Here is a 144,179-nt window from a genome sequence, read left to right as displayed (position 1 = left end):
ATTTAAAAAATTCTAAATGTTTCTCAAACTTCTTCTACTGATTAAGTAGGAACTGAATTTTATAGTTTAGAACAATGTCACCCAACACATTTCAGTGAAGTCACATTTTTTTCTCCTCAGCACTTCAACAGTAGTTATATTTTTTCCCAGCCTTTCTGTATACAAAGTTCCATTCTCAATCACGCTATAAAACAGTTGTTTTTTGTCAAATGACTAGGCAATTTTTAAAACTTCAAAAACATTCTTTCCTAAAAAGAGTCTTCCTGCACTCTAAATAGACCCAAGCTTAAATTACCTCTTTCGTTTCATTACACTTCCAAAATCACACACTTTTATAGGATCTTCATTTCTATTACCAGTTGTTGCATATTTTGCTCAAAAAAAATGTATTGATTTATGACATAGGTATGATGAGTTAAAATGCAGATGTTTATGCTTCATATGTGGTAGAAGTGATCACACTACATCCACACATCTGTGTCCCTATTTACTTTGTCAAGTCAATCCTAATGCTAGAAAAATCACAAATTAGTTAAGAGGGTAGTACTAAGCCTGAAAACCCACAAAAATGGATGAGGTGTTTTGCTCTAAAAACACTTCCACAGAAAGCAAGCCTGAAAAACAAAGTTAGACATTATGTTTATTGTACTTTTCAAAGGAATTTTAGCACTTGAAAGCAGATGGTTACTATGAGTACTTAACACTGTTTACTGTAATCATAGTCATTTTTATGAGAGGAAAGTAGCAAAATAATAGCAACTCATTTTGGTCAAGGAAATTTCAGCAAGCAATAGATTACAGCCTGTGGGAGGAAAATACATCACAAATTTGTATGTTCCTTAAAAGCACATTTCAAGTAAAAAGCAAGCTACAGTGGGAGATAGAAAATATAGAAGAAAAAAAAATAGTAGCAAACAAAATCAGTTGTCTATGAGATTTTCAATCATGACTAACATGACAAAGAATCCTCTTCCCTGAACAGAGCTCTAGAAAATCATTCTGACCTGTAAGATGTGCTCAGATGAAAGGAAAACACAGAAACTACAAAAAATATAGAAAATGTCAATGCCAGGTTGGGTAGAAATGTTGATTTGCTGGAGGACAGGAAAGCTCTACAGAGGAATCTGGACAGGATGGGCTGAGGCCATTTTCATGAGGATCAACAAGGCCTTTGGGCCACAGGCTCTGCCTTTGGGCCTTACAAGCCCAGGCAGCACTGAGACAGAGAGCCTGGAAATCGGCACAGCATGCTGGCTGGCAGCAGCTGAACACGAGCCAGCTGCGCCCAGGTGGCCAGGAAGGCCAATGGCATCCTGGAAGACCAATGGCATCCTGGGCTCTATCAGCAATAGTGTGGCCAGCAGGAGCAGGGCAGTGACCATAGCCCTCTGTTGGGCACTGGGCACGTGCCTTGAGTCCTGTGATCAGTTTTGGGCCCTCTCTTCAAAAAAGACATTGAGATGCTGAAATGTCTCCAGAAAAGGGTGGTGAAGGGTCTGGAACACAAGTCCTGGGAGGAGCAGCTGAGGGAGCTAGGGGTGTTTATCTTGGAGAAAAGAAGGCTCAGAGGGAACCTTATCACTCTCCACCACTGTCAGAAAGGAGAGTTTAGCCAGGTGGGGCATGGTCTCTTCTCCCAAGAAACAAGTGACAGGACAAGAGGAAACTGTTCCAGGGGAGGTTTAGGTTGGGTATTACAAAAAAAATCTTCTCCAAAGGGGTTGTCAAGAATATGAACAGGCTGTCCAGGAAAGTAGTAGCGATACCATCCCTGGAGGTATTTAAAAAACTTAAATATGGTGCACAGGGGCTTCAATTAATGTTGGACTTGGTAGTGTTAGACCGATGGGCTCTATGATCTTGAGGGACTTTTCCAACTTGAACAATTCATTGATTCTAAAAAGCATGATAAAAAAACAAAAACAATGGGGATGACTGTTGTGAGAGAAAAGAGTAGAAGAGATTTAATATAATTCTCTTTTGCAAAATGCAATTGCAAAGAAAAAGCTTTGCCAAGTTTGAGACAAGGTGTAGGGTTGAATTGGTAATAGAGGAGATTAGGTGAGTTATGAAGAAAGCATGTCCAGAGAAAAGCACAGAGAAGAACTGGAATAAATTGGACAAGGATGGAATTAACCTGGACAACGTTGCTATGTTTCTGCACTTGGAAATGTGTAAGAACAGGAGAAGGAACAGCCTTAGGGGAGATGTACTTTTTGTACAGCTTTGGGAAAACAAGGTGGAGTGCACAGCTTCTCTAACTCCATTCAGGCACCAGATTCCTATTTCTCTCTGCTTCACAATATCCAGTTTCATTTAGGCTACTGAGCTGAACATTGGAACTGAAGTTTTGGGATCTTAAATATAGCTACATTAAATGATTAGGTAACAATTCTGAATATGGTTTTGTGGTTGCTGCTTTTATACAACAAATAGAGCAAATTTGGCTTTTATTATCATCATCTGACAAAATAATAGTGAAAACGTTTGTTGCCATTTATGACTTAACCAGAATACAGGCTATGGAGAAGCAGCTTAAAAATTTCTATGAACAGCAGCTAATTTTGTCTGCTTAAAAATTCAGTCTGAAAAAGGTCACACTAAATTTTGAAGATCCATGAAAGGATCCCTTAAAAGCCCTTACAAGAAAAAATAAACCACACCTTGACAGAAGTGCTGAAATCAGCGCAGTAGAACTGACCAATTCAATTTTGCCATGATTATTGCTTTGGTCCTTACCAAGGAGCTGGCTCGCTAACATAGCAATAACTTCTAGACTTGGAGTTAAAATTGCCAGACTTCTTTCTCTCTTTCTTAAAAACAGTTGTTTAAGTTAAAAGACAATAAAACACCTAGTAAGGGCAATTAAGTTCATCTGCGGTCAGAAATAAAATGAAGTGCCTTTTAGATGGTCAGCACTCATGTTTTACAGCATACCTCAGCACACAATTACACAATTACAGAAACATCAAAATACATTTTGTCATGGAACAATGTAGGGGGTTTTCCATACCATTATTAAGAAATATTTTATCATATAACTTGCTTGAATATGTTTATTCACAGTTCCTTATTAAACAGTCTTATTTTCCTGCTCAATAAACTGATTTAAGATACACTGTGTATGCAAAATACAAGCTGAAGTGCTTGAAAAGAGATACAGGATATAAACAGCTTAGGAGTATTAGTAAAGGTAAGTAAATCAATCTGTCCTCCCCTATCAAGAAGTCTTTTTAAAATAAATGTGGTTATTCATGTAACAAAAATGCTGTGGGTGTATTAGGCTGAGAAAGCAATCCATGTCATTCAGTTCATTGGAAGAAAGTGAGAATCCTCCTCCTGCCTTCAGCTGTTCATCATATTTAGCCATCTCTGGTTATTCATATTAGTATTAAATATACTCCTGTTCAATTGGGTTCACTAATGTTTCCAGTTTTTGAATCTATTCTTTTCCCCTACGTTAAACAAATCTAATGATTCCTATCCATAGCAAATGTGGAGCTGATGAGCAAATGGATGATAAAAATTCCTATTATTCCTTTGTGCTCATCTCTTCCACTTAAGATTCTTGTCATGCCCTGGGCATTCTAGCTGTCTGATACTGTTCCTTTATTTCCAATTCCAGTGCATTCTCTGCTGAATATTTGTCTGTCCAGAACATTTGGTTCACTGCCTAGTACCAAGCAAAATCTGCTTGCAATGTAAGAACATGTGGAGAAATTATGTGTTTTTGTCACACCCTATTAAACGGTATTCAAAACACAATGCCCCAGAAAGTAAATTGATTGTAGGTTTTATAACCCTTTTCAGGCTAATGGAAACAATTTAGTACCATGAACGAAAACATTGCTAGTGCAGCTGTGGGAATCTTAAATTGCTCAGCTCAGCAGTTCTGTTCCGGCTTAAGTAGGATAAAGTAGTTAAAGTTCAGTTAGATTCCATTCCCCTGGATCTTTGACAGATCATTTCAGATTAATGTCTTCAAAGTTTTCAACATGCCCTGTAAAAGACTTTCTGAGGAATTCCTGGTTTGTGCTTTTAACTGTGTGGGGGCTGTGTAAAGGAGCTGTAAGAACTGGGAAGAGAAGGGAAGACGGGGCAGGAATGTCCTAGGGAAGTTTTCAATCATTTTTTAAAGTGTCTTGAACTATCTTAATCATATTCTAAGGTGTCTGGAAAAATATTTTTCTTCAGTAAAAAACAAACAAACAAAAAACAAAAAGAAAAAATAAACAAACAAAAACCAAAACAAACAATAAAAAGAGTACCAGTTTTCTTATAACTTTTGTAATGTAGCCAAGATAAAAAAGTTAGCAAAGAGCAAACATGCAAAGCCCATTATCAACTCCACTTTAGGAATCAGTTGAAGCTCCTTAAGGTCCTATGCTTAAGGATCTTTTCTGAAGGACAGAAATTTTATCCAATGTTCTTTCATATTTCTATATTTTAAACAGAACTTTATTTTAAAGCCTGATAGGCCAAAAGAAAACTTGGCTGCTGGAGAACTCCACACTGCACTGTACAAAACAAATCTACTACCTAGCCACTTACAAGAAGAAATCATTCACATGAGTATTACCTGCACTGTACTACAAGAAAAACATCTGTGAATATTATTTGACAAATTGATCACTAAATGAGCCATTAGCTTGCAGGGTTTTTGGATTGCCTTAGGAATGGAGGGTGCTATATAGCACAAAGGCTTATAGATGCAAAACACTGATTGGAAAAAAAATTGTTCCAGAAGAAAAGCTGTAATAAAACAAGCCTAGCATGAAAACCTACGCTTTCTAAAAAGTAAGCCATTTATGAGAAGCAGTAGTAAAACTGCTTAATTCTTCTGTGCCTCTGGGGAGAAATCTAAGCCTTTTGAGAAGTGATGGAGAGAAAAATGAAGCCAATGGTGTGTTTGTCAGTGAGAGAATGCTGTGGAAACAAAGTTAGTAATTTTACCATTCCTGCTTGCCAAGAGCTGACAGGTGTGTAGTTTCTTATTGTTCTGAAAGGCAGCCAGAAACCACAGTTTAATATGCATCTGTGTCTTCATAGTAGGGGAGAAAACAGCTGTGTCTCTTGCATATGATACAAGATGATAGAAATATTGAGACATACTCTTCTTTACAGTATCTTACCATCATTTTCATGGCTTTGTTTGATCTTTCAACAAAGCACATAGCTGGAAGGAAAAAAAATGCTGCAGCCCAGATCAGATCAGACATGATGTGGCAACCTCTGCTCCCACAAACTGTTATTATTTCACAGAGCCTTATCACCTCAACAAGATTTTTTTTACATGAACAAGGGTTGACAGATTAGAGCCATATTTTTAGTACAGCAGATCCAGACTTTCTACAAAAAAGTCCATTAAACTTATAAGTAAACAAAACCAGGGAAATACCAGGTTATTTCAGATAAACATGAGTCAATAATTTCCAACCATTCTTAAAGAATGACTCCCATAAATCCTTCAGTTTTAATATTGCTGAGAGATGTCTGTGATTAATAAAGCTTTTGAACACAAAAGGTTTCCTTACACAAGAATTATGTGTGTTTTTCTGTACTATGTGGCAAAGCAATCTTTTAAATTGGAATTCCCTCAGGAAGGTAAAAAGTATGAACATGTTACACACACACAAACACACACACACACACTGTACCAGATACAATAATACTAGGCTACATGGATCAAATTTTCTTTCCATGTAAAAGTGCACTACAGTGTTAAAACCTCATGATAACTGGCTGGCATATTGCCAATTAGATATGCATAAAATGTATGCAGTGTCCAGACTTGTATGATTTGATAATGTGACAGATGTAATTTAAACAATAAGACTTGTAAGTTCTATATTTACCAGAATATGAGAAAATGGATTAGTAAACTCCTTCAAATATTTGGAAATTTTGAAACTCTCAGAAAAATTCTATTACTTTAGAAAAATTATTGACTTGACTAGCAAGCTTCTAAAAGCTCAGCAAAACAAGTGAAGGATCCTCTAGGTCTATGTGGTACCCATATACCTACACTTATTCTGTCAACATGTTAAAAGTGTCAGACAATAAGACTCAATTACCAAAAAATTAGGAAAGTCAGAGATAAGCACAAAATAATTCTTAGACCAGAGGTCATTTTTTCTCTTTGTTGATACCAGCCTCTGACACTTCTGGAAGGAAGTGATTTCATTATCAGAAACTATTTTTGCTCTGAATTTTAATACAACCAGGAAGCAAAAAACTTGGTAATTTATTCTGCTGGATAAAGATGAACATCACTGAATTAAGACCTAAAGAAAGTCACACACTGAAAACTCTTCCACCCCGTCCCCTCCAATAGTTATTCACTACATTTTTGATAGCCCAATGTGAGCCCAAGCCTTTAAGTGTGTTTCCAAGAAAAATGGTACAAGATACCAGGATGCCTGATCCCCCCTTTCACAGCGCACCTAGAGACTGGAAGCTGCAATGAGAACATCTCAACAAACAGAACAAAAACAGATTCAGAATTACTGTCTCCTCTGAAATTTCTTCTCAAAAAGAGAATCTCTGATCCACTTTAAGTTCCCCAAGCTTGGGATGTAGGTCAGACTAGTAAGTAATAGACTGAATGCAAGAATTACTTTTCCAAATCTGTATAAAAGAAATCTAAGAGAAAAATAAAATATTCATATCCAGTGCCTCAAATAATTTGTGTAAAACTCATACTATCCAATTTTTTTTTAATCAAGTTATTTCATTTAAAAAAACAAATAAATGGGAGAAATTGTTTCTTCCACAGTTTTCATTTCAGTGCTTCTGACATGACAGCACAACAGTTCTAGCTGGCTTGACATGAATATGTGCCTGACGTGGTTAAAGTCAGATGTGCCCCAGCATGGTTTTGGAATGTGGACAAGGTAAGACCTAAAGCTGCAACATGATGTCAGACATCTTCCTATAAATGCACTTTCAAGTCTAGAAAACAAACACAAGAAATGAAAGCACATGCATGTCCTGATTTGGCTGAGTCAGCTGAAGCTATACTGTCTGATCCTGAATGCATCACGTGCTTCACCTATCCCTCACTATAGCAACAGCAGCATGCCAATCATCCTTCATGTTTAGAAAAAAGAGGCTGGTTGCACTTTTAAACTTCCTATAATGTTTAAGATTGTGGAATAATAAAGGATTTCTTTTCAAATGCACTGATGAATGAAAACAAAGGACTGTTTGCCACATGTTCAATCTCTCTTATCCTAAAATCACTTGATTGGTAGCCACAGCTAAGTACACAACAGCAATAGACAAGATAGCAGTTTAAATTAGAATGTTAAAAATTAGTCTTCAACTGTCATATTTTTGGTGTAGAGAGAAGCTAAAAAGAGTATTTAGAAGACTGCCTCTCCCACAAAGACCTGTCAAAGTCTCTTCCGTAATGCAGGAGAGGTATTGCACCTACAGAGAGCCTTAAGACCCATTTAAACTACCTCCAGGCCTGGTTTATCTCACCATAATCAATGAGTAGGTTTACCAGGATTGAGAAATCCTATTCTGGTGTTCCCACCACTACCTATGTCTTCCCATATAAAAAGTCCTCAAGTGTCCTAGTTCAAATCTGAATCTATATGTTATAAATAAATCCACATTTGACAAAAAAAAACCAAACCAAGCCCAAGCATGAGTGTCTCCCTTTCAATCAGAATTTTAAATACACTACTTCCTAATATGAAAACCTAGTAGTATAGAGCCGAAAATCTGCATTCACATGCACAAGAACGTATGAGCATACACATAAACTCCTCCTCAAAACACCAAAACCAACACTCTACCGATATAAGCCACTGAAGGCTAGTTTCTCAATTTTTAACACCAGACTCCACAAAAAAAAAAAAAAAACACCAACTCAGAAAGCATGAGGAATATATGGTTTCATTGCCAAACTCTAATTCAAAATCAGCTTTAAGGATTAAGGTGCTTTTTTAAAAAATAATTTTTAGCCAGGTAAGCCACTTGTAGTAGTGTTCTGCCACAAAGGAACAGAAATGACTGACATATTAACGTTTCAAAGCTTGGCTTGCAAACTGAAAAGAATGGTTGAATAAGAATGCAATCCTGGAGTTAAGTGACTTCAAGGACAACAAAATAAAGGCAGTTTAAAGGCACACAGGTGCAAGCAAAAAAGGAAAATGCATTTTTTGTGCCCACAAATCTCAGTTACAAATTAGGCATTGCAGTGGAGATACTTACAATATCATGAGTTGGAAGGGACTCATAAGGATCACTGAGTCCAACTCCTAGCTCCACAAAGGGCAACTTAAAAATTAAACCATATCTCTCAGAGCATTTTCCAACCACTCCTGGGACACCAATAGACACTTGCAGACATGACCACTTCTCTGGGGAGCTCACCCCAGGTGCAGAATATGACATTTGTTCTTGCCAAAATTCCCACAGCTGGTGACTCTCTAGCATTCTAGTCTATCAAGATATATCTCTAAGGTCGCTGTATCCTTGAGGGTATCCATGGCATCTCCTATTTTCATATTGTCTGCAGCTACTCACTGTGCACTCAATTCATGTGTTCAGGTCATTAATAAAACTACCAAACAGAAATGGCCCCAAAAATAAACGTAAAATTGAGGGGAACACCACTACTGGCAGACTATCAGCTAGATTTTATCCCAAAAACAACTCTTTGAGCCCAGTCTGGCAGTCAGCTGTTCATCCATCATATTATGTATGTCAAGCTGTGTGCTGGAAATTTCATACAGAAGGATTCTGCGAGAGACAATATCAAAAACCAAAATAAAATAAAATAAAACAAAATAAAATAAAATAAATCTTAAAAAATAAAATAAAATAAAACAAAATAAAATAAAATAAAATAAAATAAAATAAAATTTAAAAAACAACAGCCAAACAACCCACATCCACTGTCTTCCCTTTTTCCACCAGGCAGAAAAATCTATCACCAAAGAATATCAAGACAGTAAGGCATTATTCTTGCAATTGACTGATGACTGTATTATCTCTCAAGTGTTTTTTAGCAGCTCCCATAATAATCCTCAGGCACTGGAGTGAGAGTGTCAAGCCTAGAATTGCAAGGGTCATCTTTCTAGCCATTCTTGAAAATGGCTACCTCCTACTCAACAGGGATAGGACCTCCTCAAGCTCCAAAAATTGATTACTGAAAGAAGTTTTGCAATGACAATGGCAGGTTCTTTTGGTACCATGGGATGAATCCAATTGGGCCCCACAGTACAGCTGGCTGCAGCAGCAAATTGTGCAAAAACAGCTGGGAGTCTATCCCTCTCCCAGTCGTGGTGCTCAGACCCACAGCTCCTGTGGTTGCAGGACCCATTATTGACCATAAAGGATAGAGACAAAGGTGGCATGAAATACATCAGTTTTATCTTCCTTCACCCCTGTTTGAGAGGGGAAAATCAACATCATCAGGTACAAATCTGCAGACAAATCTTCTATTTACCCCTCCTTTTAACATGAACATGCCTTAAAAAACCTTTGTTTTAACTTCCTTTTTACTGACTTCAATTCCAACTGAGCTTTCATGATACAAATTTTCTCCCTAGTGACAAATAGCAGCTCTATAATCCTCCTGTGAAGTCTGACCATGCTTTTAGTCCATACATCAGAATCAGTTATCCAGAGTTCAGTGTTCAGTTGCCTATTTAACCTACCCAGCCTTCTGCTGAATGTCCTTGATTTCCAAAACATGGGAATTCTCTTCTCCTGGGCTCTTTTAAAAGGTGGCTTTTAAGAAGTCCCTAGTATTTATGGAGTCAGAAACCCTTGAAAATAGATATACACTGATAACTAGTTCCTTGATCAGCCAAAAGCCTGCTCTTGGCAGCATCTCTGCTGACAGCTTTTTTCATAGTGCCAACTATCTTAATAGCTTCACTGCAGCCAAGACAGCCCAGTCTTCCCTTAACCGATGAGACCACCTCCAATTAGAACTAACACACCTAGGAGTGCACTTCCCCTATTCAGTTCCCTTAGCACCTTCATCAAAAGTCATCTTCTACAAGGACTTCTCTGGACCTGGGCAGGAGGACTGGGCCCATGCAAACTTTCTGAAGAACAGTAAGGACAAATTTAACATCCTGCGCCTGGCCCAGGGCAACCCCTAGTCTAAGTGGAGAGAGGTGGTTGAAAGGTTTGAGACCAGAGAAGAAAAAAAAATTTGGGATAGCATTGAATGAAAAATTAGATGTGACTGGCAATGTGTGCTCATAGCTCAGAAAACCAAACATGTCCTGAGCTGCATCCAAAGCAGCATGGGCAGCAGGGTGGGTGCCCCTCTGCTCTGCTCTGGTGAGACCCCACCTGGAGTGTTGCGTCCAATTTTGGCATCCTTAGCACAGGAAAGACATGGACCTGTCGGAGCATGTGTCCAGAGCACAGCCAGGACTATGGTTATAGTAAGGAGGAAATGCTGAGAATTGGAGTCACTCAGCCTAGAGAAGAGAAGATTCTTGGAAGATGTAATTGTGACCTTTGAATACTTAAAATGGGCTCATAAGAAGAAGGGGAAGATAATTTAACTAAGGTCTGTAGTGGCAGAACAAGGACAACTGATTTGGAACAGGGGTTTAAGACTATAGACTTTAGAGGCTAGTAAATCAGTGCCATCATCCTTGCTGGCTGATCTATAGTAAACTCCCACAACAATATTTGCTTTACCTGCTTTTCTTTTAATGCAAAGACTGTCCATTCCAACCCCTCTGCCCTGCCTGCCCTGCCTGTCTCTCCTGGAGGGTCTATAACTGCCCACCCCAGCACTGCAGCCACAGGACTCTTCACATCGTCTCAGTTAAGCCAGCATTGTAGGTCTGGGACTGAGCCAAAACTTCCAGTTCCTCTTCTTTATTCCTCATGCTGTGGGTGATAGTGTGCAAGCACTTTAAGTGCTCTGCACTGGATTTGGTGCATCTTGGAGCAGACTTAAAGCTCCCAGCTGTACACTGTCACTCATTGTGCTATCCCAGAGCTTGCTACTGATAACCCTGTCCAGACACACGCTTCTGCAGGATCACCTTCCCAAGCAATGTCTGTGGCTGCTGCAGGGAGGGCAGCCAGCACCTTTGGCAGTGGAGGGCTGCTACACTTGAGCACAGCACTTCAAGCAACAGACCACAGCATGGGCCAGCTGGCACCTTGGTCCTTGGAAAGAAAAGCCGTAAAGAGGAGACAGGTCAGTCCCTTTGCCAGCTGCCACTTTGCACAAAGCTGCAATGGTGATGCCAAATAAATGTCTGAACTCCTTTTCTCTGGGGCTTCTGCTTGTCCCTGCACAAACATCATCTTGAGAGCTCCAGGATGGAGAAGTCATGGGCAGGTTTCCTTCTTGTTTCCCCTGGGAGCTGCAATGACATAGGAAGGAAAAGTCTCAGGGCTGATGTGAGGCAGGGCTTTGTCCACCTTCCTGATATGCCATCTGAGTAGGGATGAAAAGAAATTTGGACATTTTAGTACGTTATATCCCTGGGGTTTTTCTGACTTCCACTCCAGCAGAGACAATGCCCCTTACCAGGGCTCATCTGGGCCATTTTTTTAGTACTTCACTTGGCAAGAAAAACAATCCTCTGGATCCACAATTAGAAGTATTAATTGCATAAGAGAGTAAAGTATATAACTGACATATGAGGCTTTGCACTTTTTGCATACATATCACATCCATGTGTCTATGCCTTCTTTCCAGCAAGTCATGCATGCTTCATCCATTTCATATTATCCTGTACATGTTTTATGCTTAACAGTGAGAACTGAGTCTTTTGTTCCTACCTTTACTGCCTCCATTTGTCATTTTTTAAAAATAAATTACAGTTTTCTTTTAAAAAACCCAAATATATTTCTGTTAAGCAACTGGAAAACCTTTTAAAGGGCCTATATAAAGTGAGAGTCTCCCACGGGCACATTTGTTTTTATAAAGTACTTTGCACTCAGAAAGTCAGATGATGTAATGACTATTCCATGTTCTTGGTGTGTTATGTAAGGAAACATAAGTAATTTCCTCCATTATTTATAAAATGATAGAATGACCTGTGAATGCATATGCATACAATGAAGTAAATTCAGAATTCAGTATTCAGCAACTTCTGCCATCTGGTACATTTTCATTTGCACCTTTCCTGAGCTGTTGCTGAGCACATCACCATTCCAAAGAGGGTTTTTGTTTAAAGTGCTGACTTGAAGCATTTCCAATTTTATGCCGGACAGGAAAAATATAAATACGGTCCATTCCTTCATCTTTCTATAGCCTCCTCAGACTTCCATTTGTGACTGTTCTTAATGTTTCTGAAAACAGGGCGTAACTGTTAGCTGACAAATAAATGTCTGAAGTCAGATGATTTTTTATGACAGAAAAGGAGGAACTTACCCAGAGTAGTCAGACACTTCACTCAGATGGATATTGAAGGCATTTTTTACACTCCAATCTCAGGAAAAATGTTAATGAAAATGGATCAGTTTTGCATGTCAGTGAAGGCAGTTCAGTGATTTGAGTTAGATAATAACTGACTTGTTCCATTCCAAAGTGTAAACACTCACATTACAATTAAGGATCAGATAAAAACAGCTGACAAAATTATAGGTACTGGAAAACAGGAACTACAATGAGTCATTGCCACAGGGAATTTAGCTTCCATGTCAATGGAATTTGATAATTGCAGAGGGAGTAAATGGTGCTCAGGACCAAACACTGGCTCATATGTACAGCTTTCAAAAGTGAATCTTCATACTAAGAGCTTCTAAATATGAATTAAGACTGTCAAGGAAAGCAGAATAGATAAGAATATGCCATTGGCCATTGGAAATTTTTACCTTTGTGTCAGCCTAATTGGCAATTAGCGATGTGTCTTTTCCTTTCCTGTGTTACAGAGAATAAGTCAATGGCAAGAAAATGACAGAGCATTTATCATTTTTATTTCTGCTCATCTTGCATTCTATGGCACAAAGACAATTATAACTTCAGATACCTAAACCTGTATTTCACCTCTATACATTTCCTGATCAGAAACCATGTCAATCCTAGCCACCAATACACAGAAACTGGTTAGCTTTCCACTTCTCTGCCTTTTTCAGGAAAAAAAATACAGCCAGATTGTACTGTGGTCTTGCACTGAAGGCCCTGCTGTCACAGTGGACACTCCAGTCTGGAGCCCATCGTAGATGATCATGACTTCACTTCCAGACCCACAGCAGAAAATGGACAATCTCAGTCCAAGATATTTTAGTGGCTAGAGACTGAACAGAAAATCATTAACTGAACAGGATTTAGGAGTAAGAGTTTAGAAGGAAGTTAGAAGGGTAGGCATCAAATATATCTGCCTTTCCTGAATACTGGGAGGAAAATCTCACTGGGTAAGAATGAGAACAATTATAATGTCATATAACAAACAACAGATTGCTGAATTAGCATTTTTTTACTTCTTTTCCCTCTTCCTAAAGAAGGAAGAGCTATGAAGAAAGTGTATGTAAGGGTAATCACTGTCAGCTCTAAAGACCTCTTTTACATTCAGTGTAATGGGGAATTTATAACACTTTCTGTCTGGACCACTGCTGCAATGCTAGTGGCAATATCACAGTTATAAACACTAAGCAGATGATATATATTTAGAGACGCATTCATGCTTTTGCTAAGCCTGTAATCTTAGTTTCCCAATTTTAAGTATACTTGCTAGTAGCAACCAGTTAAATATTTGCTATGGTAATTCACTAGTTATCTGTTACGTGTTTTCATTACTTTTTCACAGGCATATTCTGTGATTCTGGGATTAATTAAAAAATGGTACCAGAGGTGATCAATGCAACAGAAGCCTGAGATCACAAAACACAATCCAAAACTACAACTACACTGGTCACAAACCCATTAAATTCTAAGGTCCCTCTCCCACAAATCTATTGTTAGCCTTCTACCCAACAGTAGTCTTAGTTTCAGTCTTACTCTGGAAACTAACCTAACATCACTTAAATGTTACTTGTTTCATTTGCTTGAGGTCATTCATACATTGGCTGTGGTGATCTGGATTAAAATATTATTTACAGTAAGAGGTTTTTAAAAATAAATAAATAAAATTTGTATTTCACTCACTTGGCAGCTGAGGTGCACAGCTCTCTTTCTGGGTATGATAAAGGCCCTGTAGCAGTGCATGTATGGAAATACCAGGGTGTTTTCAATGTCCTTTACTTTGATCTGGTTCCCAATGACTCAATATGCGTACACCCTTCACAGGCAAACAGTGAGCTCACAATGATAAAGGACTAAACAGCTTTCTGGAGGTCGTTTAGAGCACTTCCCTAATCAAGAAGCAAGGACACATTTCATGTTCAAGCTCAGCTAGAGTGTGCAGTGCAGAAACACCACAGGCTGTGTGAAGCAGAAACACTGAATGCCTGTCTCTAAACGACAGGTCTCTGGGAGATAGGGGGCAAGAAGAGAACTGGCACCCTTCTATATCGCCTTGATAATCTCTGTAACCAATGCATAATACAGCAATATGACAGCTAGATACAACAGGTGAATGAGAAAACACAAGCTGATTTCAGTTGGACTGCCAAAAATATAAGATCAATACAGAAAAACAAAAGCAATCTCTAACCTGTAAGGAATTACTTCAACCTACTTTTCAATCTCTCTGGGTGCTGACTGCAAAGTTAAATCTGGGTGAATGGTCAGAGTCATCTGTAAAAATAGCTCATCAAGAAAAGAGCTAAGATACTCAAAAACTTGTATTATACAAATAAGACATATTTACACCATGTATCATTTAACTCTATACTGCCTAGAAACACATATAAACATGTATACATGAAAACATCCACACATCTGTATCATTTTATGCTGGAACTTTACCTGCTGATGCTGCACAAAGGAGAAAATGTAATATCTTCTCAAGCCAGAATGGGGTGCCAGCTGATCTGCAGACTGTCTATGCTCCCGTTTACTAGAAGCTGATATTAGACATAACGTGTGCCAAAGCCTCTCCCTAGTCTTTGATTTTGTAAGATATGGATGTGTTCTGTAGCCAAAACAAGGCAAAATGTTATTGACTTAATTACAGCTCCGCAGCTAGATGACTGAATTCGAACACAAATTCAGATCAACTTAAGTCGCCGCTTCCCTTTTGCACTATTTTTGTCCCCATTAGAGAATGTAAAATCCTTATAATATCCTTTAAGTAATTCACTTTCATGCATAAAGATCAAACATCTGCTTTGAGTTGCAATTACTCAAATTTTAAGTTTAAAGAGCAAATGAAAAGAGAGAGTGAATGCTAAACAACTCCTAAATCAACTTTCACCAAATGAAAAAAGGATGGTTTCCCACTCATGAATAATCAGTGTCATTTGTCAACATATCATATTAAAGAACATAAAGTCATACGTTATAGTACAAATATCTTGTTAAAAAGAAAAATTTTCCCTATGCTTCAGGCTAGGAATCCCCATGTCATGACTTTTTGTATATCCTTCAACAGATTTCCAGATAATTCTGACACTGAAGATAACATACAGTGTATGGGCCACTCACATAACAGTGTTTTCTGCTGAAGGTATATTGTGCTTACATCTTGGACTGACAACCACTCTCAGTAAGTTTACTGGTGAATTTCAAGTGCTGTTTTATGTCTAAAGTTTAGAATGTTTACCAGCACCTCAGAACAAAGCTGTTTCTTCCACTATTCCATTTCGCATGCCTTCCCAAAAAAAGTATGTATAACCTTTATGTAAATCCCATAAAATAGCAGTAAGAGAAGTTTAACTCCTTTTTTTTTGATTTCATAAAACTCTGTTAATCAATTTCTTCAAAAATTTACTTCTGATGTGTTGTCCTCAAAAAAGTCAGCCCCTGTATTTCAAATATCAGCCTTCAATCTCCTATCAAGAATCAGATGGCTAGTGAGCAAAGTACAACACCAAGGTACTTGGCAGCCAATAAAGGTGTTGCTTGAGAGATTTTTTTTTTTTTTAACAAAGAATGGTGTTTATAAATAAAATCACTATAAGCCCTAACTTAGAAGTTCAATCTAGTGTTCCATTACACAAAGCATCTAATACCATTTACTGAAACCAAAAACAAAAAATAAGGTCTCCTAAAATTCTCTTTGAAAAGAAGTTTAGTATTCATTAAGGATGCACATATAGAGTATAATACCTGCAAGCTCATATGACACGATATTTCAAAGTTCATAATCAGAAAGACATTTTGGATGGAATTAAAATATCTATATTTAAAGGTTGTTTTCTGTAAGAAAATACTCTTCTGTAAGAGAAATTACTTACATCTACAATCTTTGCCATTTCTCCTCCCACAAGTAAAAAAGACCACCTGAAATAATGTGTCCAACACTAAAAAAACCACAATAAGTCACATAACAAGTTTCAATCAAATGCATTTTCAAATGGCTGAGACACAAACCCCTTGAAATCAAGCTTTATAATGAAATGCTGATAGACCCTTAACTTTAATGGCTCTTCCAAGTGTTTCTAGAGCAGGCATTACTTACAGTGTCATAAAGTGATGTTTAAAATGCTACGGAATTTTCTCAAGTCAAATAAGCAGGTGTTCAAGAGGGCAGTGCTATTTAAACCTCACTGATTTATGGACATGCTGCAAGAAAGACCAATAAGCTTTACGGAAGCTCACAGCAGAAACTCCAGACTTTCGTAGACACAGTACCACCATTGTCTGGCGATCACCAATACATATTAATTTCCACGTTGTAATATTTGAGCTCCTGCATTTTTTATGTGTTACCAGTAGTGAAATATATACCTTAACTGACAGAGTAGGGCTCTCTTTTACTGGTGCACTTTTCATAGAATATTGCATGCAATAAAATCCAGTGCTCAGCTACTTCATCATACATAGTGATGTGAGTCACCTGACACATAGGCCTTTTACTGTTATTTCAGCAACACTTCTTCTTACCTCTTCCAAAATTTACAGTCACTGAGTCACTTCCCTCAAAATTTTTAAGCAGGTTTAAAAGAATAAGATGTATCAAAACATACCTGTCATACTATCTAGTGGTCAAAATCATCCTTCTGAAAGTCTTTTATCAGAAAAGCAACCAGTAGGTCATCAAACTGATTTCTGTAATTGATTAGCATTTTCTGTTTATTAACAGACACACACACAAATCAGTAAGTTCATGGCTATGGGATCCAACCTTAATGATTTAGTAAAACATTTATTGATTTAGTACAGCAAAAACTAAAACAAAACAAAACAAAACAAAACAAAACAAAATAAAACAATGACAACAAAAAAAACCAAACCAAATGCCAAAAAAAACACAAAAAACTTCTAAACAAACAAAAAAAACACTTTTAGCTATCAAGAGCAAAGTCCATTAAAGAAAACTGGTAGGAAAAAAGACAGGTCATGACTACTTAGACTGTAGTTAGTACTAAAATACCTGATATCAAAGGAAAATTATTTCAGCTTTCCCTTCAGAACAAAAGCAACCCTATATTTTTAGTCCTACAAGACAGCACACCATCAGCTCCACTCTGGTGCATATGAGAAATAAATATCAACTGAAAATTTCAGAGAGAATAAAAACGTAAATTATGACATTTGTTCAATTACCTGCAAAGCAAATATGACCTCCTTTAAAAATGCTTTTTAAAAATCAACTTACCTGAATATTCCTATAATTGTAATAAGCTTATAAAAGGTCTCATGAGAATTGGAAATTACATGCCCAACAAACATCATATTCCTAGTAAATAGGAGTGACTGAAGGGGAAAGATCGCAACATATATTTTACTCCTATTTGTCCCATTACTGATTGATTCTACCAGAAAACATGTAGTTCACACACCAGAAGCAGAAATAAAATGTAGACAGTAGTTACAGATGCAGCAACTAAATTCCATTCAATCAAATCATGATTTGCAGATAGAGTATGCAACTTGAAAATCAGATTTCTGTCACATATCTAACATTTCTCACTGAGACATAGTTGTGCAAGCACACAAGTAAGAAGCACAGGAAGAACTTATCCAGCTAAATGTTTACCCAGAACTAACCCAGTTAAATGCTTTAGCAAAATGCTATACAAAGAAAAGATACTTTATGACTATCACAAAACTTGAAAAGTTTCTTGATATGGACACCATTGAGTTATGCTTTGGCATAAGCAAATTTCTGCACTAACAGAGGTACAATGAGTCTAAGGTTCCCTGAGCATTATTTTTATTCATAAGCACATACAGTAAAGCTAAAAACAGTCTTCAGAATAATTACAATTTCACAGTATTGAATCTTATTTCAATTTTACAGTATTGAATCTTTTTTCTATACACTTGATCTTCTCTGTCATAGTGACTTGATGACCATCAGGAAACATTAACAAATTGTGAATTAAATTTCCCTGCCCTGAACTATCTAGTGCACCCGAAGATTATGAGAGAAATGTTTATGCTTTCTGTGCAAGGCTGAGACAAAAGATTACAATACACATGAGACAACAGTAAACTGCCAAGAATTAAGTGAGATAATGATTCAGTGTTGCTTTTCTTCATGACATTTTGTTTAGGTTATTGATGTGAATACAATCAAATTAAAGAAATGAAAAGGCCATATTTGGGATATAAAGGAAGCTCTGTTAATGAGTACCAATTTTGATGCACTTTACTTTCAGATTAATATTGTAATTTCAGATTAAATTGTTGTAACACTGTAAAAAAAGTCTGTGTTTTTCATTTTGCCTAGGCCCATGTGGTCGGAAAGGCTACAAGCCTACTCAGATCTTTCTTCACAAGTAATATAATTTTTGACTGTCATATTATGGCAAGGAAGAAACCTTTGAGTAGTTTTATATTTCACTGAGGAGTTTTTCTAATTTATTTTCTTCCCAACTTCTCACTACATTTTTTCCCTGTTAGAGCTTTGCTTTCATTAGCTTCACTCCTGAAAAAAAATACATTGCCTTTGGATAACAGTGAAGGATAAGAAGGGCAGGAGCAAGGACAGAAGTCCTCTTCCACTGACCTACAGAAGGGGTCACAATAATGTTAAAATTACAGATCTTTTAAAAGGTGATCAAACAAACCATCCAGAGCACAGAGGTTTGATACCATCATGAAATATTGTACTACTCTGCTCTTTTCTTCCTATTCTTCATGTCAGCAGGAAACAGAATTCATAAGACTGTAGCCCTCTGAACACATCAGTAAGTTACAGTCTTGTCCTTTTCAGCCTCCTGCTGGTTCAAATAACAGGAACCAATAGAAAGAATAGTTCAAAGACCTTATGAATGGCTGCAACAAATACAGAATCCTTGGGGTGATTGTTAGATACTCCAAACCAACAAGCTTAACATGGTTGCAGTCCCCTTCAGGTTTTTCACATTCTCAATACAATTTAAGAAAAATTCTTTTCCTTCTGAGTGGAGAAGTGAACACTGAGGGAAGATGGGTCTAGAATGTGGTTACACAAACTAAGGCAGTATGAACTCATCCTTATCTTTGTTGTCTGCTCCTATTTCCGTCTCCCTCCAGACTGGTACTTTGGGGTTTAAACAAGTGGTAAACTTGTCTCCAAACTCAGTGAAAATATTTTCATCTCCTCTTCTTTTGTAAAGTTTTAGCACAAATAAGTGTTTTCATCAACAAAGTGTACATGCTCTTGGTAACCCTATGTACCTTTTCTAATCCTTAAATCTTCCTTCAGTTATGTTTGACATATAATAAACATGCATAAGGAATTTGTACTGTTATTTGTATTTCTTCTGTGGACAACTAAAGTCCTTAGTTCCCTTTTCATTCTACTTCATTCACTTTATCAGTAACTCAATTGCAGTATTTTTTCTATTTACATTTAGCAAATTCTGTGAGGGGAGAATTGTTGCATTATACCTCAAAGGAGTTGCCTTAAGAATTAATTGGAAAGGTTTTCATCCCAGTTTTATTCAGCAAATGTTGGAGTGTTCTGCAAATTCTCACAGGAGATCAGCACAAATCTCTTTAGCACAGGTGTTTCCGGGACTGGGATCTGTTAGAAAAAGTATCTATCTGCTTAACAGCTTATAACATTTTTAAAGCCAAAACTATCTCTAACGTTTTTCATCACCTTGAAAATACCTGTACCTTTCTTGCAGGGGCCTTTGCCACAAATCAGATGATCTGGAAGTAAATGCAAATAATTTTATATGTTTCTAATTCTAAAGAGGACTTTATCTTGTGTATTTTCATTTGTTGCTTTCATACACACTTGACAGTCAGTTAGCATAATCTTTAAGCACACCCTTCCTAAACAAATTATGTATAGAAATAGAGTTGGGCTTCTGTGATGGGAAGTCATTCTGTTAAAAGCATAAGTTATTTTCATTCATTTTAACACACCATTTCCACTGACTTATTCAGTTATTGCCAGTTCTAAGAGTTAATGCAGCACTGCTTAATAACAATGTGTGGTTTCTGACACTTATTTATAGTATACTAAAACTAAAGTCAGACTGGGTGGTAAGAGTTTTAGACCACCTGGGATGTCTTTAAATCTTCAGCACATGTTTAACTGCACCAAGACGAGAAATAATCCCAAATATGCAGTCATCACACTATTGGCTGATTCACTTTTTACAATTATATATTAATTTCAAGGAACTATTTTTCCCAAGTGTCCTTTTTAAAAAAAATAGAAGTGATTTATTATATCTTCATCAGTTATGTGATGGAGAAATATTTGGGAAAACAAAAGTGCCCAGTAAAACTTTATTTTAAAACAAGACATGTGTGGACAGAAAATTGGTGGATTTTCCATATTTAATTTTCTTTCTTTTACTCTCTTTGCCTTGCATGAAACAAGAACTGTACATTTCGTATGAGAAAATATCAGTTGTTTAGTTTTAGAAGTGTCTAGTTGCAAGCTTAAAACATGCATCATTCAGTAACTGTTTTAGGAAAAAAAAAAACCTATTAAAAAAAAAACCTTTCTTTCAAAATATTCATTTAGTAAATATTTCCTAAGTATCTGAGTGGTGTTTGAAATTGGTAATTAGGTGATAGAGTATGCCACACCATGTTTAGTAACCATGTTACAAATTCCCCTGTTCTTTCACCTGTATCATCATTTTAAGTGAAGGACACCGTTTTCTCCTGTCCATCAAAGCACTTAAACATTTGCAGTCTCCTTGACTTAGGAAGGCTATTCTTCATGGACCCAAAGTGAAACATGTGCTCCAGCATTTCTGGTGGATCAGAGAGCCTCTAGTGCTGGAAATGTTGCATAGTAGTAATATAGCTTTTTCAGGTACAATGGTTTTTGAGCTTTTTAACAATAAATTTGAGTGCAAAGGGAATTGTGAAATGCTTCACGTTGCTATTTTTGAAAATATAAATAAAATAAGAGGAAATTTGTAGTAACCAACGTTAAAAAGCAGAGAAACCAAAATCAGTTTGATACACAAAGTTATCACAGAAAGACACATCATTGGTGTGAACTGGAATGGATTCAGAATACTTAAAATTTCCAAATCAGTGAAGAACCTTCAATTTCTACCAGTCTCATACTAGTGTTAAATATTTTTAATTTTATTTATACTGACCCTCAATTACAAGGGCTTTTCTACACTGCCAGTAAAAATGTTACTATGGAAAATTAATGAAATTTTCACAAACCAAATATATCTGTAAATAAGTAGTTGATGGTTACTGTAAACTTTCTTGCCTATACCTCTTAAACTATGTACTAAATAGTTTAAGTGTTTGAAAATTCATTGGCTGTGAAAGACTGTCAAACAAGCACTAATCCCACAGTCACATTATAGCTGAGATTTTCAAGTTAGAAGAATTTCTTCTGGTGCACAGTAAGGTAAAAGAGTGCTTGCTTGCCTTTATTAGAGGACAATAAAAGAAGGACAAGCATATTCCTGATGAAGGGCACTACAGTAAAAATCTCTGGGATTTACTTTTGGTTTTTTTCTTAATTTGGTTTAATTTAAGAAATGTAATCACAGGAGACAATAACAAAGGCAAGAGCAAAATAACCTCAGTAATGTACTGTTTAAATTCATACTTTTCATGTAGGGTAGTTATAGTCATTACTAGTACCAAGGAAATACAGACAATGTAAATGCATTCTTTGAGAATTGCTCTAAAAAAAAAAAAAAAAAAAATCCCACCGTTTTCCTGCAAGAACCTTACTTTTAATCAAACACATTTTACTCTTCAAGCAGGAAGCCCATTTGATATTACAATTTTTTTTTGCCAAGTGATGGAATGTCATGCACCAGCAACTGAATCCAGAAATTCAGTTTGTCCATGTTTGACAAGAAATAGCTTTTGTGTTCAAGTATGCACTATATTACAAGGGGGGGCACTTAAATAAATAAGGGGGAGGCCATGCATTTTATTCCAGAAGACTGAAATACATCTTGCAATGTGGGGCTTTGATGTTATTCATATGCTAACAATATACCATTTCCTCCAAGTGCTTGATACATCAGAATAAAAAGATATAATTTGCTGACATTGTGCTGAGCACTTCTTGTCCAGAATACTGATCAATTGTCATTCAGCTTCCAAGGCAAATACACCCAAATTAGCCCTCAACATAACCTTTTAAAATAATTTTCCATTTTACAGAATAAAACAATGAAACAAAGACCATAACTATATTTTCACTCTGCTTCTAAAATGCAGTTCTAGTGCCCCAGGGACTTCTTTCATCTAGCTCAAATGCTGGCATGTGATGTGGTTGTTAACATAGCTGGCCACCAGATGAAGTAAATTATCTAAACTGCCAAGATTCCTACTTTCATTCCAATTTAAACATCAATTTAACACAGAAACTGAAGGGTATTATGAGAGCTTACTTTGAACCATTTCAGATATGAAAAAGAATAAATGGATTTCTCCAGCCACCAAAACAAACAAATATGTAATTCATTGAACCTGAAGATGTGTTAAAAAATGATCAGTGCACAAAGGTATTTCTATCTAATTTATTTCATGCTAGTAAATTAGCACAGTATGCCCTATGCACATTACAAAAAAGGAGTCATCTGCATGAATCCACCAGGGCATTATCTAGAAGCATTTGTTATATCAAGTGGTTAAAAGGGGAGCCTATTGCCAACAAGTATCTGGTTCCTTTTTCTAAGAGAAAACACTTTGAAACATATCTGGGCTGTGAGATTGCCTTATTCAGGAAGATTTTTCTCCAGTTTAAATAATGTTATTACAGATTTCTTTCAGAGAGTCATTTAATCTCTTTTTATTTCTCAGCTCCTTCCTCTCCATATAACACTAATGCTCTTATCCCGTTCAATGGCATACCCACAAGGCTGTGAGCTCTTCAGTACAGATGCTCCCTTTGCACAGCACAGTGCAGTTACTTTTACATAAGGTACTGAGACATCACCATTGCAAGGTCTAGGCAATCCAGGAGACTCCTGGAAGGCATGGAGGATATCTTAGGTCACGGAGTACACAGCCCTAGCAGAAGGGATGTGTTTCTAGATCTATTGGTCAGCAGCATAAGTGAGCTAATTGAGGATATCAAGATTGGAGACAACCTGGCCTGCAGTGGTGACAGATGGAATTTGCAGTCCTCAAGCTTATAGGTCAAGTAAAGATATATCCCTGAACTTTAGCAAAGCAAACTTCCATCTCATCAAGGAGACAGTCAGTGGGATACCCTGGGAGATTTGGATAAGTAGTCACATCCAGAGGGTAGTGGTCAATTAAGAGTCCCAGTGGACATCAGTGGCAAGTGTTGCCCTCAGCGTGGCAAGTGGTGCACTGGCACCAGTGTTATTTAACATCTTCATCAATGACATAGATAAAGGGATCAAGTGCACCCTCAGCAAATTTGCAGATGCCAACCAGCTGAGTGGTTCCTTCAGCACTCCTGAAGGAAAAGTCATTCAGAAAGGCCTGGAAAAGAAGCAGGTCTATGGGAACTTCCATGTGGTTTAACAAGGCCAAGTGCAAGGTACTGTCCTGTTGAGAAGGACTTGGGGGTGCTGGTGGGTGAGAGGCTGGACATGACCTGGCCCTGGGCACTCACAGCCCATAAAACCAAACGTGTCCTGGGCTGCATCCAAAGCAGAGTGGCCAGGAGGGTGAGGGAAGGGATTCTGCCCCTCGGCTCTGCTCTGGTGAGACCCCACCTGGAGTGCTGTGTACAGCTCTGGGGTCCCCCACAGAAGAAGGACATTGACCTGACTCCAGAGGATGTCCAGGAAGATTAGAGGGATGGGGCATTTCTGCTGTGAGGAAAGACTGAGTGAATAGAGATCATTCATCCTAGAGAAAAGACAGCTTCAGAGTGACCAAATTGTGGCCCTTCAGAAGAGAACTTACAGGAAAGATGGGGAGAGATCTTTTGCACAGGCATATAGTGACAAGGCAAGAAAGATTTTAAGCTATTTTTGGTTTAAATTATTTTAAACCTATTCCCAGAAGAGGTTCAGATTAGATACCACTAATAAATTCTTCATCATTAGGTTGATGGGAAACTTGTTCCCAGAGAAACTGTGGCTGTCCCATCCCTGGTGTGTTCAAGGCCAAGTTGGATGGGGCTTTGAGCAATTTGGTTTAGTGGAAGGAGTCTCTTTCCATGGCAGGGAGTTTGTTACAAGACGATCTTTACATTGCCTTCAACCCCAACCATTCTATGATTCTATTCTGTTAGACGTAAAAAGTAAGCATAGGCAGTATTAATCCATGGTCCAAAAAGATGTTCAAACCTCAAAGTATGTGAGAGAAATCTGAAATATTCTGGGGCTAACAAAGCTTTTATAGAGAGAAGGGCCCAACTCTTCAAGGACTTAAGTGACTAGCTAGTGCTTTGAAAAGGAGTGAAAAGTGTTAAGATGTGATTCCTTCTAGATGGTCTACAAAGAAGAAGAAAAATAAATTTAATCAGCAAATGTACCCTATAATTCTAGTAGCTCTTCCTCCAGTATTATGGAGTCCTACAAGCCATGTACAATTGAGATAAAGATGTTTCTAATGAGGTTAATCACAGCACACCCAGTGGGCGTGCATGCAGTTTTTTCTAACACCCAAGTTTATTACCCAGGAGCATATAGCATCTTTGTCCTCTAGTGGGAAGAAATGGTCTTTCTGCATTATTCCTGAATGGAGGAGTTTATCAGTAAACAAGGCTAAGAAATTACCAAAGGGAAGGACATCCTTTGAAGAAAATCCTATTATAATGATTAATGTGTTCTGGCATTAAAAGACTGCAATGGATAAAATTTACCTGGTCTGGTCAATATATTGCAAAAAGAATAAGATTGCAAATAGTTCCCAAAATTATTAAAGAATGTAAGAGGTTTTTCTACAATTAAGGGGAATGACACAAGTGAAAAATGTAATGAGAACATGAAATGAGACCAACCTATAAAATTGACTAGATCACTAATTAAGACAAAGTAGTCCTTTTGGAATTAAATGGCAGAGGTAAAAAAAAAAAAAAAAACCAACATAATCTGACACCATTTATGTGGTTGTATATGGAACAGACTGCCAAATCAAAGAGGTGGTGACAATCACTTTGAAGAGATTTGACAATTTTGACAAGACAAAATTAGTCAACGTATCAGTAAATTATGTTTGTTTCACAATTCCATAATGCTTTCAACCAAATGGGTACCAAAACATCAACTCTACAACATAAGCAAGGAAAAAAAAAAAGTCGTATCAGAAGGACAAACACACTACTTGTTATTCAGACAACATGACTGTATCACCTGCAGGGATCACTTTGCAAATACTTCAGTGCAAGTCCAAATGTGTACATCCAAAATATTGGATTTACACGCTTTATCTGCCAGATCATTTCCATGCAAACATCCACATTTTTCAAAGTGCCTAAGATGAGACAGAGGAACTCAAAAAGCCAGCAGCATTTTAGAACCAAGATTTTAGAACCAGATCTTAAGGACATCCTCCCAATTTTCTACTTAAATATATTAGCACAAGTATTGTCAGTGGAGCTTAGATTAGTATTTATAAAGGCAAGACAATCTTCAAGAGAAGTTCCATTTTCGGCATTCATACACAAGTGTTATACAGCCTACAAATAAAGCCAGTATTTTCACCACCCAGTTTAACTGACCTCTCCTCCCTAAGGGGTACTGATGTGGCTGGAGGAAGTGCTTGCCAAGACACGTTGAGAAGGGAGGGTCCAGTCGACTGGAGGTTAGCAAACACAACCTCCTAAAAGGTTGTCTAAAAGAAGAGTCAGAACAGAAGGTCTGGCTTGTCAGCCTGACCTCAGTGCTGGGGAAGATTCTGGAGCAAATACCTTGAGTGCCATTATGCAGCACAGCCAGAAGATCAGGATCAGCCAGCAGGGGGTTATGAAAGGTGGGTCATGACTGACCAAATTTATGGTCAATCATGACCAATGGCCTCTATGACAAGAGGACTCATTTAGTGGATGACAGAAAGGCTGCGGATGACAGGCTTTGCCTGTGTATACTTGGATTTTGCTGATTCCTTTGACTTCACTTCCTACAGCACTCCCCTACAGAAGCTGGCTGCTCCAGGCTTGGACAGGTGCCCTGGGTGAACCTGGCTGTGTGGTTGTGCCCAGAGAGTGGAGATGAGTGGTGCCACATCCCACTGGCAGCTGTCAATAGCTGTGTTGCTCAGTGCTGGGACCAGTCTTATTTAATATCTTTATCCATGATCTGGATGAGAGGAGGGAGTGCCCCCTCTGTCACTTTGCAGGTGACAGTAGGTAGGGAATGGAACGTTGATCTGCTGGAAGAAAGGAAGTTTCTTCAGAGGGATCTGGACAGGCTGGATCAATGTCTGAGGGCAAGTGGATGAGGTTCAATAAGGCTAAAATACCAGATCCTGCTCTTGGGTCACAACAATCCCAGGCAGTGCTCAGAGTGGCTGAAAAGCTGCCTGGTGGACAGTGATTTGGGGCGCTGGTGAACAGTGGCTGAACAGGAGCCAGCTGTGCCCAGGTGGCTAGCAAAGCCAATGGCATCCTGGCCTGGACCAGCAATAGTGCTGCCAGCAGGACCAGGGCAGTGACCATAACCCTGTACTCAGCACTGGTGGGGCCACACTTCAAGTCCTGTGTTCAGTTCTAGGCCCCTTGTGACAAGAAAGACATTGAAGCATTCAAGTGAATCCAGAGGGCAACAAACCAACAGAGCTGGTGAAGCTTCTGCTCTCTGCAGCTGCCTGAAAGGAGGCTGTGGCAAGGTGGAGGTCTGCCACATTTCCCAAATAACAGGTGACAGGACAAGAGGAAACAGCCTCGAGTTTCTCCAGGGTTTAGATTGCATATTAGGAAAAAATTCTTCACTAAAAGGGTTCTCAAGCCCTTCAACAATCTGTCCAGGGAGTCATCATCTCTGGAGGCAATTTAGAAGACATGTAAATATGGCACTTAGAGACATAGTTTAGTGTTGAACTTGGTCGTGCTGGGTTAACCATTGGGCTCTATGATCCTGGAGGTCTTTTCCAAATTAAATTATTCTATGATTCTGTAAAAGTGTTGAAAGAACACATCTGTGCCCCACAGTCTCTTCTTAGAGAAAAAAGAGAAGACACAAGAGCAATACTTACCTGCTGAGGAGAATAAACCTGTAAATAGCAGCAAGCTGTCAAATAACTACTTGTTGGCATAACTATTTTTGTCTGACAAGTGTAGAGGGTAACTTGCAGAGATACAGCCTGGTACTTACATGGCATGGGGTTTTTTAAGAATAGTTACAAATGTTAGTAAACATATATTTTAAGCAAAATTATGGTGCATAAGTAGGTTTTGTTCTTGTTAAATAACAACAAAAACCAAGAAAGATACTTCAGTAATAACCTGAGAAAAAAGAGGCAGGAGGAAATATAGAGGATGAAAAGAGAGAAAAACTTTGTCCCTCTCAGAAAAAGAGAGGGGATGAAGTTAGGACAAGGTGCAGAGTTAAATACATCATACTAGACTGTGGATTCCATCAGAATGGATCTTTGTTTTTCCCCTATCTCTCCTTTCAGAAATCTTATAAACTTTGGGGTTCTTTTAATTCTTAATTGATGCATCCACAGGACACTTAGCCCCAGGAAAAAGGCATGCATTGTACTGTGTTATCATGTACTGTGTTTTTTATTTTTACTGGCTATTGTAAAAGACATAAACAAATCTGATATTGATAATTTGATACTGATACCATCCTACATGCAAATATTGCAGAGTTCTGACCTTCTTATCGATGTTCTTATTCTTGCTATCACAGTTGAAATGAATTAGTATTTTATCCTTACCTTATACACCGATAAATTTCCAGAGAGATGGAATAAAACAGTACTCTTTCAAACAAAGTCCACATTCTTGTGCATTTTCATCCTTCTTTTTCTGAATCACAAGGTTACAGGTATGTGTGTGCATCTATATGTATTTGTGGTTCATCATTAATGCTTTAGTTCTTTCTTAAGGGAAATAGCTCATTGAAAGAGAAGTCACACAAACCAAGAACATGTCCTGGACATGCAACTAGAACACAACCAATGCTTGTAAAGTGTGGAAAGGTAGGTACAAAAAAATATGCAATATAGACAGGATGCTTCCTCTCTTGCACTCCTTTTGAACTTCCTGATCTTGGACATTCTGATCAAATATCAAGCTATTTACAATAGTTCCAAAATGCTGACTTTGTTAATGCACATACCTCAGCAGGACAAGGACTGTTGAGGATGATTGATTGAAATTCATAACATGTTGCAAAATGATTTCTTTGAGATAGCCAGTAGGGAACTCTTGTTTGTTGAACTTATTATTCATTCATGTATTCATGAAACAAAATACAATAAAAGCATAATCCCTCCATAGCGCCTGAATGATCACATTGAAATGAACCCAGAGCTTTGCAGTGCTAAGCAAGGTCTTTACTTTGCAACAGAACAGTTTTATATTGCAATATCATTAGCTGAGCCTAGAGTTTACATTATACTTACAAATCAGCAAGGGAAATTTAACCTGCATTGTAATCTAAGGTTATGCTGAAAATCAGATATTAAAAATACACATGCATAATAGCAACTGCTTATGGGACTTTTTTATTTCCTCTTTCCTAAATGATTTAGCAATTACTGTGTTGAAATGTAACTAAGACTGTGAATCTGCTTGCATTTTGGCAACTAAAATATGGGTCAAAACAAACATAGGAATAATAATTACACTTTGGTGATTTGAAAATTCTTAAAGTAAATCAGTAACAGGAAAATTGAGCTGTCAAACCAGTTTTTTGAAAAAAATTGCTGACAAGGTTTAAATGCTGTGTTTGAAATACTGATAAAATAAAGGACTAAAATTGAAAAAGAAAATCCAGCATGATAAAATGATCCAGCACTGAGAGTGTCTATATTCACAAATATAAATGGGATATTTATAAATTTACTGCACAGAATGCTACAAATGTTTGATTTTCCATTCCTTACTAAACTTTCCTGCTGCTTCTCTTTCTAAACTAAATATTTGCATGTTTATATTCAGCTTGAGCTAGTTTAGCATTCTATATTCACATCTTATCTTATCCTGAGAAGAAATATATTTACGCACTGTAGGCATCAGGTTTTGCATTACTAATTTCCATAATTTGTCATTCATTTTCAACCAGAGTAGATGCAGAGCCACTTGGCAAGGCACTGTTACTGACCTTGCTGTTGTCAAACTGTTTTGCTAAACTAAGAGGACTTCTGGAAATCATCTTGACAAATAGTTTCCTCTTGCTTCAAAAGGAATCCTCCCTCCTCTCTGCAAAATGCTTACAACTTGTGATAGAAGGATAAGGAGTCCTTGACTTTGAAAGGTCTAGGTCAGCTTTTCATTCAATTCTTCCTATTACTTTTGATCAGCTAGACCAAAAAAGTAAAAAAACCTTGAGTTAACAAAGTATATCTGGCTGCATAAATTTAATTTGATTTTGGAGGAGATAGAGAAAATAATTAGGCCCAACATAATTTTCCAAAGTTAAAGTTAACCAGATGGGTAGATATTAATCTCAGCTCTCAACATGAAAGTTGAAGGATCCGTGTTTATGGGACACCTACCTGACTGTCTTTCAAAAAAACTTATTTCTCTTGCATTAATCTTACCCTTTGAACTGGGAAAAGGACTTTAGTCATTAAAGGCCATGTGAGCCCTGTTCAGCTAGCAAAGAAGGGCAATGGATACCAAACCCCATGAGAAGATTTTAGGTGCAGAAGACTACCTCTTCACTTTCCTGTGATCTAAGCATAAAGATTTGCATGATGGCATCCCAGGGAAGGGAAAAGCATAGTTTGATCTCTGATTTTATGCACTGGCACAGCGTAAGAAAGAAAGATTTCAGCCTTTCTGAATAAACAGCAGCCTATGACTTGAACAGAGAAAATAAAAAAAGTTTGACTTTAAAATAATATGTCAATGAGATTTAACATCATGCACAATTTCACTTAATGTTGTAAAGAGTGTTGGGTGTTTTTACTTGTAAAGATTTAAATATTCCCTTTTATTTACAGTTAAAGTCTTGACCTGTTGTTTCTTCTGGAAAGCACTTTGTAGTGTTGATGCACAGAAAGATTAATTTGGATGCCTCAAAGACAATAGGTTTTCCAGATAATGGTGAAAAAACAGGGTTTTAAAGAAACTTCTCTTCAATTGGGAAACAGGGACAATTGTTATCAGCTTGTCATCACTTCACCAACTACTTGGGAAATAACTTCAATTTTTTTTGCATTCTTTTATTCTACATGTTATTAATGGTATAAGCTATAAGGTGACAGGAAATCTAAAAGTATCACAAGCAACTCTACACCAGCTAACAAGACATTCTGCTAACAAGTCACTTAACAATATAGCTTCTGAGGCATTGGGGACATCTAAAAATGTTATTTCACATGCAACACCATTAATTCAAATGGTGGCTCTGACTTGAGTCAAATAGGGAATTTTCAGAAAAGTAAATCTCGTTAACAAGCTCATAAATTGCAGAAATTAAATTAAAAGGATATTATTTCAGTCAAATAAAACTTGTAAGATTCTTGCATTAGAATGAAATGGTGAGGAAACAGGAATGAAACCAATTTTCTGAAACACATATATAACCTCTTACGAGTTTTTCTTAACAGAAAACAAGACCTTTGCATGATGAACTATTGTTCAGGTCAATAGTTTATGTTCTCAACCATTATTCTCATGACAAGATCTTTTTCTCATTATCAAGGACGTGCAATCTTTCATGCTAGTGTATACTATGCAGAAGTATACTCTTACACCTGACCAGTGTACCTACAAGGCAGAGAATACTGCTAGGCAGAGAAAGTAGCCCAGTTTGCAGCAATTGTATTCACCCTGAGAAGAAGGATTAACTGGCTCAACAGTACTGATGAAACACTACTGATGCAGCTATAAAGTTTACAGGACTTTGATCAGCTCCCTTATTTTTGCTTAACACCACACTGACTTGTGTATCATAACATCACAACCACAAATGTGGAATAAACACACTCCAGAGCCCTTCACCCAGTCCTTCTCCTGCAACCAAAGCTCTTACCAGCAGGAGCTTTCCTTTTGAAGGAATCAAATCTCTTCATTCTCAGACTGCCCAATCAGGCTTTTTGAAGTACCATTCTCCTAAAAGCTGGATCCCTCCCTCCTGCCTTAAAAGATGTCAAATACCTACATAAGATAGTCACATGCAATCCTGTCATGTTCTAAGCCAAATAAGACCCCCAAAAATTAATCTTATTGTTAACTTCACACTGAAGCTATTTCATCCAATCCTTCCTTGTGTAAAGCTCCTGCTTAACTCTTGTACCTCACACCCCATGGTCATGGTGCTTGGATTAATCTAGGAAAAGATAACTTGACCTAATTAACCAGAGACTGCTAATCATATATATATATATATTAAATGATTGCTTAAATTTTTATCCTGTTCCATCTTCAGGGGTTACCATATACCATTTCCTACCATTTCCTATATGAAATGCTGACACCATCAAATACATGATCTCTATGGTGGTTAAGAAGAAGAGATAAGTCAACATTTCAGACAATAACTGTCTTCTTTAGGAACCCTCCCAAGTGTCACTTTGAAAGACTCCTGTTAGATTCTAATTATCTCCTTTTTGTATATTCATTCATCTTTAACTGATCTCTTACATTCCTCGTCAGGTAAAATTGGACTGAATGTCAGAAAGTGAGAAGATCTCTGAGAAGAACTATACACCCTGTAAAGGCAGATGAGGAAGCACTTCAAGTGCATCTTTTGCTGCGGTGGAGACCTGGTCAATGCCCACCTACAGTCTGTGGGGGTCCATGAATTTCAGAAATCTTGCTCGTTCATATCAGGAAAAAAGGTTTGCCCTGTTTTGCTCTCAGTTATTACTTATTACTAACACAAACACCAGCTCAATGCTCAATTCAGCCATTACTAAGTTTCTTTTATACAAAACTATTCCTAACAATGCCTTAATCTGACCCAAGGTCAGAGATATTAAGTGTTTCAGAGCAGCAGTCTTTCCTGCTCATGCCCAAGTGTCTTGCATGCTGATTTCAACAGGGTGTGAAAGTGATAATGATTAGACAAGTGTAAATCCCCATTTTCATGTGAAGTTCATTTTAAGATCAAGGCTTCAGTCAGTGTAGCCAAGGCAATTTTATTGTAGCATTCTAATATCCAAACTGTTACCATGGAACCGAGTTACAAAGACTTGGACAATCAATTCCAATTATAATAGTTAAATGGTCATGACTTAAATCGCACAAATGGCAATTTTCATACACATATTTGAATTAAATAATTCTATTTATTGAGAACGGAGAAAGTTGTGCTTAGCATTGTAATACCAAGGCATGTCATTCAGGATATAATGATATAATTTACCCTGATATTCACACATGCTACTTTTCTTTTTCCTTTTTTATCCTATATTCAAGTGGCATTCAAAAAGGTAGACTCCTGCTGTCCTTAAAGATCAAAGAAGCCAAGGAAATTACATCCAATCTGATCCTAAGCAATCAAATGTTCATATGTTCGATATTTCAAAAAGCAAACACATCAGCACCAACTGGAATTGGATTTTACAAGGTAATTTTTTATTGGGAAATCAAATAATGGTACAATTAAATTTCCCTGTTCGTTGATTTTGGAATAAAGCAGAAGAAAAAGAATGGATCAGGATAATCTAAAGATATTTTAAAATATAGATTTGGTTATTACAGAAAGAACAAGAATAAAAGGTAATTTTAACTTTTTTCTTGATTGGAAGCAAGAAGAGAAAAGAGTAAAATAGCACACTAGGCAAAATAAGTCTCCTTGACTTAATCCTTCCTTCTAGCCTTGACAGGAGACACTGAATACTTTATTAGCACATACCTAGTATAATGTCAAGTGGTCAGAGAACCAAATATTGCAGCTATTTCTGCAAGGGTATAATTGTTATGTGAACTCTGACAAGAAAACAAGAGTAGAGAATGTCTGCTTCAGCAGAGCAAGTGAAGCAGTCTCCACTCAAAGATATTTTGGAGCCTAAACATTAGCTACACTTATTGCTCATTTGGACAAACAATCAAAGCATGCAGAAATCAAACAGCGGGTTGTTTATTATGTGCCATCTGCCACTAACATGACATAAACTTGGACAGCGTGATCCATTACCGTTTCTGCAACAATACCATGGAAGTGTTTGGCAGCAAACTTTTACTGAGAAAGTAAGTTTATTTCACAATTGTTCGAAGAAGATACCAACTTGCTTATTTAATTTCATGGACAAATGTTGTGTCCATTGAGCGCCTGAAATCCTATTCACCTGGAAAATCAAATGTATGACAAGAACAGAAAAACTTATACAACAGCATGACCATTATGCCTCTGCAAAGTAAAAAAAAAAAAAAAAATACCTGCAGTAAAAAAACCCACACTGATTTAAGCACTGCTGTCAACATTTGCTTCTTTTAGGCCCTAAGGACCAATAGACTCTTACGGGGAAGCAAATCTGGGTCTTACAGACAGGGAGAGCTACTGCTACTGATTATTCACAGTGGGGTCCCCAGAAACTTTTACCACATTTCATTTTTTTCAATTTGAAAGAATCCACTGCTTATATTGAAGCCTCCTTTTTCCCAGAAATTCAATCAATAAAAATAGAACATTAGCACAAAAGACCCACAACCATTAAAACCTCATCAACAACAGAAAACCAACCCTTCAGAACTGAGAACTGACTTTTACTTCTGACTTTCCCTTAAGTGTTCAGTAAATTAATATATGACTATCCACCAGAAAAATCATTATGCACCAATATTGTCCATAACCACAAAACAATACTACTCATGATGTGAAACTAAGCTGGAAACATCTGTCTATCTCTGTCACAGCCTCCTTTCTCTTAATGGCATGTGTATCCTGCTTTTAGGATTAGCAAATGACACAAAGGAACAAAGTTTGACAGATGTTTTATTGTTACAGTAGTCAATTATTCATTTATTTTAGCTGTTTTTTTCCATCTACTTGAACAGCAAAATGAAAACTAGTGCCTTAAAAGTTAATGCTATACTAACAGGAGTGGAAAAAAAGAAAGGAACAGAGAAGAAATAACACTGAATCAGGAGAGCCCTGAAAACTCAAAGATCTGGTTCAGAGACCTACTGATGCTGACACACAATCTACACTATTACGGTGAATTATATTCATTCCCCTACTCTAGGACCAAAGGGGAAAACACATTTACAATAATACATTTACAATTACAAGTGTTTCTCAAGTCTAAAGAATTTGAACAGAACTTGAAAAAATATCATTGATGTTTCTGATTTGTAACAAAAAAAACCTCAACCAATTAAAGACTATTACAGTTCATTCCAAATTACATCATATCAAATTTCACTTCCACACTAAATATCTTCCTATTGTCCTATTGTTGTCCCAGGCAACCAGCGACTGGATGAGAGGACACAGTCTTAAGCTGTGCCAGGGAAAGTTTAGGCTAGAGATCAGAAAAAAATTCTTGAGAGAAAGAGTGGTTGGGCACTGGAATGGGCTGCCCAGGGAGGTGGTGGAGTCACTGTCCCTGGAGGTGTTGAAAAAAAAGACTGGATGTGGCACTCAGTGCCATGGTTCAGTTGATTCGATGGTGTTAGGTCAGAGGTTGGAGTTGATGATCTCCAAGGTCTTTTCCAACCTAGCTGATCCTATGATTCCATGATTCCAGGAGAAGCAGCCAGAAGCTGTATCCATGTCTGATGGAGCCAATGCCAGCCGTCTTCAAGTCAAGACCCTCTGTGACAGTGGCAGCACTCTGGGATAACAGATTTAAGGGGCATAATTTATTGCAGCAGAGCAATTGCAGCCAGAGAAAAGTGAGAGAGCAACAACCCTGTGGATACCAAGGTCAGTGAATAATAGAATTATACTCATTAAGGTTGAAAATACCTCCAAGGTCATCAAGTCCAACTTTTGACACCATATTCCCATGCCCACTAAAACGTATCACGAAGAGCCATAAAGAGGGAGGAGGTGTTCAAGCACTGGAGAGAGATTCCTCTCTTCAGCCCCTGGTGCAGACCAAGGTGAGGCAGCTGTGTCCCTGCAGCCCTTGGAGGTCCATGGGAAAGCAGAGATCCATCTGCAGCACAGGGAGGACCCCACTCCAGAGCAGGTGGATAGACTCCACTCCAGAGGAAGGCTGTGATCCTGTGGGAAGCTCACACTGGAGCAGGCTCCTGCAGGACTTGCGAGCCACAGAGAGAGGAAGGAGAGGAGAGCCACGGAGAGAGGAGCCCATGTGGGAGCAGGTTTGCTGACAAGACTTGTGGCCATGCAGGGATTCCATGATGGAGCAGCCTGTACCTCCTGGAAGGGAGGGATCCACATTGGAGGAGGGGAAGTGTGTGAAGAGTTCTCCTCCTGAGGAGGAAGGAACAGCAGAGACAATGTGTGATGAATGTCCCCCTCCACTGCTGCGGTGAGGGAGGTGAAGTGACACAAATGAAGCTGACCTGAGGAACAAGTGAGGGGTGGGGGGAAGCTGCTTTGAGTTTCAGTTCTACTACTCATTATTCCACTCTGAGTTGCTGGGCAATAAATTAATTTCCTCAGGTCCAGTCTCTTTTGGTGACCTTTCCCTGTTCTTATCTCGACCCATAAACCTTCAGTTGTATTTTCCCTCCCCTGTTCAGCTGAGGAGCAGAGTGACAGAGCAGCTTTGGTGGGCACCTGTCAGACAGCCAAGATCAACCCACCAAAACACACAATTAGGCATTTTTAATCCTACCTAAGTAGTTGTCCTAATCTTGTATGTTTCAGTAGCAAGTGGACTGATTTGGTATCCATTCCGTAGATTCAAATGCATATTCACAACAGCAAAAACCTGGGAAAGAAAAGATATTCTATGGAGAGGATCCAAACAAAATTAGAAGTAAAATTGCACGACTCATTTACTCCAGGCAATGCCAAATCCTCCTCAGCAGAATGATTTCTCTTCCAAAATCTTAATATGCTATGTTTTCTTACTCTTCACAAGGCCTTCAGTTTTATGAATAAATGTTTTCTGTACCACAAACAGATGCATTTAAGTACAAGCTTTTACTTATGAAAGCTAAAGAAAACCATTAAAAATTAGCCTAACCAAAGAAAAGTAAGCTACAGAAAAACAAATATTTCTTCCGCTACAACTGTTCAGATGCTGTGTTTGGGTCTGATCAAGTTGTTAGGTCAGAGAAAATCTCTTACACTAAGAAGAATGAAATTAACCAATAGTCCACATATGTCATGGGTTCTTTAACTTTTTGACCCCTAAATCCCTGTCATCTCTCAAAATCGCTCATCCATTTTTTTTTAACATTAAAACACTAGAGATGTAAGGTGTTCCCTGAATGAAGATGAACTGAAGCCTGCCTTGAAGACCAGCTGTACATTCATACATACATAATCTTGATGACCACTAGATGGGTTTTGTATTAAAAATGCCTACAAGAGAAGATAGTAACCATACTCACAATATATAAAAATATCGTTTAAGCACAATCAAAAACAGGTTCACATTTGTATTTAATAATGCTGAAATCACTGCAGGCCTGCAGCCCTACTTTTAGGCTTCAAGAGCTTCCTTTAGACTACTTTAACCTTGAGGGCAAATGGTATAACAATATTTGGGGGTTGGTAATTTGGACAATTGAATTAGTAATAAGAAATAAACACCTTATATATAGAACTAATAACAATAAATATGAGGTATTTAATTAAGCCTCAAATTCAATATTTATTCATAAAAAGTTCAGTGTTCATAAAATAAAGGATGGTCTTTCTGAAATAGCAGCGTGCAAATAACATTTCAGTACACAAATGCAACTATTGCTTTATAAGGTCTCTTCATTAAAAAAACACAAAACTATCAAAGAACCCCACCAAATCTAGTCTGAGTCAAATTTTCATTGGAATTATTTTTGCCTCAGAATAACAAAGACATTAGCAAAATATTTCAGTCAGGCTTTCCAAATCCCACTATTTTAAATTGTTCCAACTTAAACACATTTAAAACACAACAAAACCCAGCAAGTATAATCTAAATCATACACCTTCCAGTCTTCTTCCCACAAGCCTTGCAGTCTGAAAGTTACCATGGTAACAAATTCTACATTTCCACAAATTGGAAGAGCCAGTTAAAAACAAAACAAAACTAAACTAAAAAAAATATTAACTCATTGCTAACTATGCCTTAATCAATGTATTAAAAAGGCCTTGGCTAACTAGCCTTTAAACAGAAATATTGAGAGTGACACTCTGATTAATTAATTAATTGGCCAGGGATCCAAAATAAAACGGCTTTCAAGAAAGAAAGAAAGAAAGAAAGAAAAAATAGCTACAGTGTTTCATTCAAATAAGCATGTTTTTTACAGTGCATTTAAAACATGCCATTGTGTCTGTTAATATGGCCACTAAAACACAAATTATCCTGTGACCTACGTGGAGGCAGAGCTGCTGGCTGAAGCTATAGATTCAAACAGTGCATACCCAAAGTGTGGCCTATATCAGAGAATTACAGAGATATAATCTTTCACAGCTTTGGCTTTCTATCTATAAAATAGGGATGGCATAGCTTGTAAGAGCAGATAATACTTGGGAAAGGGACTGCTTAATGTTTATCTGCATGTCATACAACGTCATTCAATTGCCACATTGTGCTGTGCTTATACTCCACAATGTTTATCTGTGACCTTGAGCAATACAAAGCAGCTGGAACTCTCAAGGTCATCTCTTATGTCCACAGAGGTGAAAAGATGCATCTCCTGATATCAATTTTATTACAGGGTCCAACACATTTCAAACTATACATGACATAAAAGTATATGAAAAATTCAAACACAAGGCCTGAAAGCTAAAACATATACAAATGGGGATCAGCTATCCCTGCTTGACCTAAGTCCATGAAATTTCTACAAGTGGATAAATTACTTCTGGAGTAGTCATTACTGCAGCAGTCCTTTTCTTATCCATAAGACGCAAAAGTAATCAGAAACGGTTCTGATTACTGGGAATGGTTTTGATTACCTTTGGGAGACATTATTCCTAAAATATCCAACACTGAGGTGCATCATCATCTTCCTGTTCAGTTTAATATCTAAATTTCATAGAATCATAGACTGGTCTGGGTTGTAAGGGACCTTAAAGATCATCATAAAGATTTGAACCCCCTTGCCACAGGCAGGGACACCTCCCACTAGCCCAGGTTGCTCAAAGCCTGATCTAGGAGAATTTATCCTCTGAATTCCCATCATTCATTTTTAACCTTTTTTAATCACTATATTGATCTAACACATTGTGTCTTCTGAGAATGCCCACAATGTGACAGTCCTGATAATGCCTCACACCATGTGAATTCCTGTCAATTTCAAACCAGTTTCCAAACACTCTCAACAATTAAGTACATCAGATAGTTATTGCTCTTAACACAACCCAAGGGTAAACATATAATTTATTTTAGCCTTTATTTTAGTAGCTATTTCTAAGAGACCTTTGAAACATGGCAAGCCATTTACCAGGAATTTTGAACTTATGCAGCAAAGAGTCACATCAACTGAAAAAGTTTAAGATCAGGAGCTGACAAGGAGTCAACAGATCTTCGGAATGCATTACAGTGCTACCCTGGCTGCACTAGGGTAAAGGAAAAAAGAAAAACAAAAAAGAAAAAAAAAAGGCCATCTCATTTCTACTTCACTTTTTTCCTCACTGTTCTTTACTTCTCCCAATTAAACAACTTCTTACAAAATAAATGTTTTCTTCAGCCTGAATGCTAAAACAGTAAACATACAAAAGCAAATATCTAAAGAATCTGTACTTTCTTTACTTAAAATAAAATGCATAAATATTACAGGGATTGAATTTGTTTACTTTAATTTTATATTAGATGCAGACTAACTTTCTCCAGTTCTCAAAAATAGGTATGGCTAAAATGGGATGTCTTAAATCCTCAGTGTTATTCTTCCATGCTGTTTCAGTGCATACAATAAAACTATTTCTAGAAATTCAAGCTCTTTTAAACCTATTGTAAAATCCAGTTCTTTTTTTCCTTTGTTCTAAAAATATTCTTCAGAGGAAAACCAAGAAGACATACACTATTTTTGCTATAAAAATTTCAAATACAGAAAAATATATTTTTGGCTTTATAAATACCAGCTATAACAGAAAATTCCATCAAATTTCCTAGGACTGTTATCACAGCATAAACATTCACTTTTTCTTATTTAGAGGTACGTTTCAATGTTTTCAGATGAAAAATTAGGTGTCTATGTGGCTTTAAGACATGCTTCTAGTTTCAGACTAGCTACTGCCTCTAGTCATTAAATAAAATCCACAACAGAGCTGATAAGTAAAATCATTTAACATAATAAAAGAAAAAAGTATCAGATACTAAAGGAAAGAAGGGAAAGAAGGCAACTGAGAATTGTGTGTCTCAAGAGACACAGCACAGAGGATGCTGATCAAGTACTACCATCTAAACCAAGAAATAACTTCACTTCTTTCCCAGCTAAAAGAATATACAGTAAACATAATTAAAAAGAAAGAAAAAAAACTACAAAAAACAACAACAAAAAAAAAATCACCCCAGTCTCTGATTCAGTCATCTTAGGTTTTTAAGTCTTTAAAGCACCTCTGCATTGCTCTTCTTAAACCCACTCTTCTTCTAAGTTTTGATCACCTGTAAAATTGTCTCCCTCAGGCTGGAGACTCAACATATGTTTTTTCCTACATCTCCCATCATGCAGAAAAAAAATAAGAACATCTTCCGTTTGTTTTTGTAAAGTGATTACCCTACAATTTGTAATGTGTTAGTGCATTTTGAAACTGTTTTTTCACCCAGCAATAGGGTGCACACACATTTGACACAACTTTTAATGTGACATGCTCTAGTAATTCAAGACATGCATATAATATTCATATGCCTATTATTTGCATTGGCAATTGATTTCCTTTCCAGAAATCAGTATATGCAGAAGTTTTAAATTCTGATTTTGTCATTTTGAAATAATCATCTAGAGTCAACATAGCTTTAACAAAAAATCTTTGCCAATGTTGGACTACAGTCCTGATGCTACCTCAAACTGATTTTCATGTGTAGTGTCATCACAAGTTTGCAATTTCATGGTGTTTCTTAGAAGTTTGTTTCACCTTTGCTTCAAATTCATTTACTGCTGATCCTTGAATACTTTCTACAAATAATCATCCTTCCTGTATAAGAAATATAAAAACAATTTATTCCCTAAATAATGAACATTTTATCTTTAACCAGAAGTTGAAAAACAGTTTGGTTTCTCATTAATATAATAACTTGGACTAAAAGCATGTTATTTTTTTGACCTGTATTCTCTTAATGTCAGAATTGCTCTTCACACAGCCTCTTGAACACTAACGTTGTTTGTAAAGTGTAGATTACTTCTTACAGAATCCACTAATACTTTCCTTATGCATACCCCTAGAAATACGTAGTACTCTAAATCAGACAATATAGTGTTGCCTTGTTCTTCAATTCAAGGCATGTTTTCTCATATTCCATAACATGGGAAAATTCCTATGTATTTTTAAGTTTCAACCAAAATGTTCTTACATCTTGTATATGTAAAACATTGGACATCTGTCATAACAATCTCACCTGCTACAAATGATAAAAACATTCAGAGAAATATAAGGTTTTAATTTTCTGTGACATTTCTGCCTCTCTCCAAAGTTTGGACAAGGGATATAATTTTTGCAGTCTTATGTTTAGTCTGAAAACTTAATTCAAGTGAACTTCTGTAGACGTCCATCTTCTGAAAACTGGCTTTTTATTTAGGCTAATTTTAAACTAACTAAGTTCTAGCCATATCCCTGGTTTTCACTTGACATAAGGAACGTTATGCGTATGGAAATACCATAGACTGCAACGTCTCCCAATCTCTCAGACAGGAGACAACAATCAAAGAAAGCATTAGCATCAAGCAACATTTTCACAGACCATGAGTGGCTGAACCACCACATCTCTGAACACAGCTGACAGCTTGCCCTTATTTAAAGAAGCATTAGCAATCCCTTCCAACAATAGGCCCAAGTCTATTCCACTTCTTTTCCACAGCTATATAAAGGGATAGAGATCCCATATTCAGCTGCAGATCTTCTTAGCACATCTGAGACTGCCAATCAGGGCACAAGACAAAGATCAGTCAGGACAGGTTCCTCAGTGTCATAGTCCTGGTGTCATGTCGTTAATTGCTAGGGAAACCATTCTATAAATGTTCAAATTGCATCCATGGAGAAAACTGAAGCACTGTCTCTTCTTCAGATCCACTTTCTGCTATAATAATAACTGCTTTAAAATTATGTCCTTGCAGAAAGGCCTTTCACATTTTAATATTTTCTTCCTTGGAAAAGCATCCACTAAACTTTCAACTCAAATTCACACAGATATTTTAACCACTAAAAATATAATACAATTGGAGAAGAAATTTAGTTAAAAATATATCTGTTGGGAAAAAACAGACCATAAAGTCTAATAAACACAAATACTATCCTGCAGTTATGACAGAACTGACTTTTTTTGCTGCTGTCCACTGAAATGTTTAACCAGCTCCAAATTATTACATTTGCCTTTTTATTAATCTTTTCTACACTGTCATGTTCCCAGACTATTACAAACATTGCATGAAGTCTTGTCTTTATGGTAAATAAGCTCTATGTGGTTACCTAGGTGCAACATAAACTATTTTCTATGAACCAAAGACAAAATTAAACATCTGAAAATGAAAACCTTAGGGGAAAAAGGCAACTGAGGTTTGCTGCCAGAATATATTGTTTATAGTAAAGCATTCATACTTTCCTGTCAAATTTTCAAGGAATTATAGTAAACAATATTTAGTGTAATTTAATTTTAAATCTTATGCTAATTGTCAGTGACCTTTGAACCTTGGAAACAGTGCTACCATCCGCATGGCAAATGTAATTATGGACTCTGATTTCCTATATGTTGTAAGCAATGAAACTGCTTTAATTGACACTGATATATATTTGCAATAACTTTAGTGTAAATTAAAAATCAATGCCAGCATTAGCTCCTTGGATCCTATTTTTATCAGACTGCTTATTTCTTTAGAATTGGAGATATGCAAGAGCAAATATTTTGCAGAATGTACAATATATGCTTTAAATCCCAGTGTAGTTTTCATTTATGTGAAAAGCTTGCATATCTCTCACTTATGCACACACAAATAAGAGCAAATCCTGTCAGATCTAGGCTGCCTTCAAGAGATTTTGCTTCCAGCTGATTTTTGATTGATTGTCAAGCATGTTTCACCATGACTAAGTGGGATATCATTGTATTATCTGGTGTCAATGCTGCAGAGCATTGTAGATATCTAAAACACAGTTACAAAAGAAACTAAAAGTAGAATTATTCACTTTGATTGGGGTTTTTTTTCCCAATTTTTATAGGGCATTCTGATTTTAAGCCCTTCAGTCCTGTTGTGTATTCAAAGATATTCTTGGCAAACATTGCTAACATTTCTCTCCTATTTTATAATTTTTCTTTGTCTCTATATTCTTTGTTTAAACGTTGTAAAGCAAACTACAAATACAAACACATAAAATGTATTTAAAACTTTATACCAAGAAAGGTATCTTTGTTCACCATCAATAAAAACATTCTGCCATCTGGATGCAAGCATTCATTAAGAATTCAGGTAAATCTCAGACTAGGCTTTGAAACAGTCAAAATAGATGCTGTGGGGAGTGGAAGGAAGGTGGTCTTTGTGGTTTGAGCCTTCAAAACCAGCATGCTGGACTGAGTAAAGTATTTTCCCATTGTCATAAAAACCACAACAACTTACAATTTTTCTCAAAAGTAAAATATGGTGTTAACCATATAAGCTATATACTAAATAAAGATGAATTGAGGACCAATGAAGAGAATAACAACACTCAAAGGTCTTGCTCTCAGACAGCACAGGGCCACGTCTGATCTCACAGTGGTAAACCCTGCTGTGACTGCATAGACTTCATTAAGCTTCATCCTTTATATAAACACAAATGAATACATAAATAGAAAGCAAAGATTGCACGGATTTTACAGTGGGGGAAGGGTGGCGGGGGGAGGTGCATAATCTGAATCGGGAGGCATCCAGCTACAGCTCCAGTCCTGTTTTCAAAGGCTGTTTGCTCACATTGTACTCCTTAGCAAGGAAGCCAATTTACATCATCGCTGCAAAGCAGCAAAACAGTGCAGTACTATCAAATATCAGGGAAATTTTGCTTCTCAAAGAAGTAACATTTTCAACACGTAATTGAAACACAATGTGATGTAAATTAGGTCTTTATATTAGAGGCCTTAAACCACACCAGCCCCTTGTAATAATTTCAGCTGAAGCAGGGGACTCTCATCTCTCCTGTGTCCTTTCCTAGCAGTACTAGTCACATGTCAGGATGTACCCGCTGTACCACCAGGATTCACACTCCAGAGAAAGAATCATCACCACTCTTCTCACTCTAGGTTCTTTGCAGCAAACTGCATTTGGGAAGAAGGAAAAATAGGGGAAAAAAAATCAGACAGCTTCAAAACATTTATTAATTTTTTAGCTTGCAGAAAGATGCACATTTTTGTGATCAGTGAAATAATCTATGTTAAAAATAAAATAAGGAAAAGAAAAATTCTATAAGCTGGATTTTGTAAATGCCATAGAGTCCCAGCACACCCACTGTACCTGTAGTTATATTTTACTTGGAAAACAAACCATCGACCTGTAATTTGCTTCTGATGTAGCCTAAAAGCACATTATAATATTAAAGCTTATTTATGCCTGTAAGACCCTCTTACCTACAGCTATTTCAAATGTAGTGAAATAATGCAACACTAATCACTAAGACTTTTATTCCATAATAGATGTTTTTCTCACTAAATCAATTCAAAGGCTAATTGGGGTGGAAGGTGACTATCTCTAGTGGTTATAAATACATTTGCATTGCTATCAATCTTTTACCCGGCTGATGTTCAACGAGGCTGAACCGCAGCTCGGCGCGGCGCCGCCGCTGCCAAGGCGTAGCCAATGCTGCCATCCAGTGGCACAGCCAGGGGGAAGGACAGCCACCAAGGACTCCTCCAGCTGGGTGGATGACCGCCGTAAAGCATTCCTGTGCCCGGCTCCACCTGGGTCCTGCCGGCCGCAGGTAGCGCTGCCCGAGCTCCCTCAGCTCTGCCGGGCTCCCGGAGCTCGACCCAGCTACCGCAGCCAGGGCTGTGACAGAGCAGCGGACACCCCACGACAATCTAAAACAGACAAGCGTCGCCCCAAGCGAAAAAAAAAGACCAGAAGAGGTTATTGATTCCTCCAGTGTGTCTTGGACCAACGCCTACATCTATGGTCTGAGTCACTCAAAACACCTATAATTACGTTTCATCCTCCTGCCCAGCGAGAAGTCTCTTGTCACTTTTTTAAAATAAACTTCCTCACACACACAATCAAAAAAATTTAAAAAAGAAAAAAAAACCCCAACAACTGTACTTTTATAAGGCATGTAATTTAAGGTATTACTTAAACTCTGCAAGTTTCAGGTGTCAGAGAAATATAAAAGCCCAGTTTACTTTATAAAAAAACAACCCTGAATACATCTGAAAGAGGTGATACGGCTCCTTAGAGAAACTTAAATAAACATTTTGGGCTGAAGACTGTTAAAAAAAACATTCTTACAGCATTTGCCTAATGAGAAATATGGACATATGTAATAGAAAGCATGTGGTTTTCTACCAGAGAGGTTATTGGAGGAACGAGCTGTTTTATTTACTTGGTTTGTCTGTGAAATAGTGAGATTATCCAAGTCAGCTCAGCAGTGCTTTTCTCTCTGCATCATTTCTGTGTGGACAGCTTGCAATGAAGTGTATATTCCCCTTCAAGACAGGAGGCTCTAAATCAAGTATTTTGCATACACCTGCAAATTTTGCCCATCACCAGCCGGATTGCTACAAGCATTATCCACAGGAGGATCATACATAGTCAACGGCAAACATACAATAAGCAAGCAGCCAATACAACATTTATGAAGTTACATTATTGCTAGATGCTCTCTAGAGTTTTACAACCAGAAACTTGAAGTAGCCAGTTGCTGTTTGTTAGCAAATTGCGTTAAGTGAAGCCAGCTATTATGATTGCAGAATTTTGCTTTCATGTGCCTAATGTTGTAATAAACAGTTCATAAACTGTAAGTTATGATATTAATGCAGCGGCAAAAACCTTGTATTCTGTCTGTTAGTGCTGAGATTCTGTACATATAGTGTCAGAAGACAGTATTTCCTCTGAAATATTAATGCTGCAGCAGGGTACTTTACACTGCAAGTAAAGACAAGACAAGCCTTTGTGTCAATGAATATGCAGGCTAAAATGAGTACAGAAATAGAAGTGGAAGCCCAAGGGAAGACAGCATCACAAAATGAACAAAATAAATTTAGAATTAACTACAAACACATATGCATAAGGGTAGTTAATTGCACTTTCTCTAGCTACAGTGAGAATTTACATTGCTGTTTAAAAGGAAATGGAGGGCACACTTGTTAGATGACAAAAAATATACTTTAAAAGCTTTTTCAAGACTTAAATCAAGAATACACATTGGAAAAAAAAAAAAAAGGTCCAGAATAAAAGTTCACTTTTGAAAGCCTGTGGCTAAACAGTGAGTGAGCATTACAAAGATCAAACTCTCAACAAATGTGGTGCATATGTTGTAGCATTAGTATTTTTTCTTTAATGTGTTCAGAGATCACAACTGATGTCACACTGACATTTTTAATTTCTGCCTTGAGGACTTTTAAACAAAGATGCATATAATTAGAAAGCAACTGAACAGACTACATTTTCTCATTTATTAGCTGCTCAGAAATCAAGACCTTCATTGATTATTGAAAGTTCCAAAACATGACAATTTGAGACAAATCTATCCATGGTGTAAGCAGAAATGAAAAATTAGAAACTATGTGCAGGCAAAATATGCCAGGTGTCAAAACAAGCATTCCAAGTAGGAAGAGGATAGCAACTGTCCATTTCAGATTGTTTTCCTTGATGTTGTGGAATGCTGCAACACATTCTGAACAGCAATTAAATCTACCAAAAATCACCACCACAACACACACATAAACCAAAAAACCAAACCAACAACAACAAAAAACCACGAAGCCTAGAACATAAAATAAACATTTAAAAGTATTCAGAACCATGTATCAGGAAAAGTTAATGTGTCAGGGAAATCAAGGCTACAGTCAAAACCTGCCAATTTAACTAATGTTTTACCTGTTTCTGAATTTCCTTATCACTGCCATGCCACAACAATAGAGGGAACATGTGAAATCAGGCCCTTTGACTATGACCAGCTAAAGCTATTCAGTGACAGTCTAAGGTAAGTTTCAAAAAATTCTAATAACATCAGCATATTATGCAACATATCATACAGCAGAGAGAGATGTTTTACAGCCAACAAAACTATCCAATTAAAGGGCAGCATTTTATGATCTTGCATTTCTGATTATCAGCTTCTCAAATTCTGCAATTATTGCACAGAATTATCAGTTATTTCCTACATTTATTTCCACGTCACTCATCTCCTACATGTGCTAATGCACATTTTCTGAAGTTAAAAAACTCAAACCAACAAAAACAAAAAGAACAAAAAAAATCCCAATAAAAAACCAAAACTGCCAACAATAACAAAAAATACCCCAAGCCCCAACATAAAAAAAGAAAAACCAACCAACCAACCAAAAAAACAACAACAAAAGAAAAAAAAGAACCAAAACAAAATGAAAAAAAAAAAAAAAAAAAAAAAACAAAAAAAAAAAAACCAAAAAAAAAAAAAAAAAAAAAAAAAAAAACCAAAACAAAAAAAACCAAAACAAAAAAAAAAAACCATAACTAAGTTTTGGATAAGCTTTGATTGAGAGCTTATCCAAACATTCCTATATGTTGAACTGATGTAGAAAGATTAACAGTAAGACTTTCCATTCATCTAGTGTCTAAAAGAGGTACATGCCAATTCACTAAGCAATCAGGCAACTTAATCAAAGAAAAAATAAAATTCAGTGAGGTTAGTAAACTGATAAATACCGCTTAAGAATGAGAACATTCCTGAACTATGTAATGCTGAGAGAATTGATTACTGGGAGAAATATTAGTATAATCTTTCCTTTTCTCACTCACTTTCTTAGGTATTTGATGGTGAACACTGGCAGTGACAACTACTCTGCTCAATACACATTCAGTCTGCTGCAACATGGCTGTTCATCCAGTGTGACTTGCAAAACCTTACCCATTTTCATTCTTAATATGAATTAAGCATATTCAGAAACACAACCCTTGAAAAAAATCACAAAATTTCATTAGAAATGTCTTTGCAATCACTCGCCTATGCTAAAAGTATTTGTGGTTTCTGATAAGCTGTCTTAGATTAAGTACATTTCAATAAAATCTTCACAGCTGTTGATCCAGACAACCTTGCATCTCCACATGACACACGGACAAGAAGCCATCTGCTGAGTTTCCATGCAAACTGATTTTGAATCTTCAGCTCTGCACCTTCATTCACAGGCTGTGATGTCTCATTGCCACACTGCTCTGACATCACTGTGCTTGCTGAAGGAAAGGTGCAAACAGGCATGGTGTCAGAGAGAACATTTTACCTCTGCTGAAAGGGAACGTCTGAATTTAAATCACTAAAGCACTTCAGAAACTACAAAGTTCAGTGCCTGAGCATTCTAAAGTTAAAAATTGTGACAAATGACTGCTTACTTTTTGTTTTATTTTGTTTTGACCTAAGAGCAGCATTCACATTTTTTTAAAAGTTTGTTTTTTCTTGTATGGTAAGATCATCCACATGGAATCAGATCCTAATTTATATCACATTTATCCAGCAGAAATGCATTCGTTTTGTCGTACTGTTACTGTCTATTGAAACAAAACTGTAATCTTTTCAGTACAACAAATTTCCTTAAAAGGGTCTCATAGGCAGGTTTGATCTTTATATTATAAATTTCATTTCATTGTAAGTTTTTACATTTGTATTACTGCTTAACATGAAGTCTCACTGAAATGTGACCTGACAATTTATATCTGTATTTATTCATGCTAAGCTTTCTGCTTCACAGCTACTGAAAGTGTAGTATATTCATTGCAGAAATAATACTTCCTGCTAGTTCCAACAATGAACATCACACCAAGCTTCACATGAAAGGAAATGTAATATTTCATGTTTTTCAGTTGGGGCACATGCTTTAAATTCCTTGTTATAACCATCTATAGTAGAGCATTTCTGCAAATTTCTTTTTGCAAAGAAGAAAACTCCATTTTCTCTCTTTCAAGTCAGGAAAGTAGTTTGTGTATACGACCCAAATAGGGGAAAAATTAACAAACACAGATTACTTCTGTGTAATCACAAAACTTACTGAACTATACAGTCAAAAACAAACAAACCAGACTAAACCACTGAGGCTTAGGCTTGCCTGTGCCTGAGTTTCATTTGCATATTCTTATCCCATTAGCAAAATCATACATTTTCGGGGTATGCAAAGAAAGGATCTCAAAGAGATCCATAAACTGTTGAGCTTTGTGTTCATATTAAACCAGATCAATAAGAATAACTGCAGAGCTTTACTTCCATGATGAAAGATGTGGTCGATTTTTAATTCAGTTTTATCTGCACACTAGTACCTCAGTTCGCAGCTTGTCATCAGTACACACTAACCACAGTTACTCTTCTCATTTCTGCATTACACACTCGTACATTACACTCCCAGAGATATTGAAGGCTCAGAACAATAGATATTGCTGTCATAGAAAGACAGCTTCTGAAAATTTGAGTGTATTTTTCTGGTTAAAAACATTGGTTGTTTTTCCTTTCTGTATTTTGAAATATGCAGACATCATTTGTACTCAGTCAGTATGTTTCCAATGCTCTATCATACAAAAAATGTTCTAATGTATAATTTAAAACAATAATATCAACAATTTGTAAATGAAAAACATTTATAGGATAGTGCTTAAATAAAAAATGTACCATTTTTCTAGACTGGTTATATGAGACATCTATTGAACATTATTAGGGTGTCTCCATTTACAACAGTTTGACATACTTAACACAAGATCAGTAGTTGGGTAGGGGGTTTTGTGTGTATGTTGCTTCCTTGAGGGGTGTTTTCTAAGCTAAAAATTTTTTTCTACAAAAAGCACTTATTCAATTCCTCATGATATCTCTCAATAAAGCATATTTTATTTAAAAATCATTATTTTCATTCCAAGGCACATACAATAAGACATTTCAAATGTTCACTTTAAGTGGCAACATCACAGCACAACTGAAATTACAGTATTTTAGAAACTGTAGCAGAGAATCTCTTAAAAAAAAAAGGAAAGAAACGTCACTCAAAAACTAATTCAGCTGCAATATGAGTTTTGTGTCTGTACAAGTGGTAAAAAATGTACTTTTAATCCCCATCCTTCCTAGGCTCAGCTTCACTGCCAAATTCTCTACCTCCTTCATCCTACAGTGCAGGGGGACAGGGAACAGGGCCTGTGGTCAGTTCATCACACATCTCTTCCACTCCCTACAAAGGGGGAGGACTGATCACACTCATCCCCTGATCCATTGCAGGAATCCCTTCCAAGGGAGACGGTCTTCCATGGACTTCTCCAACATGAGTCCTTCCGCAGACTGCAGTTCTTCGTGAACTGCTCCACTGTGGGTCCTTCACAGGGTCAGAGATCCTGCCAAAAAACCTGCTACAGCATGGCTCTTCCCTTCAGTGGGCCACAGGTCCCGCTCCAGCGCAGGCTTCCACAGGGTCAAAGCCTTTGGGAACCCACCAGCTCCAGTGTGAGATTCTCCCCATGCTGCAAGTGGATCTCTGCTCCACAATGGATTTCCATGGACTGCAGGGGAACATCTGTCTCACCATGGTCTCCACCAGGGGCCACAGGAGAAGGCATCTCTGCTCTGGCACCTGCAGCAGCTCCTCCCCCTCCTTCTCCTCTGACCTTGGTGTCTGCAGAGCTGTTTCTACCACATATTCTTACTCCGTTCTTCCCTGGCTGCAATTGCTCCCGCACAAAGCCTTCTTCCCCCTGTTCAATACGGTGTCTCAGAGGCGCTACAGCTGTCACTGCCTGGCCCAGCCTCAGCCAGCAGTGGGTCTGACCTGAAGCCGGCTGGCACTGGCTCTGTTGGCCATGGGGGGAAGCTTCTGGCAGCTTCTCACAGAAACCACCCACAGCCACCTGCTACTGAAACTTCGCAGTACAACCCAAATAGAGCCGTAGTGTTGTGGTTTGGATTTCAGCCTCAGCCTTGAACTTTCAGCAGGCGGAGATAATTTCCATCAGCAGGACACAGTCTCCTCATAGATTTCAAGAAAAAAAAAGTCCCACTTTAAAAAAGTTAATTATTTTGAAATATGTCAACCTTTTAAGCCCAATTGCCTGGATACATCAAACTTCTGGGTACACTTGCACAGCCACCAGTTACTTTGAGCTACAGTAGGGCTGCAGCTTGCTTAGTCCTGAGGAGAGCAGGATCATCATCTTTTGCTGCTCCAGATACATCAGCAGATTCAACTTCTCCTGTGCTTCAGGATGAGACAACAGAGCAAACAGAATACCTTTTGATGTTTAGCATCTACAAAGGATTAAAAAAATTTCCAGGCAGGCATGAAAGACAGACCAGAGCAGAAATATTTTCCCAAAACCTTCTTCCTCAGTATCTCCTATACCAAGTCATGGTTGCCAAAAGAACCTTATTAAAGCAATTACATCAAACAATCTTCTGCAGTAGGTCTCAGTGGTACCCATAATTTTTGTACAGTTCTTGTATTACCTCCTGTTTCAATACAGATACAGGTACAAAACCGTCCCAGCTGTCTCCTGTTGGCTTGGCCACTCACACTTTCTCAGCAGACAGACACTGCCCTTCCTCCCCAGGCTACTGAGCTGAACAGTACTGCATGGTATCAGCAAAGCCCAGCTAACTGGCAATCTGCATCACTTCCCCTGCACACAAACTGACTCAGAATGATTCTGGCACAAGAAATTCACCTTATAGTAAGGTAAGCCTTGGCACTGAAGGAGATGAGGAGGAGGGCACAAAATGCTCAGAGATTAAATTCTTTTTTTCCCTTTCTTCTTAAGGATGTTCACTACTTAACAGAAACCCAGCACAACCTTTTGGTCAGCCTAAGCTTTAGATTTCAAATGCCTATTAAACCTATTCAAGATGCACATTAGTCTTTCACCAGCATAAGACTCAGTTCTCCTATCCTGGTGTCTCCAAAGGCTGGCAACTAGCTTGTACTGCTTTTGCAGATTTTAATTACTCTTCTACTACAACCCTAATTTCAAGGGAGATGATCCCCATATGCTCGAGAGGTACAAGAAAATAGTTATCTGACAGAGGAGACCAACAGATGCAGGCTTGGCTTTGAAGGCTTGACTTTTTTGCAGGCTTGGCTTTGAAGGAAAACTGCCCCCAGAGAAGCCCAAAAGAGCTCGGAGGGGCAGCTGCTGCCAAGCCTCATGCCCCCTCCCTTTTATCCCCACAGTACAGCCACTCCCAAGCTGACCTCCAGCAGGCTGCTTCTGCTGCCTCTGCTCCTTCACCATGTCATAGCACACCTTCCCAAAAACAGCTGGACACCTTGCACACAATAGCTTCATATCCTTGTGATCCAAATAGTGAAAAATGCTTCTGTCCTAATTAGTGCTAATGAGGTGCTAAGGAGACCATATGCCAAAGTCAGTAATAAGGGGTCTTTTTACTGTAGATTTTTTAACAGAGATCAAGGAGAAAACAGTCACCACCCACTGCAGTGTCCCCCTGGTGCTTCCTCATCCTGGGCCTCTCAGTGGGGGGCATCCTGGAGTCATTCTTCTGGGGGAATCACCTTTACACAGTCCAAGCTCCAAGGTTGGTAATGGTGTTCCTGTACCCTGGGGTGGCATGTGCAGTTGCTCCCTTTCCCACAGTTTGCCAGAGCGGCACTTCTCTGGATGCGTTAACTAGGTTGAGTTAAGCAAATCTCATCTCCATCAGGCTTGGAATTAGCATCTTCCTGTTGCAAATTTCTCTTGTCTGTGCTTATCTCAAGTTCTTGCTTGGGTGATCCATCTTATACCAAGTTCCTTCTGCAGCCTTGACTGTTTTCATATGGGCAACTTGTGGCCTTTAGCTCCTCACACCCCACTGAAGTCACACACAGCAGCCCTGCAGGTCCCTGGGGCTGCCCTGCACTCCTTTGGGCACCCACAGTTTCACATGGTTGTCCACTCAGGTAAAATTGTCTGTCTAGCTATGCTCAGGCTGCAACTCCTGGATGTCCCTCCCTGACAGTGCAGGCTAAAGGCTGGGACTCCAGCACACACCAGACTGGACTGAGCCCCAGAAAGCACCCAGCCAGCAGACTGCCAGACATCTAGAAATAAACCACCCAAGTAACAAACTCTTTCCAGCTGTCTTGTCATTTTATGGCTGAATCACAGACCTCTCTAATTTGAGAGCTTTCCAAGTTTGTGTAAAGTTATATCGAATCAAACCAAAGTGGGTGCATGAGTTCAACTAAGGTTGAAAGGTGGAAACACACTTCCTACCAAAACCTAGTGGAAAAAACCATTACTGTTAGAAACATTGACCAGGAGCTGTGGACACCATTTGTACTGAGCCAGGTATTGAAAACTAGCCTTGTAAATGTGCTTTTCTGCAGAGGACAAGCTGATTGTACCACCCTACAGTTTTCTCAGCCCTGGGCTCCAACATGGGGTGCACATATCTCAGGAGTGAGCAAGAATATCCACTGCGGTATGGGGAGGAATCAGCAGAACTTTCATTTATATTAATTTTATAGCAAAAACAGACAAGCAAACAAAAGTCCCAACAACAAAATCACTTAAGAAACAAATTAAGCTTTACTAACATTTAACGCACAAATTGACACCAGTGTTTCCACTCACCTCATGTATCACAGCAGCCCAGGCCATGCACAGTACCAAGGTCTCCTCAGTGAAGAGAAGGTATCAACAGCACAGAGAGCTTCAGACAGTGCCCTCCCTCATTTGCTCACTTTCAGTGTATTGCCACATGGTGCAGTTTCTACAGACCCACCCAAGTGCATTTACAGCATCTGTGCTCGCTTCTGAAGTAAACCACCCTTCCAAAATGGACACGGGGCTCACAGAGCTTCCTGCAAAGAAACTGCAGATGGAAGACAATCCTGATGCTCCAAGCAAGCAAGAACATGGCAGAGCTGACAAGTTTCCTGTTCATCGTAGCAGGAACCTTTTTAATAATGCACTACACAAAACTGCTTCACTGGGTGGCAGAATTAACACATACTGAAATTCTCCGTACCGGTCATTGATACAGAGGGCTCATTTCACCTGCAACATGTGGGTATTCCTAAGACTACAAAAGTTTACCTTGTCTTTTCCAGAAAGGGTAGTTTTCTGTAACTAATAAAATGGCACAGTACAACCAGATTATAGAATACAATTTCTCCATTTAAGAAAATAAATACAGAAATATATTAATTTGTCCTCCTTGTAAGAAACTGTTCAAATTTAGCTTTACCTCAGTAAATTTAGATTGTTACATCCACCTGTGATTTCAGTCCATGCAGGGAGGTTTATCAATCAAATCGGCATAATTTTTTTATACTTACTACCTATCTAATTCTTGGGAGCTCTAAAGACCTTTGTCTTCAGTCCCTCTTGTTCACAGAAAGAGGGCATTAATGTGGAAAACAAACCCCTAGCAGGGATCCTCAGGACAACCCCATATGGCAGAATGCAGACAGAATACATTCTCAGCTGATGAGACAAATGGATTTACCCCTCAAAAATTAATTCAAATTTAAGTGGATACCCAAGTTCAGAACCTTTGTATCCACAAAACCAAAAAAGAGGGACTACTATTGAAGTCTCAAGATTTGTATCTCTGAAGCAGTGAAGAATTCTTGCTATTTTATTAAAACAAACTTGCTAGCCAATGCAAGAAAGGAACAATATAGAAAATACTAAATTAATATGTGATGAATTTAAGACTCATTTAGAAAACCACGCCCCAACCGTCAACCAGTCAAACGAAGTGGGGGTTTACACAGTCACCCACACACAACTGCCTCAAAAACCAAATAAATATTTTGCAGCTATGCTGTCTCAAACTGAGCTACAGAAAGGCAACTGGTCAGCTACAGCTCTTCATGTCCAAGCAATGGCCAGTCAATGCCAGCACTTTGTGCATTTGAAATATGGTACAATAGTACATTCCTAGCATTAATACAGAATTCTGTTGCAAAAGCCCTTTAGGATCATTGAACCCAACCACACTCAGCACTGCCAAGTCCACCACTAAACCAGGTACCAAAGCACCACATCTACATGTTTTAAATACCTCCAGGGATGGTGACTCCACCACTTCCCTGTGTAGCCTGTTCCAATGCTTGAGAACCCATATGAAGAAGAAATCTTTCCCCAATATCCAACCTAAACCTCTTCTGGTGCCATATCAGGCCATTTCCTTTTGTCCTGTCACTTGTTTCTCCAGAGAAGACATTGACTCCCACCTGGCTACACCCTCAAAGTCCCCCCTGAGCCTTGTTTTCCCAGTTAAATGCCTCTTGCTCCCTCAGGCACTCTGCACAAGACTTGTACTCCAGACCCTTCCCCAGCTGTTGCTCTTCTCTGGACTGCCTCCAGCAGTTCAATGTCTTTTCTGAACTGAGGCCCGGAAATAGACACAGGACTTGAGGTGTGGCCTCACCAGCACCCTGTATAGGGGGACTATCCTGATGGGATTATTCCTGCTCCTACTGGCCCCACCATTTTTTATACAGGCCAGGATGCCTTCTTCAGGGTACAGCTGGCTTCTGTTCCACTGCTGTCAAACAGCACCCTCAGGTCCTTTTCTGCTGCGCACCTTTCCAGCCACTCTTTTCCCAGCATGTAGTTCTGCTCAGGATTATTGTAATGGCAGGACTCGGCACTCAGCCTTGAGGTTTTCATTCAACTCACTTCAGCCCACTGATCCAGCTGCCTAGATCTCTGCAGGACCCTCCAGCAGATATGCATTCCCGCCCAATGTAGTGTCGTCTGTAAACTTACTGAGGCTACACTCAATGCCCTGGTCCAGATCACAGATAAGACCAGCTGAATGTAACCCCATTCACTTCCACTCGCTCTTCACACAGCCAGTTTTTTTACCCAGTGAAGAGTGCACCATTCCAAGCCATGGGCAGCCAGTTTCTCCAGCAGAATGCTGCAGGAAATCGTGCCAAAGACTTCACCAAAGCCCAGGCAGACAACATCTAGTCTTGCCCTCATCCACTAAGAAGATCCATCCACCTTGTCACCTTGTGGGCTTAGCAGGACTTGCCTTTTGTAAACTTGTGTTGGCTGGGCCCAAACCTCTGCTCATCCTGTATGTGATTGCCATGTGATTGCAATCAAAACCATTTGCTCCATGACCTTCCCCAAAACTGAGGTCAGGTTGGCAGGCCTGTTGGTTCCCTGGATCTTCCTTCCAGCCTTCCTGTAGATGACTATCATGTTTACTTGTATTGGGTCTGACTGGGATGGGTTCTTTTCCCCATGGCAGCCCTCACCTTGCTGTGCTGTGTTAGTGACTGGTGAGGTGCTGGTAACAGAGTGGTGCTTTGGCTACGTCTGAGCAGTCCTGGCCCAGCATCAGCACTATCTCCCCAACATTCTGCATCCCCACCACCAGCAGGCTGAGGCTGGGAAAACCCAGGGAGGGGACATGAACATGACAACTGACCCAAACTGACCAAAGTAATATTCCATACTATACAAAGTCTGCTCTGATATAAAGCTGAAAGGCCAGAGCCTATCTTCCAGAAGTCCAAGATGGCAGTTCAGCTGATCTGCGTCCTCACTTCTCTGAGAACCAAAAGCTCTATCATTTTGTGATCTCTGTGCCCAAGACAGCCTCCAACCACATCACTTAGCAGCCTTTCTTGTACACAAGTCCACTGGGGTGCCTGGACCCAAACACCCTTGAAAGTCAAAAGCCTGTCTTCCATAATCCTGGGTAATAGCTCTGCTATTTTTTTTTTTTTTTCATAGAGCCAAGTATCTTAAACTTAACATCTTCACAATCAACTGCAACCTAGACAGCCACCAATCTTCACTTCACCCATCTGTTGTAAACAACAGACCTAGGAATACACCTTTATCAAAAGCAACCTTCTACGTACTTTAGGACTTTGACAAGCTATTGGAGTGCACCCATGCAAACTTTCTAAAGGACAACAAGGACAAGTTCAACATCCTGCAACTGGCCCAGGGCAACCACCACTCTAAGTACAGACTGGTGGATGGAGGGTTTGAGACCAGAGAAGGATCTGGGGATACTGATGAATGAAAACTTAGACATGACACAGCAATATGCACCAGCCAGAAAGCCAACCGTGTTGCGGACTGCATCCAAAGCAGCGTTGACAGCACAGTGAGGGAGGGGATTCTGCCCCTCTGCTCTTGTGAGAGCCCACTGCAGTGCTATGTCCAGCTCTGGGGTCACCAGCAGGAGAAACACTTGCAATCTGTCAAGAGAATGTCCAGAGAAGGCAACAAAAACCAACAGAGGATGAGAACACCCCTCCTATAAGGAAAGATTAATTTTTTCAGCCTGGAGAAAAGATGATTCTGGCAATACCCAATTGTGGGCTTTCAAAACGTGCAACATACAACATGGAGACTTTTACCAAGGCCTGTGACAGAACAAGAAATTACAGAACAAACTGAAAGAGGGTTGATTTAGACTGGATATAAGGAAGACCTTTTTTTCCATGGAGGTGGTCAGACAAGCAACTGGAGCCAGTTGCCCGAAGAAGTTGTGGATACCCAATCCTTAGAAACACTCAAAGTCAGGCTGGATGGGACTTTGAGCAACCCAAAACATGTCCTTTTCACGCTTTTCCTAGACCTCTTCAGGTCTTTTTTAAGGTGGCACAGAGAGCATAAACTTTAATCCATTACTAGATTTCAAATGTGTGCATTGAGATCTCCTCACTCCGTTGCTGTTATCAGGTCTATTAAAGCACATACCAGTAACATCTGTTAAGTAAGCAAACACAACTGTAAGTCAAGATAGCATTATGAGAATCATGCTTCCAAATTCATTCCCATCCAAAGCAATTACACTTGTTCAGCACATCTTAAAACATTATTTCATCTATGACTGTAGGAAAGGGGGGAAAAATGCAAATTTTAAAAAACTATCTTTATTTTTTTTTCTTACATTTAAGCAGGGATGTATTTCAGTTTTAGACATCCAGCCATTGTTTACTTCATTACTGTAGACAGGAAGAAAAAGTATATAAATGCAAATAATATTGGGATACCTACATTAGAGCCGACAGCTTTACTAGAAGAAAACCTTCTTCCACATTAAAATCAAGCACTTAAATTGCTGAAAAACAAGTGCCTTGCTAATCATTTCAGCAAGTAAACAGCTTTTATATATTCAACCATTTTAAGTCCATAATATTCACAATGTCTTGTTAAGGAGTTCAGATGATACAAACACTGTAGAGATTAAAAACCTCCAAGAATAAAACTCACCAGGTGTGTGAGAAATACACATACCACATGTACAAGCAACAGATTTGGTCAAGTAATACAAAGAAGGATGTGTTTTCATAAGAGAATGGTCAAGTGACCTACTTCTCAGCTCAAACAAAAACAAAGAAATAACTTTATGAGTCTGAAATAATCAGTAACACACTCTGGTCGAGTGGAATCTTATGACCTGTTACACAGTGTGTTTTTGTAGGCCAAGTTCAGGTTTTCTAAAACAAAAACTTAAGAGCATGAACAGTAATAATGACAAAGATCAAAGTATACATATGAGCACATAATCCAAACAATAAAATACAATTTTGGCTCTTAATGAAAAATAAATTACAAAATAAAATTAAAATCCTTGTAAATGCAATGATTAATTCAAAGATGTACCTTTGCTTTTATGTACATTTTAAATGCTACCACAAAGCAGATGAAAAATAAATAAGTATGCCAAAAGACATTTGTGGACAAAAAAAAGGCGCTAATTAGCTCTAGAAGAATTCTAAAGAAACTGAGATAATCTGTGTTTCAGTCAATAAATCTGTCTAGTCTTCCATCTTCCACAGCCCTTCTTCAATAACTGGCCGTTAAAACATGACAAAACCAAAACTCTGTCACTATGGTTTTAAAAGAAGCATATATTTTCTGAAGAAGAAAATACAAAATGGGGTGTCTTGCCTACAGAACTGTTGGTTTGTTCATATTGCAAGCACTTTATTGGACTGTAGAGAAGCATCTGACACATCCTTGCCATCCTAAGATACTAGTGACCTTACACTACAAGACAAGAAAATTCCAGGAAAAAAAAGGCAAGAAATTCCAGATGTGCTGGGCTAGTACGCAGTGAAGGCAGAAGTCTAACTCACTCCCATTGCATTTATTTTCTAAATTAAAAAGCAAAATAGTACGCCTCTTACTTTACATGGCACATCCATATTTTCAAGTTAAAGATGCTGTCCATCATCAACTATCTTAGTGAACACACAGACTTTCATACTTATTCTGCTTTAACCAGATTCAGTATTTGCTCTGTAGAGCTCTTTTGAAGGTAAATAAATTTTGTTAACATTACCAGAGGTACAACTTAAAATTATATAAACATTTGTATGCTTGCACAAATACTCTTATAATTTCTACTGTACTGCAATATTCACTGTAGGCAAAATAAAAGCAGGTTTTCAAACTGAAAGGATATTAGAAATACTTTCTGTTAGTAGCACCAGCATTTTGACAACTGTCAACAGTTAAACCAGCATCCCCGGTATCTCTAGTCAGTGTCAATTTCACTGGAGTAACAATTTGACTAACCAGTAATACTAAGGCAAAAGAAGAACAATGCAAGTGTCACAAAATAAATCTTAAGATTTTATTATTTTGCATTATGGTTGTGTACCTGTATTTTTCTTCTTCTTTTTGAAGAAAACTGCTTTAGATACACTGCTACAAACTCAAATAATTGATTTATGACATCCGTCTTCACCTAAGACACTGCTACTACTTCCTAGGAAAGAAGAAATACTTCTCAAGTTCAGTTTTGCTCAAGATACTGTTCATTTTCTATCACTTCATTGGTCCATATGTTGATGGTCAAAGAAGCACTTCTATTTGACAATATCTTAAAGCTTTCAGAACAGATGAATTAAAGAAACAGAAGATGGATGCAGAAGAACCAAATTATAACACAGAAGCATGATATTGTTTCTCAGGAAGTCCTCGGAAAATGTGCTTATTATGGAGGTTTTTGCTTTGGGTTTTGTTGTTGGGACTTTTTTAAGATCACAAGACAACGGTTGAACAAATAAGCATTTTCCCGTGCTCTGTTTGGTTCTAGTCATTTGTTGCGCTGGATGGTTTTCCTTTTCCTCCGCTTGAATAAGCAGCAGCACCTGCAAGTGTGACATGAGTTACATATGATATAAAAGAACCCACAAAACTGAACTATTTACTGTATGTCTCACTTGAAGTATGTAGCTTAGATACAGCCAGCACCACAAGGAACTCATCAAAGCTCTATTGCAGGCAATTGATTTATTAAAGAAAGAAACTAAAGTAGAGATATTTTTGACATATTTCACCTTTTTTGGTAAAAAGTATCAAACTAAAGCTATAATGCAACTAGCTACTAAGCTTGGAGTATTGATGAGAGTATCAAAAACACAGGTATTATAGGCTGACTTAAAAATGCATTTGTAACAATACGGAATATTCATTACCTGAGTACTCTTTCATATTAACTTGCAATATGCCAAATGGAAGCTTGTGCTTATGACTATATCACCTAAACTGCGCACTTAAGACACTATTGTTGCTAAAACAAGAAAACAATTTGAGCTTCCTGTGTCAACCAGAACTTAGAAAAACTTTCTCCAAGGCTATTCCACAAGACATTTTAGAAGAAAATTCTAATGGACAACATAGTTAATGTTCTGACCCAGTGCAGTGATAATAACTACTACAGCGAAAAATCACAGCTTAAATGTAAAGAACGCTGATATTCTCTCTTCGGCTTTATTGAATACTACATGAATGAAACTAACTGACAAACACTGTGAATTTCACTTAGCAAATAGAGACAATTTGGGAATACCTGAAAGAACACTACAAAATGGAAAAGAGTTGGAGGGAGTTAGATACAGATAATATACAGAAGGACTGCAGAAGTCCAGAAAGTACTTTTGAAAATAAACTAAAGAGGAAAGCAACAAATAACACACACACACACATTTAAATTGTACTGTTACGCTTATTTTAAGCAACTCCCAGGTCCTGAACACCACCTCTAAAAATAAAGCTTCACACTAAAGTGTTCACAATGTGTGTGACCAAAACTGCAAGGTATCTACTCTAATAGAGCTTGTCCCATGGAGTTCTGTGGTTTGGTTACTGAATTCTCACTTGCAGCACTATACACTGATGAGTCTTAAACTGTAAGTACAGCAGTGGTGAAAATATAAATGTACTGCATCAACAGTCTTGATTGGTAAATCCTTAAGTCCACCAAACATTTTATATTGCTAAAATTCAAAAGGAATTCAGATGATTTAGTTTGGGAAATGGGAAAAGCATTTAAATTTCAGGGAGAATAAGGATCTAGAAATAAGGTTCTACAGGGGGCGAGAACAACATCCAAAGTAAGGGGAGACAGAAGTTACCTTCTCAAAATATCCAAGGCACCCTGTCGCTCAGTCACTGAAAAAGTAGCAGTGGGCAGAGGCAGACCAGAACTGCTCTGAGAGTTACATAACTTTCAGTAGAAAAAAACATTGGTTATTGATGAAGAGGAAGCCCAAAATTAAAATTCAGTAGGGGAAACTACATAGGTAAGTATTTTTACAGGTAGCAGAAGTATCACACTGTATTTACTAAATATAAAGTACTTCTTAAAGAAGAAATATAATTGATTTTGAAGGGTAGGAGCCACTGACTGTAACTGAAATTCCCCCATATTTACTAATCCTTTTTTTTAGCATCTGCCTATAACTACTAACATTCATTACCACTTAACCTTTTAATTTACTTGCAGATGTATGAACCCCAATTTAGTTTAATTCCTTTTTCACCCCAAGTGTTTTATATATGTATATGCCATGTATAAAAGCAAAGCAGTGCTCCTCCCTTTCAATATGAATGATCCTATGATCCTGTAGATGAGGAAATCCTACCCTCAACTGTGATGGTAAATCACTTTTATACTTGTTCAAGATTAGCATGCCTTAGGGAAAGCCCACAGAAAAACTCTGTCTTGATTTATAAGATTAGCATATACAGAACCCAGGTTACCTAAGTAACTGTAGGAAGATGAAAGTACAGCAGACAGTTAATTTATATTCTAGAACAGCTATCTAGAATTTAAACTCTTCACTCATTAAATAAACTTTGCTTACATGGATCACAACCCAAGTAGATCAGACTTCTTAAACATTTAGGACTACTTGGATCCTCTTTGCAATTCAAGGACACTTTAGGTTTTCTTGCTTTTCTTATTAGAAAATTTTAACTTATCTTTGTTGCAATTCTCATACTGTTTTTTATTCCTTCTGCTACTTCCCTGTCAACCAGAGAAAAAGGGCACCATGCAATGGCAAATTCAACAGTTCTATTTTTAAGCAACATAAAGCACTGCTATTTTAGTCCTCTGGTCTTCTGGAGTTTGTATAATACTGCTATAGTGAGTATAATTTCTATTAATAGTTCTTTTTTTTGGTTTTTTTTTTAAACTACAAAAACTATTCAACTGTATTTCAATTCAAGGAAAAATTGCTAAATGCTGAAAAAATTTATTTGGTGTAGAAAAATAAATATCTTAATAATATATAACATATCTAAAAAGGACTAAAGGAATGTAAATTCCATGATGAATTGTAAACCATAGGACTGTTTTGGAAATCTGAACTGAAGTACACTTAAACACTGTAATTTTTAAATCTAGAAGTGCTAGACTTCAAATTGGCTTCCAAGGCCAAAAAATTGCAATTTTAAAATATACGAACCTTTAAATGGGATTATGATAGAACAGGCTCTATTGACTGACAATAAGTTTTGTGAAAGAAACATAACCCTGGGTCAGAGATTCACAGTGCATAATCTCTCAATGAATATAATTCATAACAGAAATGTAGACTTGTTCTTAAGCATACTGTCACTAGAGGGTGTTATTGTCACACACACATAATACAGATATTACATTGCTTAGAGCTATATTTAAAGCTATAGATAGGTGCATTATTAAGGACTATTAAGCCACAAATTTATTACACTATTCAATATGCATGCAAAATACAGAAGAGGTAAGTTTTAAAAAATTCTACTTCTAGGAAAGGATTTTTTTAAAATAAAGTATTTAATGACTGCTAACCTTCATCTGGAGTTACGTAGCATTTCTAGAGTTGGCAGTGTAACAGTAATCTATAAAGTGCAAAAAACACTGCACTTTTCCTGTACAATCTAAAGTGTCCTCTGAGGTATTATCTGAGGTAGCAATCTCAGCATTATGGTTTTGAACACTTCTTATCCTTCTTAAGACATTATCATATCTTTTTTCCTGTTAAATACCCTTCCTTCCAGTTGAACAGTGCCTTGGGCCAAAAGTCTAAAGCAACTTAATTTGTCATTTGTGTTTAGACAGCTGTGTTTTTATATTTGCCATCAAGCCTGTGGCAGGCACTTTAGTGAAGTATTAGTAACAAGCGTTTAAAGTGGCAAAAAAGATGCAAGATGCAAAAAGGACAGATCATATAATCACTTCCTGTTTGCCCTTCTCTTGCCTTCCCACAGTACAGCCTTTTGGTTATCCAAATCACACATGCTTCATAGAAGCAACTGTTCTGCTAACTAATAAACAAGAAAGACAGGTTAATTGCTCCGTGATAAAAGAAAGAGCATCTGTAGAAGACTATAAATAGATCTGTAGATCCCCAAGCGTCAGGGCAGCACAGTGATCAGGTTAGTTTTCTCCTTGCTTTACAACTTCAGTAAGTAGTAACTGAAATAGGGCAGAAAGCAACTTCTCTAAAAACCCAAACCAACAAAAATAATCAAACCAACAACCCCCTCCACCCCCAACACTCACAAACAAAAAAACAAACCCAAGAAATTCCCAAAACACAACACCCACTGCTAAGTCATGCTAGCTGCACACCCACCGTGAAAATGACACGGCATAAGGTTTAGAATATATACTACATGTGAGTAGATAAATAATTATTGAACAATGAATTGTTTGGTTAAACGTTGGTTAAACGTCCCAAAACAATAAAATCCTTACAGAAGAAAAAAACCCCAAACTTATCCTTCCTGATTTACAGGATTTCACTGAAATGGTAGCAGAAGCTCTAATATTCACCTAAATTACACTTGTGTTCACAGTTAAAATCATACATAATGGGGACAATCCCACATGAGGGGCACTCTTTTTAAAGTCTTTTAAATGAAGATATAGTCATGCTAAGTTTCTAAAACTAAGAAAACATCTAGAACAAAGAATGAAGCATTTTAAGTAAGATTTAAGTTTGTCTTTTCAGAGTATGAGGAAATGTTACAAAAAGAAGATATGAGCAAGAGAGGTTAGCTTTGTTCATACTTTCAGGCAGAAAAAAGATTATGAAAGAGGCACAAAGTTAGAGTCTTTTGAGAAAACAATGTCTTCTTAGAACAAAAAATATCCATGTCACAGACATGAAGGATACTAGTAATCCTATTCCCTTACCTATTCCACAGTGTAAAATCTATAAACAAATGTCTGAATGTGCCACAAACCCTTTTGATATTAGGCTTGTAATTATGATGTTAAAATGTAAAATTAAAATCTTCTAAAATGCTCTTTCTGAAAAAAAATGTGTACTTATGCATTGATGTTTGATAGCAAAGCTGGAGAGGAGGTGAGGGTGAGTGGGCGTGCATGTATGTTAATTAACTGCTAAAATATAAAACAACTTCAAAATATAAAAAACTACCCCCAGAAAAACCTCTAGTCACTGAGGAAACTTGAGCTTAAACAGACAGTGTCGAAACACTAATTTGAGTGTTACATACTTAAAAACAGGAAAATCAGTCTAAACAGCAGGACACTGAGAGTAATTATTTTGTCTGTAACGAAACCAGTTAAGAGTAGGCCAAAAAGATCAAGGATAGCATATTTGTCCGTATCAGAAAAAGTGAACTCCTACACTTCTCAAGCAGCTGAGCATTTTGGCACCTGAGAATTCTCTTAACTTTCTGCAGATAACTAAGTAAAATAGGGAACTAAAAATGGGTTTAATTGTGCTAAGGACTACTCAAAGTGCAAGAAATTTCATCTTTTTCTGTGTGTACATGAGCTGAGCATAAGGAAGATTATCACTGTGCTTATTTGAAGAGAGGGGACAAGGAATTTATCTACAGGCAGCCTATCAATATCCTTGCCCCATTGGATTTTTTTTTTTTTTTGTTTAAAAAAAATATATATATATATATATATATCAGAGAACTGATATATTTTTGACAGTAAAATAATACTGTACTCCACAAAGATGGCAGCAAAGAGTTTAGTTCTTCTCAGTGCTTACAGAAAGCCAGTGCAAAAATGTGGCCCTACAGACACCTCCATTCAAGTTATTAATTACACATGCAAATAAAGCTTACCAGAACCAGAACTTGCAGAACAATTGCTTCAAAAAAATTTCACTTTGAGAAATTTCCCTCTTCTCTAAAGTCAGGAAAATGGGTCCTAGAAAAATTGCTGCCGCTGAATTGCTCTGCTACTAATGTATCCTTCATAGCTGTGTGCCTCTATTTTATGATAAACTAGATCCATACCCTTGTAAAATCCTATTTCAAGCACAATTATAAAATGAAACATGTTGGAATTCATATCAAGAATATTCTTCTGTACTATTTTTCAAGTCTAAGTTTACTACTCAAATACATAAATATTATTTGTCCATCCCATGGTAACAGATCTTAATATTTTTCCCTTTCATTACACTGGATGTAATTAAGAATTAAGGAACTCTGAAGTTCAATTTTAGTGATTAGTTAGAAAGTTGTCATAGACTAATAGTTTGGTAAATAGTTTGTTTACAGCGATAACTGGAAAAGTTCAAACATTTGCTAGCAATTATTACTTATTCATGCAAGTTATTTTCCAGATGTTAATACACTAGTTGAATGCTATTTGAAAAGAATGCTTTCCCCTTTCAAACAGAATAGAAAATAAAAAATATTCTAGTACCCATCAAAAAGGCTGACATAAAGTACATCACAAACTACTCAACTTAAAAGCAAGCAGGCTTTGAAGCAGGCAGAACAGCTCCTGAAGGTGGCTTTTTGTAAAAACAGTTACTTGTTTCACAGAATTAAAATGTGTTTTGTCATTTCTAAATAGACATTTTAAGTTTTCTGAAATTAGTTTTAAACCCAATAAAAAGGACAAAGCTCCTGGGGCTGTTTCTGCCTGCCTGTGCTGTATAACTCACCACATGTTCAACACTTTCTGGCAGCTATACAGAAAGAGAGTAAAGGAAAAAAGAGAATCAGAATACAATACAGAGGAAGAATTTTACATTTTCCACACATGGCTTTTGGTAGTCAGAACACTATCTTAAAATAAGTATTTCACAATGAGTTGAAACATCAAAAATGCATGCACTTCTCTAGCCAGCATAGCAAGACATGTCATTCAAGGCTTAGGCTAAAAAAGCACAAGCTATAGGAACTCTACTATTTAGAAACTTAAAGACAAAATTAAGTATAGCACTGTAGTTTTGCTCCTCACTAATGGCTATTCAGTTCAGACATTTTCTGAAAAATTTTATCAAAAAATATTGAAGCAGCTGAGCACAAAAGATCCAAAGAATATAAAAAGAAGGACATACTTTGTTTCATCCATTACTTCTACTTCTGCAGGAGCTGTGATGGGTGCATTTGAACGGCCTGCAGTTGGGTCATCTGTGTTCAGTTCTCCATTTGTTGAGCTTACTACCTGAAATCACAAGAAAGACCTGAAATTACACTAGCGCCAGACATATATTTGTTAATTCCTAAGGTTCCAATACATGTTAAAAACTGTATTTTTTGTTATTTCCATAGTTATTTTTATTCCAGTAACAGTATCTTCTCCAGGTTTTATTCTGGCATCCCTGTGCTCCTGTAATTTTCCTTTCATATGTATTAGTGGAATTAACCTCTACAATGGACTCAAAGTGAGGGGATGAAGCAAAGCAACTCTGTGGATGCAATTTGCTAATCTCCCCCACATCTCTTCAGAGCCTTAAGGGAAGGCACTAAGCACTTTTCCAATACCAATTCAGTCGGTCTAACCCTGTCTCTGCTCCTTCGGTGTATTTATGCTCCTTAGTTTAGCTCTTTATATTCAAAGTGAATATGAAGGTCTGATTCAGTTGTATCTCAAAGGACATTCAACAGAAAAAGGGAAAACCAAGGCTGTCTTCTAGAGCTAACAGTATAGATGGTGTCTGATTTTTAGGACACGAAAACATTTACTGCCAAAAAAAATTAATAAAGATTAGATTAATCTTCATTCCTATTAGTTTACCATGAAATTTCTATGTAAATTGTTCAAGTCACTGTGAAAGTTGTGGTTCTCTGGGAATATTTGTTCAGACTTTAAATCAAGTGGAACCCAACATTCACTCTCTCAGTTCCTGTGAGCTTTCCTGCATGACAAGTGGAGACATTCCAGAGGCCTCTCCATTATCCACCCCACAAAATAAAAAAAGGAAGATGGTTAACTGGCTGTAGACAAGTCTCTACATGATCAGAGCTGCTGACAGTGTTAATTGACCCATTAAAGAGTTTACTTGACACCGTGGAGAGGTCTACTAGCTATTAAATAGCAGCAACTGCTTGGCAAGGTAGCAAGCACAAAAATATAATTCTGGACAAATAATATATAAGTTTGCAGAAAACATCTGTAAACAATTAGTCAGCTATAGAGACTAACAGTAGTCTGTAATTCAAGATTATTACCAGTTGTTGCCTGAATGGTCAGAGATTAAGGTAGATGAAAGTAGAGGGAAGGAAAATCACTACCATAATATTATTTCCCTCACCCTTCCAAGCTCTCCTCTTATTATAGCAGTTATATCTCATCTATTTATAACCAGAGCTAAGAGCCTAGTCTATTGAGGTTTGTTTTGTCATTCCCATTTTAACTAAGTACAGCACCATCAGAAGTTTGGTGCACTCAAGGCATTTGCCATGCCCTTTGCTGACATCAGGCCAGGTTTTCTCCTTTTTCAAATTTCAATAAAATAGGAACCACTACCAAAAAAACCCTACAGGCTCGTAACAAAATAAGATATGTGAGATTGCAGAAACCTAACTACTTAAATTTTAGTCAACATAACTTGAAGGAATCATGGGAGACTGGACTTTATTCCTGCAATGATAAGTCAATCAATGGAGTTTCAACTAGATGTCTTAAGCTTAGTTTTGTATCACTGAGCATGACAGAAGCACTTCACATTCAGTGGCAGAAATAGGTAGGAATCATACTTTAACAAACCTTCAGATGGTGAGGCAGGCATCCTGGGTTACTAGTTACTGGGTTTTACAGAGTCACAGAATATTCTGAGTTGTCATCATTATAGATTTACTAAGAACGGGGATATAGTATTATCCCAACCAACTCACCAGGTATCTTACTGTGAAGATCATTTCATTGCTTCTTGTAAAATACCCAGAGTAGAAAAGTGCATCAGAAGTATTTGCTAACTAAGACAGGAGCAGTCATAAAAATGTAAAGGTAAAAAAAAAAACTTTGCTCAACTTGACCACCAAATGAGTTTGGTTCCAAAGGAAGCACAGAAGCACAGAATGGTTGGAAGGGATCACTGGTGGAGTCATGCTCACATGGAGCTCCCTGTGCCTAACTACATAACTAACCACAACCATAGCCTGCACTAATCCATATAGAGCAATGCCACCCAACTAATATTGTAGTCAACCTTGCCTGCAGCCCTAATAATGCAGGATTTCTGCTCCATAACCTAGGTTTAAAAAGAACTTTTCTAAAAAGAACCTCAAATCCATGCTCAAGATTGAGTAAGAGTGGCTGATGAGAAACAGAAGACTTCAGTTTACTCAAATGGAAGTAGGGTACATCAAGAAATAGCAAGACAGGTATATGGCCCTTTCTGGATGGGAAGCAAACACAGTACAACTTAGCATTCCTGACTGCTGTAAAGAACAGGTCTGTAGAGGCACTAGCAAGAACTCCTGTTCTCTTTTTCTAAAAAACAAATGGAAAAATGTATGACTTTTACACAGATATCAAACATACTGGCCAACTGTAGCATCTGTGGGGTGTTCATATGACACTCTCCCTCACACTTTTTTCCCAGGAGCACCTGTTCAATGATATCTATCTTCTTGGACAGCACATTCAAAAAAAGAGATCAAACTTAACTACATACATATCTTCATGTGAATTGGAAAATATGATAGTAGGTATCTAAAAGTCCTTCCTACATTAGTAATATTGAAAGCATTATGTATGTGCTGTACTAAACTAAGCTGACTTCCTCTTTAAAGGAGCCAAAATCACCCTCTGCTGGAGTCAATGCACTATTATCTGGGAACAAAGAACAAAGTTTATTGCAGCTTATCTTCAAACTAACTTCAAACTCAGCCATACACATTCACCAAATACACAAACAAATAATGTGAAGTGTCTGTTGCATGACTTAGTTTAGATAGTAGGAACATCAAGTTTTTCTTTCTGGAAAGAGTTACAACCACTGAAATCATAAGTGAACCAAAGCATATGTAGCATAAATCCAAAAATCAGGATCAGTCATGCTTCTCCAGAACCACAAATGCCCTGAGTTTCACTCAAATCCACTACTGCCAAAAGCAGCTCCAGGAGCTCCTCACTAAGATGAAGAAAATTAAACTAACAAAGACTCATACAAAGGACTACAAGAGATAGGCAGGACTGCTTCAGTTCCACTGTCAGTAAGGCTACAGCTGTATGTATTTAATTTCACATTACATCAGTAAAGTACTCTGCAATATGACCTAAAACAGCCTTTAATAAGGCAAATCATTACATTTTTCTCTCCAACTATGAGCCAATCGTCTCAAAAATCTGCACAACACAGGCAGAAAGATACGGCAACGTAACAGAATTGAGCAAGAATAAGTCACCCGCAGAACATCACATGCACTGAAGGAGTAGTACACCAAATTCTGTAGCCAGAATGTACCACAAGTAAGGCACAATGAAAACTCATCACAGTAGATCCACATAAAAAACTATAACTTAAGGAGAGAGAAGCTACATGAAACTAAGTTGGCTTTAAGAGAAACTTTTAATTTAATTTCTCTACTTGTGACTCAAGTTGGAATGGATTTCCCTTGATGAAATCAACAGCCTGATGAAAAAATGGGAGGCACAATTAATCTCTTAGAAGACTTGAATACAACTATAGTGAAAAAATTAGGATATTTAAGTTATGGTCTTGCATCTAAAAATTCTGTTACAAAATGTATATGAATACTCTTTCCTGAATAGTAACATAATTACATTTCAAAAAACAAATATTTTAAAAGTTTCAAATTAGAAGTATTGCAATATTGAAAATTAACTTAAGCTACTCACCTATTTTCAAGTGGGAGAATAACCAAACTGAAAACCTAAAACTACTTTAAGCATTTTTATAACTCCATCCTGGTTTAAATTTAGTCCCTTCAAATTTAATCAGTTCTTTAAAAGTTTAATATGAAGAGCGCCTATATAAAGAAGCATATGCATCACCGGTTATTTCTTGATACTCTCTATGCCATGAGGTAGAGGAACAGAAATTCCACCCACTACCCACTAATGACACATTCATCATGAAATAGAAATGGTCCTCTGGAAGCTTGACTAAGGTCATTTATATCAAGACACAGTAGAGCCTAAGTACCAAATCCCTAAATGGTGACATTAAATCTTCAGCCTCTATACTTTGTTCTGGATTAGCACACAAACTGATCTTTTACTTGTTATGTTCAAAAATCAGTTAGAAAGTCTGCCATAAAAAACAAATTTTGCTGATTTTCATTATTCTAATCACAACAAGGAATTGCAAAAATTTGGAACAGACATAGAAAAAAACCCTTTAATTCCATTAAGAATCTCAGTAACTGGATTCTCCACTCAAAAAATAAAGCCAGTCTACATCTTTAAGGAATTCATTAGTGATACTATGCAATTCTTTATTTTACCCCCATGAAGTTTTCAGTAAAGACAAAAGAATAAAAGTCATCACAATACCTTTCTAGTTCACAAAAGATGAGCAAAACTGATTTGTTTCATCTAACACTTTACTTGACTTCTTGAAGGAGAGGAATCTGGCAACTGAAAACTACTTACAACAAATATAAAAATCTTTCAAGCAGTTCCTACGTACTTTACTGGGAACTCTTTAACCCAATCTTTCCATCTAACCTCCTTTTAAATAATTTCCCAATGGGAAAAAAGAAAGGAAAAAGATAAGAGGAAGAAGATCAGTTAGTAAGTGATGAAAAAAACATAATGAAACAGATTAATACAATCTTCATGAGTGCACAAGCAGATTGCAGCTCATGCAGAGAAAGAAATAATTCAGTGTTGCATTTTGAGAAGTGAGACTAACTTATGAAAACAAAGGCACAAAAGTTGTTGAACAAATTGCTGGGAGTATGAGTTGATCATTAATAAGTCTGCATGAACTAAAAAAATGGACTGAGGTAAGTGGAAGAAGGGATGTCTTCCGTTTACAACTCAATTTCCCAGTACTATTTCAGCTTCAACTGATTGTACAAAGTAAAATTAGACATTAGGATCTTTTGAACACCAGCCTAGGGTCTGGGAAAAATTAAATTAGTACAAAAAAACAGAACAATATCTGTTAATGAACAAACCAGCTTGAACCTCAATGGTTCCCAGTTGAACTTATCACTAAGAGCATACAAATGTATGCTAACAAACATATACACCAACACTCAGTTCCCTTGATGTTAGTATGTCACAGGAAGGAATCACTAGCACATTTTAATAATCACCTAAAAAAGAACCTAAGAGATGACATCAGCAGTAGTATTACAGACGACTAATAGCACTGACCTAAAAACATTCCAATATCATTTGAAATAATCTGACAGATTTTCATATCTTGTAGAAAAATTGATAAAACTGATCTCAAAGATGAGCAACGGCTCACTAACATCACAGAAAAAAATAAATACACTTAATTTCACACCTCAGACTCAGCTTTACCTTTGAACAATTTTCTGTGGGACTTTTAGTATTTGTGTACTTGAAAGCAATTAGGAATCCTACTAAAGTAGCTAGCTAATGAACCAATTTAGCAAATAGCATGATTCAGCTAGTATCCCTGCAACAAAGAGGTATTTGATAACAGCCAGGGGCTATGTCACAGCATAACTGGAGATACTATGTGATTTCCTAAGTGCCCTTAATAAGGAAGCATGACCACTCCACAACAAAAAGCAATCCAATATGAAAACATCCTGCTGCACAACACTTGATCTTCAAAGACAAAGACCATGGCTGCAGTTTTGCACAGTGCTTTTATTGATGTGGCAATTGCTTAGCCTCAACAGATCTAAATGATCTGAACTCAGACAGACTGCCTGTATCCAGTGAGGAAAAAGGATAGAAACAACACTACATTAACAGTAAGGAGTACTAGCGTTACTTGTGTTATTTCCTAGAAAATGTTCTCCCAATCCCCAAAGGGTATTTAGCATATTTTACAATGGAAGAAAATTTATTGTAGTTGTTACATTTTACCTGACAAAGAATAAAAGGTTTCTGAACCTTTTATTTACAATTGCCAACAGAGTCATATGATGACACTTTGGAAAGTCTACTAACTGTAATTTAACAAATTCAATGTGTATTTTTCTAACCTAAAATATGGGAAAAGAAAGCTTTTTTAAACATTTGTTATTGGGAAGAACAAAGCAATTTTAAATATTTCTTTACATACCATAACAATTATCACCTACTAGATTTTTTAATATTACACAACAGCTGCTTCCAAAGCAACAAAATTTAGAGAATTTTATCACACTGACAGGACTGCAGCTCTGTTTTCTGTACCCTGAACTTTTTATTCTTTCTTCAGGTCATGACAATCTTTCTCCAAACCAGAAACTTCAGAAGAAACATACGTAACTTAGATTGTCATAATCAAAAACACAGCAGACAATTTCCAAACACAACTTCCACCCAGATAAGACATCACAAAGCTAAATAATTTTCATTTTGGACTCAAAGCTCAAAATCTCACGTAGACTTCACAGTTGGCATTTTGAATATCTCAGTATTAGTTCCTCACACATTGCTCCAACTATCTCACACCTAAATATATTCAAAGAGTGAGACACCAAAAATTTCAAAAATTAATTTTAAAAATTGATAACAAACCAGAAAAAGAGTTCTTTGAAGATGAAATAAATTAATAATATAGGAAAAATTTTTGGTTTCTACACATTTTTTTCACTGAGATGTCTGAGGTGCTGCCCTGGGAACATTGCTCTAGTCAATTACTATTTGAATAATGGAGTGAAGTTTAAGCAAACATCACTAAGTAGCATTTTAATTATTTAATTATAATTTATGTTTACTTAAGAAACAAAAACATGGCTTGAACAACACTGAATTCAGTGAATAGTGGGTTTCAGTTGCTAATACAATTAACACATTTAAAGTCTAAACTTCAGTTGCTTCCACTGAGGTGAGTATATACTCTGTAAAAAAGACAGTTCAACTGTTTTATGTTTGACTTTTACTAAGAAACATGCAAGAGAAATTCCATCAACAAAAAGTTCCATAGTTTCAGCACCTGTTTTCAGTTTGACGACTGACCTGTGAAATAATAAATAATAGAAGCATTCTGAACATTATTGATAAGCAATCTTAAGATGAAAACATGAATCATGTGATACCTTACAGGAAAGTAGTATCATGTAATGTAAAAGGTCATGCAAAGAAGCAGAAAATACCTGTACAGAGCCACCATGTCTGTCAGAGGCCAGGTGAGCCCTCAAATGATGTGGATTGGTTTGCTGTGAGTCCCAAGCTGCCCGATGGTCTGTTGACTATCATTTTTGAATGTATTAGGATTTATGCAAAAGAAGAAAAAAATTTAAAACAAACAATATGTGCATTAACTGTCATATTTTTAAGAAGTACAGAAGCACTACATACTCAATCTCTATATAGATTACACTCCAACATTATCAACATACTTACACATGTCTTCATAAAAATGTTCACAGAGAGCTGAAGTAGCTAAACCTCAAAATTCTTAGTAAGAAAAAGCACACTAAAACAACCCTCCAATTTTGGTTAGGTAAACTGACACAGCTCTGAATTCCTAACATTGTTACCACCTAAGTCATTAGCCTGGTTAAAAAAAAAAAGTGAAAATATTATATATACACGTCAGAATGGAAAGAGAATGGAGGAGAGACAGCAAATAAAGAAGTGTGAGTAGAGAGAAAATTCACTACTGATTCACTACACTATACCATAGATTCAAAGGGGTAAGCTTTTAGGAGATACATATGTATCTCTACATATGTAGATTTAACAAAGATCTACTTAAAGCGAAAGCAGAGAAAACCTAGAGTCAATTTTATTTTCAAGTTCTAATAAAAACACAGCACAAATCATTAGACAAAAGACACAGTAATGCTGATAATCTTACACAAGCAGTTTACCTGATTTTTGGATTGTTGCATTCTGTCTCTGTGCTGATATGCTTCTCTGTTTGAAGACATTGCAGGGTCTGAATGTATTGAACCCACTGGAGTAGGCTACAAATATAAATAATATGTAGCAACTGGTAAAAAAAATAAATTTCTAAGTCTCATCAAAAGTTACTGGCTTGTAACAGAAAATAATATTTAAATCTGACAGTTTCAAGTAAAACAAAATTATCAGATTAAAGCAGAAGCTTCACTAGATATTTACTAATACCAACAAGAAAAAAAGCAAACCATGACTTACAGAATGTATTGAAGTAGCAATTCTAAGTATTATACATTAATTTTCTGAAAGATTTTAGGTTGATACTTTCTGCAGTTAGCAGTTACAACATTCTAAAGAAAAGCTTAAAGCAATTTTTAATGCTAAACACTGAAAAATATACTCAGCAATAAAATAAATGCTACAGTTCTTTCAGAATCACACAGAGAAGAGTGAAGTGCATAATCTGAAACTGGTCAAACACAAATTAGCCCTCCCTTCACTACATAATAAAAAGAAGTGAAACAATTTGAGAAGCTGAAGAAAACTCCATCATCTACAATTTCTTAAATTATACAGAGTGTTTCCTGAAACCTTAGCGGCACCATGATGAAATATTCAATGAACTATGCAATATTTTATCATAGTGAACTGATAAATACATTGAGTATACCTCATATGCAGCTATATAGCTCTGCATTTTAAAAATACTGGGAACAAAAAAAATACATGCAGTAATGACAATTACTTGCGAAATGTTAAGTTCCTTCAAAAAACAACCTGAATTTCTACCACCTCATTTTGGATTGAGCAGAGATATACTTTGATAATAAGAGCACATTTGGAAAGAGAATATGAAGCACTCAAGCCCAAAGATTAAGTCAGAACATGCATCTGCAGATGGACTTGTAATAGCAGCTGTTCACAGCTCTATCAGCAGCCTTGAAAAGCACGTCTTATGAAATTCAAAACTGATCATAGAAAAATCCATTACAGTACTGACAGCAGAACTGTACTCACCAACTGTTTGCCAATCCAGTCGTATTCATAATCAAACATATAGCCTTTCCGATCAAGTAAGTCTGTGAAGAGCTTTCTTAAGTAGTCATAGTCTGGCTTTTCAAAAAAATCTAACCTTCTTACATAACGTAGATAAGTAGCCATTTCCTCTAGATAAATAAGAAATATATACATATGCCATTATCTGTTTTAATGGAACTCAAAAAAATTCCCACTACCTTATTTCATTTTAAAGCAACTTGTACCTCTCACCATAAAACCTGAACAGTTGTTCACCATGAATCTGTGAATTACCAGAAAGAAAAGCTATTTAATAGCATTCTTTGAAATGCTACCATATTCTGAGATATACTACCATATTCCAAACATATCCTAGCAAGTAACACCCTACTAATTTTTCCTTCATGTTACCTGTTGAGATCTTCTGTTCAATGTTCTAATTCTAATGCACAGTGTGCAAAAATGTGTGGAGAGAAATGCCTCTACTTTATTCTTTCTTTCCAACCAATTTTACAGAGACAAGACTAAGGAAAGGTAAAGAAAGGGGTATACAACATAAAGCATCAGTCTTGTGTCCACAAGGCCTACTGTGGACACGCTTTCCTTTCATTTGTCATGAGCTACTCTCAGCAAATCCACTTTGCCTATCAATGATATTTTGATTAGCTTTCAAGGTGTGCACTTATATTTTGGCAAAATCATGTCCATGCCATACATGTCCCCTGCTCCAAATACTTTATTACAACTTTTAAAAAACATCCTATTTCCTTCTGTCCCATTTTCCAACACCTCATTGATTCTCCTTGTACTTATAGAGACCTAGAAGTCACACCTGAAACTTACAAGTAATTTTAAATATTAGTTCAAGCTGTTTCTAATGCAGCTTGTTTTTTATAGGGGTATTAATAGGGTATGATTTTAATTAATATTAATAGGGATAAGATACCAGATTTCAGCTGAAAAGGCTTGCAAAATTTTCAGTGTGAAGATACAGGTGCAGACTAGCTGATTACTGTAAGCACACATACAGTATTTTTTTAATGTTTCATTTAGAAGAATCTATATTTGAAGAACAACAGCATTAGCTTACTGCTGCTTCAAAGGACAATTCTTCTGTCCGGGCCCAGTATTGTTCAACTTATCCATCAATGATTCAGACAAAGGGGCAGAGGCCTCCTCAGCAATTTCACTGACAACACAAAGCTGGGAGGAGTAGCCAATAGCCCAGAGGGCTGAGCAGCCCTTCAGAAGGACCTCAGCAGTCAGGAGAGATGGACACAGAGGAACCTTCTGAAATTCAGCAAAGGAAAATGCAAGGTCCTGCACCTGGGGAAGAATAATTCTGTGCAGCAGCACAAGCTGGAGGCCAAACCTGCTGGGAAGCACCTCTACAGAGATGGACCTGGGAGTCTTGGTGGACTACAAGCTCTTCAGAGCCAGCAGTGCACCCTGGGGGCCAAGAAGACCGATGGAATCCTGGGGGGCATTATGAAGAGCGGGTCAAGGGAGGTGATCCTGTCCCTCTACTCAATGGCTATGTCCAGCTCTGAATTCCTCAACAGAAGAGAGACATGGAGCTCCTGGACTGGGTATAGCAAAGGGCTACCAAGCTGATCATGGGACTGGAACATCTTTCATATGAGGAAAGGTTGAGGGAGCTGGGCCTGTTCAGCCTTGAAAAGAGGCAACTGAGAGGGACCTGATTAATATATACAAATATCTAAGGGGTAGTTGTCAATAGGATGAATCCAGGCTCAGCTCAGTGGTGCCCAGCAACAGCAGGAGAGGCAATGGGCAGACGCTGATGTGCAGGAAGTTCCACTCAAACATGAGGAAGAACTCCTTTACTGTGCAGGTGACTGAGTACTGGAACAGGTTACCCAGAGAAGTTTTGGAATCTCCTTCACTGTAGATACTCAAGAATTATCTGGACACAACCCTGTGCCATGTGCTCTGGGATGGCCCTGCTTGAGCAGGAGATTGGACCACACAACCTCCTGTGGTCCCTTCCAACCTGATCCATTCTGAGATACTGTGATGTATTACACATACTGTATTTTTAAACTCCAGCAATTACCAGTTTCACTTTATAAACCAATACACAACATTTTTATGTAACAGCAGACATTACCTGGGAAGTTTTCACACAATACTTCTATAGGAGTTGCTCGTTTAGTGTCTCCAATTTTCTGGTAACGTTCCTTTAATGTATCCGCCTGTGACAGAAGAACAAACAAGCTTCTGAAGTTACACAGCTCACAGACACACATTCAAAAAAACCCCAAACAGGTCAATAAAAGCTGATGATCTGAAAACAGGACAGAGGCAGATATCAAAACCCACTACCTTTAAACCTTGCCATGGAAGACTTCCTCTGAGAAAATACATAAACATATGACCCAATGCTTCCAAATCATCTCTTCTACTTTGCTCTGAAACAAAATGCAAATATTATTAGAAACTTCCATCTGTGTAATTTTACATTATATCTAGAAGACTAGCTTCCAAATTATATAAAAATAATTGTTAGGTATAAAGTACTTGATACCAAACTAAGCATTTGAGGGCATTCTTGTGTACTATGGACTGCCTTAAGAACACAGCTAAACCCAGAAAAAAAGCAGATGCAGACTGCAGGTATATTCATCTCAACAGCACTTAAAAGAAATTATCATGCTGAAAGAAATCATTCTCAAAAATGCAGAAGGGATTTTTTTTTTGAGCTACTGGAAAAACTTCAAGATTTAGTAAATTTTAGGATTTAATAAAATGTTAGGACCAAATGTTCATTGTTCTTGCAGTAGGAAGTTAATTAAAATTGATCCAATGTAGAATTATTTGTAGATGGTTTACAACACAAGTTTGGCTCCTGCAAAACTGATTCTTAATCTAGAACCTATGACAGCTCTGACAAGAGAGCACATGTACTAAAGGTAGGAATGAGGTTTTCCTAATTTTGTTTGAGGATAAGTACATGTTTAAAGAAATTGTTTTCATTTGCCTTTCTATTCATATTAAGAGCAGACTTGCTTCATTCCCAGAAGAGTTTCAAGTATTCATTGTACAGTTACTAACCTTTGCCTCTGCAATAATTAAGCACTATCATCAAAAGACCAATACAATCAAGGATATGGGTAGTTCCCCAGAGAGCATTACAGATGGCTAAATAAGAGTAAGTAATGACTCCATGTGACTATGCTTTCTGGATCCTAAAATACACTTTTTATTCAAGGACAACATCCTTCCTTACTCATACACACTAACAGATAAAGTTACACATCAATAGAGACATATTAAAAAATAACTTTTAAGAGAATGTGAACCTGACAGCCTCCCTGTTTACTGAAAACACTTATTTTTTTACAAGGGTCAGCAGTCAGACCATTCAAGCAGCTGAGGAAATTATCTACAGACTAAAAATACCACCCTAAAAATTATCTTATTACCACTATTTTCAGAGTAAACTGTATCCTATATGCCACTGTCTCTGTAAACACAGAGCTTGAGGACCTTCAGTGCTCTGTATGTCTCACTGCATGTTAATATATATATATATGTGCAAAAAAAAAAAATATATATGTGCAAAAATATACTACGTATCACAGAACATAAAAAAAATCGTTGGAATAGAATGATTCAGGCTCTTTAGGAAGGAGAGGCAAGGGAGACCAGGAGGCAATGGCATCCTCCACAGCAATAGCCAGCTGCGTGTATGGAGCTCAATCCCCATTTGCCCCCATTTCGGGGATGGATGAGGAGCTGACCTAGAGCTACTGGGGAATGATTAATGGGAGGGCTTAGGGTTAGGTAGCCACAGGCCCTCCAGCCAGCAGGACTGAGCAACTGAGTTCCCATGGTGGTACATCCCTCCCTCACCCCTTCTAGGCCACACTGTTAACTGAAAAAAAGCTCATTACATCTCAGCATGACAAACAGCACCTGGGCTCAACTTTTCTTGAGTTTATCAAAAACCCTTTGCTCCCAGGAGTCCCTGCTGTCTAACATACTCATGTTTTCTTTATGAAAAGCCTTGGAAACTATTTTTCTTGCTTGTGTAGCATAACATCCCTGTTCTCACACTTTCAACTCTGTGCCAACCCACACTGTGGCCAGGATGAAAGATTATTATGACTAAAGCCCACTCTCTTGTGACCCTATAAAACAGTGGTCTAAAATGAGAACCTTTGAGTTCTTCTGGACTGCAGCAGCTGTGACCAGCAACCTCTCTCTGAGCTGGGCCTCTCAAAGCCCACAAACTCCCAAGTTTGCTGTACTCAGATGATTGCTGGACATAAATGAATTATAGGCCAACATCCCTCTCCTCATGGCTCAACTCTTTGCACAATGAAGAAATGCAAAAGCACCCAGAGTATGTATTTCACTGCCTTTGAGGGGATTTTTTTCACAGGTACTTTACACTGATTCTGCCTGTGTGCATAAACATACACATATGCTACAGCAAATTTTGGGAGAAATGCTGCTCTCTTAGATGTCCAAGTATATTGGATATCAAAGTTAAGCTTGTTAAATAAGGTTAAGTTACCAGATAGGTTAAATGCTGTTAATTGCTAATTCCTACATTGAATTAAGTTTAAGGTTTAAGTAAAGGTGTAAGTTAAGGTTAAATACTTCTGAGTGCTGTTAAGCTTTTAGGCTGTATTCTTTTTTATACTTGCCCTCACTGTCCTTTTATCACTTGTCACATGCACCTAAACACACACACAGCCCTAGACAGTTCTCAGTTCATTTCAGTTTTGACTGGATTTTAATAGGGGCTTGGGTTTTCTCTTTTTCCTTGGTGTAACTGACTAGTAAGTGGTAGAGTGAATCTTGCAAAGAACTTTGTTGTTGCTTAATATGAAATCAGGCTTTTACTGATACCCTTGCTGATGATTTTTTAAGTGATCTCAAACACTAATTCGTAACAATATACAGGAACCACCTCATGTTCACAAGCCCTGGTCCTCACAGGGGAACCTCAACCACTCTGATATCTCCTGGAATGACAAGACAGCAAGGCATCAGCAATCCAGTAAGTTATCCTTCATGATAGCTTCCTTCTCCAAGTGACAAAGAAGGTAAAAAGGAGATGTGCCATGCTGGAATTTGTTCTCACCAACAAGGAGAGGGTGGTGGGAAATGAGAAGCTCAGGGGAAGCCTTGGCTGCAGTGATCATGAAATGCTGGAGTTTGAGATCCTAAAGATAGTGGGAAGGGAGCAAAGCAAACCCAGTACCCTGAATTTCAGCAGATGCAGCTTGGCCTCTTCAGGGATCTGCTTGGCAGAGTTCCATGAGATAAAGCTCTGCAGGGTAGCAGGGTCCTAAGAAAGCTGGTTAATATTTAAGCATTAATTCCTCCAAGCCCAGGAGCAATGCCTTCCAACAAAGTCAAGCACAAAACAGCAGGAGGCCTGCATGGATGAACAGTGAGCTCCTAAATGAATCAAAAAAAAAAAAAAAAAGAGGAAGCATATTGAGAGGGGAAGCAAGGACAGGTAGTCTGGGAAGTATACAGAGAAATTGTCCAACAGCCAGAGATCAGCTTAAGAAAGCTAAAGCCCTGATAGGATTAAATGTGGCCAGGGATGTCAAGGGCAACAAGAAGAGCTTCTGTAAGTAAGATGATGACACAAGGAAAATTATGAAAAATGCATGACCTCTCCAGAAGGAAACAGGAGGCCTGGGACAGAGAGAAAGCTGAGGCAAAAAATGACTCATGTTGTGCCACAGAAATTTTAGATTAGATATCGGGAACATTAAATTACTTTTTTGCCTCCATCTTCCCTGGTATGTATTCCAGTCACATCACTCATGTCACAGGAAAACAAGGGCAAGGACTGCCAGAATGAAGAACACTGTAGATCAGGAGCCCATCTAAGGAACCTGAAGGTGCACAGAGCAACCAACATAATCTAGCTAGATACGTGCTAAGCATTTGACACTGTAACACAGGACATCCTTGTCTCTGAACTGGAGAGATGCTGATTTGACAGATGAAACAAGGGATAAGGAATTGGCTGAGTGGTCACACTGTAAATCATGTTCAAGAACTCCCTGTAGAAGTGGACACTAGTTCCTTAGGGGTCGTACTGGGAACACTGCTGGGTGACACCTTTGCTGGTGTCATGGACAGTAGGATCAAGAGCACCCTCACCAAGTCTGCCAGTGACACCTGGCTGTGTGGTGCTGTCAGTATGCTTGAGGAAAGGGATGCCACAGGGGGACCTGGACAGGATTGGGAGATGGGCCTGTGTGAGCATGACAACGAAAAGTGCAATGACCTGCACCAAAGCTAGGGCAAACCAAGCAAAAATACAGGTGGGGCAGAGAATGCATAACAGCCCTCAGAAGGATTTTCACGTGCTGGTGGATGAGAGGTGGGACATGACCCCACAATGTGCACTCACATCCCAGAAAGCCAAACATGTCTTGGGCTGCATCCCCAACAGTGTGGCCAGTAGAGCGAGGGAGGGGATTCTACACCTCTGCTCTGGTGAGACCCCACCTGCAGTGCAGCATCCAGCTCTGAGGTCCCAAAGATACAAAGGACATGGACCTGATCAAGCAAGTCCATGAAGACATTCAGGAAGTACCCCTCCCATGAAGGCAGTCTGAGAGTTGCTGCTGTTCAGGCTGGAGATAAAAGGCTTCAGGGAGACATTACAGCACCTTCCAGTACCCAAAGGGAGCCTGCTAGAAAGCTAGGTCCTTTTACAAGGACACGTAGTGACAGGACAAGAATTAGTGGTTTCATACTGATTAACAGTAAGTTTAGATTAAATATTCAGGTGAATTCTTCAGTGTGAGAGTGGCAAGACACTGAAACACCTTGCCCAGAGAAGCTGTGGATGTCTCATCCCTGGAACTGTCCAAGGCAAATTTGCATGAGGCTTTGAGAAACCTGGTGTTCCAGCCTATGGCAACAGGGTCAGAACTGATAATCTTTAAGATCCTTTCCAACCCAAACCATTCTATGATTAAACAAGTTACCATTAGACAAAAATAAACACATCCTGTGTAAATATCAGACACGTAATCAAAATTCAGTTTGCTTTTCAAGTAATTACCAGTTTTACATTTTGGTTTGTTTTTCTTAAAAGGTTTGGAGGCAATCTTCTTATTTAAGGAGGAGTAAAAAATTTTATTTTAAAAGTGGTTGTGCCACTGTTGAAAATGTTGTAATAATCAGAAGTCTATCCTGCTAGTGGAGATGAGAGCCCAGTGTCAAACATGTAATAGTCACATTAAGCGGACATCACCATTTATACCTCAAAAATAAAGTGGATGCTTCTTCTTTTTTCTTCTCAGGAAGAACCTGAGTTCCAAAAGTCAGATTTAGAAAGCTCAAACCCTACACTTGAGGTGCTGGAGTATGCCCACTAAAGAGCAACAATGCTGGTGAAGGATTTGGAGCACAAATCCTATGAGGAGCAGCTGACGGAGCTGAGGGTGTTCAGAAAAGGAGGTTCAGGGGAGAGTTTATCACTCTCTACAACTCTCTGAAAAGAGGGTGTAGCCAGGTGAGGGCTGGCCTCTTCTCCCAAGGACTAAGGAATAGCACAACAGGAAAAAGCCTAATGTTGTGCCACAGGAAAGTTTACACTGGATACTAGAAACATTTGCTTCTCCAAAAGGGTTCTCAAACACTGGAAAAGGCTGCCCAGGGAAGTGATTGAGTCACCATTTCCAGAGGTATCTTAAAAGCCTTGTAGATGTGGCCCTTAGGGGCATGGTTTGGTGGTGGATTTGGCAGTGGTGGGTTAAAAGTTGGACTTGATGACTTTAAGGATATTTTCCAACCAAAGTGATTCCATAGCTCTGCTTTATCGATATAGTACCTTATTCCTGCCTGAGAAGTGTGAATGGTTTCTCATTTGCTCATATTAACGGTTATGCTTACAGTAATTGTGCAATGTTTCTATGATCAATTCAAAGAATAACCTAATTAGTGATTACCATGCAGTGATAAGCAACTGGCTTACACAAATTCAAAGGGGTGTAACTATTTTCACTAGAAAACCTCTCTGTAGCTGTAATAAACAAAGATCTGAGTGCTCATACCTTTCTCAAGGTGAATTTATTCATTCAATAATAACAACTTTTATATTTATATACATCCTGTAATTTCTTTAGCTTGCTGGCATAGCCTTTAATGACTCTGACAAAGCCTTATTAACAGTGTAAGCACCGAAAAAAAAAATTGAAAACTCAGCATTATCTCTAAGCTATTTTATTATCTTATGGTGCATTTCAAAGAGATCAGAAAAGCAAGGAAGCATTGAAAATCCAGGCTACTGCAACCTATTGACTTCTGTGTATTTAATAAGCATATCTATTTCCCAGACACTTCACCCTGCCATGGTATATTTATAATATGAATGTATTATGCTACAAAAAGATACACCTCATCTTTCTTTTAAGGAAAGCTAACAAAGAGGAGAATTCCCAAGACATGATCAAGATGAGTAGATTAAAAAAAAATTATTCCCATAAACAGTATTTCCATAAGGCCAAATTATATTCTGCACAATACACAAAATTTGCAGTTCTTAAATACTATAGACTGAGAAAAACTGTAACTTGAAAGCAAGATGGTTTATGACAAATCACAACTGTTTCTGTACCTAAAAAGCACACGTACCTTTTCCTAAATGTGTATTTATACTCATGTATCTAGCTGTTCCTGTAAGGCTCTTGTGTTCTCGATATGGTATGTGCTTCTTTGTTTCTGGATCTACATACTCCTTTGCTAAACCAAAGTCTATAATGTGAATAATTTGCTGGGTTTTGTTTCCAGGTCGTCCTATTAAGAAGTTCTCAGGTTTTACATCTCTGTATATCAAGTTCTTTGAATGGACATATTCCATACGAGAAATCTTCAATAAAAGAAACAAACAGACAAGGAAGTTTAGCTTAAGTTTCAGGTTGCCACATTAAAATGTGTTAGAATCTAAATATCTTATATTGGCTTTATACACATAAGAAACCACCCCTCTTAATATCTTAAGACCAAAGCAATATTGTTCTTAAGGAAGTATCTCCCAGTTAAAGTCAATGAAAATTGCACACTTTTTCCAAAGCAGATACACCAGCTGGTTTATTGGAAACTTTCACACTGGACGTTAGTCATGAATCTTACAAACAAAAGACGTTTCTGTCTCTCAAAAGAGCTGGTATGTTTTCTGCACATTAAAAGTAAAACCAGAAATTATGTCACCAAGAAGTAAGCAGCAAAGTTTGATGTAGATCTATTACATGTTAAAGATATAAATGAGAGGAGCACTGAAAGTTCATCACAACGCATATAAAGCCCATTCTATCTGGACTGCTCTCCATAAAAATTTCCACATTCAGAAGAGAACAGGAAGTAGTAAATAAAGCTGATCTTTGAACTTGTGAGGACTTGAGCATTTAAAAAAAAGAACTTGGCCATTTTGGCTGTAAATAAGTTCAATGTGTCTGTATGTCTGTAATTGGAGGCCTGTTATACAATTATAATCATGCTTTAAACAGCTATTTTTAACCATTACAGGTAAAAATATCATTATTTCAGGAATTGGAAATCTGGTAAACAAGCACAGCCTTAAGCATCCTTTCCACTTCCACCCACCCTCAAATTAGAACCAAATAAGGAAATCTTCAAAAAAGAGAATAATTCTTTGTTGAGTAATTTTGTGCTATAATTTCTGGAAAGATTTGGGGAATTTTTTCATTTGTTTGTTTGCCTTCTTATAAGAATGCCTAGGAAAAAATACTTATGCTATTTAGGAGTCTCATAATACAACTGCTTGTGTGGGCTAAAATTACTTTCATTTCTTTAAGGTTTTCTTTTTTGAAAGAGTACGTCAAACTAAAATTCATGATTTTAAATTGTGATGAGAACTCAAAAGACACAAGCAATTACATACATGAACTTACTTGAAAAACTGGAACAAAGTAAATGAAAGCAATGTAAGAGTATTCCTGCTTAAACTGAATCACAAGCATTTTAAATATCATTAACACCAATTTAAAACATGAAAAGTGCAAATCTCCTAAGTGAAGTAATCATTTAATCAACTGAAGACTGTTAATCTAGTGAACACTCAAATTAACATCTATTCTACTTACCAACTGTATGGCTATCATAAGAACGGTTTTAAGAGAAAATGTCCTACCACACAAGTCAAATAAATCTTCCAGACTAGGTCCAAGTAGTTCTAGCACCATAGCATTATATTTGCCACATGGGCCAAAATAATAAACCTGAGGTATTCCATCTGTAAAATGAAAATACAAAGTAATGATAAGGGGTTAAATAAGATTAAGGTACATAGCAATACAATTCCTACCCAATTTCAAGCTGATCGTAAGTTAAAAATATATTTTTCACATAGAAACAAAAATAAACCTCATAAAAACTACAGGTAAAAGACACAACAGGAATATTGAAGACAGTCACAAAAATTTTAACGAAAATGGTACTATTACATATTTGACTTGTGAAAGATATCAAGACTTTTACAAAAAATTGAAATTATAACCTCCCGATTAAGTTTTGTAACCATAAATTAAAACAGGGTTTTGAAATGCTATGAAGAAAGGCTTAAATAAGCTCTTGTACAAAAAAATGCACTTAAACTTTTTAAATCAAGGCTATTCCTACCTTTAGGAATAAACCACCTTACTATCTAGAGAAATCATTTTAAAAAAAATCAAAAAGATTAACAAACCCAAGAGTGCAATGATACATAAGTCTGGACTTTATAGTTTTAAATGAACACCTGCCTTAGAGAGACAGACTATCCAGAAATTTGAAAATATAAATAAAGCCTTATGATCCAATTTTACTTCCTTTTCATAAAATATGTATTGTGTATCTATTTAATTAAAAATAACTTGATATAATTGCTTCTACTCATCTTGCACTTTTTCACATGCACAGGACAATGTCCTCATTCAGCAGAATAAATTTTGTTTACTTAGGGAAGCTAGTTATTCCAGATCTTTGGTTTTTTGTTCTTTAGTACACATCTTCTGTTTCATTTATTCCAAATATTTAATACTCTGAAAAAAATGTATTCTTTTCATGCGAGCCTTTTCTACAGTGTCCAATGTTTCAATACTGCACTATACAGAAGCACAAAACTTGTTTTCAGAACACTTTAATGAAACACTGGATTTCACCTTCATTCTCTGTAGGCCAAATGTAACTCTAATTCTGAGTGTTTTCTGAAGTACATAAAGCCTTCAATTTTTCATACCTTACTATAGAGACACTTACACTGAGGGCACAAATTTGTAACTGTATTTACTGCAGCTTTGGGTAAAAAAAAAATTATAAGAAAATACTGTTTTAGCCAAATTAACATCAGATCAAAGCACTGTTTTTAAGAAAGTTTTCACTAATCTCTTTTCCTACAAGTCAGAATATTTAAAGAAGAACCCCTAAAAATCCAGCTTAACTGTTCAGTTAACAGAAGACTCAAGCTACAATTTGGTTTTCAATATGTATCATCACACCCTTCTCTATACTAATGTACTTAAAATGCATAATTGTAACCACTTCAGAAAGACTTCACAAGAGCAGCTTATTGCTACTAATGAAGAAGCACAGACCACACTACATCCTGTATCAGAATAAGGTATGAGATGGTGTTCTTCAATTTAAAAATATCATCCTGAATTACCAGATAGATATCTAAAACACTTGATCCTCTGATTAGATGAGAATAACAAAACATCCCAAAACAATGATTAACACATACTAACTTCTGCAGTGCATATGGAGCACCCTGTCTAAAATTACCCATGTTGATAAAATAATTTGATATTAGCAGTTCAAAGTACTAGAAGTTAGGGGCTTTGGTTCTTAATCAAAGTACTCTTAGTACTTTTGCTTAAAAGCAATAAGTGGGTATCATTCTGCTACTTACATTCTTTCTCCATGTCTGTAAATCTCCAGAAGTCAGAACGTAACATGCTAATAAAAACTAAACTAAACTAATAAAATCATATAGGAGGCTTTTTCTCCCACTATAGAGATAATGTAAGCTCTCTTATATAAACCTTTAAGAGATATTGCTTTAAGTTAAAAAAAAAAGAAACTCTGATTTTTAGAAACTTAAGAAACCCCTATTTTGACAAGATATTCCACTACTTAATACCAATTAAGAAGATGTATTTTATTTCCACTTTGAATCACTCCAGATCAAACCACTGTAGAACAAAAGAAGAAAATACGCTGAGCGTTTAAGATGCATCCCAGTTGTCTTGCTGTGAATTTGAAAAAGCCACTGGTCTTCAGTTTCTTGATTAACAATTAATTTGATTACCATTCAATCCTTTCTTGTACCTTGACAGATCTTCTCCCCATTCTTAAAAATCCTTTTAAAAAAGTAGTACCCCTCTCCAGTTATAAGCAGAATACAGTGCTTGTCACACAAATGTCACTAAAAGTTATATATAACTTCCTCTTCTTCCATAAAAAAGGAAAATTATTTGTGGCCAAAAAAGTAGATTCACATACTTCCACTAAGTTACTTTAACAATTAAACACTTTCCTTTCTAGGTTTAAAGCTCTGAAACTAGAATCCTTTTTTTTGGGTACGAGTCATATTTCCCTATCCCCAGATATTTATACTTGTTGACAAGTAAAACACTTTCATTTGAATGGGCTCAATTGACTAAACAATCCACAATACTTAGGTGACTTCCCTGTCATAAAATCATAAACCCAAGATAAGCCAGTATGATTTTAATCCTATTTTACTCTTGATAAATGTCAGAGAAGTCTTGACTTGGAAATTAACTACTTTGAACATCACTTGGATTCCAGTTTCTTCTACAAAAGTTAACTTTCATTAGCCACCTAAAACATTACTGCTGTACACCTCTGGTCTCCAAAATCAAGTCCAAACACTCCAAAAGTACTTGACTATCCACTGAGAAGGGGGGGTGGGGAGGGCGGGGGGGCAAGAGCCCCCTAAAACAGTTATGTGAATTTATGGATTATACTCTTTACTTTTCACTCAAATACTTTAGTTCACCATGTTTATGTATGAAGTCCAGAGAGCTTTTAAAGCTGACATATCTGACTTCAGCTACAATGATGAAAGGATAAAATATTAGAATAAAGAAAACACGACTAGTAGATCAAACTGTATCTGCCAAATCTCTTTAAAACAAAGAAAATAGTAAGCTATTTCCACTTTGGGACATTATCCATCTTGGTTGTCTTTTTCAAGAACTTCACCATGAAACCTGATTTAAGCTTGAGGGTGCATGTTGTTTATGTAGCAGTGGATGTAGCAATGTGTTGCCACTGCATGTAGCCATATATATGACTAGCAAAAACACATTTATATCTTAAGGAAAAAAATTCCATTTATTTGCTTTGACACAGATATCACATCATAGCTTCAATTATTTTATGTGTGTGTCCTCATTCAGGAAAAAAAAAAACTAACTTGATAAACAGGCAGCAGAGACAGCCAAAGGAATATGTAACTCTCAGGTCAATGGCAATACCACTTGCATTTAACCTCATCTATTACTGACTTAATTTTAAGCTGTATCTTGGCAAAACATCTCTATACAATACAATCTAAATTTGTAAAGCTATTAAGGTAGTAAGTAGCTTTCCGGTGTTCTTCAGTTTCTTTTTACCATTTCCTTTCAGAGCTTTCTCTAAACCAGTCAAGAAACAGACTGATGGTATCTGCATTACATCCTATTGCTTAGAATCTGTTCAATCAGACACATAAATGCCAATAAAATACGCAAGACTGCTCTTGCAGATCATGGTGCCGTGTATTCAGCTTCTTATACCACACCACCTTTTATTTGCAGTCTTATTTTTCCTATGTGGCAATTCATTGGACACAAGCCAAATACTTTAAACTAGTTGGAAGATTTGCAGTAACAGTTGTCTTTCACAGCACATGCATACTGGTACTCTTGTCAAGGATACAAATTAACAAACTGCCACAAACAAAAATATTCCCTAGTTAGTCTATGGAATCTGAATCCTCTCAAAGGAAGCAATTATAAAGCTCAGTGCATTCTGACTGGAGCCAAACCAGCATACACAGAAGGTCCCAGAGTCTCTGGAAACATATCACCTCAATGCTACTGGAATCATGATCAGCCATGAACTATAAAACTCTAAACGCAGAATGAGACACTATGTCACCACAACACTTAGACTATATCTCTTACTTACAAATATAAGAATATGTTTGCAAAAAGAAGAAACAGTAATAAAATAATTAGATCTATTTCAAAGGGAAAATCTTTAGTTATTTACATTACTAAAACAGAATTAGAGATGCATTTTATTGTAATCATTATTAAATCAAATATCCATTTATCTAACATTCACTTTGTTCAGTGAATTGTCTTACCAAGCTTCCTTTCACAATTACAGCTATTGTATTCCTCACAACGCCCACAATCCCTGAAATCTGTGTGATGTCACAATACAAAACCAATATACATTTTTGCATACAGCCAGGCTTCTTATGGCCAGTAACTACTGTTTCTCAGAAACATTATCATGTAACTTTATTATGCAGCTGACATTCTTACCAGATCTCCTGCATTTATTCCAGGGGAAAAAATTACTTTAAATTCAGAAAATCCTGTACATGTCCTTAAGCTAAATCCTAGAAAAGGATTGGCATAAAACAAGAAAAAATGCAAGCAACATCTTTATAATTTTGTTGGACTACACTTAAAAAATAAATTAGGCATTACCATTTATGTTTATTCACATAAACACAAATATTAGCATATTCACATTAATAACTGAGCAGCTCAACTTTCCTATTAAAGGAAGCATATCAGCAGCAAAAACTCAAAACTGAATCAGAGTTTTCACCAAACAACTCATGATACAACCACAGGAACCATCAGTACACAGATCAGCAGCGCCTACAAACAGATTCCTCTTCAGTGAAAAGATTCAATATTTGATTCAGTTTAAGTGCTCTAATACTATATTCTTAAATTAAGCTTAGAGCTTTATTTTCTAAGATCACCTCCATGTTTAGTTTTTTTAACTTTATCGTTATACCAACCACTTCAACTAACTGCTTATTGTTTATTCCCCAGTATAATAATGCCAGTCAAATTACAACAGAAGTAATAAAGCAGGACAGTGTGACTAAAAAAAAAAAAATTAAAGAAACAGCCATCAATTTAAGACCAAATTCTCAGCTACCTACCTAGAAGTATAGTTCAAAGCAATATTCACGTGAAGTTACTAATAAAACTCACTTGGCATTCAAACTGAATGTGAGGTAGCAAGATGTATGGAAAGGATGTGAAGTGTGACAACTCAAACATTTCTGTAAGAACTGATAACATGTTATTTATATATGCAAACTAGGACAACCCTGAACTGACTTACTTGTCAACTCTGTAGTTGACAGCTAGATACTTTGTCTTCAATATATATTGTCCTTAATTATTAGAAACATAACACCCTTGTTTTAGAAATTAAATAATACTCTAAAAACTGAAGTTCCAGTAAATTATTGCTGTTTTAACTAAGTAGTAGGAACATCTAATTAATATAGCTGCACGTCATGTTCATGTTTTCCCATAAAATCTTTTCAAACTTGCTTCAAACCTTTGTAACTTTCATAATGTTTATCCTATAATAGCAGCAAGACATGAATCTCAAAATATTTTGAAAAATACAGAATGAGATAAATTATTTTAAATTGTTTCTAGAAGATCCATAAACAAAAACAATCACCTGACACAATAATCTAGCTGTAGTGCTTTGTTTCTAGCACTACTCTCAGGGAAACTTGCTATTGAGACACTTCCTCAGGGTACGACAGAATATCAATCTAGTTAAATATGTTACAGTCTACCAACTGAGAAAGCAATTAAGAAATTATGATACTAAAATTTTTGTCTTGGGAAGAGTTATAGCAGAATACAGATGCTGATATACCACAATGAAGTCATGCTGGGCTCCCGTTTCTCCCAGAGGCTAAAGTGGAAGGCAAGGTGGCTATGGCCAAGAGAATGAAGTAGACATGGTATCACTAGCAATCTGAGATCCTACTGCCCTCACAGTGACAGTGAAAGTCACCTGTAACTATCTTAAATGTAAAAGATAGCTTGGCTTTCATGGGAAAAATCTGCTTCAGACGTTCCATACCCTGAATATAGTTGTACAAAAATAATTAAAAGCTATCACTGAACACTCAGATCTCACACACCAACTAAAGCTGGCCTGAACTGAAATTAAATGAAGACATTTTATCACCTTAAATATTTTTGTCTTTACCTAGAGGAAAAAAAACTAAACACTCAAGAACTGAACCTCATTCTTGGCCTTTAGCCCATCAAACACATTTCCAATACAAAAAAGAAAACCATAAACAGCAATGTCTAACCTACTAGGTCCACATTAAACTGTGTATAAGGCACCTTACAACAAAGAAGTGTTCTTGCCTTAGGGTACTCTGGCCCCCCTCAAAAGCAGAAATTCAAAGTATTTCAAACTCACTCTGCTACATTCCCAAACCAAAATGTAATTATCAATCTGGCGAATCCAGACATGCCCGAAATGCTACAATAAATATTCTACTGAGCTTGACTACAAAATGGTGAGCAGACTCCACTTACTGTACGGTATCTGTCAAAACCACATTATGTCCACACTGAAATCTTCCTGAATCACTAATCCAACAGTAACTGTGTAATTACAGCTGTCCAAGTACTGTGATTCCGTTGTGTCAAAGGCAGGTTCTCACGATCTCAAAACCAAAAACTGTATTTTTAGATACCAATACAGAACACGTCACATGAATGTTCGTACCAAACCACAATGGTTCAGGTACAGAATGCAATACTTGGATACTTAGCACTCATTTCACAATAGCCATGACCTTCTTAAATACAACACCTTTTCCCACTGTAGACAAATATATCCCATACATTGACTAGTCAATAGTAGTGACCCTGTAAGAAAAGTTAAAGGCTTCCAGTTTTTCAAGTAGAAGTGTTAGCTAGATTTCAGCTAAAATAATAGATGTACAAAAGTTAAGAAAAATAAAACCTGACTTATAATACTGAGCATCTGCATTGTCTGAAATATTAACGCAGCAGTTTCACCAGTAGGTTAATCCACTGCTGAACAGATCTGAGACCAGTTTTGAGATATGTGATCTCAAAAATTACCTCAAATGAAGAAATAAAATCTAATAATAGATACCCCTCACTACTATAAACAAGAACTGCTCTAAGTCTGTTCTAACAGCAGCATTACAAACAGGAGTTCTACTAATTCACTTTAAGCAGCAGAAGCTGCTTGCCGTTCTTTTGCTCCACTTGTCAGGTAAGTAAGTACAAAAGAGTTTTTATTCACTTTCAAAAGCTCCCAGTCATTATGATAATGACCCATTTATTAAGAGAGATTAGAAAAATCAGACAATGAAAGCCGAATCGTTTTTATGCTCTTCAACATGTAACACATAACTTCTTTCATTTACAGACTCCTTTCTGCAAAAGGAAACTGAACCATACTGAAAATACCTATCTGTCAGTTGAATTACAGCATAGTGCATGAAATACACCTACACCTTATCTTCTAATCATGCAAAGAAAGGCTGATAGCATAAAAGATTTATTCAAAAACCAATAAAAAATACAAAACTGTTTTCTATTAATTCCAAAAGCCTTAGTGCAATTTCATGTTCAGCAATCATTTTTTTTGGAGTACTGCACTTATGATAGTATGGTTTTCTTATATCTCATATTTGCATATTAAGAAAATACACATTAAACAGAATTTATTAGAAGTAAAGAGATGCTAAATTCCATCCATATGCTCCTCATTCAATTGACTAGAAACTTCTGCATACTGACTGATGATTGCAAACTCCCTGCGGAAAACCTCGCAACTACTGAACGAAAAAATTATCACAGAAAAAAGAAAGCAATTTTCATAAAAATCTCTGTTCGTATATAAAACCTAAATGAAAGCTAAATAATGATGAAACTAAAATAAACGGCATCTTTCATTTTAAAAGTTGGTTTTAATAAGTTTGAAGTCCACGTCCCTAAAAAACGAAAACATTTCAAAAAGTCCAAAAGCACTGAAAGTATTTGCTCTTTAAGAAAGATTCTTCACATTTTTTTTCTGACAAATACCTACATGTTACTGCACATTCACAGGCATTTTAAAGAGCATATTTAAAAGTAAAGTTACAGTTAGGCCTTCTTTTTGAGCAGATCCTCTCCAAAGGAATGCAATTTTGAAATGTTAATTCTTACTCATGCAAGACAAAACCACTTTTTATTAAATACAAAGAATTAATACTCTCAATTCCAAAGTCTTTTTATACACAAAATCTTGTGCACAAAACCTGCACATCTAACATATTTCATGCCTATTTTCTCCTTCTTCTCTCAGTGTGCAGAACTACAAAAGAACCCTCTGATCTTTTTTCAGTCAAGAATGTCTTCCATCTTCATGACATTCAAGACACAAAACAACATGACTAACCACAGAGATTAATAATACAAATATACATTTAAAAAAAAAAACCAAGCTAAAAGGTCATTAGAAAGATAAGAAAAAGGAATAACATAAAAATAAACAAACAGACTTAGTAGACAAATATTGGCTGCAGATAAGGAAATACCAAGAAAACATACAATTTCAAAATTCTACTCTTTTCATCAAGGATGCCTACAAGATTAGAGGAAGTACAAAGATGCTCTTTTAAAAAGGGTTTGAAGGTAATCTGTAATCAGAATAACATTTTCTTTACTTGCTTTCAGGATGATATTGTCAGAAAACAACCTTATTTTCTTCTAGAAGAATTCATTCACATGTTAATGCCTCTCCCTCCTCCTGCCACCTGCAAGTCAAGTGGGATTTCACAGGGCCTAAAGGAATTTTATCCTTTAAGTTTCGGGTTATTTCACACCAAGCATAAGTCAATTTGTAGCATAAACTGTGGAATGTGTAGTTCTTATCTGTGAAAATCATGGGGTTTTTATAGAAAATAATGGCTCTGCTTACAAGACTGGGAGTACAGTTCCCTTTTCACCAATTGCTTCTGAAACCATAGTTTAGTAGTCACTTGCTATTAACATAGAAGCATAGACGTATACATGAGGAGAACAAGGGGAAGTGTAATTCAGTACAATTAAATGCAAACTACACAGTCCACACAGTTATAAAGCTATCAGCCAAATTACTACAAGTTTTATTACTACTGCAAATAAACAAAAACAGCTACGGAAAAGATTACTTCATTGTAAGAAAGCCTGCAAATGTAGATTTTTAGAAGCTTAAAAGATGGAAAGCTTCAGACAATTGCAACTTCTAGTATGGTGCATAACTGTGAAGGTTTCACAGAAACCTTCTATCTTCACAATTACAATACTTCAAATTTCTTCCAGCAATGGCAGCTATTTTTGTATCTCCTGTGACAGAGTCTTCTGTAACTTGCATACTGAAGACCACTTCTTTTAATCTCTCTCTGATCAAAAAACAACCACTGCCCATAAAGTAATACTGTCTATATGGATAGACCTGGCAAAAGTTTTTTTTCACCCATTATCTCCTGTTTTACATAGGAGGTTTACATACTCACTTCCTGAATTTATCACTTCCTGGATCAACTTAACAAAACTATCTTTTCAACTGTTCATGAGATAAAATTATTTCAAAGTATTTTTGACAGTTAACATGCATGTCACCAAAAAATCAGTAAACTAAAACCAATTGTCACAGATTACATCAGAACAGAAACTACATAATACTGCAACGTTTTTTTCTGAAAATCACAAGCTGTATAACTTACTTAGCTTGAGGGCCAAAATCCTAAAAATATAGAAAAAGTGACTGCTCCCAGAAGATAAGGAATCAGGAATCTTTTTTTAAACTTCTATGTAGATAGGAAAAAGAAAATTGCTTTCTTCACAAAGAACCTTTGCCATAAAACCCATTAAAATAGGCCTCAAGTGGAGTGCCTGAGAAAGGCTCACAAAGGAGCTTTCAAGGTTCTGTGCTGGGAGAGGCTTTCACTTTTGAACAAAAGCAGGTCATTGTAAAAACAAAGGAGGACTGTAACAAAGTTTTTCATAAATATTGATGATGCTTAGTAAGTCACCAGCTCTATCTTGGCATTTTCACCCTAAAGGTAACCTCATCTTCATGCAAAGAATCAGAGAGGTGACTCTCCCTTTCAGTACTTCAACAAGGCACCAGAGAAAAATAAAATTTATTGCAACCAGCAAATAGGGTTAAGAAGATTGAATGATATGTGAAGTAAAGCAGGATAACTGTGACTTGACTATGTTCTTACATTAAACACAGTTCCCAGTCTTATTCACTAAACAAGGCAAACATATTTATGCTCCTAAAGACATTTTCCCAATAAATACTCCTATAAGGGTTCCTACCTCTGAGAAGCACTGCCTAATTTCTGCAGTGTGAATTAGAAATTACATATTTATTCTTACCTCCCCTACACAGCTCCTTTGCAATTTTAGATAGTTACACCTCTACATTCACAGACAGGTAATGTACCTAACTCGTGGGCTGTCATGCCCATTAGTTAAACATTTAAGATCTCAGCGTTCTACTCATCAGCTATTTCACAATGCTAGTGTACGGTATGCTGACAATTTATAACTACTTACAAGAAACCATCTATACTGTGATGACTTTCTCCAAACAACAACTATATAGACTCAAGATTTTGACTACCTATCTACAACTTTATTGTCCATCTAGGAAGAGAAATTGACAATATTGTGTTTTACCAAAAGTAATCTCTAAAAATTCCTGGTTGCAAAACATTCGTAGTACAGCAGCAAAAAAAGTCTGCATCAATTGACCATATTAGAAACTTTGTTCCACCAGATGTAGTCTTCAAAAGAGCACCATGACTTTTTGAAAGCCACCAGAGAAACACTATTCAGACAGTGCAGCAATGAGTATAAGATCCCTAATTTTAAGGAAAAATGTGAAAATAGTAATTAAAAATTATTAAAACTCATCATAACACACACATTCAAGATAAAAAAAAAAAAGTGATATGGGTATTTTCTTTACGTCTTTCTTTTCAGAGACAACGTTTCATACTAAGTAGGATGTTATTCTAGCTTAAGCACAATCAAAATCACTGTTACAAATTCCAGGCTGCCTTTGCTAAAAAGCCCCTGAACACACATGCAGAAAACCACTGTTAGTAGTCCACTCATCAAATAAACTTCTACATTAGTAAAAAAATGGGAAAAATAGTTAATTACATGACCTACTCTAGGAATAATTTCAAGGAAAAAATATCAAAATATTTCTTTTTCCTAAATTACAGCTGATTTAGAGAATATCTGTACTCACTTTACTAGGGTAAGAAATTTCACATTTTCTTAACTGATTATATGCAGTGTTGTGAAAGGCACAAAAATATGTGAGAAGTTTTAGGTATCGCTCACCTATAAAAACAGAAGGTGACAATTGGATCATTCAGGCCACTACCATAAGAGTACTTCTGGGTATAAAAGCACCAAGTGGAGTGAGATGAGAAATTCAAATATTAAACTGCATTTAAACTTCTCCTAGAGGTATTTAAGAGGTTTAAAACTACTAAGCAACAATATATACTGTATCAATAAAAGTAAAACTGAATCTGAAGCTATTTAAATATCACATCAACTTTAATTCAAAATACGTTATCAGTAGATGAGCAGTTTGGAGAGCTACACTATTTTTTCAAGGAGTTGTACTGGGAATAGTCTTAGTTTAAAGTATACCTGTATGCAGACAAATGCTCTGATAGGTGGGATTTATTAAATAGTGAGCACTTCATAGATACACTTGAGAAAAAAAAATGTTATAATAATGGAATTTATTCACTAATCCACTAACTCCTCAGGCTTTTTTCTGCTTTAAGTAGTAAAGAACACTTTATTAAATAGATTTATACCTCTAAACAAGAAGGCTTCAGCCAAAAATTGTCCCTGGATTACATCACAGTAAAATGCATTATACTGCTTTTTACCTCCAGATCCTAGCTGCTTGTAGAATCTGTATTCCAAATGTAGCTGTGGTGCTCTCGACTTCATTGGCTCCTGATTTAAAAACAAAAACAACATTTAAAACAAAGCCTAAAAACTAATACACTAACCTACTACCAGCCAAACTAGCCCTACTGCTTCCACGCCACACAAAGTTTGAATGTTTCTTCTGAAATGACCAGCAATTAAGAAACAGAGAAAACTAAACCTCCTTCAGGTTAGAGTAGTGCACATATGGATATTTACATCTTATATTGCTCCACTGGGCCAGAGTCCAACATGCAAATCAAATAACAGACACACGATGGAATAGCTAAAAATCAGAATGTTTTTCCAAAGCATGCGGATGGTATGTCCTACATTTCTCAGGAAGAGGCATTAATATACAGCTTAACAGATTGAAAAAAAAAAAAAAAAACTCCAAATACCTAATACTTGAGAGATGTATCTTTACAAGAAGTCTTATCCTATGATCTTAATAAAAAGTACCAAATCCTTCCAACAGTAACAGCTTAGCAGAAATCAAGTATCGCCATTCCAAACTATAAATCCAGAACAAGCAAAAAAAAAAAAAAAGGCCCCAAAATAAGTCTGTGGTTTACGCACATTAATGAAATCTCATTTCGGAGTTCAACATGCCCATGTGTCAGTGTCTCACAGAACTAAGTGAAGTGACATGAGATTAAGCAAAAGAATACACATGCAGCCTAAATGGAAACCCGAACTTTTTTATTATCTCCCTTTGCAAAGAAAAGGTTCTTTAGCACAAGATTCTTGAACTAATTTCCTTGGGCATCTTTTAGAAGATATGCCTTGTTTCTTATGATATGTAACATGATCTTAAAATTAAGCTCCACCAGGCAATGTTTAGGTTGGACATTAGGAGGAATTTCTTCACAGAAAGGGTGCTTAGACATTAGCATGGACTGTCACCATCCTTGGAGGTATTTAAGGAAAGACTGGCCACAGCACTGAGTGACATTCTGACGTGGTGGTCTTCAGTCACAGGCTGTACTCAATGCTCTCTGAGGTCTATTCCAGACTAATTGATTCTGTGATCTCCCACTGCATCAGTGACAATTAGGAAACTAATTCTGTAACTACTAGAGCTGCAGCACATAGTAACTCTTAATATGGTTATCAGCAATAACTGATACTGCTCAACATCAGTTTTCAGGAAAAGCTTGGGCAAAGTGCTCATTTTTTTCCTCACACCATCATCTTAAAGCTACGAGTTTATAAACTTGTGTTGTTTCTCAGTGTCACATTCACAGCATAAAAACTATGAGCCAATGTGCAAGAATGAGAAATTCAGTCTTCCTCCTCAACCCATGTCGCTCCAAGACTTTGTTGTTTCCTATTGCTGCCGAAATCCCTGACAGTGTACATTTACGCATTCAATCTTGCCAGGATGCCAAAGGTGAATGCCTACAAGTAAAGAAGGACTAATGTAACAGTTTCTGCAAAAAACAAATAGAATTTACTGTATCTTTTTTACACTCCAGAGCAACCAGCATAACTGAACACTGTATTTTTTGCAAAGAAGTGAGAAGTGAGCAAGAATTTCCTAAAATAAGCAAGTGTTTATTATTCAAAAAATTAATTACTAAGCAAAACTAACTGGGCTACCGAAGGCCTAGTTACAGTATATGAGAAGGACACATGACATTTAAGGTAAAGTATTGAAGAGAGATATTCGCTAAAAAAACTTCAGTGTAAACATGAGTCAAAGCAAATCAGCACAACTATCAACCTTTAGGACTCAGCTTTCAGAGGTATGAGGAAACCCACTATAAAGCATTTGAAATATTTTAACCTTTTAGGAAACAACATAAGTTTAGCAATTAGGTTGCTTGTAATATACAAGTCTGTTAGTTACAAAATACACACACACATAATGCCTAATTAAAACTTAGGATTCTGCCAGCTAAGAAGAAAATATTTTAGTCCACAAAACTCGGCATGTCTGCTTCTTATAGTAACACAAAATCCTGGCTTACTGGAAGTTTAATTTTGTTCAATTATACAGTTTTGTCTCAACTGGTGGTACAGTAACAACCCCTCATGGCTGCAACATGGTCCCATTAAAAGGATGAAAAACAGCTTGTATGTATTAAATTTACAGGAGATTAAAAAAAATTCTAGGTAAAAGAAATAGCTTCCAATTTCTGACACACACATCCCTCTTATGAATGCTACTTGTCCCAGCTATCAGCAGAAAATAGTCCTGACAAATCTCCAGAAAGCAATGTCCTTAAACAGTCAAACACAGAGCCAAAGACTGAAGCTAAACCTTTGTTCAGCAGAGAGACAATTAAACACTTTTATACCCTCCAGAAAAATTGGAAAAAAATAAGGTAATGGGCACTTGTAGTTCATTTATTGAACTACAGCCTTTAGGAATTGCCCTATTTTTGTAAAATGGCTTAGATAGCTTTCTGTCATTCCAAACATGCAAAGGGAACACATCATCTTGTTCATCAAAACTTGTAAAAGGGCAAGCACAATAACCTCTTCGGATACAATTACTTTATTTCTGCACATCCCACTCCACAGTACATAATAACTACATATAAATGAGAAAGGACAGAAAAAGATAAATCAAGACAAAATAATGTTAAATGTAATCTTTCTCCATAAGGCAAGAGTGAAGAATGCACTATGTATGTACAAGTCTAAAAGGAAAATTCAGTAATAAAAAAAGAAATGGTAAACCATAGTTCTTTGGTTTCACTAGTATTGTGGTACATTTCACCATCTAAAAATAAGCCTGAGTAACGCATAACTGTTCAAACATCCTGTTAAACCCAGAGTGGCTTGAAGCCAACTTCTCATCTTACCAAAAGAAACTAGTGTATTTTCTTTGCTTAAATAAGCCCAGGTCTTCACCAAAGTATCCTGAAAAAATTGTTCCAGGATTTGCAAAGTTCTGTATACAACCCTCCCTACATTGCTTTTACATTCACATCTAATTATTTCAAAGCTTCACTATTAAAACAGACAAATTCTTTTCCCTGCAAAAGACCATTTCCCTCTACATGAGGAACACGGGTTATTGCTGTCATCAAAGAACTAAGGTGCAGCTTACTGAGCCGCTGTTACCTGAGCGACAGAAACAACTGCTCCTTAGTTAATCAGAGAGATTTTTACCCCAATTTTTTCTTCTGTGGAATGTTTATATATTCAAACACAACAATAAAGACACCTGAAATGTGAAATCTGTTTCAAGTTCGTTATGAATTCTTCCTACAATTATTTTCTTCCCGAATACAGGGAATAAAATACTATTCAATTTTCAAGTTACTTCCTGTTAAAGGGGCTTTGAAAAAGCAGTTTACTTGAACTGTAAGGTCAGAAATGTTCAAGACATCTAATAAGCCAAAGCACAATATAAACATACAGCTATTACCTACTTTTCATGTTTTAGTAATTCAGTGAGAACTCATCTCAGTTTATGTTCTGTGTCTGCTTTACACATTTGTAAGCAATGGCAAACAAAAGCCATTTTCAGGAAAAAAAAAATAAATTCTTAAAGAGTAGGCTCTTGTTACAGGAAAAGTCCAGTCTATTAAACAGACTTGCACTAGATTTGGATTTACTACATATCCTAGAGCGATACTGAAAAGGTGTGACTCTTTCCAGATAGACCACAGTTATTCCTTAAAAACAAAAGACAGAGAGAAAAAACATTAGAAGCCTGAAACTGAGTGCAACTTGCTTTCCACACATAACCCTCATTTATAATAGATTTGAATTTTAGCAATTCAAATCATATGAGTGGACTAGTGAATCGGTCAATTAAAGAATACAGTTTAAAAGGCAGTGATGACAACTTTGTAACTTCCTATCTTTCACCCAAAGAAAGAAAAATTGATGTATTTCCAGAAGCAGTTCCATGGAGGACTAAGCATAAGCACATTTTGTCTCAAATATTCTGACTGTTTGACAGGTAAAGTGTGAGCAAAACAAAGGGTCCCATGGAGATGGAGTAGCAGTGTTCTGAGCCAGCTTCCTGCTCCTCCTCAGTCCCTCCCAACTGATTTCTCAGAGAAAGGCTCAAAAGGTTGCCTGTGGATGTGCAAACAAAACAGCATGAAAAGTCTAGTTTACATAAGAGGCTGCACCAGGTTAAATATAAAAGAAAGTGCACTGGGCCCCCTTCATGACTTTTTCTGCATCTTTCCCTTTCTTTATTTTGCTATCCCAGCTCTGGACCATCCATGCAGCAGAACTGACTGCAGGAATCTACAGATGGTGAACTTCTTCATTCTCCCTCTCTTTTCCACCTTAATTTCTCTCATTGCTTGCTTTGCCTGGGCAAGGCACAGCTGTTAAATTTTTCCCCCTACTGTACAAAATGAAGGGGTTTGTAGTCAACACCTTTGGAGTCTAACAGTGGGGGTGCCAGAGTTATAACAACTGCACAATAAAGCACAAGAGCTCCCCTGCATGCGGTCTGGTGGCTTCGTTTAGACCAGTAAGAATTTACAACAAACATCACACTCCTACCAATGGCTTACAACAATGAATTGGCATCACAAACAAGACTCTTGTGAGGCTGAGAGGGACTGAACAGCTCCTGAACTATTTTTAGCTGGGATGCGCTCAGATATCTCCATCTCTGACTGGGGTACTGGATAGATCAGGAACAGGGAGGAGCAGGATGACAGCTCAGGAAATTCCAAGCATGGACCCCTTTCCCTTTATGGGGAAGTATAACCTATGCTCATCTTCATACGTGAAGTACTGTGTGCCATGCTAATGGAAACACAAAAAGATAAAAAGATTAATGACTCCTTACCAAAATGTCTAGATAACAAAAAGAGAGAGACATTTCAATAAAATTTGGTTAACTTCTTTACAAAAATGTTCATACAGAGAGCAAGATGAGAGACTTTTTTTCACTAAAATGTTTAGATAGCAAAACAGAGACAAATTACTACAAAACTCGGCTGCAAAAAATTTGAAAAAATATTTGAGAGTCTTGGTTGAGCTCTTAAAAAAACATTCACGAAGATTCGGCTGATCACTTCCAGAGATGTTTGGATAGAGAGAAAAATGAAAGAGCAAAATTGGAATCTTTACTGAATATAGAAAGAGACCTTACTCAATTACTACACCTTGAGCTCTGCAAGGCTACAGAGCAGAAGAAAATACTGAGACATGTGCTGGGTACCACAGCAGGGATGAGAAGTTGGTCTTGGGAGTACAGTGACTTACACAAATCCTCAGATAAGGAACTAGTATGTGAAATTAAGAGGTAAGATTAGGGTGCTAGGTTTTTAGAAACAAAGACAGTGACGCGCCCAAGTGAAGGAATCAAAAGTAGTGAGGGATGAGGATGAGGGGAAGGACAGAACCACAAGACTGTTGGGCAAGGAGACAAAAGCAGCTGTGGAAGAGGCTGAAGCCAGAGAAGTGGCTATAGGAAAGACAGAAGTGTAGGCAGCAGCTGCTGTAGAGCAAAAAAAAGCTGCAGAAGAGGAGGCCAAGGGATACTGAGAATCTGAGGTTTTCCATACAAAATGGTCCTTAAGAATCCTGGTTGCTCATGCTACCTATTGGTAAAGGGGTTTAGGTTTCCTGGAGAGGGAGAGCAGACCTCAGGAGATGGAGCTGCTCGCTGCTGAGAGCTATCAGGAAAAGAGGCTGAAGGCAGAGAGGCTGTTTGATATCAAAAATGGTCATATTAGTAGGCTTCCAGCACAGCTTCAGGATGTGTATGAGAGAATATTTTATGAAGAATTGCAAGATGTAGAATCTGGATTCTGGACCACTAGTTAAAACTGAAACCAGAGATGATGGACAGGGTCAGCAAACTGCTACAAAATAGTGCCATATACCAGAACCAAAATATCAAAGTTATTGCAGGGTAAGTTAAATGAGGAGAAGGAAGAAGCTGTATATATTCCCACCCCAAATATGGAGGTTCAGACTAATCCAAGGGGAAGTTTTTAGTTCAGGCACAGGCAAAAGCACAAAGTTTTAAAGCAGTGGTTCAGGTATTTACCCAAACCCAATTCCACCCAGTGAGACAATGGCAACCACTTTACTGCTCCAGTGGTACAGGAACGGGCCACAGGAAATGGAATCAATTGTATCTTTCATAAAAGAAAGGACAGAGATCAAATTAAACTTAAGCAAATAAACTTAAGCCCAGGACAATCAGTTTTAGCAGATTTTTCACTATTACAGCAGTGACTTCAGAAGCCTTTCAGCAGTTACTTGTGGATAGCTATCAATGCCCATGATAAAGAATATTGCATTCACGCCAGTGGATAGCACCTTCTTTTCAACCACTGGTTTAGAACAAGGCATTCTTCCTTTTCCTACAAGAACTATGGCAAAGCAATGACTGATGTTAACACCAAGTATTTTGACTTCATGCTGCTGTTGTTTCATAATCTGTACCTAGCAATACTGACCTGAGAGGTTTCAGCAATGTGTCCTTTTATCTTCATTCTGTTAAACAAGAACTACTGTAATAGGACTCCAACTCAGCTTGGGAGCTAATACAAGAATTTGTAAGAATATGGAGGCTTCACAGCCAAGGTTTTTGCCTTGCCATGCCTGCTTCACCCAGGAAGAAATTAAGATTCTTTCTGTTGCCTGTAAGTTTTTCTGCTGTGACGTACAGTACTTGTAACACTTGACCTGAAGACCTCCCCTGAAACATGGTTCATACTTGGTATTAGAACTTTGAATGGACATATTGTACTTGCTAAAATTTTAATAGGACCAACACTCTGTACATTTTTCAGTTTATTACCTGATGGCAGGAATTAGGTTGCCACAGAGCCACAAATAATTATCCTAAATCTTACTGACAATCATAATTGAAGAATGATGAAATACACAGCCCCTTTGGGGTTGGCTTGGAGGAGCTCAGGTGAAAAATGTTATTCCTAACACTAGAATACCATGCTGGATGGAAATGCAGTGTCTGAATTCCTTCCCTGTGTCCCATTAATGTTCAATATGACAACCCCTCGGAGATGGATGCACTGTCAGCGTACCCGTTATTGAACAAGCATTACATGGGATGCCCAGCCTCACCAAAGGGGGGTGCTCTGTCACCATTCACAAAGCTGCAACTTCAAACGAAGAGGCTTGAGCAAAGATGAAGGAAGCTGCTGACCAGATTGCTGAACAATTCCAAATACTGGAACCAAAGAACGTGTTCAACGAATCAAGCCTTGGACGCCAGATTTCTTCTGGTTTTAAATCACGAGGTGGGAAAAGTGTTTGACACAAATGGGGACTGGAAGAAGTGGGACCTCCAGTTTTAATGAAGAGCATAACCCTTTTTTGCAACTTTGACTAGCTGAATACTGTCTTCTGCTTCCTCCCTCTCCTAGCCCTGCGTTCAATATACAGAGATCACCACAATCAAAGATCAGCTGTATGCCCAACCAATTGTAAGGAATGTTTCAGCCACTGGGTGGTGTGGAGGACCTTGCACAAGCATGTATGTCTCAAACATTCTGACTGTTCTGGCAGGAAAGCTGTGATTAGAAGAGAGGGTCTCACTGAGGTGGGGCAGCACAGCGCTGAGCCAACTCCCTGCTCCACCTGGAGAATTGTGCTTACTTCACCACCCTGTACTCATTCCCTGGAGGAGGGCTGGCTATGCATCCAAGAACAAAAGAGCACAAAACATCTCATTCGCGGAAGAGGCTGCATTAGGTTAACCATGAAAGGAAGCAGACTGGGCTCCCCTGTTCTCTTTTTCCTCTCTTTCACTGTGTCACAATTCCCAGCTCTGGACCAGCCACACAAGTGAGACCAAGGCAGGATCTAAGGACTGATGACATGCTTTTGTTCTCTTCCTTTTCTGTTTTTATTTCTCTTCTCCCTCACTCTGTCTGGACAAAGCACAGCTATAATTTTCTATTCCATACTCCACACTGAAGTTTATTGTGGGAGTGGGGAGTTGTGGAAATGTTGTGGTTTGTGAGCCAGCACCTTTAAGTAGTGCGATAAGGGAGTTGAGAGTTTATTAAGTATACTGTAAAAATTACAGGCTTGCTACCCAGCAATTGTGGAAACCTTCAAATATAAGGGCTTGCCAGGCAACACCTTTCAAGTATAAATAGTGGGCTGGTTGCCGGACACAAGGTGATCACACTAAAAAGCACAAGAGCTTCCCAAAGCATGTCCAGTGTCTTTGTTGAATCCTGATGAGAATTTATAATGAACATCATGGCCCCTACTGATGGGTCATGACATGCTCAAGCAGAAATTCCTTTAGGTAGTGTTTTGGTAGTGGTTACGCATCTGCAGAGCGGGTAAGTTTGAGCAGTGGAGAAATATGTCAAAGGGAAAGGGAAAAATAATGAAGGAGAAGGAAAAGCTGAATAGTGAATAGGAGGTTTAAGTCAAGTGCAGGGTCATGTAATAAAAGTAGAAAATCTAACAATAAGAAGAGGTGAGCAGGAAAGGTAGAGCATTTACACACTAAACAACTATTGCTAAAGAGCCACCTGATTACAAGAAATCAGTTTGTATACTAAAAGACCAGCAGAAACATATAAACACCACTACACAGCACTGAAATGGTAAAAGCCCAGCTCTTAAGAGTTTCATTATAGTTCTTAAAAAAGTCTATTCTGACCTCTCAAACTGGAGTATGTGCCCAACCAGAACATGCAATAATGAATTAAGACAGATGAAGAGGAAGATTCTGGAACTGTAGCTGTTCTACCAAATTAAATATGCACTTATGTATAAACATTATACTTTAAAATGCATGTGTTGTACAACCCTCAGACCTCACGCAGAAAAACTGTTGAAGCTATTTTTTTACACAAGTCCTGAAGCTGCCCTAAACACCATAACAAGAAAATGCTTGTATAATTTTGTCCACAAGGGAAATATTAATTCAAAACAATTTAAAAGTTTGAGTCAAAAGAGCACTTATAAAATACACTTATTTTTAACAACAGAAGCACTCCTGAAAGCTGCTGCATAAACACAGCCATTCATTGCACTTGAGAGAAACCCACACAGTCCTTCTGCACTAGAGTATATGGTTACCATTGATATACAAAACATCTGGCATAGGAGATGTCTTGCTGCTCATAAGACAATAGTAGGTCAAAACCAGAATGCTACCATGAGGAATGCAAACACGATTTTAGGATTCTGCAGGAGAGATAACAACAACCACACCTGCCAAGGGTAACTGCTTAGACTGCAACTTAAACTTAATTCAAGTAACCCCATTCAGGAAGACTAAACTTGAACTACAACAGGTGCAAAACAGAGAGGAAGTTAAGAGTGTTTCAGTTACAATAACAAAACAAGGGCTAAGCATAGGCCTAATGACTGCTCTGAAAGCACAAAAGTAAAAGTGCCAGAGTAAACAAAAGCTTACATATAAAAAGGAAAAGGATGATATGCCACTGTATCTATAACTGTTAGAAAAAAGTCCTGGCACTGTCTCAAATAGGAGAAGAACAGGAAAAAACACAAAATCCAAATAAATCTCAGTTTGATGCAGCTGCTTTTAAGCAGACTAAACCTTGTGACTCAAATCCCTTCCAATCAGGAAATAAGTATGTATCTGAAATACATACTGAAATAAAAAAGGGAGAACCGTATTAAAAAAATCCACTAGTTCTACCTGCTAATAAATGTATTTTTATCTTACTATGATGATGCAAGCTCCAGTGTTGATTTTCATTATGATTCCTTCATCTGTTTTTCATTGCAAAGACATTATAGCTTTTCATTACACTAGTTTAAGAGGAAAGATCCATTACATACTCAGAGTTCTTTCAGCACTAACAGTAAATTACATATATACTTAATTGTATTGGTTCTTTAGTGACTTCCAGTTACTCAAAAAAGTTGCTTCAAGCTGGGAACAAGCAGCTCTAGGACTGAGATATTCGGAAATAAAGAAAAGTATATGTTGCCAAGACAAGCTGGCAAGCTGGCTGTTGCTGTAACAGTTGAAATGGTTTGAAATGGTAGCCAAGCTTACTAAGTTGTATATGTCATAAAAAAGCTTTTATCAAAACTGATCAGATAAAAAAGTTGCCTTGCTCTACATGATCAAGTAATTAGTGCTTAAAAAAAACCCCACTACCTTGCAACTATTTCTAAATGCACTTTGTAGTAGACAGCCTTTAAGTAGAAGAATTCTCAGACTACTTTCAACTTTCATCAGACATACAGAGTAAGTTCAAGATATGTGGAAACAAAATGAATGTAAATCTGATTTAACACACAATAACCCTCAAAACTGTATCCAATGTTGCTCTCTCAAGCCATAATTTGCATGTTTTACAAACTTCTACTACTCCCAAAGTAAGCATTTCCCAAAGCAAGGAGAGTGACATCAGTATTTTTCAGGAGTTTATTATGCTTGTAATGCTTTTCAGATTTCTTATCTAAAGCCACGCATTTCTGTTCCCACAGTTCACCTTTCACTTTATGAAACCATACTGAGCTGTGTAAAAAGTTCTGTGCTACTGCAGCAACAAGAAATCAACTAGAGTCCTGTCCTAAAAATCCATCAATGATAAGAAGTAAAAAAGTGAATTTCATCATTAAATACTTAGGTTATGAAAACAGTCATTTACCAAGAAGTTAAAAAAAATCCAGAAGCAAAATATGGTGTCACCAAAGTAATTCCAATGATGTATTAACAGGATATCCAAAAGTATCATGTTTGCAAAAGAAGTACATATTACACAGCAAATTTGCTGTGTTATTGCAAATAAAACACGTCTACCAAAGTGATGTACACATCCCAGTGTACTAAATACCACCAGTTAGAGATGAAAAATACTGGGGGCAGGAGTGTGGACATAAAACGCAGGTAGCCTCAAGAATTTCTGGAGTTTTTCTGTAGTCACCTGATGTTAAGATTCACAGTAAACTTGTTGCTCCTCTACTTGTTGGACAACAAAGGAACTTACTAAGATTACTGCCACAGACCAGCATCCTTGAAGCGGCCTTAAACCATCATTGACTTTGCAAACCCAGATTTAGCGTTGAAAACAGTGACAACAGTTAAAAACTACTTTTATTCAATATGGCCAAACTACACAATTACATCTATCACTAATTGCTTTTATCTAATTCAATGAAATCATACAAAACTATTAAAGGTTTCAATAAAAGAAATCAACCCATTAACATCTGAAATGAAAAATCTGATTAGTTTCTCATCCCAAATCCTTAAAAAAAATATTAACTTACCAGCTTAATTGCCACATAGTCATTTGTGTATAAATTTTTGCCTTGAAAAAAGAATAAAAACAAGAATGTGAGACACTGGCTTTTCTGTTCAAGTAAATGCCATTTAAATACCAAGAAAGTCTTCAAAATATTTTTCATGTAAGGTGCTAGCGTTCTGGCAATGACTTAGAAAATGTGGGTTCATTAATCCAATACCTTAATTTAAAAAGATTTTTTTCCTTGAATAGTATAAGAGGTGGAAATTTCACAGAGAGTTTCAGATACTTCACCAAATTTGTGATTGTTTTGTATTAAAAAAGCTTGAAAATTGGTAAATCACAATGACCAGAATGTGATCTTTTCATAATTATTGCTGAAAACTATTTGAAATTTATTTTTAAATTACCATGTGATTTTGAAACATCAGCCACTAATGAAAACTAGAATTAACTAGTTAATTAATTGAGAACTGGTTTTTTTCCTCAGTTATGTAATTTACTAAGCTAAAACTTAGGAAAAGCCAACAACATCCCTGATAGGCTTACACCACTTGCAAAATGCATCTGCTGCTTTAAAAGGGATTCTGTAACTGGATTAGAACTTTTCAATAAGCATCACTTCAAACTGTATGCAATGACTAAAATGTTAAACAAGTTTTATAGGTGTAAAATTAAAAAACAGCAGATATAGGATAAATTAAGTTGTCACTTCCAACACTTGTTTCTTTACAATCTTCAAATGCATTTAGTGTACATTATTCTTAATGATAATCCTCCTTTTTACTCTGTAGCATTAATCAGGTCTGAATTTTCTACGTTTAGCTCAGTTTTGTTAAAGAAATCAAATGGGGAAAAGACATAGACCAAGTCTAAAAAGTTCCCTGGGAAGACAGTTACACAGAATCATAGAATATTCTGATTTGGAAGGGACCCAAAAGGACCACTGAGTCCAACTCCTTTTAAAAGAATGCCCCACAGAGGGATTGAACCCACAACCATGCTTTGACCAAGTGAGTTACACCAACAGTCAAAAACCATGAAGTGCTAATGATTCTTTTAAAAAATAGAGTACTTCTGTAAAGCTGAAACAAGATGCATTAAAAGCTCGCATCTCTTAGTGGATCAAACTTCACCAAAAAAAACCAAACCACCTGAGGGCCTCACAATAACAAACATAATTAATATGAGGAGTATGCTATAATCTGACCCACAAAGGGGGTCATAGTCTCCTATGTAGGGACTAGAGTGGATATCCAGGCATCCTAAGTAGTTCCTATTGGAAGACCATATCAGTTACATTTTTGGTAAGAAGTATACTTTGCAGTTGTTTCCGTGTCTTTGCATGGTGTTAGAATCTATAAGACCCCAATAGAAACTCTTGAAGGAGCCCTGCTCATTCCATATCTTAGCCATATATATCACCTACTCTGAGTAAGCAACAAACCCAGTTACAGTTAAGTAACTGGATACTGAGTTCCAAAAGTTGTAATGACATGCTTATTCTGAAGTAGCATCAGAAGGGACATTAACTTTCCATGTGGTCAGTTGGAACAATCCTCTCTTTAAAACACTGCAGACACATATATAGAACACCACTGTCGATCTGTATATAAACACACAACAGGTATTGAGTAATGCATCACTTGCAACAGCAACAAATTCTCTCTTACTACCTTATCAGTTTATCTTAACTATATCAGTTTAATTTAACTATAACAGAGAGTCTTAAAATTAACAGCTCAATATCCAAACCAATTTAGTCCTTTGCAAGCTAAAGATTGAAGATCACAGACAGTAATTTGTACAGAGAGCAAATTTCCCATTTGATCTGCAAGCCACTACTGAAGTGTGACCACTAATTTCTTCTCAGATGGAAGAACAACAGTTCCCGATATATAACTGAATTTTTATCTTCTGAGCACAGCTTCATCCCTCTACAACTTTATTCCCCCTTTATGTCCCTCAGGTCTAACCTTAGGACACATGCTCAAAATATATTCCTATCTGCAGGAGCGCATATAAAAAACTAAGCACTTGTGTACATCTTTGTAGAAAGGGTGCACACTAAGTACTTGATACCGTAGCAAAGCAAATGAAAAAATAAATTTAATCAGAATCTATAATAGCAATATTAACTTCTGTTTTCAGTAACTTACATTTAAAACATCTTCCTCACAAAAAAAAAAAAAAAAAAAAAAAAAAAAAAAAAAAAAAAAAAAAAAAAAAAAATTAGAAANNAACCTCCCCCAAAAAAAAAAAAAAAAAAAAAAAAAAAAAAAAAAAAAAAAAAAACACAATAAATAAGGATTTGAAATATCTAGAATATAAGCAAAACCCACAGGTATTAAAATCAGAAAGGCTGCACTTGTCCTGGTGACTGTTGCAGGACAGTACACTGTCCTATAATGTCCCTCCTATTCCTTTACTTACTTATTCTATTTTATTTCAGTACTATCAAACTGTAAGTCTTAACTAATTTAATATTGTATTTAAAATCAAATACATTGTTACACTGTAACACCTGCAAGTAAGTAAGTTAATCCGATATTAATTCTTAATCAGCTCTGTACTTTGTGACCAAAATAACAGACAGACAAAAAATTACCTTTACTAGGCTTGCAGTTGCCTTTATGTAGAATTAATCTTGCTGGTTTGATTTAGTTCATTGAGAGGTTTGAAACAAAAATTAAGATTTGAAGGCAGTATGCAGAAGTTTAGCAAGTGAGGAAGAGCAATTTTTCAGCTTGATTTGTGGACTGCAAAGGCATGTATGCAACACTGTAAATGTCAAAATGTATTAATTTTGTGTAATTATTAATAGTAGTAACAAGAGTACCTATTAGTGAGACTGCAAAATTCAGTGTTCTAAGTCACTAAGAGCTGCAGAAATATTGTCTTAAATCCCTCTACAGTATAAATTTGCTAAGCTTGTTTACATCCTGACAGCCCCCAGAATGCACTATATTAAAAACATTATATTTTATGCAAACACTGTATCACAAATACTGTCTGAAGGGCAATGAGTATTAGTTCTACCACAGGCAATGATCAACAGAAACAACACCTATATAGCCCACCATCCTCTCAAATATCTAACTGTGAAATCCACCTCTATTTAATGCATGAAGCACTTTAACTCAAGCCTTCTAACAATACTAGAGTACATTCTTGCCATTAAGCATCAAGCTGTATCTATTAACACATAGTTGAACTTACACATCTTGAAAACCCTAGTTAATCATGCTGTCCATCCTGGAAATACAAAGTCCACAAAACTAAATATATAGTCTTCAAAAAGCACATACCCATGGTATCTATTTTAATAAATGCTAGCATTTCCAGCTTTGTTGCCCAAATTCTTCAAAATTCTATAGGTCCTTCTCAGTCTGCCTTCTGATTTTCCACCATCTGATTCTCAGCCATCTGTTCAGCAGAGAACTAGAGTGACTGAATTATCCCAAATTTTCTCAACAGATGGATTCTCACTGCCCTGTTTAACAGCAACTCAAGTGTTTAGCCTCACTACATTAAAAAAGAAACCAAGGAATTTCCTTGATCATAGGTATTAAAAACTCTGTAGTACCTGGTTACAGTATCTCCAAGAGATCTGCCAGACATATAGGATAGGGATGTGTCTCATACATCTAGCCCTACATATTTAGCACCTCAATAAAGTGCTTCATGAAGTCTGAAAAGACTGCTACAATAACCATGATGTAAATTCCAGCATCTTGGAAGAGAAAACTGACTGAATTTATGAGAGCACTGCACATAGCTAGAAAACATTTTAGTCACAGGAAATATCCTGCTATATGGATTCTTCATGTCATCAAGCTTACACTGGTTAGGGTAAAACCACAAAAGATGGGCTGAATATACCTTGCACATCTGAAGCTTTAAAAAGGCAGTGTGAAGAGCTGCCCTGCGAAAATTTCATAGAGAAATTTTCTTGCCTACACTGCATAAAAATGGCCCTGACTAATGTAAACTGAAATAAATAAATGAGGATCTTACCTAACCGTAGTTCTCCAAAATTACCGCATCCAATTTTTTTACCAACTCTGAAGTTAGGGCCAACCATTAACACTCCAGAATTTGAAGAACCAGTTCCACGTGGATTATGGCCTGATCTCCCACTAGGCCGTGCCATTCTTTCGTCTGGTTTGTCTTTGTCTTTCTTTTTATTTTCCATGTCAAGTTTACGGTACTCCACCTTGATTTATTCCTCTTTTTAAAAATCAGTGAAAGCAAATTCCGATTGGACGAGGTGAGAATGAAAACATCATGAGTGAAATGCCCAGCTGGTTACTGTCAGTAAGCAGTCAACAGCAGCATGTTCATCCTGTTTGCAAAGCCTTGGTGGTATCTGTAGTAAAACGTATTTCCAGAATGCACGACACCAGCAATATTTCCTAGTCTTTAGAGGAATTCTGTTGAAAGAAAAACAAAGTTATTCAAGACACTAAGATTCTTGTACAAAATTACCTTTCCCTTCAACTAGACACATAATTAAGCTATAACTAATTATATTTGCTTTACAGATCTATGAAAAGCACTACTTTAAGGTTAATTCTATTTCTAGTATGCAACAGCAAGTGATATAGTTGTGACTGAAGTGTACTAAAATTTCAACACTTCAAGCAATAGTTATTTCTTAAAAAGCTACAAAAAAGCCCTATAAAACTTCTTCCTGAATAAACACACTTAAAACTGATGGACACACTCGCCTCACCTTATGCCAGCACTTCAAGTGAAAGCATTTTATTTATTTTCCCTCAAATAGTATCTGCTGTTTTAAGCAAATGCTCAAGCTGCACAGTTATTGAAGTAATAGAAATATATTCTATTTTCTGAACTGTAATTTCTGAGATACACAAGTTATAAACTCATGGCAAGGACACTCGAGTTCTTTCAGTAACTCTTAGAATCTAAAACTACACTATATTTACTTATTCTCCCCTACTATATTTCTGTCATAAATCTGTTTCCCTGCTCCACTTCTCCCTTGTTTAGCATCACTGCCTAGACACAAATTCTGACATGGATTTCAGCAAAAGCAATGTTATCTTACTACTGTAATAAACAACCACGAGAAAGCTCTTGTTTTTAAATCTCAGCTATAAGAACACTGGATATTGTTTTGTATTTAATTACAGCAGTGTAAAAACCCCATAATTCAAAAGTTTCTACATTGGCAAAATTCCACAATGAATTAAATATCTGTCCAAAATTATTTTCCTGCATTTGCTTCAATGTTGTGAACACACTGCAGTAATGCAGAACATCCTCTGGAAAAATGTATTTCATGTGCTACAGCCTATTTTAAAGGTAGTCACCAGGAGCTTATTTTTAACACTTTGAGCTGAAGACACTTTTATTTTGTAAAACAATTTCTCACAAAGTAAAATTATTACTCACAGAACAGCGTACCACAAAATTTCAAAAATCAAAGAGGTAGTAGTGAAAAAATTCCAAATAATATGAACAGTCACATGAATAGTTGCATCTGCTAAGTCATACATAGTTATAGCATGGTTATAACTAGATGACATTTAAAAATCATTAATCAACAGCTGACTAACTTATTACCTGAACAATGAAGTACACGGAAATTTGTTTGGCAAAGAAATACAACCACAGTACTGTGAAAGGGGGAATGAAAAGTTTGTTCTGAGAACAATCAAAAAACACAAGTGCAGATAACAATCCAAGTTGACTTGTATAATGCCAGGGAAAAGGACTTCAGCAGTAAGTAATGAAAGCTGTGGAGTTTTATGGTACAGACAGAAGCGTTTAAGAAAAAAGACAGGCACATACTACACAATCTTGCAGGTTTTCAGATACCCTAAAGTCACCTTCTAAACCACAGATCTCAAAGGAACTGACTCAGTGGGAAGCAATAGGTTATTTTCCCTCACACACTATGCTACAAAAGCTAAGGAAGAAATAAGAAAGCTAAACATTAAGTCTGTTGAAGTAGAACTTCAAAGTCACCATTCAGTTCTTAGAATGAAGGGCAGCATATTTGATGCAACAGAATGCAACCACATGCTCTAGGTACCAAAGAAAAGAAGACTTCAATATTTTACCGGCTTTTTCAGAAAGAACTAACAATAAACAATCCTAGAATTTTTAGAGTACCAAATACATGACAAACAACATCAATTTTGATTTACACAAAGAAATGTGCCTATTATATGGACAAATCTATTACACAGCAACTCATGTCCTCCCCTTTCCTCCTGTTGAACTAACAGATACTCCACTTATACTATAGGTAAGCTTTCTTATAAACTGAAATTAGTACCTTTTTTTAAGATATGTGCTAAATAACCAACACAAGTCACTCACATTTTTCCCACACTACATATGAAAAGGAAGACATGCAAGTATTCCTTGTCACAGTATCTCCAGGACACAGGTGTTCTCTTACATTTTCCTAATAAAATAATCTGCAGCTAACTCAAAATAAGGACAGTGATTATGACTTTCTTCATTTTGAAATTCCTGTGCAATATTTTATGATGTATTTACCTTAAAAATACAAAACATTTTCATGGTTATATTTATTTATATTGTACTTACCTATGACAGTGTTATAATGTTGATGGCAATATCTTCTCTTCACCAAAATGCTCACATTCTAGAGGAAAAGCATCAGAAGGCAAAGAGATATATTTATGTAGTATTTGCCATTACTTATCATGTAAAAACTTCTAATACAGAATGAAAGTACAGTTTTTGGAACTGCATTAGTTTTTTTAGAGTATTAGGGAAGATGCAGCAGATTTGTTTCAAAGACTCAACATAATTTTTAAGGCTCAGAAGTTATACATCATTCAAAGGTGTGCATCATCTGAAGCACAAAAGGAATACATACAGTGTAAGCATTGTAAATTATTTGCAAAATCATTTTCTTGCTATGCAATATGGGCAATCTGTGTGAAAAACACGCCATCCTCATTTCACAGCTTGATTTTCTGTTTAATTTTCATTTTTTTGTTCTGCCTAAATAAATGAGCACACTTAAACCATAAACTTCAGCCCAACATCAGGGAATACTGTTAGGATTTAAATAATTGTTCGAAAAGATATAGAACTAAGTATCAGGACAATGGCAAACACCATCAAAGCCAAGTTGACAAAGCAATATCATAGGAGTGAAATTACTATGTCCAAGGGTGAAGAGAAAGAGAAGGCAAAAGAAGCTATCAAAAAAAAAGGCAAAATGGTATTACATATTAGAAAAAGTAATTAGATCTCAATTATAAACTAAATCTGTAATCTGTATAGACTGAAGATAAAAATTAAAAGAAGATTGGAAGAAGCAATAATTTCAGAGTAACTGACATGCACAACTAACAATAGCTACCAGAGGTTGCCTTTTTTTTTTTTTTGTGTAATCTGATAGACTTTTCCAAGCCCTGTAGAGAGACTGTGTGTAAAGTAAGGAGAGGCACAGTGTAGAAAAGTAAGAAAAATGACAACAGGTTTTCAATTGACTGACAACTCACATACCTAACACCTGCAGAAGTATCCCTAGATTAGAGCTATAAATCTACACATCTCTCTAAATCTCTGTTTGAAAATGTCCCACTTAACACTACTGAAGACTATATGCCACATGTAGCAACAACGACTCTCCAGGATACTACATAAGGCAGAATAAAAGAAGAGTTCAGTTAAGCATCTTCTTTATTCATACATTTCTCAAATGCCTGATCCTGCAGCAACAGCAGGAACACCACTGTAATTTTATGCAAGCTTACATGTTCCAAAGTGTCGTCATGACAATGTTCATACTCAAGTGTGCAAGTCACCTTTAAAAAAACCAAACTTCCTATCTACCTCATTCCTTTTTCATGTTCCAGATTCACTCCTATATAAACTAATTAAGAGAACATTAAAGTAGATAAATAGAACATTCCACTGCCCAGGAATGACAAACTTAAATGAAACATGCTCCCTCAGGTACCAAAAGCAGTACCCTTCACATTGTAATTACAAGATCATACATCACTGCTAGTATCAGTATACTAACATTTTTCTCTACTTTTAAGAAAAGCATACAGCAGCAAAAGAGCTACAGAGGAAAATAAAAACTTGACAAAGCTTTAAATTACATTGGAAGAAGGAAAAGGACATAAACAGGTTTGACAGTGATAAGCAATTGGATGGTATGCCAAAACTCAAGGAACTGAGTGCTAGTGAGATCCTTAAACTGGTCCAGGAGGTGTCAGCTACAATGGATCACATCAAAAATGTTTCCACACCAACACATACAGCATGAGGATCATCACTGGAAAGTGAAACCTGGTGGGATGAGCCCCTTGATTGAAGCGCCATGTTGGATGGTCACAAGCTCTCCAAGAGGACAGTCAGGGCAGGTGAGCTGGAAGGGCTGGAATACTGCCTGAAGCCAGCGATGGCAGGCTGATTGTCTCTGAGTAAGGATTAAGGGACAAAAAAAATAATGTGGATGTCATCGTAGGAGTCTACTATAGGTCACCTACTCAGGACAATGATTCCAGAGAATTACCCTGAGGAACTAAGGGACACCTTCAAAACAGCTGCCCTTGTCCTTACAAGAACATCAGCTTGTCAGATGTTAACTGGGAGCATCACACAGCTGGCACAAATAGGTCCAGACCAGTCCTAAATCTGGACAGTCTTATAATGCAGCAGCTAATGGAGCCAGCTATGAAAGCTGCCCTCCTTGATGTGATACTAACAGGGAGGATCTCATGAATGAATTGGTGACTGGTGGCCACCTTGGCCACAGTGACCACAAAGCAATTGAGTTTAAAATTAAAATCTCCATTATCAGAAGGAAAAGTGACAGTAAAATTTCAGTCCTGGTCATGACAAGAGCTGACTTCAAGCCGTTTAGAGAACCAGTAAGATGCCCTGAGAAAATGGTTTTGAGGGTGGTGGGGTCCATCAGGTCTGGTCATTTTTTAAGCACCACCTCCCAAGGGCAGAGGAACAGGCAGTTCCAAAATGTCAGAAGTCAAGTGGAGGAGGCAGAAGGCCAGCTTGGCTGAGCAGGAACTGTCTCTCAGAAATAAGGCAAGAAAGTGAGCTGTATGCCCAGTAAAAGCAAGGTCTGATGAAGGGAAGAACTACAGAGATGCTGCAACCAGTGACAGGACCTGAGGGAATGGCCTGAAGTTGTGTCAGGGGAGATTTAGGTTGGATATCAGTAGAAGTTTTTCACCCAGAGGGTGACTGGGAACTGAACAGGCTCCCCAGGGAAGTGGTCACAGCACCAGCCTGACAGAGATCAAGAAGGTGCTCTCAGGCACATGATGTGACCCTTGGGGCGTCCTGTGCAGGGCAGGAGTTAGACTTCAATAATTCTTCTGGGCCCCTTCTAACATGGGATATTTTATTATTTTATGAAACACAGTAAAGAAACAGTCCTGGTTTCAGCACAAGGCATTAAAAATTCACTCAGTCTTCTGGCATTTTCATACCTCTGCAGTTTCTCACCTCTCAAGTATCTGTTCACATATTTCTAATCCCAAGTTTTGGCAGTTACAGTAATTTAGTAACACAGCTTCTTCTCACATCTTCTAGGAGAGCGCAGAGAAAGTTTCTAGCGCCTCTGCCACAGATTTCCAAGAGACTTTCTCTAACACTACATGTAGTTTTTATTGAATACTTCATCTACTACAGTCTTCAACTGAGATGAAGAACAGTCACATTCACTTTCCAATGATCATTTCCATGTTACAAATACATTTGTACTGGAGAACAAAATGACACAAGATTCCATCCAACAAAATTCCTTTAGAAATACTTAAGAGTAGAAAAGCTTAGTGTGAGATTATAAGACAAAACTTAAATATCTAATCAACTGTTTCACTATTTTTCTATGCCTCATGGAAAAATTAAGCTGTTCTTTCTAGATTAGTTATTACTGCATTATTTTCATTAATTTTTATATACATGTTTCCATGCAACAGATGAAATCTACAAAATTCCAAATCCACAGCAAATAGGCTCAAAATTGAAGATCCCTTGCAAGTCTAGGACAGCAGCTTCTAACTGCATAAAGTTTTCAGACAGAATTTGAATTGGAAAATATCTCTAAAATTATATATGACTTAGTTAGAAAAAGTTGTTTAATGATTCATTGCATAACTCTATTAAATGTAACCAATTACTTCATCATTTTTCAGATTTCCAAAGCAGAAACAATATCCAGAATCATTAGCACTTTAGTCAAAACTAAAGACAAAATTAGTGTGCTGAAATTTGCAGTACATAAAACTTCCACAGATGCTACATAGTCATGCTATCAGCTTTGAAAAAACAAAGAACATTTCCAAACAACTTTCTCCTGACACAATTCTCTCTCCAGCTATCAGCAACCTGTGTCAAAATTGCTCATTAATGAATCATTTTACAAGTCTTAGGTGGTGTTCTTTACATGTGACCTGTACACAATGAAAACTTACTCATCAACAATTCATTTTGCTTTAAACAATATAATCTACTTCATATACCTGGGAAATTCCAAAACTAACAGCATCTGATTTTACAAGTTTTTTAAATTTTTTCTCACATAAAAACAAAATACAGCTTGGCATTATCCACTCTTCATATTTTCAGAAGTTAATTAATTCATCAAAGACTATTTTATTATCCCATTCCTTAGGTACTTATTCTGACTTCAATTAGGTAAACAATTACCTTGAAAGCACTGTAAAGAGAACATGTAAATTCTCTGAAACAACATCTTCTTAAAAAAAAAAAAAAAAAAAAAAAAATCAGTATTTTGTAGTAGATGTGAACAAATCCAAGAAATAAGGATGGTCTTTTTGAGCTTCACATGGGAAGACTGTTGTCTCCACAACAACAAAATAAGAAACATACAAGAAGTGAAAATGCACCTAAATAATATCTTCAGCAGGATCAACATTCAAGCTATCAAAAACCACTACCATATCATTTCTCTGCCAGTTTGCTTTTCAAAATATTGATCTAGAGAACACACATTTACTACATTTCCTTCACAGACAGAAAGTACATAATATACTAGTAAGTTTGAAATCCTTCCTAGTTTCATCAGCAAAGAGGGAAAACACACAAAGCAACTGCTACTTCTTGATCACATAAAATTTTTCACACTTCAGAAGACATGAGTGTTTATTTAAGAAGGCAAATATAATAACCTAATTTCAAAGGCAAATGAAATCTCTTTATAACAGATCATGCAGGAGCTCGACTGTGCAGTTTATTTCTCACTGTGCACGGCCTCAAAACACTTTTATTTTGATACATGCTCTTCAGCACTCCAAAGCAAGTAACAGATCACAAGTGCACGTAAATTTTGTTTGCATTACCAGAACTTCCAACAATACAATGTTTGTATCTCAAGTACCTTCTACACTACAATCTCTTTCTTACTTAAAAGTCTCAGTTTTCCACAGATTCTTATTTTCATTTTCCGAAACTCAAACAGTACTATTCTTGCAGCATTCGGTCTTTTTCTACATCTGCCTTCTGTAATACCAACCAATTCTAGACTCAGCTAAGTTTTGCAAAACCAATAATAGAATTTATTAATTTTGGTGTACAAATTAGACTCTCAGCATTCCTAAAAAATACTATTGTTTTAAAATATGTATTTGGTTACTCTTACAGATATGTATGATTTTCCTCATAAAACAAGGGTTTAGGTAACTGAAGGTAAGTCTACATACATACAGTCTCAATCTTCAAATACATAAGAATGAGATGCCCTCAAAGAAGCAGCCTAATTCAAAGTGTCAAGGTAAATCCAAGTATCTTTCTTACGAATGAATTTACATAACCAAGCCTTCTAAAAAGTCTTGTTTTCATGTCCAGTGGTAAATATATTAAATAAAAATTTACACTTTTCTCTTACCATATCAACTGCCACACACTATTTTCAACAGAAATAATTAATTTGAGATTCTAGAATAAGCATTTAAATTTTCATGTATATAGGCACTTCCCTAGGGAAAGTACATGAACAAACCACATATGGCCACATATAATCCTCCTTTAATGCACAAAATCTAATAGAGAAACAGCTTTATTAACACATTTAATCAACCACTTGCCTGCACAAGAACTAACCAAAAATCTACCTCATCGTTATTGAAGTTTAAGTCTATTGTAGTTAAACTACTGTATTTTTTCTAGTACCAAGGCTTAAAGTCACATGAACACATCAGAGGGCTGCCAATATCCAAAATTCAGTATCTGTTTTCTACACTTAGTTTTCTCAGTTGAAAGTCTACCACCTAATGAACAATAATGCATCCTTCTGCACCACAAACTGCCAGCTATGGTCAAAATGCTGTCACATCAGAAAACAAGTACAGTACTGGAGGTCACCCTAACTCAACACAATTTCTCCACAAATGACAGCCTGGGCTAATTATGTAGCAGTTAAGATCTCCAAGCAATCTCTTAATCTCTGTTAACTCTAAACAAATATCAGCTGAGATGGCTATCTCTGGTTACTGCATAAACATCTTTATTTTCTCATTGATCTAGAAAGCAAGTTTGGCCCTAACCAATGAATTACAATCTATCATAGACCTTCACTACAAAATCCTACCAACTTCACTTAAAGATCCCATGCAAGTGCATGCAGTTACTTGGTTAAAACTTCTGCTCATGCATCCTTCTTGCACTTTCCTACAATCATGATTTCAGAGTCAAAGCTGAAAGTCAGTTTTCAGAAATGAGAGCTGTAACACAAGGAATAATTTTTAAAATCCAATGACACTATTAAAGCTGATTTTCTAAAAAGAGCACAGAAAGGACAAAACTTATGGTTAAGCAATATTTCAATCATTTGTTTCTTCACATTTCCATCACCACAACCATACCGACTTCAATGGGCTGCATTGTCCTCAGCCGGCAAAAAGCCAATGCTGAGCTAGCTAATACTACATAATGGAGGTGTCAATTTTCTACACAAATAATTGTACCACAGCACGCAAGTATTATAGCAGAACAACAGAAAGGTTCAGATTAGCCTAAGGCTAGGCCAGAGAAACTGTGAAGTTAACACATCTAGAAGTTATTAAAAAAAAGAGTATTGCATTTCATCTAACACCATAACTATATCTGAAGACAAAATTAAGTAGCATTGTGAAATACCCCAGTGCTACAGAGAAAAAAAGCCCAAAACATTTCTGACAGTCTAAAAGACACTAACTGTCTTCAGGTTAAATTTTGGATAGGCTAAAATACATAATGTGCTCTAGCATTCCATAGTGATTGTGAAGGTCAGTTTTCAAAATTAAAAGTATTTTTAGTTTTCTGACACAATTCCCTGTCACTTAACTTTAATTACGTTATCAGATTCTACTTCAAGAACTTAAGACAGGAGTCAAGTTCAAATTTAATAACTCCACATGTGAGGAAAGGAATAACTCACAGTACAGGAAAATGTCTCCAGACTAAGTTTTGAAGCTATGAATCTGTCAAGGATTTCTAACAATAACAAACTATATGGCAATCAAACGATTCTGCTGTCTTAATTGTCTCCATAAACTAGATAGGTACCTTCTACAGCAGTTCCAAGTATTTCACTACTACACACACTTGCAACTCTCCTCTCACTTGCATGACTTTCATTGCAATCTACACCTAAAATGTCTCCATTAAATTGAAACCACAGTTCTGTGGTCTTCAAAAGGCTATAAAGTTTTTTTCTTCTAAGTTTAATATGGAATAAAATGGTATGGATAAAGTCTCAGACACCATACCAAATGGAATCATGCTTGAAACCTTCATATTGAATGCGTAAGATGCGCAGTGACAAAAATTTAAGGAGAAACACTGCCACAGTTAAGATCTTGGATTCATCATTAGTGATGTAATACCAAATACATTTAAACCAATGCCTTCCTATGGAACTCAGAGGAAAAAACAAGTCTCCCAATGTTTTACACAAATTCAAATGACACTGAATATGAAAATATCTGATGTAAATTAAAAGTTCTGAGAACAAAACAACCTGATGCTGTTGACATCAGTTTTGTCAAGGTCTGATGGCAGTTACCTAACTACACTGATTTTTAAATCAAAACAAAATTCTCAAGCACTAAAATGAGAAAATGTCAGTATGTTGATGTGGGCACTTGTGTATAATAAACTCTTGATGTACTACTTAGGAAGATTAAAATAGAATCATTCCTCAAAAGCATCAATGTTAGCTAAACTTAGCTGTCTACAGATTAGTGTTCAACACCCACACAGCCCCAGTGTGGTAATGTCACCTTTCTGGTTATCTTCCACATATCAACAGCATTCACAGGCCACCCTCTGAGACATCTTCAGCTCTCTTTCTTCCCAAAACCCCTTCTTTCTTCCCACATTAAAATGTTTCCTTCTTGCTCAGTGAAGAAAGTTGTTCTGTTGCTTGCCTAGTACTACAGGTTGCAACAGCTCTCAAGCTACTACCGCACAAAACATATAACATCCTTCCTTCACCATGGTAATGGTTAATAAATATCCACTATGTAAATTGGTTTTTATGAAGCTTATAGGTACATATCTTCACAGGCATAACAATCTAAGCTTGGTTAAAACTGCCCTAAAAATTCCACATTTCTACAGGCAACAAATGAGAGAGTCGCAGATCAAAAATACCTCATTTCCTTAAAAAACAGACTCTTTTTCAGGAGAAAATTCACAGTACATTCAACAAAATTTACTTAAAGGTCTCCCAGTGTTTTACGTAAAAAGAAACAATAGTGAAAAATACTGTTGGAAAAATTAAAAGCAAAGACAAAAAGCATTTCTGTAACGACATTTATCTCTCCATCTGACAAAAGCTCAAGAACAAATTTAGTTAGTCTTCCTCTTGCCTGTTGGAGAAATTCTGCCCTCCCTCTTTACTGTTAACCATAAATTCAAGTTTCATAATTTTTTATTTCTCCAGATTTAAAAATGCTTCAGCCTACCACCAGCAAACATTACACAGTAACTTTAATAACTTGATACACTGAGCAACCTATTCTCAGAACATTTCAAGAAATGAATGAGTACCAACTGAAGTGGTCTTCCACAGAAAGTAATAAAAAATTCTATACTGAACTCCTCTGTTTCCAGAAGAAAGTATTTGTAAGATATACAACTAAGAAAAAGTAAGATATGCAACTAAGAAAACACTAGTGGTTGAGGTTAGAAGCAAAACATGTCTCCCACGACCCTTAAGGCAACCGTGTCCCTGACTTTAGCCTCTACAGTCTTACTTCATCTTCCCAAGATTACTGTGCAATTACTTAGAGATTTTAAAAAGCTGTATTTTTATGGACATTATCTACATTTAAACTGACATCAAAAATATCAATACATGAAATTAAATATGTTCTTCATTATAAGCTAGTAGAACTCCTTTAAAGCAACACTGAATGCCTTTAAGGATTGTTTTATACCATTATATCAAAAAGCTGTTGAAACAGCCTAACAGTCATGTTAACTACTTCATTCAAATATAAAGACATAAAATGGAAAATGATTGGTGCCTTAAATATAGAAAGATACTCACAGGATTCTTCTACACGTAATAATACAGCTTTTAAATAGTACTTTCTTCTAGGCTGCAGACATGTGTCCTATCCTGGACTAAATCACACCTTGCAACATCATGAAGAGGACCTGTCAAGCAGCCCATGCTTTTAAAGTATTTTCTACAAAAACAGAAAATGCAGCCAATGAAGTTTTTAAAATATAACAGTTTCAACATTCACCAGGTAACTAGCATCCCAAGCCCAAAGACAAACGGAACGAAAAAGAACAATTCTATGGGGTTCAATAGAACCTAAGTCTGAAATTTGCAAAACGCAAATGACAAAATGCAATTAGACAATTTTGATGGGTTAGTACAATGGCTCTTCTCCTACTGCATGTGTCACAATACCTGCTGCTCCCATCACTCACCATCAGCACTCCCACATCTCAGTGAAGCCATTACTCACTTACCCAGAGTACCAGAAAACCCACAAACTCAGTTACTCTACTCAACAGAAGCTCAATCAACTCACGGGAATTGATACAAGAGACGGCATGGAGAGCAAGAGTGGAGCTACAAAACTGCAAAGCCAGAAATGGAGCAGGGGAATGCCCCATATTAGAGAGAAGAGCCCTTCCAACATCGGCAGCAGAGCCACAATGACTGGTGTTTCACAAGCCCATCAAGTGCATCAGTTCAAGGACATCACACCCCAGTGACCTCCATACACAAACTGCCACCCCAACACCACCTTCAACTCTGCTTCTGATGGAAACTGCCCCATCTACATTCTGTTATTGCACAGGGTTTACTGAACACAGGCAACTCACAAAGTACTCAACGAACAACTGCAGAGTATACAAGAAGCTGTGACAAACCACATACTTGAAACTGAAATCTAGGCTCTGCTTGCCATAAAACATCTGAATTTTTGGCTAACTGAAAAGGACATCATCCTCCACTGTTGTAGTCCACATCCTGTCTTAATCAAAATTAACAGAATCAAAACACACGTTGATGAAGAGTGCAAATCACCACACAGGGAAACTGGAGGAAAAAAATTTATTTCTAGGAAAAAGACATTAAATTTACTTAACTTAGTAATTTAATGACCTTTAATAACTAAGTTAAGTAAAATGTTACTACAAAGTCTTGGTATGTTAAAAGCTAAGCTGGCTAGTAAGCTTACCTCTAGAGAAGATCCTAAAGCATAGGAAAAAACAGTTGTAGTTACATTAATGATGTTACACATAAAGTCAAATTAAGTAATAAAATTACTTGAATATGCAAATCTTACTTGTGTGCATCACGGGCTTCTGTGACCTACAGTTATCTGAGTAAACATTTCAGCAAAGACATTTCTGATTGATCAGTACGTGTCCCATTACTAACTCCACAGCACAAGGCAAGATACCAGACACAAATGGCAAGATAACTGTTTTAGCTTTTCATACCTACAGATATGAATAATATACTTCTTTTGTACTAAATACCCTTCTTTTAACAGTCAAATGGGGATTTTTAAAAAGGTTTCCTACACAAAGTCAAAAACATCAGATAAAGGAGGTGGTGAAGAGAGGGAAGCGTAGATGCTTAAAATGTCCTCTGTAAGAGATAAGGAACATGCAGTTCAATAAACAGGCTAGAAGAATGCACTGGCAAGCACATTTGTAATATTCTGAAATTTTTGTACATTTATATTGTATATTTACCACAAATATTTATATTTTTACATATATGTATATTTAATATATAAATATTCTTTACCCCTTTTGTTAGAAAGAAACCTTTTCATAAATTTAAGGTAACATATCATCTATAAAACAGCAGAAGAAAATATAACAGGTAAGCTAAATCTCACCAAAAGAAATTATGCCATACTATACAACTAAGAGTTTCATAACTTCCTCTGAAAGTTAGTTTCAGAAAGCTCCCTAAGTAACCACAATCCAAAACAATTCCACAGCATGGATTGGTATGTGACGTCTCCTCTTCTACATCCTCCCTACGCCAAAGAGGGGACATTAAATTGTAAGTGGCTTACCTAAGATCACAGGGAGGGAGGGATGTTCCAGTCACTGTCTTTATCTGTTATCATCACCCTAGCTTTTAACTACCTTCTCAATAGACTGGTTTTATTTAAGCAACTATTTAGCTTAAACACACATTTTTCTTCACCCAGCTGTTTCAGCTGTAGCTTACAAACCTCTAGAAGTCCAGTGACAATGTCTGGCAGGCTATTCAGAATTACACTTAGAAAAACAAGCACAACAGCATCAGGCTTGATCTCATTGTATCGGTTCTGCAGCAGCACTGAGGAGGCATTAAAATGCCTGCATAGCGTTAAAAAAATTAAGGATTGTCAGAAAATATACAGCAATTACTTCAAAGTTACTTTTTTACCTTTTACTAGATCAGGGAAATCAATTATATAGAAGTTTCAAAACATTTTTGAAAGTGTGTTAAAGGCCCAGTGTACACTGGAAACACACCAATGCATTTACATTAATAAATTACTCCCAAGTATCACGATCATTTTTAGATAATTTAAACCCAGACCACAGATGAAAAGGATTGTCCCACTCTTTCCTTAAGCACGACCAGGTAGTTTGTTCATAAAACCTCAGGTGAGGTATTAAGGGTTGACTGAGAACTCTAAACATCAATTTGCAGTTGAATCAGTGAGCCTAAATTGTGAAGAAACAGTATGTCAAACTGCCTTACAACTTTGTTATTCCTGTGGTTTGTGTGTGGTTTTAATTGCATTATTACTTTTATGTACAACATCCCAAAGAAATCACTCAAAAGTACAAAGAGCAGTCTGAGGAACAAGACATAACTATATGTTTTGTCTACAATAGACTGAAAAAAAAGTTCAGCTGGAGCAAAGTTAGATAAAGACAGTTAATACAGCTGATCCGTACCCTGTTCTTTAGCAATTTCTTTTTCGTAATTAGAAGATATCAGAGAAAAGTAACCACTGTCACTTCCCTATTCCTCATGATCCATTTATTGTTGTCTCAAAGGCATAACTAAGCTACATTATTCTTAAGCTCATATTCTCTTATTCTAAGCTCATTATTCTTAACATCAGTAGACATCCTAGTCTTTTTTAAACAAATTTTCAAGACAAGAGTAAAAATGTTAGAAATACATTTAACTTTAATACTCCTAATCACAGAACCATTTAACACAGTAACTAGTGAACCAAGAACAACTCTATTTCCATAGGACAAACTTTGTGGATACAGTGGGGACACTAAGATTTAATACAATGCATGAGCTTTAGTAATGCAATTAATTTAATTATGAAAATATGACAAAAGGAAGTAAATTCAGTCTTGTTAATTGTACATAAATAGGCTGGACAAGGGAAAAACTCTTTCGTAGGTTCAGTTACTCTTTTTTTTAAGGGGAAGAACAACTTCGGAAGGGTAAAGACATGGCCTGTCGCAGGTTAATTCTCTTAACTAATCTTGAATATATTTATCTTGATCACACAGAAAAAAAAGCTCTACAGAAAATGTGATGTATCAGAACTAGTACTTTAGATTCTGAAAATACTTTACATTTTATAAGTCAACACATCTATTGGATGCAGAGTGGCAAAAGAGAAAAAGATTAATTTAATTAGCTGAAAGTCATTCTCAACTAATGTAAATAATCTACCGTTTGCCAGGTAGTTTCTTCATTTCAGGCCAGCACAACAAAATGTTGCTGAAAACATTTTCCACTGAAAACACTGTTTAACTGTTGAAATGTTTCAACTAAAAAGAAACTGACTAAAGGATATTAAGGTCGAGAGAACACATGCCCTAAAATATAGTTAGCACATCTAACTCATCTTTTATCAACTTATCTCATCTTTTCCCTTTAAAACAAAATTGCATTACTCCCGTCTTGGACTTCAACATCCCAGTGCAGCTTGGGATAAAATGCATTCACTAGATAAGTGGGTTAAGAAGAGGCGTGAGTCTAAAGAGCAGGTAAGTTGTTTATCCTTACAAGCAGTCATAACGCAGGCAGCAAGGCTTAATATGCTTAACAGTGTGCTTCACTTATAATCATGCTTAAGCACATGCAGAGTATCTATTTCTAACTATGCATATAACAAATGATCTTAACTATAAAATTCAGCAAGAAAAAAAGTCTTCGATTATATTGCAATTTTTTTTTACAATCGCATGTCACTTCATCACTCATTAAGGGAGTACCAGTAAAACGAACAAGAATGCCTGAAAATAAGGTCTGTCCGAGTTCCATGGTGAATCACTGAAAGGCCACTTTTAGAGATTTTAATCAAACGTAAAACCACTACATTCAGAGCGCGCCTATAAATAACTTCCTGAAAAGCGAAATAAAAGGTAAGAATAAAAGAGTACTGGCAGCTCAGTTTGCCTCTAACCTGCTAATGTGCTAAACCAGCATAATCGCACTCCAGCAACCTGCTTCTATAGACCAGGAAACAAATATACTTGTTCCTACAAACCCAGCTTGGTGCTCGGTCGGAGCAACCACGGCCAGCAGCCACACAGGGAACCCCACCGCCGCAAGCAACTCCTGCAGGAGAGGGCACTCGGAGGTCTCACAGCGACGGCTTTTGCCACCCGGGAGCGCAGCCACGGGAGGCGGCGGGCCCTCCCAGCGCCGGCCGAGCCCCGCGGGCACCGCACACCGCCCGGGGCACGGCCCCGCACGGCCGCCGGCTCTCTCTGCCCCGGCCGGGGCGGCCGCCCTGGCCGCCGCCGCGCTCGCAGAGGCTCCACGGCCCCCGCAAGTCCCGCGGCCGCCAGGGAAAGGAGGAGAGAGCCAGCCCAAGGCCTCGGCCCACGGGGGTGCTGCGACCGCTGCAACCGCCACCGCCGCCGCACCGAGAGGCGGCCGGGGACGGCAACTTACCGGAGAGCCCAGGGAAGCGGGACACAGACTCGGCGTTCGGCCCTTCACCTCCAGGGTCTGCTTCCCTTCCCGTCCCGACCCGACCCGCCCCGCCCCTGGTGCGGGGCTCCGAAGCGGGGCCGGCCGGGGCGGCACCCCGAGGCGGAGGGGAAGCGGCGGCGGCGGCCCCGAGCGCCCGCCCCTTCCCACCGCGGCACAGGCGCCCGGGCGGGCGGGACGCGCCGCGAGCCCGGAGCGCGGGTGATTGACAGGGCACGCCGGCCACTCGGGGGGCGGGAAGCGAACGTCAGGTTGGGAGAGGGGGCGCGGCTTGCTGGTGGGCAGAGCCGGCAGCCAATGACGGCGGGGCGGGGCGGGGCGGGGCAACTTGGGGACGGGGCCGCGCGGGTGGGGGCGGCGCCGGCGGCAGCGGCCGGAGGGGACTCGTGGGAGGTGCGCGGGCCTCGGCTCCGCTGCTCCCCTCACAACTCAGAGATCGCGCTCAGAGGAGGCCGCGGCGCCTGCCCCGGCTCATCTGCGCGCCTGCCTCGCCTCGAGCTTCTCCTTACAGGGACAAATGTACCTGTTTAGTATGTGAAGGGCTGGCCTCCAGGGATTGCCCTGTGCCCAGCGGCGGCTCAGTGTCAGACCGCAGCCGCGGGGCGCCTGCAGCCGCAGCTCTCTTCCATCCTCTGCTGGGTAGCAGTCCCCTAATGCCAGCACCCTTAGTGGCCTGGCGGATCGCGCCTGGCAGTTCACAGAAATGCTGTGCCCGCCCTGTGCCCCCCGCGCCTGGCAGCTGCCACAGCGCTTGTTCGGCACTGTCACCACCCGTGGGTGCGGTTACCCTGCTCGGGCATCCTGCATTCCATGTCCTGTGTGCCCACGCGGGAAACGGGGCAATCAGAACCCCACTCTCACTTGATGTCTGCAAGAGCTGCCACATAATTATTAAAAAAAAAAAAAAAAAAAAAAAAAAAAAAAAGAACAAAACGAAACTTAAAAATACTATGTGTTATATTTGCCCAATTATCCAACCAAAAAAAAAAACCCAACCAAAATTAAATTAACAGCAATTTTAATTAAGTAGCTTAATATATATATAATTGAATGCACTCAGAATATTGGCAATATAATTTGGTTAAAATAAGGAATAATTTGGTTCTGATAATAGCACATAAACAAAAATAACCGCACGGGGTATGGAGTGCAGGGCTTGACTCCCGTCACCCCGCCACGTATGAATTGCCAAGCCAAAATTCCCCCTTTTATGCTGTATGTCATTACTCCCATTTTCGATTCGTCACACTTGCATCGCCACCCTCATCATCACCTTTACCACGCATGCTCTACCATTTTTTTAGGGAGTCGTGCCACTCTTTGGGGGTCTTCTTTGAGGGAGGCCTCTCCTCTTCCCCGGTGTCCTTTAATTCACCTTTTGGATTACACATGCACACCAAGCTGGTACAGTATAAGCCAATATTATGTTCTAACATTAAAGCAATAAATCTCATATAATTAACATTTTCGTGCTGTCCAACCAAATTCTCCTCTTTTCCAAATAAATTTAGTTAATAGTTATCTCTTGCTTCTTCCTGTTCTGAACATCTGCAGGAGAAGGGGGCAGGGAGGAACCCCTCCTCTCCCTTTCTTTCTTGGCATTACACCTTTAACTGTTTTATTATTTCCAAATATTAATTACTGTATCAATATTGATTACTGTTTCAATTTTCGTCAGAACGAATCATACCTATTTACCACACTATGTAATAGACTTTGTGCCAACGCTTGTGCAAAAGAAGAGATTTTAGGCTCTTTCCTAGTTGTCCAGTCAGGGGAGTAGCATTTTAAAAACCTTGAGATTTGAGTATCATTTAGGCCACTGAGGGTCTAAATGACCCCTTAAAGGGATCATTACCCCTTTAAGTATTACCTTTTTTTATATTTGAATACATAAAAACAACTTTAAAAGTTTATTAACAACTTGTTTTTCCGACATTATAAATATGGAGGAGAGAGGATGCAAAGGATAAGTGTTGGAGGTTCTGACGTATTGCTTGGAGTATTGCTTGTTCAAATAATTTTTTAGGTAAAGTTGGCACATTCCAAAACATTCTAGAAGTCCTCATAGAAAAAAGAATTAGCAGCAATATAGCTTTAAAAAACGTTCAGAAGTCATTTGCTGAAGCTTATTTCCTTGTCTCAGTAGACATTGAATTCCTTTTGCCAAAAATCCTCCATAGGCAGTCTGTGCTGTAAAAGATGCCTTAATGAAAGAGGAGTGAGCATATACTTAATTCCTGTTAGTTTTACAGAATCCTTGTGGACACAAGCATTCCACTCTCACAAGCAAGCAGAGACAAAAACAAGTTTTGCATTACAGTGATGCTAAGTTCATCTTGTACAATTGTCCTGAAATTTTCAATCAACTTTAATCAGAAATGGGCACGTATTCACAAGTACTGGTTTGGTTTTCCCAATCTTTTCTAAATATACTCTCATAAACCTAACAATAAGTGCAGATTTTTTTTTTATGTAAAAGCTGTAGGATATTTTTCCAGTTATGATTTGTTATTAAAAAAAAAAAAATCATTAGCTGTTGGTTTGACTCAACAAATTACCTAGTAACCTGTAATTCTAAGATTTAGGTGATGAACGTAAGGCAAAAGAGGAAGATGCTTTGTACATGCCAGAATTTACAGAAAGGTGCATCAGTCTGGGGTTGTTGGAATTACAGTCGAGCTGCAATGGTGAAGAAAGTGGATGATTGCTACATGTCATCTTAATCTCCAACAGCAACCGAGGCATACCATGCCATATATCAAATACATAAAATAATAGAGATATAAAATAAAATAGCAAAGTCATGCTGTGCTTAAGCTTTATGGAGTTCTCATGGTTTAATCCCAGCCAGCCACCAAGCTCCATGCAGCCACTCACTCCCTACCTCACCAGTAAGATCACGGAGAGAACTGGAAGATTAAAAGCCAGAAAAATTGTAGGTTGAGATAAAGGCAGTTTAATATGGAAAGCAAAAGCCACACCTAAGCAAAGCAAAACAAGGAATTAATTCACTGTTTTCCATGTGCAGGCAGGTGTTCAGCCATCTCCAGGAGAGCGGAGCCTCATCCTACATAACAGTGACTGGGTAAGACAAACACCATAACTCCAAACATCCCCCCTTCTTACTTCTTCCCCCAGATTTAATTGCTGAACATGACACCACACGCTAAACATCCCTGTGGTCAGTTGGGGTCATTGTCCTAGCTGTGTCACATCCCAGCTCCTTGTGGACCCAGCCTAGTAATGGTGAGAGGAAACCAAGCAGCCGCGAGCAACAGACAGGAAAGGAAAGGCTTTGACTCTTTGTAAGCACTGCCCAGCGTTAACTACACACATATTAAACACACGTGTTATCACACACGGTGTTTCTAGCAGAAACGTGAAACACAGCCTCCTACTAGCTACTGTGAAGAAAATTTACTCTGTCCCAGCCAAAACCACCATGTGAACATCCCAAAAAGTGATGACTTTATATAGCACTTGCTGTGTATATATACGGATGCTGTTCAAAGTGAAGGAAAAAGTACTTCCAGTGTTTAGTCCTAGACAGCATTATTGCCCTCATGGAATCCTTTGACAATTCCTGCACATACAGACCAGTAACAGAAATTGCCAGGTACCACACTTCTTAACTTTCTAAAACTTTTTATCTTTTTAAAAAGTACTTTATTATAAAGGTGACATGATATTTCAGTCTCTGTAATATTTCAGCTTTCATTTTAGTGTTCACCATTTGGCAGTATTTCAACACCCGTTTCCAGTAGCCTACACCATTTTATTTATGCTGTATTTCACTAATGAACTTATTCCCCCTTACCATGCTGAACTATTTAATTACTAGATACTAATAAATTAAATTCTTGCACTAGAAACCCACAGGCATAAAGTCTGGATTTTAAGTATTATAGTCCCACTTTTCCTTCACATCTTAAAAGCTCTTCTGTTGTATTGTGTTTTGTTATGCTGTATGCCGATTTGGTTTGTTCCTTACACCCCTTTCTGTTGTAATGGTTCTGCCCTGGTTCTCTCTCTCCTTGATCGCCCCTTCCGTCAAATCTCCCCTCCCTGTTACCCCTAGCAACTGATGTATCCATTCCCTCAGTCCCTCCCTGGTTCCCTGTCTGTCACTCGGTGCCCCAGCCCTTCTGTCTAGAATCTTCCATCCTGAGCATCGAGTGATTGGATCAGGGGCCAGGACTCCACCCCTGCTCTACCCTCAGTGGTTTTCCCTACATGTCAGTTATCCCACCACCACTCCCACCTTTTCTTTGATTTGCTGAAGACCACTTTGCCTCTCTGTATCCGCCCCACTTTAAAAACCCAGGTTGGAGCCCAGTTGATTTGTCTTCAGTTGGTAGCTCCCCTGGACGGTAAGTCCAGACTGTACTACCTCTGGAGTCCGTCTCTTCATTTGCCTCCTGTGGGTTAGCAGCCCTCTCTCTCAGCCGCGGATCCTCGTCCCTTAAGGCGAAAGCCTTAGGCGCTCCCCTGACCGAGCCCCGGATCGGGAGGGTGCCCCCGTGCTGCCGGCGGTGCTGGCCGCAGCTAGCCAGGACGTACCTTAAGGTCAGCCGCCGCCGCTGCACTCTTCCGGCTTCTTAAGATCTTTGTTCATTTCACATGGGGAAGAAATAAACGGGATTCTTCCTTCCACCCCGGATTTTAAACTCAATTTCTAAATATTTGTTCGATATCATTTGCTAAATATTGGTCTTTTTTCCACTGACATAGGATTTGAGCCAATCAAGCTCATTTAGAATGATTCTTCTCAATGTGGTATTTCACACACAGTTCCTTAAAATTTTTTCCATTCAGGATCTTGTAACTTAATCCATATGCCTAGGAAGATCTCAACACCTAAAAATAGAGCTGAGCAGGCAGTAACATAAGCTGCTGCAGTAAATTAATTATTTTTTATGGACCATCCTCCAAATTCTGTTTAATTACTCTTTAGTTTAAGTCCTTTGTTCTGGACTAAAATTTACCAGTGTGTGCTAAAAAAATTACTGTGACGTAATAAAGTACATAGTTACAAGCCAGCACTGCGCCAGATCTGTGTGGAGAGGCAGTGGAGGGAATCTTTTCCTGGCTGCTGTAAACATGTGCCTACAAACAGACAACAAACAACCCTGAAATACCTTTCATTTGTTCTAAAGTTCATGCAGTTTGGCAGTAATGCTAGTGTGAAGGAGAAAGCCTTACCTGGCTGGACTTAGCAGTATGCATTGCAGACTGGAGTCCACTTACAGATTCCAAAAATTTTAGGACTACAAGGAGCATTTTATAGTCCTTTTATGAATGTAGAAAGCACAGAAAGGAACCTGGATTTGTTAATACTGCATGAGAGAAGCATGAGGCTTGTGCAGTTCATGGTATAGCACTGTCATTGCTAAGGATGGTTACATGACCAGTTAGAGAATTCCTGTAATACATCAATCTCATACATCATGCAGCAATAAAAAATTGATAGAATGCCATTACCTTAAATTAAAAAACAGTAATTCACTTCAGCTGTTTATGTCATCTGACCCATGTACAAATGTTATACTACTTTCTCATCACAATCCTGAAGTTGTTGGTTGAGCTAAGTGCTCAGCAGTTTGCTGGTCACTGTTTTTCTTTGGAAGAACTCGCTATAACCAAGGAAGAGTACTCCTACATAAGGGAGAGATGTGGAAAAGTCCTGTGATCAGGCTGATCCCCTCCATACTAATGAGCTTTTAAAAGGTGGTGGAAATCAGAGTTGCACCAAAACCAAACCAAAACAAAAAAAAACCAAAAAAAAGACATGAGGACATGTAGCACTTCATTCATGATAGGTCTCAACTGCATCTAAATCTGTTTCCATACAAGTGGTGAATTATCCCATTCAGTTGTACTAAAAAAGTGTGAGTCAGGCCAAGTGAAAGGACTGAAAAGGCCACATGTGTAAGAACACATGATAATGTAGAGAAAATCAGGTACTTGGGCAAAATGCTACAATTCTAGAATTTGAGAGAGTGATCAGTGATCTGATTGTTGACCTAACACTTCTTCATGTACAGATAGGATTTTGGTTTTTTTAAGCATTTAATCATAGACCTGCTTAACCTTTTGTAATCAGTTTGTCATTTATCCAAGAGGTTGAACAGAACATGTGTATTTTTTCATGTAATTAAGAATGATCATCAAAGTTCAAAATCTAGAAACAAGAAAACATGGAGATTGAAAGTTTCTGGCAAAAAATCAAAGAGGTATTTGGAAAGGTTTTCTGTCTCATAGACACTTTCAAAGCTGCGCTTGCCAGCAAATGTTGAAAATAAAACTAGACCCTTGTGTCAGAATATTTAGAAATAAATCTATTGATTTCATTATAAAAGGACTTCTTTGTTTTCATTCTGTGATTGCACCTATAACTATTTTAACCTGATACAGGCTTTTTTTTAAAAAAATTGAGCTTTCTTTTATTAATGTAGAAAATTTTTAAGAGTAGTTTCTCTTTTTCAGTAATATAGATTCCTTATGTTCTCTATGCCATTTCATGTTTTCAGTATGTTTTAGAAGGGCCTCCATAATTCTGGAAAAATAATTTTAAAAACCCAAACCAAAACCCAGAAGATTATTGCTATAATGTAATTTTTTTCAATCTTTTTCAGGCACTGACATCACATCTTAGTGATTATTTTCCTCTTTTACTCTAACAGTAAGGAACTACAAATAAACTATGTCTTTCAAGCTATTCTGCAACATTTCCTTTCATAAGAGTAGTTAGTAAGGTTCAAGGTTTTTAAAATGCTACGTTTGCTAATATATCACAAACTGCACTAGAAATTGCACTTGATTTTTATGCCAGCTGCTAAAAGGTTCATGATTTGGCTTTGTCAATATTTGTAGTTCTTCCCAAACCTTTGCCTTGAAGAGCAGCAATAGTCCTTTGAATCTAGATTTTGACCCTTGTTACACCCAAGACTCTGCACTCAAATCTGTTCTCTAGGTTTCTAATTGTTTGAATGCTACTTTAGAAAATCAATAGTACATGAGTCACATTAGGGTTTGGCTTTCTAATTGTCTGCCAAGTCAATAGCATTCTGCTCATTGACACTAAAAATTTTTCCTGAAATAGAGTAATTGATCAGATACAGAGCTACAAGGCAAAATTATGGCTGTCCTACCTAGACCAAGTGGCTTTTGTATAGTAGAAGCTAGAGAATTTTCTGAAGATTTGTATCCTATTATGAACTGTACTGGCTCTTATGAAAATTAATGGGAATGTGTGTTTCTCATTAAAATGTTAAAGAGAAGCAAGTTACATCCATCATTACTCAACTAATGCTTTCCTGTTGGAAGTAACTAGTTTTACAGTAGTAAAAATGCATGTTCAGATTTCTGTTGATTTTGCTTGGTTTTCCAGATACAAATGTAGCACTGGATTGATCATGGTATTTTACATTTTCTTTGAAAATTGAGATCAATGGACTTAATTTTACAGGTAGAAAATTAAGGAAGAACTGAACCTAAAAAAATAACTTTGCTGTTAAATCACATTCAAAAGGAGATTCTCCTGACTTTATGTTATTATCTATCCTATTGATTTCTTAAGAGTTTATTGCACTAATTTTGACCCTAAAAAGCCCTATGGATCTTTTTAAGATATGAGTATTAAATTTCTGAAAATTGGGTTCACATGGATTTGGAGGACGAAATAAGATTTCCTGCTCAATCCTGAAACAGAAACCAGTTATACCACCAGATGGAGTATAAAGGATGAAATAGCTTGGCTTCCTTAACATCACTGCTTTTTTATTAAATCAATAAAAATCAGTTTTTAAGGGCTGCTTATATGCTCTATGTTGCTGCTATTATATCATTTTCTCTGGAAACTTTCCAATGATTGCTGAAAACATGGATATTTCCACAGAACTCCTCTTCTTTATTCATGAAGAATAGTAGTACATTCAACAAAATGCTAAGGTCAGGGGATGATGATTACTATTATAAGATCAAGGACATTTCTGTGAACAGCTTTTCTGTGAAAATCCTTGAATTTGTAATCTCCAAATTCTGGCAGCTGTTGCTGTACTGGAAAAAAAGAAAAGATCATGTGGGGGAAGGTAGGGGGAAGGTAGAGAGATAAGATAAATAAAATGTGACCTTTTTGTTATTACAGATAGTTGCTATACGTAAGTTATTAACATGTTTGGGGGTTGTTGTGGTTTTTTTACTTTGAGTTTTGAGGGATTTGCTTGTCAGCAGAAGGCAGGTTGGATTAGTTCTGTTTGGTTTTTTGTTGGGGGGGGTGCTGGTGTCCCAATAATGCAGTTATTACTTAACTTCATTTCTCTCTTAAGTTATTAAACTTAAGAGAGAAATTTTTTGATGATACAAAATCACACAAGCAAATTTCTAGTTCTAAGAATCATATTTCATCTTGTTTAAGGTCTGTCTCGGTTGCAAAGGTAAAATATATCCTGATTTATGCCCTTGTATGAAAACTGAGACAATGGAATATGCTGTCTTGAAGCAGCTAGTGGATCCCTGAATAGACTGGCTCATAGATTTCTTTTCCCTCTATTGTTCTTCCTTCTGAAGACAGGGATATATTACTACCCAGAGGTATCCTCTTATGCTTTCCATTTTCATCTGAAAAAAAAGTTAACTTTTACAAAACTTCCCGAAGTTTTCCCCTACGAAAATTACTTCGATAAGGTACCTTGTAAACAGTTTGTATTCATAGAAACTCCATCTGGAGAAACTCTAAAAGTAAGATAACACCAGTCTGATCAAAAGGTGTACTGAGGGATTTCCACCTGAACCAGCAAGACTGGAAGCCTGCAGCATCTTTTGAAATTAGCCCTTGGCCTTCATATGAGAACAAATGCAAACAGCATTCCACAGGATCCTTGTTGTTTGTCCAAAGGACTCAAACCATCACTACCCAAGGATTAGTAAGAACATAGCAGTCACTTATGAGACTGCCCCCATGTATTTTCCAAGTCGCCAATTGCTTTCACATCAGGGAGTTCTTTTGCTTTTTCTGTTTAGTAGCCCTCAACAGATCTCTTTTGCAATGTTAGTCCAGGCTCCGTTTGAGCTCATGTCAAATCTATGCACTGACATACAACATCCTGTAGTGCAGAAATTCACAGAATATGCAGCTCCTGTCTGAAGAATTTTGCCTGTTTTGAGCCTGGATCGTCTCTGCCTTGACTCTTGTTAGAAGTCCCACTTAATTTATGCCACCAGTGATTTTGCAGCCTCTGACATAACCCTTACTAAACTATTCTTTTGATTAGGACAGGGTTCTTTGGTTTGTTTGGGATGTTTTTCCCAAACTGAAAAATCCACCTCCTTCTTTTGTTCCTCGTAAAGAAGTTTAAAGAAACTGTTACATGCATTGGTCATGTGTGTTACCGTCCTCTGAGTCTTCTGTAATTCCAATACGCCTTTTCCAAGATCAGGGGGATAAGAATCAGGATGATGATACGGTTCTTTACATATTATTTTCAAACTATTTTTAATTTCCAATTTTCTTTTGTTTTTGCCTTTATAGAGTATTAAATTGAAGTTCTGCACATAAACTAGGGTCCATCTTCTATGTAGTTATGATCAGCCCAACTTTTTATGTGTGAAACTAGCATTGTTTTGCCCCAGGTCCATCATTTCACATTTGTCTGTCTTGAAGTTCACCTGGCATTTCAGCTGCTAGGTGATTTGGTCTTATAAGATGCAGGAATTTTTATCATTAGATCATTAAAAAAAATCAGATTGGCGCACATTTCTAACATACATTTAAAGTACAGATCACACTTGGATTTGTAGTTGTCTTTTGTTTTGAAAAAATAAGAGTGACATGATGTCGCCCTGATTTTGTAAGACTTTGTTAAGCCTTCTGATGTTTACATACTTTCAACAAACTTTCTCACACACAGTTCTGTAAATAACCTATGTTTTGCATTCTTTCATGGAGGTGGAGAGAATTGATAGACCCTTGGTCTGTCCAGTGGCATTGGAGAGGTGGCACTGTCACCCTCCAATCCACTGTCACCTTTGGAAAACTATAAATGTTAGAGTCAGAAAATAAAGCTTCTTCTTTTTGTTCCCCTCGAGAGCAGCAGTGTCTGTGTCATCATTTCGTGCCTTATCACAACAACATTGTAGGATGAAAAGGCAAAGGACAAGACATTTATCTTAAGAAAAATAGAAATTCTATCACACTAAGTATAGTGTAGAAAGCCATTGTATCACTGAAGATTTGTCTCTGTGCATCTGACTCAAAAAAAGCCCAACAACTCTTTCCAAAGAGTAAGCAATTTACTCTTTTTCAAAACATTGCAGTTAAGTTACATTTTTTTCCCATTTAAATTGGCAGTAAGTTGCTATCTTTGTTTTTCCACGTGGGATAAAAAAAAATCCCTGCCATGTAGTTGCAGATAAAACCCACCCTGCATAAAGATATTAATCCCATTTTCACTGCATACCTAAAGGTTCAAAAGAGTGTGAATGTCCTCTTCATGACAATAGAAGCTACCTAGCAGGATGTCACTCTTTAAAGTTTTTGACATTGTTGAATCTGAGGAACAATGAAGATAAATGTTAAGACAAAGAAAATATATGAAGTTGTTTTCTGCTGGGACAGTAGGAGAGTGGAGGAAGGAAATCCTTTAAGGTCTCTGAATCACCATACTTCTGTTGTGTGAGAAGTGTGTCTCATTTGTTCTTAGTGTAGTTAATAAAAGCTCAGACAGTGTGCAGTGTAGGCATTTTAACTCCCATCACAGTCTGAAATGCAAGAAGGAAAAAAAGAAAAATTTAAGGGTCTGAGTTACCAAGACATTGCTTAGGTTAACAAAATCTAAACAAGAAGCTGTAGCACTGCTTGTGGTGTAGACTTCTTGTATATTGATAAATATTTTTTTTCCCTGATGGCTTTAAATCTGCTGTAATTATTTTTCAAATTATTTAAACTTCTATATATTCTACACTAATTATATTTGTGTAGAGTAAATTCTCAATTATTTCACTAATTGTTTGTGTTTTATTTTTTTTCCTCTGGCAAGGCTAACGAAAGTAGACCCTTGACAATTTGAAGGAACTATGAAATCTTTTCTTATTCCTGTTACACCATTGAAATGCTATCCATTCTCAGACAGTCCACTGTAAAAATTTTGAGAGCAACTAGTTTCTTTATTTTTTAGATCATTGTAACAAAACAAACCTACAAGCAAAAAATGAACACTAAACCCCAACCAGCCAACGAGATAAAAAACCCAAAACAGCTAAGCAATTACAGCAAGGGAAACTTTGTCAACACACAATGTTGCCAAAATTAATTAGTGTTGCTTACCCAGTGTATTTTTAACATTCAGCCAAAAGATTCTTTTATCCTCCATCTAAACAGTACTACTATTCCCCCCTCACCTCAGCTTTGTAGCCTTCATGGGAAAATATACCAGCACTTTATCCTACTTTGCAGCAGGATCAAGCAGTCTAACACTGCTTTTTACCGCAAATAAATTTATTTATGAAATTTGTGACCTCTGCTCATGTAATTTCTTGAAATCATAAATTTAATTCAATGTTAAAAACATCCGTTTTATATTTGCAGTGCACATTTGTAGGTATATAAAAATTAGACACAACTAAATTAAAAAATAACTTTCTAAGAGGCCCATAAGGATCATAATTTCCAGTTCCTTGTCTCAAGACTACACGTACATTAATTCAAGCCAATGGTTTTCCAATCTTTTCCCAAAAGATTTCCAGTGGTCATATAATTGGGCAGATAGGCCAAAACTCACACTTGCTTTTAGTACTATACTGTGTCAGCCTATAAATTCTGTACCTCTGAAAACCTGAGGGGGGGGGGGGGGGGGAATCCCCATCTTCTTTATATGGGTAGTATTTACATTATTATGTTGCTTGCCAACTCTATCAGAGAATGATAGAACTATAAGTTTAGATAAAGTATATAATCAATACTTGCAGGTGAATTTTTGTGCCAAAAAAGAGGAAGATGGAACTGAGTGAATTAATACTGTTGTAGTTTGATGTGAAAGAAATTAAGTAATTCATGTCCTAATCTAAAACTTTTTTAAAGTCAGTGGAAAAACATGGAAGGTCGAAATGCTATCAAGCATTCAGGTTGAGAATTTAATCCAACTTTCACTTGAAAAATAATTCTTTTTATTCATGTAAAATTCTTTTTCTTCAGTAACATATGTAATTATTTTGTTTTCTCATGGACCAAAAATATGGAGTAATCATCAGGTATAATTTTCATTCCTACTATAACCATTTTTGACATCTGGAGAGGACATATATTTCTTTACCATGCAGAATTACTGTGAGTCAATTGTAAAGTTATATGCATTCTCATTATTGAGAAGTCACAAAGGAACCTTGATCCTTTTTTGAAGCCTCTAGTAATTAGTACTAGGGAAAACAACCCCAACCAACTGTGGTTGATTTACAGTAATCCTACAGTATCTCTGAATCTGTGCATTCTCCTGCCACACTAGATGTGTTCACTGTGAAAATCTAAATAGTTAATATTCATGGCCATTTTATAATAAGTAATAATGACAACGACCACACTTTACACTTCCATATCTCATGTACTTCCAGTAATGATATAAGCTTTCTAACAATGGTGAAAGAAAGAGACCTCACACAAAACATAATTGAGTCAGCATGTCTGTACACACAGGCAGACATTGCAAACTTTGAGTAAGTTTTATTATGCCTGCAGAAACATTCTGTTGGTTTAGACTAGGCATTTCATCTAACCTCTTTACCTGGATTTTATTTTTCACATTAAAAATATATTTAGCAGTTGCCTTATGCAATATGGTTTGGCATCACTTTATGCATTAGAGAGGAAAAAAAAAACAGAATGGCTTGCGTAGTGTGAATTTATTTATTAGTTTTTTTGCAATTAATAATACTGCCTAAATTGGGCATGAAGTAAAGAAGTAGGATTAGGACAATTTATTTAAATCTAGTTATCCCTAAAATATAGCCTTTTTTCACCTAGCTCAGTGCTAGCAGTCATCCACAAAACATGTAAGATCAGGTGAAGACTGGCGATTGGATTCAACAGCTGCTGATAGCATTGCAATGCCTATAAATATGTATTTAGAGAGGAAAACAACAACAAGAAAACAAAGTCCTTCTATCAATAAGGTTTTCAACCAGCCAGTAATTCCCAGATCCTTGAGCCATTTGTCAAATGGATTTTCAACAACAGTGAATTTCTTCATGTTATTTTGCAACTGAGCAAGTTTCTTGTGAATGGACTCAGAATGATCACAAAGATTGATACAGCACATTCCCTCAAAATCTTCACAGCCATGTCCTTGTGCTAATAACAAAAAATCAATGGCTGCTCGATTTTGTAATACAGCATGTTGTACACTGTCAGCATCAGTGGTGAGCTCATCTAACACTCTAGAGGTAATGTTAATTTGTTTGCCTGTCCAACAAGCTAATCGTCTTAGCTGGGTGAGGACTTTAGCAGAGGCAACTTGTGGTGAAAAAAGTGAAGCTACAATAACAGATGGTCGTTCCCACAATTCAACGTTGTCCTTACACTCAGATCCTAATTGTTCTACACTGCGTCGGGTACACTCAAATTTGTGACCTATATTGATCATTTGATGGATAGTAGGGGCAAACAATGTTAGCTTACTAAGATAACAGGGTCCTCCTTGTGCTTTTGCAGGTATGGCAGGCCAAGATCAATCTCCACAGATAAGGAAAACTCCTGGGGGCAACATTTTTGCTTTTTCTGCTGCCTTTCCACACCATGGAAGAGGCCAAAGCCAATTGTTACAGTAACCAGTAGTACTGTAATACCAGGGGGACCCAGGGGCAATCCCAATACTATCATTTTTTGGCTTATGAAGTCTGATTTTGCCTGAGACAATATCTTTCTTGTAAAATCCAAAAACTGAACAATAATTTCCTGGTATAGACCCTAAGATACCAAGCTCCTGGGGTTCCAAGCCTGTAACATTCAGCCCTTGAACAATTTTAACTGCTTGAAACCCTAAGAAGTGGTTGAAGTTTATTTTATTTGTTGTCCAAAGCCCAAATTCTTTCAGCTGGTTTAGAGGGACTCCAATTAAACAGGTGTGAAATGGATTAGAAGGGGTAGCAAGTGACAAACAGAATGAATCTTGTCCTGTTTTGTTGGCCCAAGTAATCCAAACATTTTCCCTTCAGGGAGAGTATAAATTGGTAAAGTGCCGGGAATGCTCAGTAACAATATCAATGCCCACGGGGCAGGATCTCGTGATTTGAATGACATTCTTGGCATCTAATTTCAAGGATCTGGGTCTTATCTGCCTGTTGTACCTGCTGGATGGCTCTCTTCAGGGCCCAAATAGTCATACACTCATAAAGATTATCAATACTTCCAAAATGATCAACAAAAGGGTCAGGGGTTTGATAAACAGTGCATGCAGCATCCTGAAAATCTTGATGATTACCGTTATATCAAAGATCACATAAACTACAGTTTTCATCAATATAACGACTAGTATGCTCAAATATTTGTGAACACCCACCACATTTAAGTGTAAGCACTAAATGCTTTCTGCAATAATTACAGTATTGCCTACTGTTTGCAAAGCAAATAGGATTTATTCCCAAATTCCACCTGGTTTATGTTCTTTTACTATATTTACTACTAGAAGTCCAAGATCAACCCTTACGTCTGGAAGTTTGACCTCCTTTACAAGTTCTCTAAATAGTTCTATAATTACTCGTTGTCTTCATTCAGAAAAGATTCGTGGATCTTGCGGGCCAGAGCTGGTGCCGGGTGAGTCCATTTACTCGGTACCCATAACGGTCCGTGACCTGTGGAGACACAACTGAGCAGTAGCCCAGATCATTTTTGAGTAGGTGTCTATACAAACATGGACATATTTCAGTCGTCCAAACTCAGATACATGTGTCACATCCATCTGCCACAGTTCACAGGCACTCAATCCTTTTGGGTTCACTCCAAATCCAAGACTCGACCCATGCAAACTACATTAAGAGCATGATTTGACAATACCCTGTGCATCTACCCAGGTAATGTCAAATGGTCTTTTCAGAGCTTTAGCAGATTGATGAAACATTTCATGACTTTCTCTGGCCATAGCAAATGAGTTAACAGGTGCAGGAAGCACTGCA

The 144,179-nt window shown here is 37.2% G+C and overlaps 1 protein-coding gene across 8 annotated transcripts; it reads right to left on the bottom strand.

Moving 5' to 3' along the window:
* Positions 1 to 57,716: 57,716 nt before the first annotated feature.
* On the bottom strand, positions 57,717 to 129,204 carry CSNK1G3 (casein kinase 1 gamma 3). Of its 8 annotated transcripts, XM_041484148.1 has the most exons (16): positions 128,979 to 129,204; positions 115,157 to 115,214; positions 112,586 to 113,001; positions 108,594 to 108,634; positions 97,367 to 97,436; positions 85,455 to 85,603; positions 83,986 to 84,220; positions 77,689 to 77,774; positions 77,474 to 77,558; positions 75,343 to 75,491; positions 74,295 to 74,390; positions 73,575 to 73,670; positions 66,431 to 66,537; positions 66,032 to 66,055; positions 61,232 to 61,323; positions 57,717 to 59,965 (listed from the first exon to the last, which is right to left on the bottom strand). In XM_041484148.1, exons 3-15 carry the CDS (start codon positions 112,761 to 112,763, stop codon positions 61,266 to 61,268), a joined length of 1,374 nt encoding a protein of 457 aa, XP_041340082.1. In that variant the 5' UTR covers positions 112,764 to 113,001; positions 115,157 to 115,214; positions 128,979 to 129,204; the 3' UTR covers positions 57,717 to 59,965; positions 61,232 to 61,265. The 8 variants fall into 8 exon arrangements, with proteins under 8 accessions (XP_041340082.1, XP_041340083.1, XP_041340088.1 ...); XM_041484149.1 differs by lacking the exon at positions 61,232 to 61,323; XM_041484154.1 differs by lacking the exons at positions 115,157 to 115,214; positions 128,979 to 129,204 and adding an exon at positions 111,177 to 111,327 and having other exon boundaries at positions 112,586 to 112,717.
* Between the last annotated feature and the right edge of the window lie 14,975 nt (positions 129,205 to 144,179).

The sequence above is a fragment of the Pyrgilauda ruficollis genome, unplaced genomic scaffold, assembly GCF_017590135.1.
Source record: "Pyrgilauda ruficollis isolate IOZ18807 unplaced genomic scaffold, ASM1759013v1 scaffold64, whole genome shotgun sequence".
Classification (NCBI taxonomy): Eukaryota; Metazoa; Chordata; class Aves; order Passeriformes; family Passeridae; genus Pyrgilauda; species Pyrgilauda ruficollis.
Note: the sequence above shows the minus strand (reverse complement) of the source record. Positions and strands in the feature narration are given on the sequence as shown.

What these genes read in the sequence shown, in the direction of transcription:
- CSNK1G3 (XM_041484148.1), bottom strand. Translation starts at nt 112,763, where the DNA reads ATGGAAAATAAAAAGAAAGACAAAGACAAACCAGACGAAAGAATGGCA. An exon ending in ACTATGTGGCAATTAAGCTG is followed by an intron (nt 97,437 to 108,593) that starts GTAAGTTAATAT and finishes TTTTTAAATCAG; the next exon opens with GAGCCAATGAAGTCGAGAGC. An exon ending in CAAGCAGCTAGGATCTGGAG is followed by an intron (nt 85,604 to 97,366) that starts GTAAAAAGCAGT and finishes TTCATTTTACAG; the next exon opens with ATGGAATACCTCAGGTTTAT.